Source organism: Pelophylax lessonae (assembly GCF_965119305.1).
Source record: "Pelophylax lessonae genome assembly, chromosome: 4".
Taxonomy (NCBI): Eukaryota; Metazoa; Chordata; class Amphibia; order Anura; family Ranidae; genus Pelophylax; species Pelophylax lessonae.
The window spans coordinates 315379003-315523181 of NC_138771.1; the positions used below are offsets into that span (position 1 = coordinate 315379003).

Here is a 144179-nt window from a genome sequence, read left to right on the forward strand (position 1 = left end):
CTCCAGTCTGCAAAACTAAGGCAAGAAATGGAGGTTAATGACCAGGGATATGTATAAACCATTAAAGTCCCATTAAGACCTTACAAACCCCAATAAAAAAAAATAAAATAAAATAAAACCAAAAGAAGAAAAAAAATATCTACAATACTCACCTTAGACCCCCAGCTTCTTTTCTTTGCAGATTCCATATGAAGAGGGAATGTGCACCTGCACAGTACAAGAATATCTTTTGAGATTTGGAATCATTAGCTTTCCCTGAATCTTGTGGGGAGATCCAGTGACTTTACAGGTACCCACAGGAAGTGTTTGAAAACCAGGGTGTAAAAAGTTTTTGATTTTGTTTTTTTTATCTTTTTATTTTTTTTGTTCCCGTGGTTTTATTATTTTACAGCTTTCATTGACTGCTTCATTGACTGTCTGTTCACACCATAGAAACCAAGTCCAGATGTGTTCTGGATGCTTTTCTGCTTGCATGTTTTTGGTGAGTGCTTGATGCAGTCAAGTCCATTATTTTTTTTTTTTTTTTTTGTTTCCCCCTCCTTTTTTCTTAGGGTCAGTTTACACCATTCTTCTTAACCTTCAATAAGGACATGTGTGTTCCGGTGCGTGGAGGTTTTTTTTTTTTGGTGCATTTTTATGTGTTTTACCATGTTCCAATACAGTCAAGTGCAGAAAAAAATGCAACATGTTCTGCTTTTTGAAAAATGGGAATTCCGCGCTAATGGATATAGTTAATGGCTGCAGCCTACCTCAAAATATAGTCTGGGCAGCCATTTTCAAATGTGTGTAGGGATGGTGAGGTGAGTGGCGCTGCCAAATAATATTAAGGTCTATTTGTATTGGCAAAGATGGAATGTGTTATGTCACTGAGAAATGTGTAATAGATAATATAATAAAAACAGTTGGCATTAAATAATGGTGGTAATTCAATAATAGCAATCAATAATATAATAAGTGCATAGGTGCAATAAAGTGATAGTGACCCTAATATTATGATCAATATATAAAATGTAAAAATTGGATATAAAATTAAATAAATTAAGGTGCTAGGTGAGCAACATGTGACAATTTAAATACAATAAAATCAGAAATAAATAAATTGTGAAGACAAACCAAGTGAGCAAAGTGTCTCTGTGCTATTTGAGGCCAATTATCCGATTGACAAAAAATGATTGATATAAATAGATATAATATAAGGTGATCTGAGAGCAAAATCTCAAGTGTGCAAATATAAATTAGCAAGTGAAACTGGTGAATAAAAATATATATATATATATATATATATATAATATAAAAATATTTAGTTATTTTTCTATAAAAAATTGCAATAAAAGTCCATAGGTGGTAAATTAGTGGACGAGGCTTCAAAGTAAGCTCAATGGGTGAATTCCAAGGTGATCCAGGCATTGGGTGCTGGGTGAGGAAACCAGTGCTCCCCTCTCAGTATCCCCCGCACTCACCAGAGCTCGGCACCCCTGCAGGGGTAACCAGCATGAAGTAAATTAGGTATTCCCTCAGCCAGATAAATCCTGTGTGCCAATCTCCTCAGGGGTTATTCCTGGATCAACTCTCCCATAGGTATAGTAAATTCAATATAAACGATATGGCCTCATACAAGTATCGCATCCATCGGTAATATAGGCAGATTCCAGGTTATATAAAGAAGAAGAACCTCATATGGTGAAGTACTGTATGAACTCACTTCTTTATTAGTATAAAAGTTATAGTACTCACATTTAAAAGCAGGTAAACCAATGCATAAAGGTAATGGGGACCGCAAACCCCTCGCTGGTGGTAACTTCCTGGGACGCTATGCGTTCCAGCGACCGGATCTGCGTCTCACTAGAGCAGAAATGACATAATTACGCACTACGCGTTTTGTCACCATTGACGTCATCAGGAGCAGCCATATCGTTTATATTGAATTTGCTATACCTATGGGAGAGTTGATCCAGGAATAACCCCTGAGGAGATTGGCACACAGGATTTATCTGGCTGAGGGAATACCTAATTTACTTCATGCTGGTTACCCCTGCAGGGGTGCCGAGCTCTGATGAGTGCGGGGGATACTGAGAGGGGAGGGTTTCCTCACCTGGCACCCAATACCTGGATCACCTCGGAATTCACCCATTGAGCTTACTTTTGAATCCACTAATTTACCACCTATGGACTTTTATTGCAATTTTTTATAGAAAAATAACTAATTTTTATACATATATATTTTTATTCACCAGTTTCACTTGCTAATTTATATTGGCACACTTGAGATTTTGCTCTCAGGTCACCTTATATTATATCTATTTATAGTAATCATTTTTTGCCAATCGGATAATTGGCCTCACATAGCACAGAGCCACTTTGCTCACTTTGTCTGTCTTCACAATTTATTTATTTCTGATATTATTGTATTTAAATTGTCACATGTTGCTCACCTAGCACCTTAATTTGTTTATTTTATATCCAATTTTTACATTTTATATATTGATCATAATATTACGGTCACTATCACCAGCACTTTTTTGCACAGCACTGAAGATATCTCGGATTTGTGTTATGGACTTGGCACATTATTTATTTTGTCCACCACTTGAAATATTTGATATATTTTTATGATCATTGAATCACTGTCAAATTAGTTCTTTTTTGATTGCACTTGCACTTTATGTGCACTGTCACACTTTCTGATAGTGATTCATCACTGTGACAACATTGAATATTGTCTATTTATTCTCATTGGTAGCACTTTGGCGCTGCATTATTTTGACCATTTAGGTAAAGAACCCGATCCCTCTGTGCAGGAGTTAGAGCCATGTCTAAATCTTGCTCCCATTTCTGAAGAAAGGGAAGAACAAAGTCCTCAGGTGGTTTGGAAATCAGAGAATAAGACATTGAAAGCGTATGACGCATAGGCAAAGTACCATCTCTTTGTTTGTGGTCAGATCATAGTCTAGATGGGTGGTGCGATAGCTCCACCTGCGTAAGAGAAAACCCTTCAGGGATCCCAGAAGGTGCAGAACAGACTATTTTAGGATCTGTAAACAGGCTTGTTTCCATTTCCTAACTTTTGCTTTTCCCCCATAGAAGATAATGTAGAAGTAGGCTAATGCAGCTCAGAAGGGGTGTCAAATGCAACCAGCCAAAGAACTCTAGTTGCAGAATCACCTAAAACTGATTTTAAATGCAAAGGGAATGCACCTGAAACAACTATGCATTAGTCCTTCAACGTACCCCAAAAGCCTGTCATCACAGGCCCTCTTCTATTCATTATAAACCTTCAACTAGATCTTGCATGTCAAACTCTATATATATATATATATATATATATATATGTGTGTGTGTGTGTGTATATATATATTTCTTTTTTTTTGGGGGGGGGGGGGGGAAGAAGAAGGGGGTTGCACCATGTGTCCCTCTCAATTCTTCACAGCCCTCAGCCAGTTTCAAGGACACCTGTGAAAAATTTAGGAAGTGACAGTGCTGCACTCCTTTTGAAATTGCTATTTTTCTGGTGGTCTGTAGCCACTTCCAGACCAGCAGCGTACCCATACGTCACTGGAAATTGGGAGGTTATACCGTGATGATGCCTTCAGCTACAGGCATCACCTTAGTACCGTTTTTTAGAGCTAGCGGTCGGCTCTTTTGTAAAAGCAATCCTAGTGGCCAATGTCCACTCCGCCCTGCAATTTTTTCAGGCTTTCCTATCCCACCAGGAGACCCGAGCGACCAGCCAGCACTTCAAACAAAGCTGGGATCGGCTCCAGCTATGGCAACCCCCGAAGTGATGACCTGACATCACTTCTGGTTTACCTGGATGTCAACAGCACCATTTTTAAAAATTCAAAAGCATTAAAAAACACAGATCTTGGTGCTTTGAATGCTTTTAGGGCAGGGAAGGGATTTGGGGTCCTATAGACCCAGATCCCTCCATAAAGAGTACCTGTCGCATGGCTTTAGCTGTCACAAGGATGTTGACATTCCATGTAAAAGCAATGAAAGTGATGAAAAAAAAATTAAGAGGGTCGTGGCCTGACAGCGATGGAGTGAAGGTGCTTCTTCCTTGAGCTCCGGCGTCCTCCGAGCACTAACCTTGTCCTGCGGCTCTGATACCAGCGCAACTCACCTCCAGTGATGCCAGTGAAGTGGCGACCATCCTCACAGCCACCCGGCGGGGTCTCCTCACGCTCCGCGAACCTCCACCACCTCTTTACGGCCACCCCGGGAGGACAGCGCGTGGAGGCCAAAATGGCGGCGGACCGCTGATCATTGCACGCCATACTGACTCCTGGGATCGTCTCCCCCCCTCCGCGCCACCACATCTACAGGTACAGGGGCACAGCCCTGACCCCTTCCTGCACTATGCAGCAGATTCGCCCCGCTCCTCTGACTTTGGCGAGCAGGATGGTGACTGGGACTGGAAGGCCCATATTAGGGCCTTGCCTACTAAAATTGAAATCATACTAAAACTGAAATCATACATCTTATCACTACTACAGTTGAACACTCAGTAACTCAGGCCTTGGAGGGGCTCAGGCTGATACAGAGGCCTTGGGACGCAGGGTGGATACCTTAGAGACTGACCAGGATGATTTATTACAATCTTTAACGGCATTGGAAGAGAACTCCCTGAGACATGACACTGCTTTAAATTCTTTGATGGATCAGCTTGATGACTATGAAAATAGGGACAGGAGGCAAAACATACGCATCCGGGGTCTCCCCCGAGGGCCACCAGGGCCCCTGACCTACTGCCCACAGTCCAGGGCATTTTTCGCCAGCTGTTGGGGGATAGGGCCCCTGATCATATTGAAATTGACAGGGTTCACAGAGCCCTGCTTCCTTTGCCCCAAGAAAGGGAAAGGCCCAGAGATGTGGTTTGTAAACTGCATAAATATGCCCTAAAGGAGGCAGTCATGAAAGCTGCTAGATATCTGCCCACTATTGACTTTGATGGGGCACAGCTTTCCCTGATCTTTCTTGCAGAACCCTTATGCAACGGCGTTCTTTGCGCCTTCTCCTGGAGACCCTCCACCCTCATCAGGCAGTCTACAGATGGGGATTTCCTTACTGCTTCCAGAAATGGCAGATCAGCTGTCCTGCAGGATAAGGATGACCTACAGCAGTTTTGTGAGACACTGGACATTCCTGTGGTGGATTTCCCTAGTTGGAGGCCACAAGATACTATTCCCCTGCCTCAGAGGCCTGAAAGGTGGTGTAAGGTTTCATCTAAGTCTAACAGACTAGCCTGATGCTCTCTGCAGTTTACGAAGCATGGTCAGCTTTTATTACCCTATCGATTGCTTTGTTCACTTTTTCTGTTTTTTGTGGGGGGCCTTTGTCCCCCACAACTAGGGGGGTCTTGATCTCCCAGGGTACCAGGGTGAAGCGGCAGCACTGATGATCTGGAGAGGATTCATGTCCTGGAATTGAAACACAAGAGAGCCTTGGGCCCGGCTGACCCGCTGGAACTGGACTCTCTTAGGGGGACCCTGACGCAATGCTTGGAACAGAGGGCTTGAGACAAACTTTGTTTCTGGACTAACCGCTACTATGAACATGGTAATAAGTGTGGCAGACTACTGGCCCGTATGTTGAAGAAACGCACAAGGCCCGACAAGTCCACTCCCTTGTTACTCCGGGTAGACAGGTGGTCAGCTCCCCTCAGATAGCTAAGGAATTCCAATCATTCTATGAATCCCTTTACCACCTTCCTACCACAGGTTGGGACCGAGTGGATAGGATAAGGGCCTATCTCCTGGACTCCGGTCTCCCTCAGCTCTCAGTGGAGGTTCTGGCAGACTTGGAGGCACCATTCACTATGGAAGAGGTGGGAGGGGTGGTTTCCTCCCTACCCCCGGGCAAAAGTCCGGGTCCGAACAGCTTCTCGAACCTCTATAACAAAACATTGTTTCCTGTTCTTGGGGACCAGATGTGTACGTATTTTAATGCAGTGTCTTTGGATGCTCCGTTGCCTCCAGAGGCCTTACTGGCGCACATCACTGTATTGCCCAAACTGGGTAAGGACCCCCTATATTGCGCTAACTATAGGCCCATATCCCTCCTTAACACTGACACTAAAATTATGGCTAACATACTGGCGTTGCACCTTCAGGACCACGTCGCTGCCCTGATTCATCCCGACCAGGCTGGCTTTATGCCCAACAGAGAGGTCTGCGACAACACCATCCGCGCCCTGCATTGGGCACAGAATGGCCCGGATCGGGCTCCGAGTTTGGTTTTGTCATTTGATGCGGGCCGGGTGCCAGGGTTAGGGTGAATGGCTTGCTTTCAGACGCCTTCCGCATTTTTAATGGTACGAGGCAGGGGTGTCCCCTATCTCTGCTGCTCATCGCTCTGACCCTGGAACCGTTTCTACGATTGGTGCGGAGCATGACGGACATTGCGGGGATCACTGTGGGATCGGTGGAACACAAATTGTCGGCTTATGCTGATGAACTCTTGTTTTATATTGGAAGGCCCCAGCTCTCTCTCCCAGTACTCTTGCGAGAACTACACACATTTGGAAGTCTCTCCAACTTTAAAATCAACTATAACAAATTGGAGCTGCTCCCTATCCATCTCCCTTCAAGCATGGCGGAGGCCCTTTCGGCACTTCTTCGGCTTTAAATGGAGGGAGGCGTCCCTCCCTTATCTAGGTATTCACATTTTCCTAGATCTGAAGGCCTCTTATGATAGGAAATATGGGACCTTGATGCACCGCATTGATACTGACTTAGACGCTTGAGCGACGTACCCCCTAACTTGGTTTGGCCGTATCAACGTTCTCAAGATGAATATCTTGCCCAGGCTTCTGTACCTCCTCAACACGGTCCCCATACAGTTACCTCAACTGTTCTTTAAACGGCTGCGGCAATCCTTCCTCAAGTTTGTCTGGCATGGCAAGCACCCTCGGTTGACTCATGCCATACTGAGTTGACAGAAGAAGGGTGGCTTACCAGATGTCTCTTTATACTATAAAGCAATGGCCTTAGTTTGCATGTTAAATTGGGCCAGTGACGCCTCCACCAAACCATGGGTTTCCCTAGAGAAAACTATGGCTGGTAGGAACTTAGCGGGTGCACCGTGGGTCCCGGAAAGCAGCAGAGGTCTTTCGGAGTGGACCTCCCCACTGACAAGAGCTACACTCCGGATATGGGACAGACTTAACGTTGGGGGTGACTTTTCCTCCGGGGTATCTCCTTTGGCTCCCTTGGGTGGCTATCCATGGTTCGCTCTGGGTGAGGACTCACGATTTTTCCGTGCCTGGGGGGCCGATGGGAAGACGTTTCCGAACCCGATTTGGATACTTCCCTTTGTCCGCTTGCCGTTACAGTTAACATATTTTATGGCCAAACTCCCCTCTTCCCCCCGCTCGATTGACCTGCTTTCCCCCTTCGAGAAGTGGTTTACCCAACCTCTGGAATCTCAACATTTACTTTCCCATATGCACAAATTGGTCCTTAGCACAGTTTCTCATACAGTTCTGTATTATATTAGGGACTGGGAGATGGAGCTGGGTGTGGAATGCTCGCCCCAGCAGATTACTAAAATTATGCATTTAGCTCATGTTTCCTCCATCAGTACTCAAATTCAGGAATCCTACAAATTTCTCTCCCGGTGGTATAGAACCCCAAGAAGGATAGCACAGATGTTTCCTAATGCTGATCCTTGATGTTGGAGGGGTTGTGGCCAGGAGGGCACATTCCTACATATCTGGTGGGAGTGCCCGCTCATTAGGCCTTTCTGGGATGCAATCTGCCCCTGGATCCTGAAGCTAGTCATCGTCCCTCCTGACTGCTTACCATTCCAGTACCTATTTCACGATGTCCAATGCTCCATCATCATCATAGGTATATACGTAGTGTCCCCCCATTCTTGCTGAACACTGCCAAGTGCCTGATTCCGAGGCAATGGAAACAGACAACTTGTCCCACTTTGGCTGAATGGAAATGAGAGGTGAATTGGGTTATGGCTGCGGAACGGTGGGTGTTGACTCTTAAGGGCCAGCAGTCCCGATTCATGGATACCTGGACAGGCTGGATGTTCTACTCGGAAGAGCTTCCAGGCGACTAAAGTGCTGGGGCTGGGCTTCTGGGGTATGTGTGGTTCTCTTTCGGACCCTGTGCCTGCCCCCGATGGGTTACATCCTCCATGACCCTGATTCTTCCAGGCCGACTATTTTTCCTGTACTGTCTTTCTCTGTACTTACTCTCTTACACCTCAATGGGGAGCGACCTTTCCTCTCTTAATTGTTTGTTCTGTCTCTACTGTTTTATGCAATTGCAAGGTAAGAATGTGGCTGCACTAATGCAATTGCAAGCTAAGAATGTGGCTACACTAACCTGTAATTTCTTATGTTGGATGTCACGGTACTGCCGGACCGCCCCGGGGGATAGTCCCGGTCAGTGGGACAGGCGTTACATGAGGTTCACCTCCGTTTGGCTGATACACTCTCCATGACGAGAAACCTGTCTTTTGTATACATGATATCTGGTTAATGTATGATATGTCACTATTGATAAATGTTACACTTGTTATAATTTTTTTTTCCGTGTGTTGATCTTTTTTTGGAAAATTAAAAATAAAGATTATAAAAAAAAATTAAAGCAACAGTGTAAAAAATAAAATAAATTAATAATAAAAAAAGTGCCTACTTGTGCTCACGCACAAAGGCGAACATATGTGCCAGTCCCGCACGCACGAAAAACAGCAATTATTTCACACATGTGAGGTATTGATGTGAATGTCAGATCACCAGTAAATCTAAGCCTGTAAAGTCGCTTTAGGATAGTAAACTTTACATTTTTTGTCATTGCACTGGCGTGCGCAATTTTAAAGCGAGACGTTTGGTATCTATTTTTTTATAAAGAAATTGGGTTATGTATTGCGGGGTTTTTTTTGCAATACAATTTTAAAAAAGTGTATTTTTTCTGAAGAAAATTGCATTAGAAAAACTGCTGCACAAATACAGAGTGACATAAAAAATTGCAACACCTACCAATTTATTCTCTAGGGCCTCTGCTTTAAAAATATATATAAACTTCTAAGTCATTTTCTAGCAAAAAATACTGATTACATTTTAAACAAATAGTGCCAGAAAAGGCCTGGTCTGGAAGTGGCTCCTGGTCTGTATACCTGTTCTGGCTCTGTAGGTGAAAAAGTACTGAAGAAGTTGGATCTGCATGTCAGTCAGGGAGCTGTTGATTTTATTAGAAGAGGTCCCTGAAGACGATAAATTACTTATTTGCAAAATTTTATAACAGAAAAAAAGAAACGTTTTTTTTATTTCCAGTCTTTTTTCGTCTGTTTTGCAAAAAATAAAAAAACCAAGTGGTGATAAAATACCACCAAAAGAAAGCTCTATTTGTCTCAAAAAAATGATATAAATTTCATATGGTTACAGTGCTGCATGACCTTGCAATTTTCATTCAAAGTGTGACAGCACTGAAAGCTGAAATTTGTTTTGGTCAGGAAGGGGGTGAATGCCCAGTAGGTGGTTAAATAAATGGGTTGTTTTAACAGGGTAGGGTTCACAACTTTAAAGTATATGAAAACCCTCACCTTGTAAAACTGATCATATACCCTCTTTCTCAACTGCATAAGAAGCTGGGGGAGGAGAAACAGCAGAACACTAGTCTTCCCAGTAATTGGCTGTGCAAGGGGGGCGTGTCAGCAGAAGTCTGATCATTGGAGGAGAGCAGGCTGAGTACCAGCACAGCCAGAAAACAGATCTCAATGTGCTCTCCTGTATAGTGTGTTCAGATTTTAATAGGAAAGCTGTGGGAAAGGAAACAATACAAAGAGAACAGGAAACATTTTTTTATACAAGTACATGGTACAACAGGCACATATCAAGAATATGAAAACTTGGGTTTATATATTTTTGGGGACAATTGTACAAATGCTTTAAAGCTATTAAAGTCAGTTTAGAGATGAGAATTAAAAGCAAACCTGTAAGAATTAAAAGAAAAAAATATGGTAGTTCCCCTTGCTGCCTGGGTTTGTAAAGATGCAGGCTCCTCCGCTGTCATTCTGATCCTTGCTGACCTGGCACAAGCCACAGTGTTGTCCTGTTCCAGGTCAAAGACCCAATAGATAGGATTGGGATGACAGCCCTAAAGCCCGCACCTAAAAAAAAACACAAAAATGTTTCCTCAACGGTTCACTTTAAAACTGGGAGAAAGGGGCCTCTTGAGTTGGCACCCCAGAATGTGGCACTTATAGACCCAGACCCAGGTCTACTAGGCCCTTTAGTACCTTTATAGAAACCTAGTATTAGTTGCTCACCTTTGTTTCCCTAGTTCATTGTGGAAAAACCTGCAGAAAAAAAAAAACAAATGATTAATGGTTAGACGCAACATGCATTAATGCTTCAAGTACTGCCATACCACAGGCAATGCCCTGGATTTTGGGACTTCAGACATTGAAAACTTAAAGTGAACAGGGCATTAGGTTAGACGACTTCTCCAAAACTGGGACAAAAACGTCTGGCTGAGGACCAAAATCCTTCCCTAAACGGTCAAAAAATAAAAAGTCTTGAATTTCATCATAGCTTTCATCATAGGTCTTTCCAGCTTTGTTAGCAAGTTACATAACAATTACCAGCATTTCAATGATGGGAAGTAGCTTTGTTAAACTTTAGCCTAGGATATACAACAATGCAATAAGTTTGACGTTAGATACATCTAATTGGCTAATTCAAGTTATTAAAGATGGAAGTTTTCTATTTACCATGCATAAAGCTTTACATCAAAATATCATACATTTTACAAAACCTAAAACCATTTAAGAATGAACAGTTGTACTTTATATTCATACTTTACATATATTCTCAGATTTCTAGGCATGTACATAAGGAAAGCTTAAAATTCTTGTTAAAGTTTGTGATTGCTCACCCATCTCTTTATCAGGAAAAAGCTCAGATACAACATTATAACAACATTTCTGCTCCGCTGTATTTAATTTAGATACTTTTTTATTTGAACCCTGAATGCAACCTAAAACTTAAAAGGTAACTCCATTTTCGTGGAAAGAAAATAATAAATAAAGAAAAAATAATATAGCGTATACAATTGCGACACAAATCGTATTGTAATTGAATGCTATTTAAAATGACCTTTCCTTTTCAATCTGCAGCTCAGGGATTTTCTGAAAATGCAATGCAATATGGCTACCTGGAGGTGGTCCATACACAGAATGTGTACAGAACGCCCCCCCAGAGACATCATTTTCTGCTTGTGTGATTGGTTTACTGATTTTCCCAGAAGTCTGCACTGAGATACAAGTCAGATCTCTGGCATCCCCTGCAACAAAAATGTAATTTTTGATGAGATACTCCCAATAGGAACACGCCTAAAGGGTAGCAGACCCAGCAGCTTTCCTCATTAGTGCTCTGCAGCTGCACAGCTAATTGATAATTATGAAACCACTCTGATTAGACTCACCTTCCCACATGGACACAGACAAACACACAGGGATTTTTTTTCAGAATAACAAAAGGTAGCAATCTGCAACAAAGTTTGTTAAATCCTTGTAATGTGCATAGATCATCCGGGGGGGGGGGGTGTTTTTTTTTTTTTCCTCAACAAATGTGGAGTTACGCTTTAACCCCAAACCCTATCATTAATTTAAACAGCCTAACCCCTACCACCAAATTAACCCTTTAAAACCTTATGTATTCAGAGAGGGACATATCTGCTGAAATTAGCTGTATGCTATGTGTAATGCATATGATCTCTGAACACCTAGCTGCTCTCCCCTTGCATTTACACATTTACAATAGTGTTTTCAAAATGTATTTGATGTAAAATAAACTTCTGTTTGTTAATTAGTTCACATTTTTTCTCTAACTCCAATTATATATTTATGAGGACTACTTCACTAACTAATTATGTTACATATTTAGTCAGGTTGAAAAAAAGACATCTGGGTCAACCAATAAAAAAAAAAAACAGTAATGAAAACCCAACCATACAATCCCATATACACAATCCTATACCCACAGTTGATCCAGAGGAAGGTGAAAAAACTCCAGCAAACCATGATCCAATTTGAAACAGCAGGGGGAAAAAAATCCTTCCTGATCCCCAGAGAGGCAATCGGATATTCCCTGGATCAACTTTACCTATAAATTTTAGTACCCACTTATATTATGTACACCTAGGAAATAATCCAGGCCTTTTTTAAAGAAATCTAGTGAGCTGGCCAGAACCACCTCTGGAGGGAGTCTATTCCACATTTTCACAGCTCTTACTGTGAAGAAACCTTTCCGTATTTGGAGACAAAATCTGTTTTCCTCCAGATGTAAAGAGTGCCCCTTGTCCTCTGTGTTGACCTTAAAGTGAATAACTCAACACCAAGTTCACTATATGGACCCCTTATGTATGTTGATCATATCCCCCTTAATCTCCTCTTCTCAAGAGAGAATAAATTCAGTTCCTCTTATCTTTCCTCATAGCTAAGCTCCTCCATGCCTCTTTTTAGTTTGGATGCCCTTCTCTACACTTTCTCCAGTTCCCCGATATCAGAGGCGTAACTAGAATCTTCAGAGCCCCGATGCAAGAAACCATGAAGGGCCCCCCAGACCCCTGGCCGGGGCCCTTCCCTTCAAGCCTGGGGCTCTTCCCACTGATCCTGGGGCTCTTTACTCTTGTTGCATGGCCCCGCAGCAGGATCCTTTCACAAGTTCTGCAGTGGGCCCCCTTCCTGCAATCTTGGGGCCTCCCCACAGTGGTGCAATGCCAGTGCCCGGTCGCAAGTGTGACCTTTGAGATCCTGGAAGTTCACTCACTGGTTTGCTACCGGGCCCCCTGGAGCATGGGGCCCGGTAGCGATTGCAACCCCTGCAACCCCTGTAGTTACGCCCCTGCCCGATATCCTTTTTAAGAACTGGTACCCAAAACTGAACTGCATATTCCAGATGAGGTCTTACTAATGATTTGTACAGGGGCAAAATTATATCTCTCTCTCTCTGGAGTCCATGCCTCACATCTAATAATTATATATCTATTTCTTCAAGTTCACCTTCAGGAGGACTGGGCACTTGCAAACAGAAAAGCTGTAAGCCAATCCCTATATAATCCCTTTTCTATCTAGCATACCTCAGTTTTTGAAAAGTAGTACTCAGGGCCAAAATACTGAGGGGCAGGGTCAGGACAAGGGGTGGTCGGAAGGGGTGGTTGCTCTGACCGCAATGGTTTACTGTAGGGATGGGGGCACCTTCCTTCTGTTCCAAGGCTGACAGCAGTAGTGACGAGCAGTGATTTTAACAAGTCAGTGACTGCTGGGGGTAAGGGGATCCCCTAAGCTTGCACATCATGAATGAAGGAGGGGGTGCAGTTTGGCATCTTTGCCCTGGATCCTGGATGACCTTGTCCAGACACTGTTAAGGGAAGAGACCTATGTCCCCCAATAGACTAAAAAAAAAAAAAAATAATAATTATTTTGCAAAAGTAAAATAATCTTATTTTCTCCATTGACCATTAAGGAACACAGGAATTCAAAAACAAAAGCAGTCTTTAGGAGTGGGCAACAGCCACTGATGGATCTAACACAGAATCAGGGGCTGTCTGTAGCAGAGGACAAGCAGAAGTACCAATGCTCAAATCAGTCAGCTGCCAAGGGAAGGTCATGGAATATCAATCTAATGCTCAGAGCAGGACACAAGAATAATCACCAAGGGGAATGACTACACTTAAAGTGATTGTAAAGGCAAAATGTAATTTGTTAAAAATAACATACGTCATACTTACCTGCTCTGTGCAATGGTTTTGCACAAAGCAGCCCTGATCTTCCTGACCCCATCTCCCTTGTTGAGTGCCCCCCATAGCAAGCCACTTGCTATGGGGACACTTGTATGTGCTTGCTCCAGAGCCGGCTAGGAAGTCACTTACTCATTGGCTGTGCCTGTGATTTAAAGAAGCAGGAGCCAATGGCTCCCGCAGCTGCCTCTCTGTCCAATGAGTAGAGAGAAAGCCGAGAGAGCTGCTGCTTTTGTGCCCATTGGTGGATCAAGATCAGGCTCAGGTAAGTATAATGGGGAGCAGGGGGGACTGCTCGCAATAGGTTTTTTACTTTAAGGCCAAGCATGCATTTGGGTAAAAAAAAAATGTCTGCCCTTAGAACCACTTTAAGTGACACTGAGCCTGCACTAGCAACAGCTGTGATAAGAAAAAATAAAAAAATAAAATAAACCACCAACAGGTGGATGAACATAACTACCCAGTGGGGGAGAAACAGCCCAACAATAAGATAAAATAAACAACCATTGGAATTGATTTTGGAACTTTTCCAAATCAAAATCAGTTCCCTACAAGGGGACATTGGAAAAAAAGAGATCCACAAGAATGACCAGCTTTTCTAGGACTGTATACTTCTCTTTTTTTTTTTTTTTTGGGGGGGGGGGGGGGAATGAGAAATGCCCCCCCAAACAGGATAGAGCACTGAAACAAGAAAAAAACTAAAATCATTGATGACGCCCTGGTAGGCGAGCAAAACGTGTCAACACACTTCCGGTCATGGCAAAACGAACAACCTCGCTTCCAGCAGTCCGTGGAACACACGCCGGCAGCGTTCCCGGAAGTATATTGATAAACATTTTTATGGGGCCTTCACTATGTTAGCTATTCATTCCCTTTGAGCTGCCCAGAGGAAGCTACGTCAAAGGATCTTACGGGGTTCACTTGGAGGAGTCTTATTCTGTGGATCCATAATAAAGCTCATTTGACCTTCTTTGAACGTCCATCTCTTCTGGTAAGTGGGGTCCCAAAGGGGATCGGGACACTTTTGCACCGATTACTGTTTGGAGCACTACAGCACCTTGTAATAGCAGCACTTCAAGCACTTCTTTGCACATTATATTGGACTACTTTCAGCACCTTACGTTATATATTTTGCACATTTTATTGGACATTTCTTAGCATTTTGCACATTATACTGGACATTTTTTAGCACTATTGTACCTGTTCAGAGTTGCACTAATTATTGCTGCATCTAAGCACGATTGCACTTTGTTTTCATATGTTTACATATATTTATTGTCAGTGGCGGCTGGTGTGTTGAGGGCGCAGGGGCGCCGCCCCACCATCCATGCGTCCGACCCCTAATCTGCATGCAGGGCGCCGGATGCATGGAGTGCAATGGGTTTTTTTTTTTTTTTTTCAATCACCTGATTAGAGCCAGAGGCTCTAATAGGACGATGGAAAGGGTGGTCCCGGGGCGCAGAGCAGTGCATCCGGAGCCCACCCATTGTGTGACAATAGCGAATGAAAATTCGCTATTGTCACACCGATCCTCCTACTCCTCCTCCAATCAGGAAGCCGGTCTAATACCGGCTTTCTGATTGGCCGCATGGCAAACCCAATGCCATTGGCCGAGCCGAGGAGGAGGCGGGAGCGGGAGGAGGACTCGAGAAGACGCGCCGCCGGAAGCCGGAGTGAGAAGAAGCTGTTATACCTGAAGGGTTTCACATGTACTGTCACTTTAAGGCTGGCTCCTCCCAGGAGTGATGACAAGGGTCAAGGGGCAGAGTGGACATCTTTAGACACATGTAGAGATGTATTGATATGCAGAGCTGTCCTGTAATGCATGTTGGAGTGTACAGTGAGTCCTGAATAAACAACCATTGTTCCAGACCAGAGTCCTGTGTCTCTCACAACACGGAGAATATAACAGAAGCCGCCCGCCAGGAGTCCGGGACCTGCTCCAGGTAAGTGCACTGCATTGAAAGGGGCACGCACGCTGAACTCTGCATTGATTGGGGGCACGCCGTGGCGCTCTGCATTGATTGGGGACAATGCTGTGGCGCTCTGCATTGATTGGGGACAATGCTGTGGCGCACTGCAATGATTGGGGACAATGCTGTGGCGCTCTGCAATGATTGGGGACAATGCTGTGGCGCTCTGCAATGATTAAAGACAATGCTGTGGCGCTTTGCAATGATTGGGGACAATGCTGTGGCGCTCTGCAATAATTGGGGACAATGCTGTGGCGCTCTGCAATGATTGGGGACAATGCTGTGGCACTCTGCATTGATTGAGGACAATGCTGTGGCGCTCTTCATTGATTGGGGACAATGCTGTGGAGCTCTTTATTGATTGGGGACAATGCTGTGGCGCTCTGCAATGATTGGGGACAATGCTGTGGCGCTCTGCAGTGATTACGGACAATGCTGTGGCGCTCTGCAATGATTGGGGACAATGCTGTGGCGCTCTGCAATGATTGGGGACAATGCTGTGGCGCTCTGCATTGATGGGGGCACGGCGCGGCACAATGTTCATTGCATTGAAGGGGGCACAGCACAGTTGCATTGAAGGGGGCACGCACGCTGAACTCTGCATTGTGGGGGCACAGCACAGTGTTTATTGCATTGAAGGGGGGACAGCACAGTGTTCATTGCATTGAAGGGGGCACGCACGCTGAACTCTGCATTGAAGGGGGCACGGCACAGTGTTCATCGCATTGAAGGGGGCATGGCACAGTGTTCATTGCATTGAAGGGGGCACGCACGCTGATCTCTGCATTGAAGGGGGCACGCACGCTGGTCACTACATTGAAGGGGGCATGTACGCTGGTCACTACATTGAAGGGGGCATGTACGCTGGTCTCTGCATTGAAAGGGGGCATGTACGCTGGTCTCTGTATTGAAAGGGGGAATGTATGCTGATTTCTGCATTGAAAGGGGGCATGTACGCTGGTCACTGCATTGAAAGGGGGCATGTACGCTGGTCTCTGCATTGAAAGGGGGCATATACCATCTCCTGTACCATCACCTGTGCCATGCCTGTACCATGACCTCAAAGTCAAGCAATTTTTTCCTGCGTTTTTTGACGCGAAGCAATACCTATTACATTTTTCTTTTTGCCCCCCCCCCCCCAAAAATTTTTGAGCACCAGCCGCCACTGTTTATTGTTGCAACACTGGTATATATATATATATATATATATATATAATCTTTTTTTTTTTTTTTTGAGAGTTACACTATTGATAATTTTGCAAGCGCTGCTTTTTGTGGCATGCAGATGAGCTTTCCTGAGACGGTTTCTGACAGTTTGTGCAGAAATGCTTTGGTTATGCAAACCGACTGTTGCAGAAGCTGTCCAGGTGGCTTGTCTCAGACAATCTTGGTGGTGAAGATGCTGGATGTGGAGGTCCTGGGCTGGTGTGGTTACACTTGGTCTGCGGTTGTGAGGCCAGTTGAATGTACTGCCAAATTCTCTGAAATGCCTTTGGAGTCGGCTTATGGTTGAGAAAATAATATGAAATTCACGGGCAACAGTTCTGGTGGACATTCCTGCAGTCGGCATGCCAATTGTACCCTCCCTCAAAACTTGCGACATCTGTGGCATTGTGCTGTGGGATAAAACTGCACATTTTAGAGTGGCCTTTTATTGTGACCAGCCTAAGGCACACCTGTGCAATAATCATGCTTTCTAATCAGCATCTTGATATGCCAAACCTGTGAGGTGGATGGATTATCTCGGCAAAGGAGAAGTGCTCACTAACACAGATTTAGACAGATTTGTGAACAATATTTCAGTGAAATAGGCCTTTTGTGTACATAGAAAAAGTCTTAGATCTTTGAGTTCAGCTCATGAAAAATGGGGGAAAAACAAAAGTGTTGCGTTTAAATTTTTGTTCAGTGTAATATACCTTCCTATCTATTTACTAGGGTTAACAGAATAAGTATTAACAATAGTTAATGTTGATTCACAGAGTTTAGATGTACTTTAAAAGAGGGGTTAGCGTACCTCTGGCTTCAGAGCCCTACAGTCCGGGAGTAAGTGAAGCTCAGAAGGTTTGAGTACTTACTGCTAAAGCAGATGAGGGACAAGGGTGGACTACATTGTACCCCTTTACAGATCTGCTCTCAGACTATGTAGCCAGAGTGCTGTGTATTTGCACAGACATCGGTCCTATGTAAGATAATTTCAGAGGCATTTACCAAACTATCATAACAAAAGCACAAGGCTCCAGAAACTCCAACTGCTCAATAATACAGGGGTATCCCAACAGTGGAGGAAATCCCGCTAAGGATTTTTAACAACTCTGATTTGATTTTACCATTTAAAGTTACTATCAACACAGGAGGAAGGCCAAACCAGTTAATTAAAACTTGGATCTAAGAAGGAAAATTAACTTCCTGTCAGTTAAGTCCAGGAAGGAGAGTATACTTTTGAAACTTTAATGACCCAAACATGCTCTTTAAAGTGACAGGAAACCTGGACCCTGCCTTTAAATCTTTTTCCCCACAATTCTCTAGGTTCCTGGACATACTCAACAAAGATAGGTTTATCTGCTTTTCTCCATCAGCAGCTTTGAGAGGCCACACCTGATGAGACAGAGGTAGCTAGCGGGGCAAGTTACAGTTACTCCATGTCTGATCATTTAGACAATTACCCATCCTGCTACATGATAAGTGGTAGTTATTGGCCTTCTGACTAAAAATAAACTGAAACAAGACCTGACAGCTCCAAATCCTGGGTGGTTTGGTGAAAGACATCAAATGTGATGAATTCTGAAGGGCATTGACATTCTGCTACTGGTGCCAATGCATGCAGATTGCACAATGATTCTACAGGGGAAGGCGTAGAAGCATGCTTGTGATCTCTGCAGTCTGCAATCAAGGATTAAATTTGCCCCATAAAATCCTGCATGACTTCAGTCAAATCCTCCCATGATATACAGTAGAATCAAGATTAAATTAGATTTCACCTAATCGAGCTAGAGAAGACTCCAAGGATGGCAAAGTAACTCAAGCAAAGGACAAAACCCCAGGCTTTCATTTCAGGCCCTTGAAGGGGTTCACTGCAGGCAGCAATGGAACCATTAATAAATCGTAGGCTAGAGGCAAACAGGGCAGCGGGTACATAATCCTCCTGTATTTAGGATCTGACACAACAAGGCAGAGGCAGCATAACTCAGGGTCCAAGGCTAGGTTGAAGTCTGATGAAGTAAATGTCCAGGCCATACCCAAAATTCCCCCTAAACTTACCTCTCCCCATCTACAACATGTACCATAATGTTCTCCTTTTTTTTTAATTAAACAGTTTAACTTTATTGAAACTTTATACAAGTTACAGCAATAGGGTACAATACATTTAGAAAGGAAATTATTTTCTCTATTCTACAAAATCTCACAATGGTACCTTATAACAATATCTGAGGCAGAACTATGACAGAAGCATTTCAACTTCATATATAAAAAGCATATAAAAAAAACAAAAAAAAAACAAAGAATACATGTAGTAACAAAGTAACCCTGATTCACCCGGAGAATTAAAAATGAGAAGCTTCAACCAGTATATAAAAGCATTTCAACTTCATATATAAAAAGCATATAAAAAAAACAAAAAAAAAACAAAGAATACATGTAGCAACAAAGTAACCCTGATTCACCCGGAGAATTAAAAATGAGAAGCTTCAACCAGTGCGGTGTAGAAAAATGACAGAGGATGCGAGAGAAAACTAAAACAAAAGAATTGAACAGCAATAGAAAACCCCTCAACCAGAGTGCAGCTTAATGGAAGGCAAGGGCCCTAGTGATTTAGCCAACCTGGGGTGCACAAGTTTCTGCAGTTTGAAGCCATCTATCCCATATTTTGTGATATTTATGAGGACATCCCCTATGTGCATATAAAAATTTTTTATATGGAAGGGTGAGGTTTATTTCATAGATCCAATCAGTCAATGAGAGAGGCTGTGTGCGCATCCATCTTCTAGCTAAGACCATCCTAGCCGTAAATAGCGTTTCGTGTAGGAAAATTCTTGTAGACTTATCTATATCTTCCTCCGGGAGGATACCCAACAGGCAGGGCTTGGGGAGTAGGGTAAGGGGGGAGCCCATATGATCATGAAGGAATTTGATAATTTGTTGCCAGTATCCCTGAATTTTCACACATTGCCACAACTGATGATAAAAGGTACCCGGGCTCTCCGGTACACATAGGGCAAAGGGTGGGTTGGTCAGGTTTATATTGTTCCAATTGAACGGGGGTAGGATAGGACCGATGTAACATATATAACTGGGTAAAGCAATCCGAAAGCTTCGGGGAAACCAATCTGCAAGTATCTAGTGCCTCACCCCATTCCTCATCGTCTCTACATTCTCTAACTCTGTCCCATCAGGATTTAATTGCATAGGCCATCTCTGTTGCGGATGGTACACTCAAAGACCTATATAGAACGTTGGTATTAGCCCTCTAGGCTCACCACCCTTAATTATTTCTGACAGGTTCAAGTTTTGGTCCAGCAGTGGGGAATTGCGCCTGAAAGGTGTGACGGATTTGTAAATAGCGGAAGAACACCTCCTTTAGGCAATCGGAAGGTTTCAGAGTACTGGCTGACAAGATATGGGCCAGGTAATATATCCCCCTAGCACTCTAGACATGGGAATCTGGAATACATTTAAATTCAGGGAGAGAGGCATTCTTCCACACCAAAGTCAGTGTATGGGCCTGAGGTATACGTAACCTAGTGGAAATTACATCCCAAACCCTCCTATACTGGTATAACAAAGAAGTACGATCCCCCAGTGATTCAGCCCCTCGTAGCCCACTAAGTATAACAAGTGCCTCACCCATGTGGGGTGTCCACCTTGGGCAAATTAATGATAGGAATCTGTGGCTATCTTCCTTGTCAATATGATACAACTGGGGCCGTTGTGCTGCCAGATAATCATTGATATCAGTGAACGCCACCCCACCTAGGTCTAAGGGGCATTTCAATTTCTGCCAGGGAAGTTTATGTCTGCTGTTCCCCCACACAAAATGTCTAAACAGGACCTCAAGAGACTTGAAATGTTTGAGGGGCAGGTATATAGGGGAATGCCACAACAAGTATAATAATTTTGGGAAGGAGTACCATCTTCACAAGATTCACCCGTCCCATCGCCCCAAATGGCAGGCGAGCCCAGGTACGCAATTTGGATTGAATCAAGGAGTGGAGGGGCAGAAACTTATCTGAAACATAATCCGAGGAGAATTTAGTGATCTTGACCCCCTAGGTATTTAATACAACTTACCCTCTGTAGAGGAGCCATAATACTAGTGGAAGAGGCTGTTCTACTATCAATAGGAAGAATGAGGGATTTATCCCAGTTGATTTTAGGTCTAGAGAACTCCCCAAAATGTGAAATTAGTGTCAGGGCGGGCTTCAAAGAGGCCTCAGTGTCAGCAAGATATAGCAATGTATCACCAGCATACAGACTGATCTTTTCAGTCAGCTCACCCACACGTAAGCCCTCTATGTCAGGGTGAGAGCGCACTGTGATCGCCAATGGCTCAGCTCCCAGTGTCTAAAGCAGGGGGGGACAGTGGGCAACCCTGTCGGGTCCCCATAGTGAGGGGGAATAGATCTGGCGTCCACCCATTTGCCAACACCCTGGCTACCGGCGACTGGTAGAGTAACTGTACCTACCTGATATAGTTAGGGCATAATTTTCTCCTTTTAACTTGTTCATGTAGCAGGAAACAGCTTTTATTTTCTCCCAGTGAAATGACTATGCTTGTAAACCCTTGCAAAAGCTGCTGCTGGGAGCTCGGTTCCTACTTCGGTAGGTATGCCCCCCAAAATTACACATCCCAAGAGTCATTTTCCTACACACTGTGTGGGCAGGCATTTAAGAATCAAGGTAGCAGGATTGTTTTGCTAGGAAAGAAATGTATGCACAAGGCCAGCAACAGAGAGGGGTTGAGTTAGATGGAGTACTGTAGTCTAGTAGGCAGCCATGAGAAATGCTGCTTGATATTTTAGTGCAGCAAATTAATTGTGTTGCCAGTGCAAACTGGAAGTTAAGAGTGCACTCAATTTCTGGGTTATTTTTCTGCACCTGTGTTGTTAAAGGGTTGAAACATGGCGAACTGTCCACGTATTGCGGAGATGCATAAAATATGATTATTTTTTACATACACTTTTAATGGTGCTTAGTACAAGAAGTATAAATCATAACTGTGCCAACATGCAGGCAGCCCCATCCCTGTCTGATTGGATTCAGCAGCTGCACAGACACAGCCACTGGCCCAATTTGACAGCTGTGTGGGTTCAGGTCCCAAAAGGCAAACAGTGTGTTCGGCTGTCAAATTGGGACCGGTGGCTGGGTCCCTACAGCTGCTGGGTCCCAACAGACATGAATGTGACTGCCTGCATGCAGTTGCAAGAAACACCTCTACATTCCGTGCAGGTAAAGACGGCCCTTTGCATGGGTGTATGGATGGGTACGCCCATGTGAATGAGGCCTTCTATACAATTAAAAAAATACTGTTCTGTTCAATGACTGTTTTCTAACATTTTGTTTTAAAGGGTAGCTTCCACCTTTTTGCACCATGTGAACCTGTATTTAGAGTGTACCATGCAACAAGATGAAAATGAGATCCCCACATTCCCAAACTGCACTCACAGTCCACTGACACTTCCTCCAGCTCTCCAACTGAAAGCCTGAACCTTGGTATGGACAGGGAGCAGGAGAAAGAGTCTGCAGGAGCCTAGCATTGCACTCACAATCCAGTGATCACTTGCAATTCCTGGAAGGAATTTTCCTTGCAAAAAAAATAAAAAATAAAATTATATACAGTATCTCACAAAAAAGAGTACACCCCCTCACATTTTTGTAAATATTCTAATATATCTTTCAACACTGAAGAAATGACAAATGTAAGGGGTGTACTCACTTTTGTGAAATACTATATATATATATATATATATATATATATATATATATATTAGTGTGAATTTTTTCATTTTTGCACACATGTAAAAATCTGCATTTTTGAAAAATTATTACTTAACCTCTTCCTGCTCGTGCTATAGCCGAAAGACGGCTACAGCATGGGCCTAAATTGCTGGGAGTGCGTCCATGTATGTCCTCCCATGCATGAGCTGCCTGCATGCCCCCTGCGGGGTACGCATGGCTTGGTCTGTGATCAGTGAGTCAATGAGACTTGGCTGATCACAGATCAGAGAAAGGGGCCGATCCCAGGCCCCTTACCACTTGATCAGCTGTCAGCCAATAACAGCTGATCACATGATGTAAACAGAGCTGATTAGTGTCTGGAGTGAACGGAACATCAGTCTTGCATACTCCATACCCACTGCTGCTAAGCAGTGCCCACCAGTGCCACCTACCAGTGCATATCAGCACTGCTAAGCAGTGCCCACCAGTGCCACCTATAAGTGCCCATCAGTGTCCCCTACCAGTGCCACCTATCAGTCCAGCCTCATCAGTGCTGCCTATCAGTGCTGCCTATCAGTGCCCATCAGTGCAGCCTCATCAGCACACATCAATGAAGATGAAAAATTACCTGTTTGCAAAGTTTATAACAAACTATGAAAACTGAAAATTTTCGGTCATTTTTGATTGTTTTATAACAAACTATGAAAACTGAAAATTTTCGGTCTTTTTTTGATTGTTTAGCAAAAAAAAAAAAAAAAACCCAGTGGTGATTAAATACCACAAAAATAAAGATCCATTTGTGTGAAAAAAATGAATAAAAAATTTAAATTGGGTACAGTGTTGCAAGACCGCGTAATTGTCATTCAAAGTGCGACAGCACTGAAAGCTGAAACGTAGCCGGGGCAAGAAGGGGGTTTAAGTGGCTAGTAAGCAAATGGTTAAAAATCCCAGAACATTATATATTTTCTAAAAACAGAGGCCTTGTAGAATAAAAAAGATAGTAGTTGCAATATTTTATGTTGCATGATATTTGCACAACTGTTTACCAAACACAATATAATACCCAATTTTTTGGTAAAATATAAATGATGGGGTTGTGACAAATAAACAGATACCAAACATGACACGTCTTAAGCACTTAAGCCCCGGAGGATTTGGCTGCTCAAGGACCAGGGCCTATTTTGCGATTCGGCACTGCGTGACTTTAACGGACAATTGCGCGGTCGTGCAGCGCTGTACTCAAATGAAATTGACGTGCTTTTTTCCCCACAAACAGAGCTTTCTTTTGGTGGTATTTGATCACCTGTGCGATTTTTACTTTTTGCGCTATAAACAAAAAAAAAGAGCGACAATTTTGAAAAAATAACAATATTTTTCAAATTTTTTTTTATATGAAATTATCCGCCCCCCCAAAAAATGTAAAAAAAATCGCAATAAGCGTATTTTGATTGGTTTGCGTAAAAGTTATTGCGTTTACTAACTATGGGAAAGATTTACGTCATTTTTATTGTTTATTTTTTTAACTAGTAATGGCGGCGATCTGCGATTTTTGTTTGCGGGACTGCGACATTGCGGCGGACAGATCGGACCCTTGACTGACATTTTTGACACTTTTGGGAGTACCAGTGACATTACTACAGTAATCAGTGCTATACATATGCACGGTTACTGTAAAAATGACACTGGCAGGGAAGGGGTTAACTTTATTAGTGATCAGTGGGTTAAATGTATCCCTAGGGGCGTGATTCTAACTGTGGGGGGCGTGGCTTGTGATGTAACCACAGAGACATACGATCCTACATAGCAGGATCGTGTAGTCTCTGCAGTTAGATCAGGGAGAATGACAGGCGGCTTTGTTTACATCAACCGCCTGCCTTTCTCCCTCTCCAGCGGAAGATCGCGAGTGACCGGCAGACATCGGTGCCGCCTGTCTCTCGCGCGGGGATGTCAGGGAACGAGTGGGGGCGGGAGCGCGCCTCCGGCGCGAGCACTCGCCCCCTAGAGGCTCCTGGGCGAGCGATGTAGCCCTACATCGGTTTGCCCAGGAGAGCCAGACTGCCGCAGTAAAAAGTCATGCGGCGGTCGGCAAGTGGTTAAAACTGCATGCACCTGTGATATCGCAAAAAAAAAAAAACAATAACACCCAAAAATCTCCATAGGTGAGACTTAAAAAAAAAGCCATTACACCTCATCAGTTTAGAGTTAACTGTGAGCTCTGGCGTTGGAATTTTTTGACGGCGATACCTCATCTGTGTGGTGTGATTGCAGTCTGCATACACGTGAGAGCCTGTTTGCATTTGTGGGTGTGTGCAGGGCAACAGAAGTTACCTTTAATTTTCCTTTTTGGTTTTTAAAACATTTTATTATATATATTTTTTTAATTTAACTTTATTGCTTTCAGAAGAGGTTAACAAACCCCTTCATTGGGTAGGTGACAGGTACTCTTTATGGAGACATTGGGATTCTAATCGGGTTGTGCAACCCACGCTGTGAAAGTGATCAGAGGCTATACAGCCACTGGATCATTTTTACTTTACAGCTGGGAGCCAGCTGCAGAAACGGGGCACAAGCTGGATATTGCAGCCATCAGCTTGCGCCTAACCCTTCACCTTTTGGACAAACTACATATGTCCAAAGAGCTGAACTAGTTAAAAAATGCATTCTTCTCATAGAACTGTAAAAATGAAATGTCATGGCTGGGGCAGTTCAGCAGGTTTATAAGTCTAAAAACATCTATTTAGTGCCATTGTAGCGTAACTAGTGTTCGAGTCACTGGTGAATGCTGCAGTTCAGGTATCACAACATTTTAGGCATACTGCATTTATGTACAGAAGAGTGCAAGCTGATAATGTGTGCAATGGAAGGTCTCCCACTGAACCTCACAGCTGGATTTCTTACAGGGCTTTATAACTAGTTTATTTTCTCTCCAAAATAATACAAGCTATTCTTTTTGGAATCAAGTGTATGAACCGCTTTTACAATATGAAATCCTTTATAACCCACTAATACTTATGTGAGAAAAAAGATTTTACTTTGGAACAATGCCAGGGAAGCACATCCATGATCATTTCCGCAGATCTTTTGTGCTTGCTGTCACTTTTATGCTATAACAGTTATTGTGCATATATAGACTATAGGGAATCTCTCTGGAAGATAATCTGTCCCAAAAAACAGGCATGACATCAAATTTATGAGCATAGGTCCTTGTCATAGATTAAAAAAAGAAGGAAAAAAAATCAATCCAGCACATGGTCCGAGAGAAGGAAGATGTTCAGGCCACAGGCATATTTCTTCTCTATTGATAGCACCTGCCACGTGAAGCAACATCTCTTTTTTGTGTCAAGTCCACTCCTTTAGGCTCTGTACAGGTGGGGAACAATGTAGAAGATTGTTAAAATGGTTTACAAGATAACTGAGGTCTAGTTTGAATTAAAGCCCAATTGAACCTTAAAAGAGGAGAACGGGTATCTGGTTTTTTGTTGATTTATACCAGGGATATGCAAACTGTGGCCCTCCAGCTGTTGCGAACTACAAGTCCCATGGGGCATAGCAAGACTGACAGCCACAAGCATGACAATCAGAGACAGAGGAATAACGGGACTTGTAGTTTTGCAACCGCTGGAGGGTCACAGTTTGCATATCCCTGATTTATACTTACCTACGGTAGGGGAATGCAGCATCGGTCTGATGCTGCATCTGTCCCCCGGCGCCTCTACATTGAGAACCAAGCGATCAAACACAGCTGATCACTCAGGTTCTCACAGTTCCATAAGTAGAGAGCTGGTGACTGTCAGTCAGCAGCTCTCTGCTCTGCCCCCTCCTTGCTCATTGGAGCGCTGGGCTGTCGAGGGGAGGGAGTGGCTGGCTCAGGCTCTCAGCGGGTCGCTGAGAGGCTGAGCCGGGTGTGAGTCCAGGCACCTGGTGGATCCCAAATCCGTGGTCGTGATGACATGGTGCCTGGTCTAACATCTGTGACATCAGCACGTTCAGTCCGCTCTCTGCTGAAAACGGGTCACAGTGCAAAACGAATTGCAGGCCTGTGATCCATAGGAGATGTACAGCCAAAGGAGCTTTGGCTATACTTCTTCTTTAGGTTAAATGTATTTCAGGCATATAAAAAAATGTGTGCAAAGTCGTACAGTTTAAAAGGTTTTCATTAAAAAGCAGCCTCAGCCTATATAGAAAATCATGTTCTCTGCAAACAGCTGCAGAATAGGATCCTTGCTCTATGTGGGAAAGCAGTGATCTCCTAACCGAGGTCTGACAACACCCTCTACTGAGTACGATCCACAGTTCTCCAATCAGTGGCAGCATAAGGGGGCATGTCAGACCTCTGCAATGAGCCCACTTCTGCCCCTCAAGGATCAAGGTTCCCACTCTGCAGCTGCAGGCAGAGCACAGACCTTTCTACTGCTGGTTGTGGCTGCTTTAGAATGAAAACAAACTGTAAGCTATTGAACACCTTTTGTTTTGATGCACCCGGAATGTATTTATCTGATTTAAATTGAAGGTTCAATTGAGCTTGCATCATTAACTTGTCTGTACTGCACCTAGGATCAGGATAACTGCTCCAGGATCTTCACCAAGATCTCTATTTGTATTTATACAATGTGATACTCCATCTGCCTTACAGGAACTTTATATGGGAAATACTTCCCTGTTTAACCTACCTGTTTGAATTTGAAAATTGCTGTAGTTCACAAAGTCTTCTGCAACCTTCTTAAACAGTTCATCTGGTTCATATACACATAAAAAACAGCGATAAGCGAAGAGCAGTGCAATCACAAAATGTTTTACCAACTGTGTTTAAAAATACAGAACTGTAGTTTGACTGTCCTGAAATTTACAGAATGCAAAAAGGCATTGATCTTTGTAGTTTTTTTTTCTTTACCCCCCTTTGTAAATTAACCTCAGCATCTTGACCTACTAGCGCTAAACTTTAAAATACAGAATAATTTCCAATAAAAAAACTGTCCAGTGATGCATCCACTGTATTGACTACTTCACCATACAAAATGGATGGATGTGTCTGTGCCTATGATAACAAAATCAAACAATTAAAATACATACAGGTACATCTCAAAAAATTAAAATATCATCAAAAAGTTAATTTATTTCAGTAATTCAATTGAAAAAGTTAAATTCATATATTATATTGATTCATTACACACAGAGTGATATATTTCAAGCATTTCTTTCTTTTAATTTTGATGGTATGGCTTACAGCTAATGAAAACCCAAAATGCAGTATTTCAGAAAATTAGAACTTTGTGTTCAATGTTGTTCAATATTGTAGACTCATGGTGTCACACTCTAATCAGCTAAATAACTCAAAACACCAGTAAAGGTTTCCTGAACCTTTAACTGGTCTCTCAGGCTGGTTCAGTAGGTTACACAATCATGGGGAAGACTGCTGACAAGACAGTTGTCCAGAAGACAGTCATTGACTACCTCCACAAGGAGACTAGGTCACCAAAAAGGTCATTGCTAAAGAAGCTTGCTGTTCACAGAGTGCTGTATCCAAGCATATCAATGAAAACTTGAGTGGAAGGAAAAGGTGTGGTAGAAAAATGTGCACAAGCAACAGGGATACCTGCAAGCCTTGAGAGGATGGTGAAGCAAAAGCCATGCAGGAATTTGGGGGAGATGTTGCTTAGTGGTCCAAAGTCCTCTTTTCGAATGAAAGTAAATTTTGCATTTCAATTGGAAATCAAGGTCCCAGAGTCTGGAGGAAGAGTGGAGAGGCACATAATCAAAGTTGTATGAGGTCCATTGTGAAGTTTCCACAGTCACGCTTGCTCAGATATTTGCAACTCTCTCACGCCTACTGATTTCAGTATGGGACAGAGTCCTAAAGATCCAGCCTCTCTTGAGGAATGAATTACTTTGTGAACCTGTGTTCATTAATTCTATAAGGTCCTACAACCAAATTTTCATGAGTGCATGGAAATTTTGTACTCTAAAGCCTAGTTCCCACTATTAGTTTTCTTTGGTTCAACCTAGCCAGGCCAAACAAAAAGAAAAACCTGACAGCTCCAGAGGAACCGCTGTACTAACCATGCAATGTTAGTACAGAGATCCCCCCCCCTGTGCTATTTTTTTCTGACAGGGGGGTGGCACCCGTGCCAGTACACTCTGGTCAGCATTCTCAGCCATTGACTGGGAGCGCTGATTGGGAACTGATCTGCAAACTTTTTTCGGTCATGCGCCATCGACAGAAGCCGGCCGAAGGGCTAAATGGCTGCAGTACACAAAGGCCCAGGGTCGGGCAGTTTCTATTGAACTGCCTGATGCCGTCCAACATTCGGCATGTGTGCACTAGGCTTAAGTGGCAAACAAACATCCAAAGGCTTTATATGGAGGATCGAGAGGCTATGTGGGACTATCCGTTACTTAAATTGGTCTCTGCCAGGAACAGATTAATAAAATTCAAAATACTTCATAGGATCCATTTAACTCCACAATTTTGCATAAGATACCGTAAATTCCTTTAGCACTGCACATTGTTGAAGATGTCTCCACTAGGGATGATCGAACGGTTCGGGTCGACCATCGGTTCGACCCGAACGTTGACTGTTCGAAATTCGGCCGAATTCTGAACTTTTTGCTGAAAAAGTTCGGAATTCGGCAACCAGAACCGACCAAAATGCAATGGGACAGGAACTGGGCTTTAAAAGCCCGTGATTGGACCAGAACCATCAGTAAAAGCCAATTGAGGGGGCAGGAGGATGCTAGGAATGTTATTGGAGTGACTAGGTGGTCCAGAGGCCAATCAGTAGTGAATACGCCCCACAGTATATAAGATAGCCCCGCCAAATCTCTAGCATTGTAATACAGGGATGTGGAAGAGAGTGGAAGCAGTTCTGTTACTCCTGCTTCAAAAGTGTCATTTAGAAATTATTAGTGTGAGGAAAGGGATATCTAGTGTAGTTAGGGTACTATTTTCCACTATAGTTAGATTCAATAATCTAGTTTCTGTAGGGAAAGTGTTAAGTGTCAGGGGGACCATAGTGTAGTGTAGGGTGAACTGACTCTTCCAGGGTGTCAGGGTGACCGCCATAGAAAAAAGATTGTTTGTATTAGAATTGCAGTAGAGCAGGATAGTGGCTCCGCTACTTTTACACCTGGCCGTTTTTGTTGCAGGCGTTTATTGGACTTTTTGTGGACGTCTTTGGAGGCAGGCATGACATCTGAACTTCTGTGAAGGGGTATATATACACACACACACACATGTATGTATATATACACATACACACATATAGGTGTGAAAGTAGCAGAACCCTATGCCTGTGCTAATGAAATTATTTGCAGGCATAGGGCTCCGCTCCTATCACACCTATATGTGTGTATGTATATACCCCTATACAGAAGTTCAGATGTTATGCCTGCCTCCAAAGACGCCCAAAAAATGCCCAAAAAAACGCCTGCAACACCACACCTGGGCGTTTTTGTTGCAGGCGTTTTTTTGGGCATTTTTTGGGCGTCTTTGGAGGCAGGCATAACACCTGAACTTCTGTGTAGGGGTATATACATACACACACACATGTATGTATTTATACACATACACACATATAGGTGTGAAAGTAGCAGAACCCTATGCCTGCGCTAATGAAATTATTTGCAGGCATAGGGCTCCGCTCCTATCACACCTATATGTGTGTATGTGTATAAATACATATAAGTGTGTGTGTACAAAAAAATAAACGCCTGCAACAAAAACGGCCGGGTGTGAAAATAGCGGAGCCCTATGCCTGCTCTACTGCAATTCTAATACAAACAATCTTTTTTTTTCTGGTTCTGGACATGCTACAGAGCTGAAACTTCACAGGTACACCTTTTAGACCCCCCAGACACTAAATCCAAAGAAATCTCATTTTTTTTTTCAATAATTGGCTCTCTATCAAAAACGACAATTTTTAAGAACTTTTTTTTGTGTGATTAATAGTCCCTGGGGCATGACCCATAACCCTAGGCACTTTTTAGGGGCATTTATTGGGTTTTATGGCTTCAAAATGGTGTTTTTTGATTACCGAAGTTCGGGTCCCATTGATTTCAATGGGGTTCTGAAATCCGTGCCGAACTTTCGGGAAGTTCGGGTGTTCTGGTCGAACCGAACTTTTCAAAAGTTCGATCATCCCTAGTCTCCACGACTCTGCAAGCTATTATCATATATTCTGGGAGTGTCCTGCCATTCAGTTGTTCTGGTCTGAGGTATTACAATTTATTCTCACACTAACTACTGTTAACTACTGTTAATATCCCTTTAAATGGGGCTACTTGTTTGTTGGGTCTGGTGCAACCACTTGCCCCCACTGCCTGGCAACCAGAACATTTTTGGGTCTTCTCCTATTCTTTTCTCAAATTCTTTATTTACATTTTTTGCATATAAAACACAAACAAAAGGTAAAGTGCATGTGAACTCAAGTAGACATACAGCTTAAAAAACAAAAACAAAAACACAAACATTTGAAAGAGCCCCAGCAGGTATAAGAGACCAAGTCCCAAATACAATCTGATTCAAACAAGCATCGATAATGCAGGCTCATTTCTCCGTTGAGTAGCATGACTGAAGGCAACGTGGCTAACAAAGCAATCAGGAATCTTACAGATTAGGAAGGCCCAGTAAGCCGGGGTAGGCACACAAAGCCAGGGCCACGTTTCCTACCCAGGGTCATGTAATCGTAATTGTAACCCAGTAAAATGGGGAAAGAAACCAGGAAGTCCAGGGGGGGGGGGGGTTAGGAAGGTAGAAAGGACTGTAGATACCAGAAAAGAGGAGGGGGAAAAAGGGGGGGGGAAGAGATCAGGAAGGGCGTGGGGCAAGAGGGGGCAGACAAAGGGGAGGGTGACAAGGGAATGTCTCCTGCACGGGCGACCCCAGGCCCAATGGAGCCCCTACAGCCGGGGAGGCGCACTCAGGGTTCGGCCCTCATCCGAGAGAATGAACTCATTCCAGCAAGCCCACGTTTTAGTGTATTCCCTCTCCTTCCACGTGCTGTCAATACCAAATCCTCCAGATCGTTAATCCATTTTACCCTTTGCAGCCAGAGGGAGATCGTCGGGGGGGTCGGGCTCGCCTTCTCCTATTCTATGCTAGGAAAGCTATTGTGTTAAAAATGAAAGTCTGTCACAGCTCCCACATTTTTGGGAAGTCATTAATTCTGTACTCCCATTATACAAAGCTACATACGATTCTAGAGGCTGCCTCAAAAATGCACCAAGGTAAAGGATGCATGATTTATCTCTGATAACACAAACGTGGTGTAAGAATATTTGCACGCTAAATCCCATCCCAAAAATAAATAATTCTATCCCCACACTGTAAGGGGAGGGATTACTGTAGATGTGTTACTATATGCAATAAATGGACAAGGGGGAAATGGGAAATGACCTTTTGTATGTGGAGTTGTACATCGTGTGAGACCCAACTAAATGACCCACGGAGAGCCCAGAGACAACCTCTGTAGAATTCATTAATACAAACTCAATGAAGGACTACCCTTCTCTGCCCAACCACACATCCAGACACCTGGTTTACTGAATAAATATTTCACCGAGAGATACGAGCAGGACAAAAGCAGTAAGCTGACACCTTGGCGACAAGAGGCTTTTTCTTAGCAACTACAAATGTAATACATTACTGTTCTGATGAGAACCCACTTTTGTTATATGCATTGTAGCACTGCCCCCGTAAGAACTGCCAGTTATTCACTGTATGGGTCCCCCTGAGTTACCAGCACACAGTCATTACAGATACAAGTTCTTAATTTCTTCTCTTCAGCTCACTCCAATAATCAGTCCAGGGGTACTTGGTTGTTTTGTGGTTCATTGTAAAATGGGGATAGGAGAAGTAAATAGTGAGATACCCCAGTTTAACTATAGACAATGTTGAGGATTTCTATCTTCTGATTCACCCTGCCACTATGGATGAATTTGAATAGAGTCTCTTTTTCCCAAGACGACTCGGTGAACAGACAATTATCTTCAGGACACTCTCCCCAGTATCCTCTTTCTCTTCCTCTGCTGACACCCATCCACTGACTGACTATCCTACAAGCAGGGGTAGCCCCCCTCAGGTCAGGCCCCTTGACACGAGTCCCTTTACTCAGGATACTGTAGTCCCAGGGTATCCAGTGTCTCCCCTCTCAGTTGGCTTTCCTGGACCTCAGGGTTCAGCTCCTCTCAACCGCTCCTCTGGTCCTCAGGACGACCTCCTGCGACTGCATGACACCTTTACAGAGGAGGAGGAACCCGCCTCCCTCCCTCTGGGACACCGCTCTCCAGCCAAAGACCCTGCAGCACATGTGCTCCTGGCTTTTATACAGTATCCCAGAATACACCAAGGCGACCAGCCCTCTGCTAATCATCAGGACTGTAACAAAAGGCTATGCACCCATTCGTCAGGTTTCCTCCCACTATCCAACATGCCTCCCTATTGGATCAGCGTGAAACACTCTTCAGACTGAATGAATCGCATACTGAGCACAATCAGCAGACCTCACTAATAGATCCTGCTCCCTGATAGGCAGAGAGAGCAATATAGATTTACCTGCAGCTCCTCTGGTAAGCAGACAGAGCTCAAAACTATACTCTCTCACTAGCACGACGGCCGGCTCTCTTCCTGGGGTTATACAAGCTTACTGCTATGCGCTACGGAGCACCCTCATTGTGAGTACGGTCATTTACTTTCAATACAACTGCACACGATTTATTGCAGAGAGCACTAGATCTTTTTATTTATTCCCCTGCATATGCCACATTCGCTCTGGAGGTGAAAGGCTGGTATTAGCCTCCTTGGCTCGTGGATCCCTGTGTACAGATATAGGCTGTTACGGACCCGTGATCGGGTCTACAGTTGAGGTGAGAGACCACTTCATCTGGTGGTGGGATTGTGTATCACTCACAGAGGTGTATATTAAGTTAACACGGGATCATCCTTTGTTTGGACACTTGGGAAAGCTGCACTTGGAATTTATTATGTATGGACACTCTGGATGATTGCACCTTTCTATGGACACTTATTCAAGAGTTTTTATATTTTGGATTGTGCACTGTATATGTGAATATTAGTATTGGTATACACTGTTCTTTTTAAAGTCTGGCACACACCTATATTATTTTGAAATATGCAGGAGAACCTTTCCCCTGACAAAGGACTAAAAACATATCAATGGTGCCTAAATGCAGTCTTCGCCATGATCCACAGGTCCTAGCAGAGCTAATTAAAGAGCAGAACAACTACTTTCTCTCTAATTCAACAACAGAATGTTATCCCATGCTATTATGGAAAGATCACAAGCCCTACATTAGCAGTATCCTCATCAAACTTTGAACTAAAGTTAAGCAGGAAAGAGAGGCCAAAATCCACCAGCTTCCAGCTAAGGACATTCACCACTTGAAACTCAAACAGAAACAAACCTTAGACACCACTTAGACCAACCTGCTAGTCTTAAAGCGGAGTTCCGGGCACAGAAGTCATTTTTCACTGAACATACCCCCAGGACAGTCAGGGCTAGCACATTCCACAATGGCTAGCCTCTGATCTGTCCCGGTTCGCACTTACCTTTTAGAAGAAATACTTACTTATAAAATTTCTTCCACAGCGTTTCCATTTCTCTTGTGGGCAGCTGAAGCCAGCGCGGTCCTCTTCTGTGTCTTCTTCCGCGTCTTCTTGTCCCAGAATGCACCTGCACCGGCCCCTCTCGTCACTTCCGGTGCGGCGCCCGGAAGTGACGAGCGGGGCCGGTGCCGTCGCATTGATTCCTGGGAGCGATGACGTTCAGCTCCCAGGAATCATCGCGAAGGAGGAAGTGACGGGTGAGCCGCGGCGCTGAGGGAGGAAGTACTCTGAGGTGAGTATTTACGATCTTCATTTACAAGGTGAGTAAAAAAAAAAAAAACCTAACTATCCAATTCCTTTTCAGGTGATGTCTAACTAGTGGAGGGGCACAAAAAAAAAATATAGATTTTGTGCCCGGAACTCCGCATTAAGATATCACGACAGGGTTGTCCCTATTGCCTCTCCTTTTTATGCTTCCCTTAGAACCTTTCCTTTGCAAGGTACGACTTACTCCATATATCCCCAGTCTCATGAAAGAATTCAAAATGTATAGCTCACTTTCATCTTTGAAAATTAACTTTCAAAAATCTGAAGGGAGTTGCATCGCCATCTTTGATGACAAAGACCCTTAAGACCAACTTCAACTTCAAATGGACGACTGTGGCCCCCAATTACCTGGATACCCTCTTACCACCCAGCCTAAATAATACATTCTCTTAGAACAGTGGTCTCCAAGCTGCAGCCTACAGGCCAGATGTGGCCATTTGCTGACCCTTGGGACACTATTCCTCCCGCTGGATGCCAACGATGAGGGATTATTCCTCCCAATGACACCAATGATGGGGCACTATTCCTCCCACTTGTACCAATGACGAGGGACTATTCCCCCCACTGACACCAAACGATGAGGGAGTATTCCTCCCACTGACCAATGATGAGGGACTATTCCTCCCACTGACATAAATGACAAGGGGCAAATTCCTCCTACTGACACCAATGACGATTGGCAATTCCTCACAGTGATACCAACAATCAGGCACTATTCTCCCCAAAGATGGGGCACTATTCGTTCCGCTGATCAAAGTCTGGTCCCCCAAAAGTCTGAGGGGCAGTATACTGGCCCTCTGTTTCAAAAGTTTGGAGACCCTTGATTTAGAAGATATAACATAATTAAAATGTGTCTATTATCACCTCTACCAATTTCTATACCCAGACACGTTAAACCAGTCAACTCTGAATCCTGTAAATTTGCGTGGGTCTTCAAAAAACCCAGACTGTCTGAATCTTCACTCCTTCCCCTAAGGCCTTTGGGGGTCCTGCACTACCGGACCTTGTAAAATATCAAGGCATGGTTTGCTTAGTCAACTTGTGCAGACATGAAGACACGTTGGGTTTCCACAGACCTAAATATTCAATTTTTTCTCTGCCTGCCTCCTCTGAGGTTCCAGCCTATGTGAAACTCCACCCAACGTTCAGACCATCCTTGTGGATCTGCTCCACAAATTTTGACAAATACATCTTCTCTCTGTCTCCCTCACCTCTATTCCCTATATTAGGAAATCCAGACTACCTAGAAACAATCTTCATCAGGCCTCTCACTTTATCAGTGTGGGACCCTGGCCCCCAATCCTGACCCTGAAGGGAGTCTTTTGCCTATTCACTTTTCCCTAAATCTTTGGAAAGCTTTACAGCTCAGACACTTCTTGACATCTCTGCCAGGGCCCTCGACTTACATCAGACCTTGTTCTCCCTCTGAAGCACTATGCAACAGACAAGGTCCACTTATACACTCGCTATCAAGCATTTACTCCAACCAAGGAAGGCAACATTTCTCTCAGGCTACAGATAACTAACATCAGGCAAAGCTTATAAAATGATCCACTTTTCCCTAAAATCCTTCTTTAGTACTAGGCTACAAGAGACCAACTCCAAAATTCTGACTAGATAATATAAACCTCCAACAGTCCTGCACAAACTCTACCCTGAAATCTCAAATGTATACTGGAGGTGCAATTGAGAATCAGGATCGATACTCCACATCTTCTGTTCTTGCCCAGTAAGAAGGCCCTTCTGGACCAAAATTAGGGCACTGATACAGAAATTCACTGATTACCCTAACCCAGATTTTTTCTTTCTATATCACTCACAGATCTCAATGAAAGTGTACAAGAAATCCATTCTCCATCACCTTCTAAAGGCAGCTAAATCCTGCATTCTTATGTTTTTGAAAGACCCCATCCCACCTACTACAAAAATATAGATGCATAAGTTAGAGGAAAATAGACTCATAGAGAATATTATCCTTTTTGTCCAATATATATGCCATTGTACTATGTAATTTGCTTTTACTGATACTTTAGGTTACATCAATGATTTGTAAAGGGACACATTTTGTACCATATCTTAAAACCTGGAGTTGTAAAAAGTAAATAAGCACAGATCTAAAAAACACACACACAACATGTCCTTACCCACACTGTGTCCTGTTTTACTAGAGGTCTCACAAAGGTGAGCTTTAATCCCTGCAGAGAGAATTGAACATTATTAGAACTCCTGCAGCATGAGAAAGCAAATTAAACAACCTCCAGAAACCTTAGAGTTTTTGACCTTGCACATGTGGTCACTGCTGTTATTCTGTAGATAATTTTAAATGTCAACAGATGTAGATAAATATACTGTAAAACAGAGTCTGTAGCTCTGTGGCCAAGGGCACATGGATTACAACAAGTTGAATAAATGAAATCAAAGTGAGAGGCACAGATTGGCCTTCTATACGCTTGGATATGGCATTAGGCAGGAAGCAGCAAGGAATGAGGTGACCTCTCAGACCTAGACAGGGACCTTGCTATGTCACAGGTAGGTATCGGGGGGGGGGGGGGGGGTGCTATTTTTTGTTTTGGCAGAAAGTAGGCAAGTCAATTGTTTGGTACTCTTGACAGCTATTTTTTCAAAAGGAAATTTCAAAAACATGGTCTACTGCGGATACTGAAGTTGGGAGCGACTCACCCAGTACACACATAAAATTCAGAATGCGTATCCACGGCTTTGCTTTACATAGTTTTGTTATCCCTCCAGCAACATCTGACTGGCATTGATAACTTGCAAAGCTTGCCAAACGCCTAAATTGAAGTCAATAACAGCTCACCCAAACACCTAACAAATGCACCTAAGATACCCATGAGTTGTTTGGGAAGATTTTTGGTTTTGTTTAAAAAAAAAAAAATGTAATCATTTTTTATATAAAAATATAAATTTATACATACTTTAAGGTATTTGGTTCAATATTTGGGCTGTTTACAATGTGCACCTTTTGTACATTATTTTCCCATGCTCTGGGTTTGTATCTGTTACCTGTTGCACTTACTCCCAAAAATAAAATGCAAGAATATCAATAGATAATGAGCCTCACTTGGGCACTTCTCCCATAAAAGGTTGTACCCTGTTAAAACATATCTTATTAGTCACCGTACAAGAACATAACCAAGGTATGCACATAAGAAAAAGCAAAAAGAAGAAAAGAAAAGAAAGGATAAAAAGGCAGAGAAAAAAGAAAGACCAAAAAAATTAAATTGACTGCTGCATTCTGTCCATCCCATAAAAATTACTGGTGGAACTTTCTTTTTTTATTCTCTAGAGATATAATATATCCATGGCTCCCATGTTTTTTTTTTTTACATAAATGCATATTGTCCTTCTGAGTTCCCAATAATTTTTCATTTACCAATAATCATGATAATTTAGCATATACTCATGTGAATGGGATAGATGAAGATATCCAGGATCTAGCTATACCTATCGTTGCAGTTATAAATGTAAATGAGGTAAAATGTTTTTGTGGGTCTTGGTGCCTCCTCTATTGGTCGATTTAGTAAGGCCTAAAAGGCAATTTTTTAAGACTGATCTGAGTCAAAGGGTATAAAAAAATTGTAAATAAAAAAAAAAAATGATTCAGATGTATCCGAATCTCCGAATGAAATAGCAATGAATATTTGGATGTATCTGAACCTTCGAATGAAATAGTAATGAATAGTTACGTGACGTTAGAAGATAGTGGTGCCACCACGTGACGTAGTCGGGTGGCTCCGACCCTTGCCTACAAAAGAACTGTCAAAGTGGAGAGGAGGCAAACGGGGGAAGACCTTCCAAGAGGCAAAAGCGTTTTTATTTTTTATATTTTTCGGGGTCCAGCGGGTGTTGTGGTTGTCAATTTACATCGAGGGACACTATTATTTTTCTTTTTTAATAAAGCACTTGTTGTTCTTACTTTTTGATACTTTTTTGGTGAATGGGTAGGGGTATGATGTATCCGATACATGGGGGGGGGGCTGGGATCTGGGGGCCCCCTTGTTGGTGCTGTGGGTACTGCTGGCTGGTACTGCTGTGGGTACTGGAGGCTGGTACTACTGGCGGGTACTACTGTGGGTACTGCTGGCTGGTACTGCTGTGGGTACTGCTGGCGGATACTACTGTGGGTACTGCGGTTTATTTTTTCTTATATATTTTTTCTTGATTTTTCTTATTTTTCTTATCATTTTCATTCTCATCTTTATTTATTTATTTTCATTTATTCCAATTCTATTTCTAATTTCATCCCCCTATTCCCATCTTCATCCTCAGTTTCTTTTACTCCCCATTCTCATCCTTCTCTCTTCCTCTGCTCATCTTCTAATCCTCGTCTCCATGTGTCCCCAGCGCAGACATGCTTGCCCGTATTAGTTCACTCAATACTCAGCATCTCTCACACCGGTCTCCAGTCCCTTGTACACCACATACCGCATATAGCTTCCTTTTTGCCCTTGTCAGCATCGTTAGTTATTATCAGTGACTGTGGGTATATAAGCCCTCTTCCAAGATGGCCCCCGCACGGCCTGAAGAAGGAGCGCACGCTCTGGATCCAGGAAGTGACAACACCGATCCTCTGCGCACGGACCAGCGACAGCCACTGCAGCCCACGGACAAGGACAGTCCCCTGTTTTCCACAGGAGACCGCCGTTCCTCTGCACCAGCTCTGCCAGGACTCAGAGGGACCCCCTGGATACCAGACGCACAGGACCTCCTTCATATATATTTCGATGCCTGTACTCATTTACTCTTGTGAGTAACATTGTTTTTATCTCACATTAAAGGTTAAAAAATGCTACACTCAAGATTGTCGCTTGTGGATCTCTCCCCTTTAATCTCATTACAGAGTTGCTTCTCTCTTTACCGCCAGCAGCCATATCAGTGGACCAGAACCTTTATTGGACTTTCTATTAGAACTTTAATACCCCCCATCCCCCAGCCCAGTTAGGACGGCCTGAGCATCACTGGCAATCTGCTTGCGCCATTACCCCCATTCTAGTAATGGTTATGGGTAGGTGTTTTGAGATGATTACAGATACTCCTTTAGTTTTGGTTTGATGATTGGTAGCATGGTAGAATGTGGGAATGGCTTGAGTAGTTAATTTAGGTATCTGGTCAGTTCAAAAATGTGTCTCTTGGACAAGTATAATATCCGCTTTTTGTTTCTGCATCCGAGTTAGGAGTTGTGTTTTTTTTTCCTGGTATATTTAACCACCTCCCACCCGGCCACTGTACATATACGGCCGGGTGGGAGTCTCGTCCTTCTGATCGGACGTTCCAGAACGTCCTTCAGAAGGAGCGAGATCGCGCCACCGCGGGCACGCGCAGCGGCGTGATCTCGATGTGCCTGTGTCCCCCGGACACAGAGCAACAAGATGCGGCAGGAGGGCCCTGTGATTGGCCCTCCTGATCACATGATGACTGTGTCCAATCACAGCCGTCATGTAATGTAAATACAGCCGTTGTAACGGCTTCGATCTCTTCTCCTCCTGACAGATCCTGTCAGTGAGGAGAAGAAGAGAGGATCTGTTCTGCAGCCGGGGGGGATCAGTGAGTATTTCTAATTACTCACTGATCACAGGGGGGGTCTGTGCTGGTAATCAGAACATTGATTACCAGTGCAGCCCTGGGGGGGTGCCACTAGAGCCACCAGGGATGCCCACCCATGACCACCAGGGATGGCAAACAGAGCTCAGAGAGCCTGCCAGTGGTGCCCTCCCTATCACTGCTGCCCACCAATGCAGACATCCCAACCTGCAAAAACTCATTTCAGGGAGGTTAGGCCCCCCCCCACACGCCGCCGCCCCCCACCCACGCACGCACCGCACCCCCCCTTTCCAATTTAACACTACCAGAGAATAATGAAATTAAATGTAATCAGTATACCTGGTCACTGGTGCTGGTACTGGTCACTGGTGCTGGTACTGGTCACTGGTGCTGGTCACTGGTGCTGACTGGTGCTGGCCTGGTCACGTCACTGGTGCTGGTACTGGCCTGGTCACTGGTGCTGGTACTGGTGCTGGTCTGGTCACTGGTGCTGGTACTGGCCTGGTCACTGGTGCTGGTACTGGTCTGGTCACTGGTACTGGCCTGGTCACTGGTGCTGGTACTGGCCCGGTCACTGGTGCTGGTACTGGTACTGGCCTGGTCACTGGTGCTGGTACTGGTCACTGGTGCTGGTACTGGCCTGGTCACTGGTGCTGGTCTGGTCACTGGTGCTGGTACTGGCCTGGTCACTGGTGCTGGTACTGGTACTGGCCTGGTCACTGGTGCTGGTCACTGGTGCTGGCCCGGTCACTGGTGCTGGTACTGGCCTGGTCACTGGTGCTGGTCACTGGTGCTGGTACTGGTGCTGGTACTGGCCTGGTCACTGGTGCTGGTACTGGTCTGGTCACTGGTGCTGGTACTGGCCTGGTCACTGGTGCTGGTACTGGTGCTGGTCTGGTCACTGGTGCTGGTCACTGGTGCTGGTACTGGCCTGGTCACTGGTGCTGGTACTGGCCCTTGTCACTGGTGCTGGTACTGGTACTGGCCTGGTCACTGGTGCTGGTACTGGCCTGGTCACTGGTGCTGGTACTGGCCTGGTCACTGGTGCTGGTACTGGTGCTGGTACTGGCCTGGTCACTGGTGCTGGTCACTGGTGCTGGTACAAGCGCTGGTACTGGCCTGGTCACTGGTGCTGGTACTGGCCTGGTCACTGGTGCTGGTCACTGGTGCTGGCCTGGTCACTGGTGCTGGTACTGGTGCTGGCCTGGTCACTGGTGCTGGTACTGGCCTGGTCACTGGTGCTGGTACTGGCCTGGTCACTGGTGCTGGTACTGGCCTGGTCACTGGTGCTGGTCTGGTCACTGGTGCTGGTACTGGCCTGGTCACTGGTGCTGGTACTGGCCTGGTCACTGGTGCTGGCCTGGTCACCGGTGCTGGTACTGGTGCTGGTCTGGTCACTGGTGCTGGTACTGGCCTGGTCACCGGTGCTGGTACTGGCCTGGTCACCGGTGCTGGTACTGGCCTGGTCACTGGTGCTGGTACTGGCCTGGTCACTGGTACTGGTGCTGGTCTGGTCACTGGTGCTGGTACTGGCCACTGGTGCTGGTACTGGTCTGGTCCACTGGTGCTGGTACTGGTGCTGGTACTGGCGCTGGTCATTTGCTGGTACTGGTCTCTGGTGCTGCTCTCAGGTTAGGTCACTGTGTCTGTCATAGAGTGGGGTGTCACGATGATTGGTCCCCCCGCGCGCCAAAATGCCTCCTGGAGTATAAGATGTGGCTGTAGTAGAGAGCAAAGCCTCTGCTTGCTCGCTGCAGCTCCTACCACAGGCGGAGTGCATGACTCATATCACTCCGCCTGTGAGCCGGATCTACTTCGGCTCCGTGCAGGCTTGCTGACACACTCTTCTGCCTGCATCGATGAGTCATCTGACTCACACACAGAGCCGGGACATTGCTCTGAGCTCGCGGGTGTCCGTGAGCTCAGGACGGAAAGCGGGAGTCTCCCGCGACTTGCGGGAGACTTGGGATGTCTGCCAATGCCATCTATCAGTGCTGCCCACCAGTGCCCATTATTGCCATCTATCAGTGCCGCCCACCAGTGCCCATTATTGTCCACCAGTGCTGCCTATAAGGGGCCATCAGTGCCGCCGATCAGTGCCACCTATCAGTGCCCATCAGTGCTGCCTATCAGTGCCCATCAGCGCTGCCTATCAGTGCCCACCAATGCTGTATATCAGTGCTATCTATCAGTGCCACATATCAGTGCCCATCAGTGCTACCTATCAATGCCCATCAGTGCTGCATATCAGTGCCACCCCATCAGTGCCATCCCATCAGTGCCTGTCAGTGCGGCGTCATCAGTGCAGGAAAAAACGTATATCTATTTACAAAATTTTATAACCTAAAAAAAAACTTTTTTTTTTTTTCAAACTTTTCGGTCTTTTTTTATTTGTGCACCAAAAAAGAAAAAACCTGGCGGTGATCAAATACCACCAAAAGAAAGCTCTATTTGTGGGGAAAAAATGACACAAATTTGGTTTAGGTACAGTGCTGCATGACCACGCAATTGTCATTCAAAATGCAACAGCGCTAAGAGCTGAAAATTGGCCTGGGAAGGAAGGGGGTTTAAGTGCCCAGTATTGAGGTAGTTAAACCTTTGGCGTTAACCAATATCAGTTTCAGGGTTTTGGTGTCTGATCCCTTTCGTAGTAAGTCTGTCATTAGTGTTTTTTATGAGGGTATTTAATGTATTTGTTGTAAAGTGCCTTAAAAGGCTTGTGTTGTGGAAGGTGTGATTGGGAAGAAGAGAAGAGCGCAGTTTAGAAGTTGTGTTCTGGTGTTGGGGGGGTATGGGGAATAGGGTAAATAGAGATGTAGGTCACTATTGGAAGAATTAATTCTGTTTTAGGTATATAGAAAGGTGATGGTCCAGTGATGTATAGAGAGGGGAAGGGAAGAGAGGGGAAGGGAAGGGAAGGGAGGGGGTGGGGTGTACCCAGGAGGCAAGGAAGAACCCGCTAACTCGCCTGAAGAGAGAGGGAGGGGGAGAAGGAAGGATGAGAATATTTTCCAGGAGGAATCAGCAGAAATTAGCAAATAAACAATATCTCGCATGTAATTTTCTGTGGGGTGGTGTAACCTAGGTGAGTTTCAAAATGAAGGCTGAGACCTGGTAGAGGATCTGAGAGTTTTTGGGTTATGTGGAGATCCCTTTTTTTTTTCCTTTTTATTATCATCTTGAAATTGTTAAGTTAACAATACAGGTATAAAGAAGTATAGTTCTAAGTGGTGCCACTTATGGGCTATGTAAGTGTGTAAGTCCCAGGGGTTATCTGGGTTATGTGCTGCGCACAGTAAATCCCTTTTCAGTTTGGCAGGTACAGTCCTTAATAGTGTTTCAACTAAACAGATTGATTAACACAAATAGTTTTTATGTACTACCATATAATTTTAAGCTTGACATAACTGCCTAGATACCTCAGGGTGGTAGAATTGATGGGAGTGTGAGAACAAGAGTCAGAGGTCTCTCATCGCTTAGTTTGGACGTATGAGGTTTTAGCCAGAGGGCTGGGAAATTCCCATATAATTTTCTGATTATCAATCTTATAGAGATTTATTCAGATATATATGCAATGTAGCATTATGCATAATAATAACAAAAATAAGTACATTACCTCACTGTAGTTGCTATAGGGTTTTTTTTTTGTATGAGGTTTTTATATGTGACAGGATATTTCAGAGATCTGGGTTCCGTAAGCAGGAGTAACCATTAAGTTGGGATCTTTGCCAAGATATGAATTGTTGTTTAAGATTGTTCTAGAAGAGGTAAGCCTTGTCTTGGAGAAGGCTTTTTCATATAGGTCTAAATCCGAATGGTAGTATCAGCAGGTTCTATGTATTAAATGAGGATCGAGATAACATTTTATACCGCCAGCGATTACCTTCAGGCTCCATTCACACCTCATGTTTTGGGATTGCGGCAGAATGTCAAAACGCACTACAATAGCAAAACCAAGGTTAAAGTGGCATTATTTTCAATGGCACATAAAACACGACAATCAGGGTAAATTGCATTGCAGAATCTTGTCGCCCAAAAGAAGCTCCTGCTCCTTTTTGGATGACAAGCTTCACGCAATGTGGTTTTCCACAATTGCGGAGGGACAATCGCAGCAAAACCACAACGCATTTTAGGTGCCATTTAAAAATGACACCTGAACCTGCATTTTGCGATTGTAGTGTGTTTTGAGATCGCAGGCTGAATTGCAGAGATTTTGCTGTGATCCCAAAATGCCAGGTGTGAATGGAGCGTTAATGTTAAGGTAATGCAAGCTGCTAAGAAGCCATTGGATTACTATTACAGTTGGCGGAAGGGGAGAGTAACTGATGTTGTTCCTCCCACTGTGTGATGTCAGAAACTGGAATCAATGAGGATTTTGTCACTTATGGTTTCAGTCTTATGTAAACAAGCCGTTACCGACTTGAACCGGCTTCTGATTAAACCACTTTTGGATGGAACTTCCGCTCATTTGCTTTCTTCCCCCCTCCGGTGCCACATTTGGCACCTTTCAGGGGGGACGGGGGAACAGGTACCTGTTTTTTCCCCATTTCCGGGAGACGGGGCCGCGCCGCTGTCCCGCGGAAGTTTGGCCCCCTCCTCCTTCCCCCACTGCCGAGCCAATCCGAATGCGCAGCGCGCTTCGTGCATGCACATTAGGGACCCGCCCGTGAAGCCGTAAGGCTTCAATGCCAGGTTCCCTCACTGGCAATGGCAGCGGCAGCACCCGACAGCTGATGGAAACGGTAAGTGTCCTAATATTAAAGAGTCAGCAGCTACAGTATGTGTAGTATGGGAGGCTGGAACACCGCTTTAAAGTGTTGAGACAAACCATAATATAATATATTGCAGCTTAGCAGTTCATAAATGTGGTGACTGCATTCGGTTTTCTTTTCCATTACTTTCACTAACACGTTTCCTATTTTATGAAGGCCATAGATTATGCAATTTCTTTCCACCACTGATGAGAGGAAAAAAAATTGTGTGAGAACCCCATCAACACAGTCAATGTTGATGGGGGAATCCCTCTCGAAGCGATACTATGTTCTGCTGGTGGGGAGCCTTCCCTGTCGGCAGAACACAATGATTAGTGTTCCCGGCTATAGCCGGCAACACTTATCTTTCAGGAAAAACCAAACTAGCTGGTTGTACATAATTCGACTGATAAATCAACTAGTGTATAACCAGGGTGCCCATACATGGATCAAAAGTCCCTGCTGAACCAACTGAATTTTGATCCATGTATAGATGGCTTTAGGGAGCCTCCACTCTATGGAGTAGCAATGAAGCCATCCTAAGATAAGAGATGTGTCAGCAGGCAGATCAGCAAGTGAAATTAACGGCAAAAAAACAAAAAAAAAAAAAAACAAATGCAGCCATCACATTTAGGAATTGATAAGCTGCAATATATTAGTTTTTGGGTTTCGATATGCTTTAACCTATACATGCAGCTGGCCAAGATTCTGGGTTTTATTACATCTTACCCAATGCATAGTATTTTAAAAAAGATGTATATGAAATTGAACAGGAAAAATTGATCAAGTATAGCTATGGCTAGGATCAGAACATGCCAAATATTACAATCTCACTATCTGCATAATCTTGCACTTCATGGAAATCAACCTGTCGTCTATTCTTGTCAATCTCAGTTAGGTCAGTCTTTGTTCCACAAATGTAAATCCGACAATGCTGGTAACAGAAAGAGGCCAACTATTAGGACCACAGGGGCATTTTTATTATGTTTAGCAGAGCTTATGTATACAAACCTCTTCAATATTCTGCAGTTCATTTACCCAAAACTTCACTTTTTCAAAACTAGTGCGGTGTGTGACATCTATGACAAATGGAAAATTGATGATTAATATGTGGTCAATGTCCTTAGAATGGGATACACATAGTGCTGCAAAAGTGATCAGAACAATGCTAAGGATACTTGAATAGCTTGTAGAGCAGGCCCGGATTGGCTAATCGGGAGCATCGGGAGAATTCCCGGTGGGCTGGTCCAGTGCAGGGCCGGTACAAGGGGTGGAAAAATTTATTGTAGGAAAGGGGGGGGGGGCGCAGCGGAGGTGAAGTGCTTAGGGCTCGGGTTTACTCTCAGCATCTTCTGTCTGCTTCCGTCCCGACCGTAAGCCCACCCACCACCTGCATTGCTTTAGTATTCTTAGTTCTGTGTCTAGGTTGAGTCCTGGCATTTTCTGCATCTTCTGTCCCCGCCCACCTCCTATCAGACCTGTAGTTAATGGTCTAGGGAAGTGCTGTACGTGGTGGGCGGGCCAGTGGGCGGGGATAGAGGCCGGCAGAAGATGAAGAAAATGTCGGGACTACATCCCTGGCAGAGCTAAGAATACTAAAGCAATTCAGGTGGTGGGCGGGCTGACAGACGGGGACAGAAGCAGACAGAAGATGTCCAGATTAAACCCAAGATCACTGATGAATTACAGGTACAATGCAGTGATCTACTAATATTAAGAAGCTATGCTTCACTTAGGCACCGCATATGTTGTCTTCCAAAATTGTGCTGAAATGTATGCATTATACTATAGTGACATGGACTTTTAAAATAATAGCAATCCTTATAAATAATTATTAAAGTGCATAAATGTCAAAAATTAATAAAATATACATAAAGTGCTCTGTGACATTCATGTAAACATCCGTATCCAAAAGAATATAACTGTGTGTATATATTACTGCAATCAATTAAAGTGCTTAGTGCTCATGAAATACCCAATTAAATACAATTATATATATATATATATATATATATATATATATATATATATATATATATATAACACTTCAAACAAATAAAAGTGCTTTTGTGCTCAGTGCTACTATAATTTGATCACTCAAAGTTCAGTGCAAAAAAAGTGTCCAATATTCTCCCAGTGAAGTATTCGCAACCATGCAGGGGGGAACAGTGGTGGTGGGTATCTCCTATTCACCCATGCAGTATTATCTGGGGTGTGCGCTTACCAGAGGGATATGATCCCTGTTACCATATGGCAACCAGGATCCGCCTCACTGCAGAGTAGGGCTGCGCATCTTCACTTACCTCTTGATTCGATGCGATTACGATTATTAGGGTCGCGATTCGATACGATTCGATTCCGCGATGCATCACGATGCATCACGATTACTGCCCAATGCCCATGCCCAGCCCACTGCCCAATGGTTTTCAAAACTTTATCAAAAAAAAAAAACAATCAAGCAGTCACAAATAAAAGAATCCTTTTTATTTTCATTTGCTTCAAAGGACACTTTCCTGGACCCTGTCATGGCCTGCAAGCCCTGCATACTTTAGTGCACTTGCACTGCAAACATATAGGAAGGTCTGAAAATGCAAACAGCATAGCAGAGACAGACAACAACACTAGTATTTTACTAGAAGTAACAGTAAAATTAGTAAAAAACTGTAGTAGTGCAGTTTACTGCTTCATAAAAGAAAATATTAATATAAGCCAGCAGGTCTAAGTAAGATTCTGGTACCTCTGGTACCCTTATTTTCCACTTTTCTTTCAAATATGCGTCCCACCTTTCTAATTAGGTGGTACGCATACACCTTTAAGACGGATGACGTCATCGCCGAGCGCCGCAGAGCGGCTATTTCAACCGCCGGCGTTCTCTCTCACATCGTTCGTTCAACCTGCCGTGTGTCCACATGCTTACAAGCTTGCCTTGCTACCGGAACCTCCAGCTATTCTCTTTTACTTGGAAACAGACCGGAACCTCGCTACCGATCCCTGTATCTCGCTACTGGAGCACTCCCTTACTACTGGACCCTGCTACTACTAACTTTACTAGTGATAAGTACCCCACAGGGGAATCTTATATAACCTTACTTACACTATCTACCTCTGCACATAAGGACTGTTACTATCTATGCATACTAAATCTATCATCTGCACTGTTACATAGATTGCTAGCTCTTGAGTCTACTACCATCTATCCTTGCACTGGGTTAGTCTATCCTGTATTTGTCATCTGCTGTCCTTACCACCTGTTACCATACTCGATTACTAACCTATCTGCATTCTACCTAATACCATCTAATACTCTCCTGAACATTTCTATCAAGTGCTTGCCATCTCTGTCACTGTTCACACCTGTCCCTTCAGCACATCATCTTCATACTGTTATATACATCCTATCACTCCAGGAACATCTTATTGAGTGTGTATATCTGTATGCTGAAGCTGACAGGCCCACAGTGATGAGTCTGGAGAGTTGGATCTGGTTATTCAACACATCTCTACATGACTGAGTGGAGATTCTGCAGCTGCAAATCCAGCCTACTACAAAAACGCAGGAGCGTTACAGATTGAACGAACCTAAAAAATGGATTCAGCAGAATTACCCACTCAAGTGACACAATTAACACAACAAGTAAATGCATTAATGCTTGCTCTTACTGAAGTAAAAGAAGAAAATCAGACTCTGATACAGCAGGTAACCCGTCTTTCACGGCTCACTGCTGCTCAACCCCCTGAACCTAAAATAAACCCTCCTCTAGTGTTTACAGGTGATCGGAAAAAATTTAGTGAATTCAAAAACGCATGTCAATAACTTTTTTTGTTAAAACCTCGTACATACCCTACTGATCAAATTAAAGTCTGTACCATTATCTCATACTTAACGGGTGATCCACGGGCCTGGGCAGACTCTCTCTTTGAGAAAAATGATCAGCTTCTGAACTCCTATTCTTTATTCCTAGCGGAACTCGCTAGTTTATATGATGACCCCAACAGGCAGAGTACTGCTGATATTCAATTGAGGGCTTTAAAACAAGGAAGGAGACCTGTAGAAGACTTTGTAGCTGAGTTCAAAAGATGGACCCTTGATTCAGGGTGGAATAATACATCTCTGCGAACTCAATTCAGACTCGGGTTGTCAGAAGCTGTTAAAGACGAGCTCGCCCGAGCGGATTTACCTGGCACCTTGGATGCCTTAATACAACTCAGTATCAACATCAACAGGCGACTGCGTGAAAGAAGGGCTGAGAAAATGGGAATGCCATTGTCTAGTCCTTCTCGGATTTCGGCCGTTGACCCTACTCCCATGGAGGTAGGAACCATACGCCCACCTTTATCAACTACTGAACGAGCCAGAAGAAGATCCAGAAACCTCTGCATGTACTGCGCATCCCCGGATCATTTGATAAGCGTCTGTCCCCTTGTCCGCAAAAAAGAGGGTGAGTGTTCACATGTTTTGCTAGGAGGATTAACGACTTCCTTTTCTAACCCCTATCTCTTTGTTCATTTGACATTACAGTGGGACCAGACTAGGATTACCACCAAGGCTATGATCGACACCGGATCTTGTGGAAACTATATTGATACATGTTTTGTTACCTTAAATAAAATACCTATTATTTCAAAACCTAAACCTGTTTCTGTTAGTTTCATTAACTGTATCCCACTATCTTCTGGTCCAATCACCAACCAGACACAAGCACTCCTCGTCACTACTAACGAGTCTCATATGGAGACCACCACTTTTGATATACTATCTTCACCCCATTTTTCTATTATTTTGGGACTCCCCTGGTTACACACACATCAACCAATCATAGATTGGAAAAAACGGACTTTGTCTTTCCCTTCTCACTATTGTGAGATTACGTGTAACCTCCCATCTTATGGAAAGATCCTGTCTGTGGTGTCAGATGAGATTGCACCACTATGCTATCAGGATCTGTCCGAAGTATTCCTTGAAAAAAATGCTCAAATGTTGCCTCCCCATAGGGATTATGATTGCACTATCGATCAACTCCCTAACAGCAAATTGCCTTTCGGTCATGTTTATCCTCTTTCACAGGATGAACTTTCTCATCTCAAGGAATACTTGGATGAGAATTTGACAAAAGGGTTCATCAGACCCTCTACTTCTTCCACAGCTGCAGGACTTTTTTTTGTCCGCAATAAGGATTTAAGTCTTAGGCCTATTATCGATTATAGGCAATTAAATACGATTACAATAAAGGATCGCTATCCTTTACCGCTCATCCCTGAACTCATTGAACAAGTGCGTGGGGCTACTTACTTCTCTAAATTAGACCTGAAAGGGGCATACAACCTAATCCGAATCCGTGACGGAGATGAGTGGAAAACAGCATTCAGAACCAGATACGGATTATTCGAATATCTTGTGATGCCATTCGGGTTGTGTAATGCTCCCGCAGCCTTCCAAAGGTTCATAAACGACATCTTTAGAGACTTACTTGATGTCTGTGTTGTAGTATATCTGGACGATATACTTATCTATTCTCGATCTCTCTCTGAACATATAAAACATGTAAGACTTGTGTTATCCAGACTACTCGCACACAATCTATACGTGAAATTAAAAAAATGCCTATTTCATAAAGAAGAAATATTATTCCTGGGATACATCATATCCAAAACCGGAATTAAGATGGATATGAGCAAGATATCCTGTATTCTGGACTGGCCTATACCAACAACTCGTAAGGCATTACAGCGATCCCTTGGATTTTCAAACTTCTATAGGAAGTTCATCAAAAACTTTTCTGCCATTGTGAGACCTCTCACACAACTGACAAGTATAAAGAAACCATTCAAATGGTCAGAAGAAGCAAATCGAGCTTTCTGCTTGTTAAAATCAAGCTTTACTTCTGCTCCCATACTACGCCATCCAGACCCATCCCTCCAATATGTTCTGGAGGTAGATGCGTCAAATATGGCAGTAGGAGCAGTTCTCTCCCAACGACCAACAAATACTTCACCACTCCACCCAGTTGATTTCTTTTCAAAATCATTAAGCAGCCCAGAGGTGAATTACCCAGTGGGTGAAAAGGAGTTGCTTGCCATAAAACTGGCACTGGAGAATTGGCGACATCTACTTGAGGGTACCCGGTTACCAATACTAATATATACTGATCACAAAAACCTTCAATACCTCCAGACTAACAAAACTCTCTCCCATCGGCAGGTACGATGGTCATTATTTTTCCTAAGATTCAACTTCTTGGTGACCTACACGCCTGCAGACAAAAATAAAAAAGCGGATGCGCTATCACGATTAACCGAAGATAACTGTGCTGAAATCCCTTCTATTCCTATAATACCCTATGAACGTATTATTGGGGTTGTTCGTTCCCTGAAGGAAGAGATTTTGCACAGTATAAGATTGGATTCACCTCCACCACAACTAAGTACTGATGCAGAAGGCTTCCTCTACTACAACGACAAACTCTATATACCCCCTACTATGCGTACCAAGATCTTGGAGTTATCACATGATGTGCCCATGGCAGGACATATGGGTATGACGAAAACCCTTAATTTGCTTACTAGGCAGTTTTGGTGGCCTGATATGAAGACGTCTGTACAAAAATTTGTATCTTCATGTGACATCTGTGCAAGGTCCAAAATTGACACTACAAAACCATCTGGTCTACTCTGCAGTCTACCAATACCCCAGGTTCCATGGGAGGTTGTATCCTTAGACTTTATAGTAGAACTACCACCTTCTAAAGGATTTAATACCATTCTAGTGTCAGTGGACCACCTGACAAAGATGGCACATTTCATCGCTATCCGTAGACTACCTTCATCCAAACAAACAGCGGAACTACTGATGAAACGTGTTCAAGTTACACGGAATACCAAAGACTCTTTTATCCGACCGTGGTTCACAGTTCATCTCCAAATTTTGGCAAGCTCTTTGTCAAATATTACGGATTGAGCGAAAGCTCACTTCTCCCTACCACCCTCAGACCAACGGACAGACTGAAACAGTCAACCAGTGTATAGAACAATATCTGCGTTGCTACACATCATACCTACAGGATGATTGGGTGGACCTTCTCCCTCTGGCGGAATTTGCTTATAACAACGCAACCCACAGTACTACTAAGCAAAGTCCGTTCTACTTGAACTATGGGTTTCATCCCACACTTCTTCCACCACGTATCCTACCATCAAGTAACCCAGTAGCCTCAGACTATCTTACCCAAATAAAGGACTCTCTGGGTTTACTTAATACCACTATCTCACACGCCCATAGCCAACAAAAGAAGTACTACGACCTACGTAGAAGACCTTCTCCTCAGTATGCTATTGGGGACCTCGTTTGCTTATCGACAAGAAATTTGAGGTTGAAGATCCCTAGCAAAAAGCTTGGACATTTATTTCTGGGACCCTTCCCAATTAAGAAACTTATTGGAAAAGCTGCAGTACAGCTCACCTTACCAGCAGATCTCAAGATCCATCCCATCTTCCATGTGTCGCTACTGAAACCCCATGTTCCTAATCAGGGAATAAGGCCTACCATCTTGCCTCCACCTCCAGTACAAGTTGAAGGCGGAGAAGAATATGAGATTAAGGAGATTTTAGATTCTCGTATCCACAGAGGAAGACTCCAGTATCTCATAAGATGGAAGAACTATGGACCCCAAGACGACACCTGGTTGGATACCACTGATGTTCACGCACCTAGGCTTATACGAAGATTTCACTCTAAATACCCGGAGAAACCAGTGCTATAGGCCTTCCGGAGCCAGCCTTAAGGGGGGGTACTGTAAGATTCTGGTACCTCTGGTACCCTTTTTTTCCACTTTTCTTTCAAATATGCGTCCCACCTTTCTAATTAGGTGGTACGCATACACCTTTAAGACGGATGACGTCATCGCCGAGCGCCGCAGAGCGGCTATTTCAACCGCCGGCGTTCTCTCTCACATCGTTCGTTCAACCTGCCGTGTGTCCACATGCTTACAAGCTTGCCTTGCTACCGGAACCTCCAGCTATTCTCCTTTACTTGGAAACAGACCAGAACCTCGCTACCGATCCCTGTATCTCGCTACTGGATCACTCCCTTACTACTGGACCCTGCTACTACTAACTTTACTAGTGATAAGTACCCCACAGGGGAATCCTCTATAACCTTACTTACACTATCTACCTCTGCACATAAGGACTGTTACTATCTATGCATACTAAATCTATCATCTGCACTGTTACATAGATTGCTAGCTCTTGAGTCTACTACCATCTATCCTTGCACTGGGTTAGTCTATCCTGTATTTGTCATCTGCTGTCCTTACCACCTGTTACCATACTCGATTACTAACCTATCTGCATTCTACCTAATACCATCTAATACTCTCCTGAACATTTCTATCAAGTGCTTGCCATCTCTGTCACTGTTCACACCTGTCCCTTCAGCACATCATCTTCATACTGTTATATACATCCTATCACTCCAGGAACATCTTATTGAGTGTGTATATCTGTATGCTGAAGCTGACAGGCCCACAGTGATGAGTCTGGAGAGTTGGATCTGGTTATTCAACACATCTCTACATGACTACTGAGTGGAGATTCTGCAGCTGCAAATCCAGCCTACTACAAAAACGCAGGAGAGTTACAGTCTACCACCATTTAAAGTACAACTAAAGGCAAAACTTTTTTGATTTTGGATAAAGTTTTGCCTATAGTTGTACTTTAAAGGCAAGCCAAGATAGAAGAAGCCAGCCAAGCTAATATTCTTGTGAAAATGGCATATGCATTGCAATAAATTCCAGGTGTGCCATAACCTGTCCACTACAAAAAACAGAGCACTTCCTGACTAGTAGCAAACATCAAGGGTGAACCTGGCAATAGTGCAATGCTGCATAACTTCCATGTTCACCGTGATGTTTGTTTCCCTCTGCAACTCAACTCAAGTGAGTTGATGGCTGCTAGAGGGGAGTTACAAATATAAGCTTTAAGCTTATCAATTCACTTATGTCACTTTTATGTCACTTACTTTACAGAAAACGTTACCCGAGTGTCCTGCAGACAGTCTCTGTCTCTACCACGATTAAACCCAACTGAAGCCAAGCCAAAGCCACCATTAGAGGAAGGAAAACCCTTGACACAGTAAATCACCAACTGAAGCTTAAACCTTGAGTAAATCTTCATGGGATCACAAAAAAACACACAACAGTCTGCATCAGAATCATGAGAACTGAAGAAAGGTTTGGCATTGGCACACTGGTACAACTCAAGGCATATAGGTTAGGTCAGGTTTGTGTGTATTTGTGATCCAGTAAAGATTTAATCAAGGTTTTACGCTTTAATGTATGATTGATTTAATCTTTCAAGGGTGTCCTTTCCTGTACCGTGGCTGCCTGGCTTGTCTTCAGTTGTCTAGATACACTTTTACCTTTAGTATTTGTTTGGTTGAGGGAACCCCCTACACTTGCTATTGCTACAGAGTACAACAGACACCAGCAGACAGACATGCGTTGCAATAAATTCCAGGTGTGCACCATAACCTGTCCTCTACAAAACAGAGCACTTCCTGACTAGTAGCAAACATCAAGGGTCAATCTAGCAATAGTGCACTGCTGCATAACTTCCATGTTCACCGTGATGTTTGTTTCCCCCTCCAACTGCCAGTCAACTCAAGTGAAGTGAGTTGATGGCTGCTAGAGGGGAGTTATACAAATATAAGCTTAAGCTTAAATATCAATTCACTTGTGTGAATGGACCAATTTTGAAAACAAGACATTCTCCATCTCTCCAGTGCCAGAAAAGCTGTAAAAAATATAAAATGTTCCAGGTTCACTGCGATTGTGTTTGCCCCTGCCATTGCCAGTCAACTAAACACAGTGTGTGTGTGTCGTGACTCGTGACAACTCAAAAGCTAATGTACGCAGCCTCAGCATCAACTCAACACACACACACACACACATGTGTGTGTGTTGAGTTAATGCTAGAGCTGCGTTATAAGCTCTTGAGTTGTCATGACAGTCAGTCAGTCAGTCACGTTACAGAAAGAAAACTTTACCTGCACTGCACTGAGCAGCACTCTACCATGTCGATTAAATCTGTAACTGAAGCCAAGCTAGCCAACAAGCCACCATTAGAGGAAGGAAAATCCTTGAGAGAATAAATTGTAAACTGAAGCTTAACCTTGAGGAAATCCTATGGGGGTCACATTCACAAACTCACAAATATAGTATATTACACAAGAATCCACAATTGGTGTTTGTGATCCAATAAGATAAGATTTACTCGAGGTTAAGCTTCAAATGTACAAGTTATTTCTCTCAATGATTTTCCTTCCTATAATGCTGCACCGTGGCTGGTTTGGTGTCAGTCAGTTGTCTAGAAGAAAATACACTTTAATATTATTTATTTGGTTGAGGGTTAAATGAACCCCTGCCTACTTGCCTAGACACTTTTAGTGTGAAGCAACGGAACGGATTATGGATTGGAAATAGACACATTGGACAGGACAATCTTCGAAAACAAACCATCAGTGCTATAAAGCTATAAATCAAGACTGGTGATGTGACTGACTGGTGACTGGCGGCAGACTGAATTAGTAATTACTAATTCATTAAAAACATGAATTAGTAATTATTTTAGTGCTTAGCATTTGGGAACATGTAGGTTTTTCTGTAAGAACACTAGATGATCCACATGCTCAGGTTTAAGACTGCTTCTTTTCGCTGTTATAACATCTCCTGCAGTAGAGAAAACCCGCTCTGCAGATACACTTGTACCTGGGATACACAAGTAGTGCTTTGACAGCTGAGAGAGGAGGGGGAATATGACCTCATGCTCACGCCACCATTTTAAAGGGTCCTCAGTGAGAGGCAGAGGTGGGGCTTTACAATATTTTTCCATTTCGTCTTCTGCCTTGGCATAGGGGATCTTAGGTTCTATTGCACCATCAGTGAAAGACTGCCCCAGCAAAGTCATGAGCAGCGATGTTGTGGCCTTTTTTTTGGGAGGAGAATGGCTGTCCTCAATGGGTGTTGTTTCTTCTTCCACAGTTGCTTTTTCCCTAGGCACTTAATCCACATTTGTCCTTCTATTAGATGTAATCTGTGTGTTTGAACAAAAGATAATAGTATAAGAAGAGCTGAACTGACTAAGAGTATACCATACAGTTCCACTTCCCACACCGCATCAGTGAATCAGGGCATGTTATTACACAACACAATGTAGCTGAGCTTCTAGCTGTCTGGCAGGAAACATGATGAAATTCTAATTATCTCCAAAGATGCAGCCTCCTCAGTCACTCCTCTGTATATCTCCGATCTCTCCTCCTCTGTGAGAATAAAAGGCAGTCCTTTAAAGCGAGGATCCAGAGCAGAGGCTGTATGAAGGATCTTCTTCTCTGCCTCACTGCTGTACCTCTTCAGGAGATCTGTTTTGATGGCATTCTTGATCTCATGGGTCATGGCTGTGTCTCCCATGGTGTCTGTCATTCTCTGGAGCAGTTGTGCATTTAGAGGGGCAATGAGAGACACTGTTGGGTTGCGCTCTTCTGACATCAGCAAGGTTGCATCCTTCATTGGCTTTAATGCACTCACAGAGTCCTCTGCATTTGACACATCTGTTTCATTGAGGGGTGCAGAGATCAGACTCTCCTTTTCTGACTTCTGGAGACAGCAAGGTGGCACAAACTGCAGGTTGTTGTTCTAAGAACCTCTCGACCATGTCATATGCGCTGTTCCATCTTGTTGGCACATCAGTTATTAGCTTATGATTCTTCAGGCCCAGACATTTCTGTTTCTCTTTTAGACAGTGGCTTGCTCTAGTGCTGCGATGGAAGAATGTGGATATTCGTCGCACTCTGGCGAGAAGCCTGGAGAGCGTGGACCCTTTCAGTGCCCGCTGACATGCAAGATTGAGTGTATGGGCAAAACATTTAACATGAGGAAATTTACCAACTTGAGCTGCAACTATCATGTTCGCCGCGTTGTCGGTCACAAGCACTACAGATTTATCAGACAGCTGCCATTCTTCCACGACATGAGACAGTAGCTCTGCCAGATGAGCACCTGTGTGAGACTCATAAATGGCTCTTGTTTGCAACACATGTGACAAGACCTGCCAGTCCTTAGTAACGTAATGTGCTGTTATTGTAACATAGGACTCCGTTGTGACTGAAGTCCATGAATCACACGTTATTGCGACTCGACTGGCTTGGTTCATTGACGCAAGTACCTGAGCTTTGGTGTCGTGGTAGAGTGCAGGTATAACGTTTTCTGTAAAATGACTGCGTGATGGGATCTTATAACGTGGCTCTAGCGTCTTCACAAGGTAGCGAAACCCGGCGTTGTCCACAACTGAGTAAGGCATTAGGTCCTTGGCGATGAAAGGTGCCACAGCTTTGGTTAGTTTCTTCCCTTTTTCTGAGTTGGGCGGATAAGTTGACAGTATAGCATCAATTCTTGGCTGATCTTGGTCTAGCAGTCTTTCCTTGGCAGTGGTGGCACTACTGGTGGCGACAGGTGTTACTAACTCAGAGTGAAAACGGCTAACATGGTTTCTCAAGCTCGTAGTATTCCCTAGGTATTTAATTTTTGTGTGACAGGCTTTACATACAGCGTGTGTCTTGTCCAACTCACGCTTCCCTGTGTGTTCGTAAAATCCGAAATGTGCCAAGATGTTTGCTCTTAAAACGCTAGGTCCATTTTTTATCTCTCGATCTTTTTCTCCTTCTGCCATTACCACCATACTACCACGTATGTGACGGAGACGGATGACGTAAGTTGCGAAACTCTGTCAGTGTTTAAAAAAAAAAAAAAAACTTGTAAACTAAGTCGCAACAAGTCAACCAAGCAACATCTTTCATAAAATATAATGTGGGAGACTGTCTGTCAGACTCCCTTATGCATGCACTGAGCCAAAACCCCCGGGGCCCCCCCTTACCCCACAGCTGCCTGTGACAGTGACAGTGACACTGACAGAGACCCCCCTCCCCCCACAGCTGAGCTGACACTGCAGCCTGACACACTGACAGAGACCTGGATGTCCCACACCTTCCCCAATCCCCCACAGCACTGACAAACACTGAGAGTGAGTCCCCCCCCTTGCCCAGACCCCCACAGCTGACACTGACAGAGACCTGGATGTCCCACACCTTCCCCAATCCCCCACAGCACTGAGTGAGTCCCCCCCTTGCCCAGACCCCCATAGCTGACACTGACAGAGACCCCCAGGCCCCCACTGACACTCAGAGAGAGCCCCCTGGCTGCCAGACTGCCACAGCAGAACAGTACCCCTGGGCCCCGACCGACCGTCCCCTGTCCCAGGCCCCCCCCCCATCACAGACATCCCCCAGAGATACAGACGAGACCCCCATGAATGATTACACAATTATTTGTTCGGACATACCTGCTGTGTGACTGTATGGGTTGTTGTTGTGCACTGCATTGCAGAGGAGGACAGGTGCTGTGCTGCTCTCTGGGCTCTGTGGCGGGCGGCTGGCGTCACTGGCAGTGGCGTGGCGGCTGGGCCTCCAGGGCCTGTCGGCTACGGTGAGGTGAGGCTGGCGGCGCTGGCTGGCTGCGATGGGGACGCACTTGGGGCTCCTCGCTCCTGTGTGTGGAGTGTGGACTGTCTTCTGGCTTGGCTGGCTGGCTTCTTGGCTGCAAGGCCGCAGGTGGGACGCCGATACACGCGGGGGATTGTCTTGTTGCGCCTCGGCCCGGGTCAAAGAGACGGAAGGGGAGGGGCGGAGCCTTTTTATTAAGCTCCCGCCACTAACCCACCAATCAGCTGCTGATCTTGTGATTTTTTCTCCCTTGCGCGATAGGGCGTGGCCGCAGCTGATGACATCATTTCCTAATCGATTATGCCGGCAGCCCGCATCGATGCAGAATCGCGAAGGGTCAAATCGCGATGCATCGATCTTTCGATTATATTCCGCAGCCCTACTGCAGAGTTTAGCTGGAACGCACACTGGATGCCGGACTAGTAGCCGGGAAGGAGCGACGTGATTTGCACCTGAGGGCTTGCTATTCTCCGTGATCCGGTAATTAGTATATACAGCTATTCAGCATAATGCTACATAGGCATTAATTGATTTTATATTTTGTATGAGTTTTAATGAACCCGTAATAAAGGATACGATTATTGAACATACTACACCATGAGAAGTCCCTTGTCTCTCTCCTATTACTTACCCTAATACATATAGGTGATCCCAAACAGAGGAAAAGTGGACGAGAGGACCATTCAACAGCTAAATATTAGCTAAAAAGCGTTCAGGATCCTGGTTGCCATAAGGTAACAGGGCTCATATCCCTCTGGTAAACGCACACCCCAGATAATACTGCACGGGTGAATAGGAGATACCCACCACCACTGTTCCCCTGCATGTTCGCGAATACTTCACTGGGAGAATATTGGACAATTTTTTTGCACTGAACTTTGAGTGATCAAATTATAGTAGCACTGAGCACAAAAGCACTTTTATTTGTTTGAAGTGTTATATATATATATAATTGTATTTAATTGGGTATTTCATGAGCACTAAGCACTTTAATTGATTGCAGTGTTATATATACACAGTTATATTCTTTTGGATATGGATGTTTACATGAATGTCACAGAGCACTTTATGTATATTTTATTAATTTTTGACATTTATGCACTTTAATAATTATTTATAAGGATTGGTATTATTTAAAAGTCCATGTCACTATAGTATAATTCATACATTTCAGCACAATTTTGGAAGACAAGATATGCGCTGCCTAATTCAAGCATAGCTTCTTAATATTAGTAGAGTACTCTTTCCCTATTGGTGATTGTAAGGTAGCTGCAGTCTTGTTCACCGCTATATATAATTTAATTAATTTAGTAATCATTTTGGCGCGAATATCTATAGCACTTGCACAATGCAGTGATATTCTGGTCTTTTCAGCTGAGCACTGTGGATATGATTGATAAATAGGGGAGTACTCAGCAGAAATATTTTTTAAAGTGACTTTGTGCTATTACAGTAAAATATGTTGGAGGCACCTTGCTGTATGTATTTTCCATTTAGGTGACTATTATATCAGGTTCACACTAATGCGTTTTCTGTGACTCACATTTGCGCAGGCACAGCAGCCGATTCATTTAAATGGGCTACTGTACCTGCAGGAAACACAGGAAAAAGGTCCCTGCACCTTTATGAAAACGCAGCCGCAGCAAAATCGCATGGTGCAAAAGTACCATGTAATTTCCCGCACCAAAAAATGTGCTGCATTTTCAGATGCGCGGGAGTGCCAAAAGGAATAAATGGCAGCCTTGCGCATCTGTAAAAGAGCAGGGAATTTTTCCTGCAGGTGGTTGTGGGAATAGGTGCCATTTACACGCTGTCCCGCACATGCAACCACCTGTAACAGTGTGAACCTAGCCATGGGCTCATTTACACTTGCGGTTGGCGGGCAATAACACATGTTGCTGAGCCTCATTTTACAGCTCCCTATCACTCCCGCCGTTTAAGCTGCAGAGGCAGCAGCTAGAGGTTTACAGATGGCACTGCTGCAAGGTGGGGGGGGGGGGGCAGTGTAGGTGTCAGTGAAGGGGTCAGTGTAGGTGTCAGTGAAAGGGTCAGTGTAGGGGGGTCAGTGTAAGTGTCAACATGGGGAGGGTCAGTGTAGGGTGGTCAGTGTAGGTGTCAGTGAAGGGGTCAATGTAGGGGGGTCAGTGTAAGGGTTCAGTGAAGGGAAGTGTCAGTGTAGGGGGGTCAGTGTAGGGGTCAGTGTAGGGGGAGCAGTGTAGGGGGGGTCAGTCTTTCCCTCTTTCTTTCCACCCCACCTACTTGCTCTCTCTCTCTCTCTCTCCTTCCCTCTTTCTTTCCACCCCTCTCTCTATCTCTCTCTCTCTCGCTCCCTGCTTCTCCTTCCCTCTTTATTTCACTCCTCCTTCTCTCTCTCTCTCTCTCTCTCTCTCTCTCTCTCTCACTGAATGAATTACAAGGCTGTAGAGAACAGTGCGCCATTGCAAACTTATATTCAGAGGTTTTAATTACATTATTTTAATATAGGGAGTCGTGAACTAAAGTGGGCCAGTCTAAGGCATGAAACTCCAGGGCTGAAAATGAGTCCCACTCCGGCCCTGTTGTAGAGCCAAAACATACCGCAATCTCCTGTAACGGAACCACGACCCACACTGTGTTTGTGGGCTTCCGTCAGTATACGGCTTCCTCCAGTCTGAACATAGATATCAGATATTTTAGCGTCCTACATACAAAACTAGCCGACAACTTAGCTTAAATGTATCTGAAAACATCAACTAACTTTATTGAACAGTCTCACACAATATAACACACATGTATATATGTGGACATCCTTTTCCTGATCAAATTTCCCCACCAGGTGAAGTGTCTGATTACATTATCATATGCAGATGAAATTGTGTACAGAAATAAAATTAACCTGAACTAATTATCTAGCCATCTGGACAGAAACAATATGTGAGTTCATTAACAATTAACAATGGGACAGACGGGCTTAACAGAAAACACATCACACCTTAATACACAGACTGTCCGTCTCTGACATTGAAGAACATGGATCAGAAGCCAATGTGAATAGCTCTTTCAATGAACATGTTCAGAATCAAACAGGCCAGGAACAGTCTTCATATATTTCTTGAGATATATGGTTGATAAATATCACTATCCCATTTGAAGTAATTCAAACCATATTCTCAGTGTCCCTTAAGTAGCTGTCCATAATTTCCTTGGTCACCCTGTGTCCCTAATAGACACAGGGTGACTTACACATAAGAGGGGCCTAGGGAGCTGAGACAGGGATTTCCCAACCTCTCTAAGGTAAGCTGGGTTTCACAGGCCCCCCAACCAAAGTGAGTTCCGTCACACTCCAACCTGCAAAAATCACCCATTTTATACATGTAAATAATAAACCTTTTAGTTAATAGTCTTCTAATAAACAGTCAGACTCTGGGTTCATATTCTCCTAGCTTTGATAGAAGAGTACACAAAGGAAAGGTTCAATGGAATTTATGAAAAGTAGGGTGTCACATTGAGACAACAAAAAAAAATTGTAAATTCTAAATATATCCCGTTTACATAAAGTAAGTCTCCATTTAGTGCACTTTAAGAAAATTCAATATAATGCAACGTATGAAATCCACTAATTAAAAATATGTCTCTTTTTTGCTAAGACTCCTCACATTGTATGATACACATAGGTATAATCTCCTGATGTTTTTTTGTCATTGAATGTCACTATACATGCATCCAAAAAGAGATGATGTCTCTACAGCACTTTGTGAAATTAAAACTGAAATAATAAAATAAACCTAAAAAAGGGGAAACAAAAACTTACCATAGCAAACAATTGCAGCGTTGACCCCCCGGCAAATGGCACGAGTCATGCAATCATATCTCTCTTCGCCTGCTGTATCCTGAAGGAAAAAATTAACTATAATCTCTATATAAAGAAAAGCAAGAATTTCCTATCAAAGCAGGAATTAACCACTTTATCCAACTATATTACATTTTTTACATTTATATTGTGGGTGAATGATACATCCCTTTATAGCACCACATCCCTTGATATAGAAACTATATTAAATTACTTCTTGCTGCAACACTTGCAGATATTCTGTATAACAAATCTGTGTAAAGCTGACCAAACGCTAGTAGGTTTTTGAACAAACGTGTGTATGGAAACTCACAGGAAATTTGTTTTCAATGTGTCCTGTTCACATAGCAATGCAGCCAGGAGGTGCGGCGCAGTTAGCTGTGATAAAATGCAAATCTGCTGCGTAAGCAGTGCAACACTGTGAGCTGTGAAAATGTGGAATAGACTCCCTCCAGAGGTGGTTCTGGCTAGCTCACTAGATTGCTTTAAAAAAGGCCTGGATTCTTTCCTAGGTGTACATAATATAAATGGATACTGCCATTTTTAGGTAAAGTTGATCCAGGAAATATCCGATTGCCTCTCGGGGATCAGGAAGGAATTTTTTTCCCCTGCTGTGCAAATTGGATCATGCTTTGCTGGGGTTTTTTCGCCTTCCTCTGGATCAACTGCGGGTATAGGATTGTGTATATGGGATTGTATGGTTGGGTTTTCAATACTGTTTTTTTTTTTTTTGGTTTAACCAGATGGACTTTTTTCAACCTGACTAACTATGTAACTATGTAACACACAGTGCTTTTATGCAGTAACATGAAGTTCACTCCAAATGAAGTCCACCCAAAAAAAAAAAAAAAGGGAGGACTCTCTGATGCGTTGAAATGCACATTACACCGTCCCCTACTGACGGCTCACTGCAGCCGAAACGGAGAGGTGCCTGCACACCAAACTGCTGTGGTTTAGTGTATTGGCAATGTGAACCAGCCATAAAGTACTTTAAAATTATTAAATAGGAGAAATAACTGCGCTAAGGTAAACAAGAAAAATCAAAAAGCAGCGACTTAAAGTGCGACCACACCCTTAAATAGCATATAGAAAAATAAGTCGCGCTGCGTGATATGGGTAAACAAATAAATGTCCAAACAAATGAGTGTCCCAAATATCAACTTGAGTGACGTTGAAAACAGTGAATAACTCCAAACATTCTTGGCTTCTTGGTTCTTCTGGATTGACCTTGTCTGCTTATTTTAATTAACTTTTGGTAAGAGGCTTTGCAATCGGTGGTGGTTCCTTTTCTATATCTTGTTCCCTGACACTGGGATATTCACTGACCATAATTTCATCTATCCGGTGAGCTGCTGCACAATTGATAAGGGATTTCCTTTGGTGGTGGAATTCATATTTTGATCATTATTTGTACGGTATCACACTATGCAAGTTTTTTTCTTTTATGTACACCATTAACACCATTCGTTGAGGACTCTGATCACTCCAATCTCCCAGATCTGTGACTACATCTTGGCTCATGAATCTTGCTGATTTTTAGTGGCTATTTGGTAAGCGCACTTCCTATAGAGACCGTGGAGTTATTCACTGTTTTCAACGTCACTCAAGTTGATATTTGGGACACTCATTTGTTTGGACATTTATTTGTTTACCCACATCACGCAGCGCGACTTACTTTAAAATTATTACCATAACTATACCAAACAGCCCAAAATAAATTCTCCTGCTCCGGACAATTGGAGCGATACCACATACCTGTATGTGTATGTTATTTGTTGTTTGTACCTACCGGGCCCAGAAACAATAGTGCACATTTTTTTCCTATCTAAAACACACTCGCACTAACTGACAGTAATACTAATTTAAACATTTTTCTAATCCTACCTAAAATACACTGAACCTATCCTTGACACTGATCTAGATCAAACCCTCTTCTAGGTCATTTTCTTTTTTTAGGCACATCTTTGTTTTTTTTCCTCTTCTATTGCAAGAAGAAAAAGATACAAAGTATCTTTTTCTCTATTTAAAGTTAAAAAAAAAAAAAAAAAAAAAAGATACAAAGTATCTTTTTTTTTCCTATTCAATAGAAGAAAAAAACACATGGAGAGGGCTATACAATGACTGAACACAGTGATAGCCAGCCACAGGATATCACAAAGATCAAGTGATTGGTAGCTGGGACTCCCATTTCCCAATCAGTAGTGTTAGAACCTGATTTCTGTGCTAGAAGTGCGCTGTGCAGCAAGCTTCCATCACAAAAACATGTATGAGGCCTCACAGATAAAGACCCACTTCTGTGAGGCCGCATACAGTATACAGTATGTGTACAGCAGGGCCGGTACAAGGGGTGGGCGGGAGGGAAGGCTGCCCTGGGCGTCGTTAGCATGGGAGGTGGAGGGGGCGCTGCCAAGAGTGTTTCTGTGGCTATTAGTTGAGAGGAGAGAGCGGGATGTGCTCTCTCTCTTCTCGCCAGGCTTCACACTGACTCCTATCACAGTAGCGGTCGTCAGATCGGGACTTCAGGCTCCTTCGGCTTTTCCTTCTCATCTTCATATATCAGAGCGGAGGAGGAGCGGAGGAGGAGCCTAGGAGAAGACATTTCCTAAACCTTTGCACGGACCGCTGGGCTAGCGGAGAGATGCGGCTGCAGAAGGGGAAGAAGATTGTGGCTCAGGAAGGACACTGGATGTCAGATCGGGACTATACAGAGTTTGTTACCCGCCCCCTTTCCACATTGTTTGCTGGGAGGAGAGGGGGTAACAAACTCTGTATATTCCAGATCTGACATTCAGTGTCATTCCTGAGCCGCAATCTTCTCCCCTTCTGCAGCCGCATCTCTCCGTGCTAAGCTTGAGGAATTGTCTTCTCCTAGGCTCCTCCTCCGCTCCTCCTCTGCTCTGACATATGAAGATGAGAAGGAGCCAGTCAGAAGAGGAGAATGACAGTGATGTGCCGCGCTGTATCTGAGGTCTGCATGCTGGAGGAAAGGGTGAACTGTCTGCACTGGGGGCACAAATCTTATCCTGTCACCTCTCAAATTCCACCATCTCAGCACAATTCCCCCTCCCCAGGACAATCCCCCAAAAAGTATTTGTACTAGGAGGGGTGGGGAGAAGATGATTACTTCTAGGTGGGATCGATATGGGGGGGGGGGGGGCGGGATGTGCTGGGATGGGGAATTTGAGAGATGACAGGATAAGATTTCTTCTAGCAGGGAAATTGGGGGGAGGGTGCTAGGAGGGGTGATTTGTGCTGGGGGGGGGTGAGGATTTGTGCCAGGAGGGGGGACTTGGGGATTGTCTTTGAAGAGATTATTGGGATGGGGTGGGGGGATATGTGCCAGAACAGGAAGTCTTGGGACTGTTAAAAAGGGGTATTTGGGGGGGGGGTTGTGCCAGTAGGAATGATGGGGGGATTTTTGCTAGGGGGAAATTAAGACTTGTTATAGGAGGGGAGCATTTGGGGGGGTACTAGGAGGGTGATTTAGGGGGATGGGGGGGGGGGTTTGTGCCAGGAGGGGGGGACTTGTGCGGTGGGGTTGGGGGAAGAGGATTTGTGCCAGGAGGGGGGATATGTGCTGGGTAGATGGGGGAAGAGGGTTTGTGCTAGGAGGGGGGATTTGTGCTGCTGGGATGGGGGGGGGGGGAGGATTTGTGCCAGGAGGGGGGATTTGTGCTGGGGGATGGGGGGGATTTGGGCTAAGAGGGTATTTGGGGGGTTGGGCTAGAAGAGGTGATGGGGGATTTGTGCCAGGATGGGGACTTTTTGGGCTGTTAGAAATGGGAAAGGGGGGGATTTATGCTAGTAGGGATGATGGGGGGTATTTGTGCTAGAGGGGAAATTTGGGGGTAGGATTTGTGCTAAGAGGGGGGATTTGGTGGGATGGGCTAGGAGGAGGAATTTGGGGGGTTTGTGCTGGGGGGATAGGGGGAAGAGGATTTGTGCTAGGAGAGGGGATTCGTGCAAGAAGGGAAAACATTTTTTTTGGAGGGGGGGGGGGGATTTGGGGGAGAGGATTTGTGCTAGTAGGAAAATTGATGGGTATTTGTGCTAAGAGGAGATATTTGGTGGAGGAGAAGATTTGTGCTGGGAGGGAGTATTTGGAGAGGGGAGAATTTGTGTTTGGAGGGGAAATTTCAGGGGTGAGAATGTGCGCTAACAGTGCTTTTTTGAGGAGGGATAGTTGTGCTAGCAGGGAACATTTGGGAAGAGAGAGGCTTTGAGCTTAGAGAGGATGGGGGGAAAGATTTGTACAGGGAGGGAGATTTCAGCAGGAAGAGATGTGTACTGGGAGGAGGGAGGATATTTGTTTGTGGAAATATTTGGCTTGGAAAGGGAATATCTGCTTAGGGCTAAGTGTGCCAATTAGTGCTCAATTCTCTTTTTTATATTGCTAAAACATTATGCTCCTACATCTTGTGGGGGGGGCGCAGTTTGGTGTCTTCGCCCTGGGCGCTGGATGGCCTTGTCCCGGCTCCGGTGTACAGACAGTGGGAAGGGGTTAAGCAAAATAAGACATGTCGTCCACCATATATGCAGTGGCGGCTGGTGCTCAAAATTTTTTTTTTGGGGGGGGGGGGGGGGGCGCAAACAGAAAAAATCGAATAGGCATTGCTTTGCGGCACAAATCGCAGCAAAAAATTGCATGACTTTGAGGTCACAAAAGTGTGAAAGGGGCCTTCAGTAATCAAAAGTATAGTGTGCCCCCTTTCAATGCAGAGTTACCACAGCATGCCACCATCAATGCAGAGTTACTACAGCGTGCCCCCATCAATGCAGAGTTACCACAGCATGCCACCATCAATGCAGAGTTACTACAGCGTGCCCCCATCAATGCAGATTTACCACAGCGTGCCACCATTCAATGCAGAGTTACTACAGCGTGCCCCCATCAATGCAGATTTACCACAGCGTGCCACCATTCAATGCAGTGACCAGCATGCCGTGCCCCCATTTCAATGCCAGCTTGCCTGCCCCATCAATGCAGAGACCAGCGTGCGTGCCCCCTTCAATGGCAGTGTGGGCCCCCCCCACAATGCACTTTGCATTTAAAACAAAACAGGGCTTCACTGTGATCATTATAGACTCTATAAATGTAGTGAACTACATACAGCACATTGTATCCATGTGAATCTTCTCTTCATCTTGTGATGGGTAGGTTAGGGACTGTCCTGGGGCAGATATGCACGGTACAGTGGCAGTGGGAGGACTGGGACTGGCTATTCTTCAACATGCCTATGGGGTTTGGGGCTCACACATTAGGCACATGAACACTTGGCAGCAATCCTGCAAACAAGACAAGAGATCTGGTAACAAAGATCCCCAATACCAAGAGACCTTCAATGGCAGTGTGGGCCGGCTTCCCCCCGCTATTGTCACACAATCGGTGGGCTCTGGGCGCACTGTCTGTGCCCCGGGACCACCCTTTCCATCGCCCTATAAGAGCCTCTGGCTCTAATCAGGTGATTGAAAAAAAAAAAAAAAAAACCATTAAGCTCCATGCGTCCGGCGCCCTGCATGCAGATTAGGGGACGGGCGCATGGAAGGGGGGGCGGCGCCCCTGCGCCCTCAATAGACCGGCCGCCTCTGCATATATGATGTAAAGCATGGGTCGGCAACCTACGGTTAATGTCCAGCCTGTCAGTGCACGTGATGAATTCACTTGCACCCGGCCTGCCGACATTTTAAGTAAGAGCAGGGCTGATAAGACAAGCTCCCGGAGGTAACTTTCCAGGTGATTGCTTGCACGGTGGTCCTAGCAACCGATCACCCGCTTGTGAATATGAAAAATTAACTCCGGAAGCTATCGCTGTCTTATCAGCTCTGCTGTGTGTCTCTCTCCTGTGTTCTCATTCAGTTTCCTACTCCCCTCTGTCTCCCTCTCTGCATGGGGCAAGGTAGGAAAGGGCAGGGGGGGGGGCAGTGTAAAATGCAGGGGGTTTGTGTAGGGGGGGCTGTGTAATGTAAATGGGTCCAGAGGTACAGGGGCTGTGTAATGTAAAGGGGTGCAGAGGTGCGAGGGCTGTCTAATGTAAAGAGGTCCAGAGGTGCAGGGGGCTGTGTAATGTAAAGGAAACCAGAGGTGCGGGCTGTGTAATGTAAAGGGGTTAAGAGGTGCGGGGGCTGTGTAATGTACAGCAAGCTGTGTAATGTAAAGGGGTCCAGAGGTGCAGTGGCAGTCATGATCGTGTCATCCTCAGCCACCTGGGAAGTTAAAGTTTCCCTATTGGAAAAAATTGGATTTTTGCCTTACCGTAAAATCCTTTTCTCTGATGTTAATTGACGGACACAGCTCCAGAATCTTCTTGACCATTGGGTTATGCTGCCCCCTACAGGAGTAGGACACTAGGCAGGAAAAAGCTTTACCACGCCGATGGGGAATTCCCAGGGGATATACTCCCACTTCCTGCTATAGGCACTCAGTTTTGTAGCAAGCAGTGTCAGAAGAAATATAACCCAACTCAATAGATGGGTGGGTGCTGTGTTCATTAATGAACATCATAGAAAAGGATTTTACGGTAAGACAAAAATTCAGTTTTTCACTTTCTTTCATTGACGGACACAGCTCCAGAATCTTCTTGACCATTGGGAAGTCCCAAAGCAGTGTCAACATGAGGGGGTGGGAAAATACAAAGCAGACATAAATTTAGTGCCTATAGCAGGAAGTGGGAGTATATCCCCTGGGACTGCCCCCTACTCCTGTAGGGGGCAGCATAACCCAAAGATCAAGAAGTTTCTGGAGCTGTGTCCATCAATGAACGAAGGAGAAAAAAGGATTGTTTCAATAGAGCCCATATCAGTAGGTTAGGTGAGGTGAGGTTAGGTGCTTTTGATTTAGAGCTATTTTGGAGAGATTGACAAAGTTGTCCAAAGTTTCAAGTAGGTTGGGTATTGTGCTTTTGGGGGTAGATATCAGGCAGCCATCATATGCAAAAAGACTTAGTTTATAATGGGTTGCTGCATATTGATAGCACCTCAAAAGTAAAAGTGAATAGCAAGAAAGACAAGGGGCAACCTGTCTTATTTTTTTCTAGAGATCAGATAGGGAACAGATTTAACCCCTTTATTTCCACAGCTACTACAGCGCTGGCTTTGGGGGGTTTGACCTTGACAAGCCGACAGTTGGCTGTCAGATGGAAGCAATCTGTCGGCTATGCAGCTTCCACACACCCCAGTATGTGTTAGGCACCCTCCATGCACGCGGCCCCGCAATGTTTTCCGGGCTCAATGCGCCCATCAGCGCACCTGGGACCGGGTCCATAGTGGAAGCTGCCGGGTAGAGGGGAAGGAGATCAGGGAATGTCTATGCACTGATCCCCACTTCCTGTTAACGACATGTAAAACGTAATTTCCAGGTCCTGGTGTCCCTTTTCCCAGCAATACTGGTTGCACTCTATACGATTCCCTGGAGGGCAGGAGAGACATCTGAGGACTTTTAGCCCCCTGATGTCTCAATAAAGAAAACCCATCACCAAAATGTGCATTACACAGGGAACTTTTTGACCCCTATGTGATGAAAAAAGTGTAAAGTTACACCATAACACTTAAAGTTGTTGTAAAGAAACCAAAATAAGCTCCCATGATAGGTTCTCTTATGGGGCAATAGTAATTCATAGTTCACGCCAAACTGATGACCATTAGGGGCTTTGAAAGCGTAAAATATAGGGTACTAAAGTTTGTCGCTGTTTCACAGGTGCACACAATCTTTAAGCTCGACATGCTGGGTATCTATTTACTCAGCAAAACTTAATTTTTTATATGGTATCAAAAAATGGGTAATTTATTACATCTGTGTGCCCAAAAATTAACTTTAGTATTTTTTAAACTGAAATTTTGTGTTTCCTAAACTGTCGTGCTAAAATCCTTAAAGGCTGTCAGTGGCAGCTTGGCTTCAGTGTAGAGGAGGGACCGCAGACAACGGATGCCCAATAGTAGGCCTGTGGGTGACGTCATCTCCCAGACATTTTCAGCTGTTGTCTGCGATCTCTCCTCTACAAAGAAGCTGCTGCTGGAGAGCCCATGTGACCGGACCAGCTTCAGAAAAAGTAAGTATACACATCTTTCCTTTAGATAGAATAGGCTTAGAATAGGGGTAGAAGTAGGCTTAGCCTTAGTTAGATTTTTACTAAACTTCCGCTTTAAGAAAATTGTTTTATTTTCTTATTCTGTTGCTTTTATATTTGTTGCAATGTTTCTTACCTGGAGATACTGCCTGTAACTGCATTTCCAGTGAAAGGCTAAGAGCCATATATACAGGCCGAATATCAGCCGGGGTTCTGCCGAAAACTCCAACTTGCCAAAAACTCCAACGACGTTACTTACGAAGAGCATACACCGGGAATAATTGGAGACTTCGACCACTTGATGTTTTCACAGAACACCAGCAGCCTTTACACTCCGGTACATGCTATAATGAGTGGACATTCCAGACTAACAAAGTCCACATTATAGCGTGTACCGGAGTGTATACGCTGCCGCCTGTTCTGTGAAAACACCAAGTTGTCTAAATGTCCAATAATCCCTGCTGTAGAGTCCCCGGAAGTGACGTGATTGGAGTTTTAAGCAAGTTATAGTTTTTGGCAGTTTTCGGCAGAACGCCGGTTCAACAGAAACCAGCCAGCATTCGGCCTGTGTGTAAGGTAGCTGGTCCGACAGAAGATGGTCAATAAGCCGGCTTCTGTCAAAGGGGCATGACCGAAAAAGGTCTGCCGATCAGCATCAATGACTGAGAGCGCTGACCGGTGTTTTTCCGGTCAGAACACAATAGCTCAACAGGGAAGATCACTGTACTAACATCAGATTTAGTTAGTACAGTGGCTCCTCTCGAGCTCTTCAGCTTTTGTAGTAAGCTTTAGCCCCTCAATTAGCAGCACTGTTGGCAGCCTGCCAAGCGAGCACCTTGAGCTCCTTCATTTGGCTGTTGGCTGCTTACCTGACAGACTAATGGCCAACTAAAGATGTTTGCAATTCTACTGGCAGTAAAATAAGTAAATCCATAACTATGCTGCACAATTAATTACAGCATTGCCACATACCAATATTTTCAGTTTCACATTACATCCTCCCACATTCATGGATTTTACAACACAGTGTGCACCAATAGTCTAAAACAAAACAAAGCACAAAAAAAAAATGTTATAAGCAATGAAAACAGCAAACATGTAAACAATGCTATGCAATTTTTGCTCCTGCAAGCAGTAATTCATTTGTTTCCAGATAAGATGTGAAGTGTACATTTTAAAAAACATTTTATATGACAATATTTAATATTAATTTAAGTTCTCAGCTAAACATGATGTTTTATTGGTGGCCATAGATGCAAGGCGGTCTAGCTTGCCCTGATCTACGTTCCTATTTGACTGTTCACCCATGCTCATAATCGGCTCATTTCTGATGATACAAATGTCTAGTGAACCTGGAGCCGGCCTATGTCGACTCCTATGAAAACTTAAGAAATCTCTTATACAGGAGGACTAATGCTCCATTGTCTTTTATAACCCCTGTGAAAGCGGTTATCAAATTGTGGCAGGAGGTGAACCCTGAGGCCCATCATAAACAGTCGCCCTCTATTCCCTTATGATTAAATCCCTCACTACCCTAATTTACCTCTATACCTGACCCTATTATTTGGGCATCTAAGGGAATAAAGTATCTTAGTCATATATGTGAGGGGGATTGCAAACCTTTCATGTGCTGAAAGGACAGTATGTTCTCCCGTACCTTGTATCTATTCTGGTACCTTCAGCTCTGCCATGGATACCAAGCACAATTCGGCATGGTCACATTGTCTCTTGTCTCCTCTGGGCTGGAAACTTTATTGGGAGACGACACTTTAACTCGACCTTTAGCTAAAATTATTAAGGCTTTGCTGCCCTCTATCCATGAGGGTCTAGAGGCCCTCTGCGCAAGCTGGCAGGAAGAGGTCCCAGCGTTTGATGTGGAGGACAGGGAGGACATATGGGATTACCCCATGCTGAAGCTAGTTTCTGCTGGGGACCTACTAATCCAGTTTAGGATTCTACACATTATTTATCCTTCCATCTTGGTGGGATGTTGAGTAGGGATGAGCTTCGAGTTCGAGTCGAGGCTAAGTTAGTCACAGCACAGAGCTCCACAGGTGTAGGGTGCTGCAAAATCCCTGCGGACTCCAAAAATTTCATTAGTGTGGGCTTTTTTCAGCACCTGTGCAGTAGACCGCAGCGTTGCTGTTTGCAGCATCTGTCTAAAGCAGATCAAGCACGGCCAGAACATGAGCTGCTTGGGCACCACACACTTGACAAGGCATATGACGACCTGCCATGCCGTCTGTTGGCAACAGCACCTGAAAGAGGCACCAGATCAAAACAAGCATACATCACCTTACTCCTCATCTGCGATTTCTAACCCTACTATACCTCATCCCTTCTCAAATACCAGCATTGAGAGGGATGATGGTATAACAATGAGTGGCACAGAGACTTGCACCCAATCTGCTAGCAGTACACGACAGCTTGATTTGAGCAGCAGGCAAATTTCACTACCCCAGTTGCTGAACCAAAGAAAGAAATATTGTCCCAGCCATCCACATGGTCTTAATGCTAGCTTGGCCAAATTTCTAGCATTACAGTTGCTGCCTTTTCAGCTGGTAGACTCGGCTCCCTTTCGCAAATTTGTGGAATGTGCTGCACTACAATGGCAGGTCCCAAAAAGGCATTACTTTTCACGTAAGGCCATTCCGGCTCTCTACCGTCATGTGGAAGGTAGTGTTTTGGCCTCGTTGGACAAAGCGGTCAGCAGGAAGGTGCACATTACTGCTGACTCTTGGTCCAGCAGGCATGGACAGGGATGTTACATTTCTTTCATGGTGCACTGGGTAACTCTGCTGGCAGCTGGGAAGGATGCAGGACAGGGTTCGGTGCTAGAGCTTGTTTTGCCACCACGCCTCCAAAAAGCTGGTGCTGGTTCTGCCACATCTGGCTACTCCACCACCTCCTCCTCTTCCTCCATGTCCTCTTCTGCGCAATTCTCCTCTGCAGCAGCAGTGCTCCCTAAGCGTTCAAGGGGCTACGCAAGCAGTTAGGCTAAAAGATGCCATGCTGTTCTTCAGTTGGTCTGTCTAGGGGATAGGAGTCACACCGGTGCAGAGATTCTGTCAGCTCTGCAAGGGCAGGCTCAGAGATGATTGACACCACGACAGCTTGAGCCAGGAATGGTTGTAAGCGATAATGGCACCAACCTTCTCTCCGCCCTCTAACAAGGACATTTGACACATGTTCAATGCTTGGCACATGTTCTGAACCTGGTGGTGCGGCATTTCTTGAGCAGATACCCGGGCTTCCAAGATCTCCTGAGGCAGGCCAGGAAAGTCAGTGGCCGTTTCCGCCGTTCGTTCAATGCCAGTGCTCGCTTATCTGACATTCAACGGGAATTCAACCTGCCCACCAACCGCCTCATTTGTGACATGCCCACCAGGTGGAACTCAACGTTGGCAATGATGCTGCACATGCATCAATCAGTACCTGTGTGAGTATGGCGCAAGGACAGGGTCAGGGGAGTTTGGCTTTTTTTTCGCCACGCCAGTGGCTTTTGATTAAGGATGCATGCATCGTCCTGTCACCATTTGAGGCCACTCGGATGGTGAGCCGGGACGATGCATGCATCAGTGACACTATCCTGCTAGTCTACCTGCTGGAGCACACGCTGCGTGAATTCATGGACAAGGCACTTGAGGCAGAACAGCAGCAGGAAGAGGAGGACTTCCTTTCCTGACATGGCCCCCTTTATGCAGATATAATTCCTGCAGGGCAACAAAACACACAGGAGGAAGAGGATGAGGCAGCATGGATGTAGAGGAAGATGATAGCATACAGCAGTCTTCAAGGGATGGTTTTGATTCCCCAGAAACCACAGGAGTTGTTTTTGGTTGGGGAGAGGTTGCTCCTTCTAACAATGTCATCCTTAGTGACCCAGAGGACTCAGAAGCTCATGCCTCCTCCAACCTACGTTGCATGGGCTCCCTGATTCTGCAAAGCCTGCGAAAGGACCCGAGGATTCGTGTTATCAAGGAGAGGGATAATTACTGGTCGGTAACCCTTGTTGATACACGTTACAAGGGAAAAGTTGCAGAGCTCATCCTGCCTTCACAGAGGGAGCAGAGGATGAAACATCTTGAGGAGGCCTTGAAAAAAAAATTGTGTTACGCCTTTCCAGACACTGGGAGATCAACATTCTCTGGACGTGTTTCTGAGGCATCGTTCAGCCAAAGGAGGAGCGGTGGAGAAGGCGGCCAGCTGACCGATGCCTTTAAACAGTTCTTTTGTCCTCAGCAGCACCCAAGGCTGTTAGGTTTAAGCAACCATCGCCAGCGTCTCCATCATATGGTGCATGATTATCTAGGCACAAGAGCAGACTTGGAGACCTTTCCAGCTGCGCATCCACTGGCTTACTGGGTCTTGAGGATGGACCACTGGCCAGAACTTGCTCAATATGCAATGGAGTGAATTTGCTAGGTGAATTTGCTCGGGGGTCTGCCATCCCTTGAAGACTGCATATGCTGCCTATCCTATTCCTCTACCTTTATTCTGCTAGCTTCCAACAATGTTTTTGGTTTAGGTCACTACCAACCCCCAAGGCCTAATTTTTTTCTGCACTTGTATGACAGGTGCATACAATTGAAATGTCGTATGTCATTTTTAACAGCAGGCCCTGTCCCTGTGCCCTGCTAACTGTGAGGGGTTACGGTGTTCAGGCACCACCAACACCAAAGGCCCAATTTAGGCACCTGCACATGCGATTTCAAATTTGCATGGAATTCTTACCAGCAGGTCCCGTTCCTGCACCCAGCAAGAGTAACTGCGAGGCCTTTGTTACGGTGTTTAGGCACCACCTTCCGCAAAGTCCCAATTTTTGGCACTTGTATAGCACATGCGATTTCAAATTTGCATGGAATTCTTACCAGCAGGTCCAGTTCCTGCACCCAGCAAGAGTAACTGCAAGGCCTTGGTTACGGTGTTCAGGCAACACCTACCGCAAAGGCCCAACTTTTGGCACTTGTATAGCACATGCAGTTTCATATTTGCATGAAATTCTTACCAGCAGGTCCCGTTTCTGCACCCAGCAAGAGTAACTGCAAGGCCTTGGTTACGGTGTTCAGGCACCACCTTCCACAAAGGCCCAATTCTTGGCACTTATATAGCACATGCGATTTCAAATTTGCATGGAATTCTTACCAGTAGGTCCCGTTCCTGCACCCAGCAAGAATAACTGTGAGGGGTTACGGTGTTCAGGCACCAGCAACACCAAAGGCCCAATTTTTCTGCACCCGTATGACAAGTACATGTGATTTGAAACTTGTATGTATATTTCGAAATGACATTTTTTGCTTTAGAAATGTTAGTATAGCTGCAGCAGGCTACATACATCGTAGAGATGCACTACTTTACAGGCACATTCAGGGGACCCCCCCAGGCATGATATTTGAAGGAATTTTTCATTTTTATAGTTTCACTTTAAGCTAGAGCTGCACGATTCTGGCCAAAATGAGAATCACGATTTTTTAGCTTGGAATAAAGATCACGATTCTCTGTGTAACAAAAAAAAAATTGGGATAACTTTACTGTTACGTTTTTTTTTTTATTCATTAAAGTTTATTAATTGCGTTTGAAAGACTGCTGCGCAAATACAGTGTAACATAAAATATTACAACAATCGCCATTTTATTCTGTAGGGTCTCTGCTAAAAAAAATATATAAAATGTTTGGGGGTTCTAAGTACTTTTCTAGCAAAAAAAAAAATTATTTTAACTTGCAAGCAACAAATGTCAGAAAAAGGTCTAGTCTTTAAGAGGTTAAACTTCCTTTCTCCCTGGCAGAGGGAAGGAAAAGATACAATGTAATCATTTTGTTTATAGTTACTGGGAGACTTATGCTGATAGGCGTTTGCGGGAGGAAAGATACAATGTAATCATTTTGTTTATAGTAAGGCTCCTTTCACACGGCCGCTCCGCTGCTTAAGTCCGCTGCGGGACTTTTTTTTTTTTTTTTCCACGGAGCGGATGACATTTCTGTCATCCGCTCCGTATGCCCGCATATCATCCCATCCGTTTGCGGATGATATGCGGACATAATGTAAGTATATGGCATTGCGGATGTCAGCGGGTGACACCGCTGACATCTGATTTTCCTTCCTTTACGTTTTTTACACGGATGGAAAAATGGGGTTCTGTTCCGTTCGTAAAAACGGAACAGAACCGAAAGGAGGAAAATCGGATGTCAGCGGATGGTATTCCGCTGACATCCGCAGTGCCATTCACTTACATTAATGTCCGCAAATCATCCGCAAAAAAATAGGATGATTTGCGGACACACGGAAAGCAGCGGAGCGGCCGTGTGAAAGGAGCCTTACTGGGAGTTTTCCACAGCTGTTTTCTCTGCTCCCTCAGCTATGCAAAGAATCGAGCATAAGTCAGGTTTAGATCGTCAGGGGGGGTGAATCGAGATCGCGATTTTCATACGATTAATCGTGCAGCTCTACTTTAAGCCTCATTAAAATCAGTAAATCAGTGCTCCTTTACAAAAGATCGTTTTTAAAAACTTTTTTTTCATTGCTACAAGTTCCCCAGGTCAGGACCCGGACCCCCATACACTTTTGTTTGGGGCAATAACTTGCATTTAAGCCTTCAAAGTGAGGCCGTTTGATTTTCGAGGTTCAAGTCTCATATACTTCAATGGGTTTCGTTTGTTCGAACAAACTTTTCTGGGTTTCCTCTGTATGCGGTGTTCTGGTGTGAACCGAATCGGGGGTGTTCGGCTCATCACTAATGTTGAGGATGCACGGCAAACCCGGCTGATTTTATTCACATTTTTTTTAAGCTGTTTCTTAATTCAAACTTTCTGGGCTGAGCTTTCCCGCTTAATTTTTAAGTTATCTACCATTTCTGGTAGATGACATCTCCTGTACCATGTCCGCACAGCGCCTGACATCTCCTGTACCATGTCCGCACAGCCCCTGACATCTCCTGTACCATGTCCGCACAGCCCCTGACATCTCCTGTACCATGTCTGCACAGCGCCTGACATCTCCTGTACCATGCCCGCACAGTGCCTGACATCTCCTGTACCATGTCCGCACAGCGCCTGACATCTCCTGTACCATGCCCGCACAGCGCCTGACATCTCCTGTACCATGTCTGCACAGCCCCTGACATCTCCTGTACCATGTCTGCACAGCCCCTGACATCTCCTGTACCATGTCTGCACAGCACCTGACATCTCCTGTACCATGCCCGCACAGTGCCTGACATCTCCTGTACCATGTCCGCACAGCCCCTGACATCTCCTGTACCATGTCTGCACAGCCCCTGACATCTCCTGTACCATGTCTGCACAGCGCCTGACATCTCCTGTACCATGCCCGCACAGTGCCTGACATCTCCTGTACCATGTCCGCACAGCGCCTGACATCTCCTGTACCATGTCTGCACAGCCCCTGACATCTCCTGTACCATGTCTGCACAGCCCCTGACATCTCCTGTACCATGTCTGCACAGCGCCTGACATCTCCTGTACCATGCCCGCACAGCGCCTGACATCTCCTGTACCATGCCCGCACAGCGCCTGACATCTCCTGTACCATGCCCGCACATCCTCTGACATCTCCTGTACCATGTCTGCACAGCCCCTGACATCTCCTGTACCATGTCTGCACAGCGCCTGACATCTCCTGTACCATGCCCGCACAGTGCCTGACATCTCCTGTACCATGTCCGCACAGCCTCTGACATCTCCTGTACCATGCCCGCACATCCTCTGACATCCCCCTTCCCGGCCCTCTGCCATTCACAGAACTGGTACTATTACTGTCCTGCAATACATGGCATTGTATGAATGGAGGAGGGGATGAAAGATGGGCTCTCCCCTGCCCATGCACAGAATGTGTTGCTGTGTTTGGACCCTCCAGGCCAGAGGCTTCCAGTCCTTGAGGGGAAAGAGAAGTGTAATAGTTAGGAAGTAACAGGAGAAGAGTATGTATGGGAGGATAGGAGATGAACACTCACACAGAAAGGTAGCTGATCCGGGTAGGCTTGATCGATGTATCTCATGAATAGGACGGTCTTCCCCACAGCATTGCCCCCCAGCAAAATCACACTGCACAGCACCGACTGCCCGCTCATGATGCTCTACTCCCAGGAAATGCTTCACCCCAGTGCCTCCTGCGCACGGTCCCGGGGAAAGTTGCAGTGCCTCCTGCGCACGGTCCCGGGGAAAGTTGCAGTGCCTCCTGCGCACGGTCCTGGGGAAGTTGCAGTGCCTCCTGCGCACGGTCCCGGGGGAAGTTGCAGTGCCTCCTGCGCACGGTCCCGGGGAAAGTTGCAGTGCCTCCTGCGCACGGTCCCGGGGAAGTTGCAGTGCCTCCTTCGCACGGTCCCGGGGGAAATTGCCAAAGCGAAACCGAAAGCGCAGCACGAAGCTTGAGATCGCACTAACCAGCGTACTATGTTACCAGACCAGCTGGCGCTCTTATTATATGACAGCTGTCATTTCACAGGGAGGGAAGAGTTGTACTCCCTCTACTGTATGATCGTATCTACCATCACTGCAACGCATAGGGAGGGGTCAGTGGTTGGGGTTGGGGGTCCGTCAGTCGGAATTGTCGAGGATAGGGTGTCAGTCTTGGGTGACAATGGCTGGCAGTGATAGGGTATCAGTCTGGGGTGGCAGTGGAGGGGCATCAATCTGGAGTGGCAGTGGGGGGGTATCAATCTGGGGTGGCAGTGGAGGGGCATCAGTCTGTGGTGACAGTGGTTGGCAATAGAGGGGTATCAGTCTGGGGGTGACAAGGGTTGGCATGGTGGGGGGGCTGTCAGTGTTTGGCAATGGGGAGTGTGAGCGATTGGCGGGGGGGGGGGGGGTTGCTAGTCTGGGGTGTCAGTGTTTGGCAGTGGGGGGGGGGGTGTGGTTGGCAGAGGGGTGTAAGTCTGGGGTGACAGTGGTTGGCATGGGGGGGGGGGTGAGACTGGGGTTGCAGTGATTGACAGTGGGGAGTGGCAGTGGTTGGCAGTTGGGGTGACAGTGGTTGGCAGTAGGGGGTGGGTGTCAATCTGGATTGACAGTGGTTGGCAGTGAAGAGGGGTCAGTCTGGAATTACTGGTTTGCAGCAGGGGGGTGACACTCTAGGTCTAGGGTGAGAGTTATTAGGGGTTTCACTCTGGGTTTAAAATGGTGAGGATGATGGGGGTGTCTCGTATTCCCCAGTCAGGGGCGTAACTACAGGGGTTGCAATCGCAACCGGGCCCCATGCTCTAGGGGGCCCATGCAGCTCCCCTGTACACCTGGATAGGAGGGGTGGTGGGGGCAGCATGTAGAGGAATCACTGTCCTCCTTTTTCCTCCTGTAGCGGCAGGAGGAAAATGGAGGAGATTGGTTCATCTGTATGCTGCCCCCACCACTCCTATCCAGTTCACTTGTGTTCTGCTGTCTCTGGGCCCCTGTGTGCTCCCCTGGTCCCCCCCCCCCCCCCACCACTGTGCTCCCTTCACTCTCCTGCCGGCTGCTGCAAGGGATGGGTCACAATAGAGAACCAGGAAGGGGTCGGTAAATATGTAATTTACCAGCTCCTTCCTTTTCTGAATGGACAGAGTCATAGTCAGTGACATTGTAAAAAAAATAAAATAAAATGATAAAAAATAATACAATTATAATACCAAAAAATAAAAACTACTGACACTAGTGGGTGAACTTCCAGGATCGCAAAGGTCACACTTGCGACCGGGCCCTGGCATTCCACCACCGTGGGGAGGCCCCAAGATTGCAGGAAGGAGGCCCAGTGCAGAACTTGTAAAAGGGTAATAAAGGGCCCCTCAACTAGAGTAAAGGGTAAACTAGAGTAAAGAGCCCCAGGCTTGAAGGGAAGGGCCCCGGCCAGGGGCCTGGGGGGCCCTTCGTGGTTTCTTGCACCGCGGCCCTAAAGGTTCTAGTTACGCCTCTGTCCCCAGTAATAGATCCTGTAATGTCTGGGAAATCTCACATCCCCTCACCTACTGTACAAGTCCCCTTAGATTTAGTATCTTGTGAAATCTCAGATTTTATGTATGCTATTCCTTATCAACACAAAACATAGATATTTATTCCAATATATGACGTAAAGGTTACTTCATACTTTTTTATAAATCAGGAATTTGGTCTGGCTCAATTCAAAAGCAAAGGAATTACAGGCTTGAATTTATCTTGGGAAAAATACAAGTTGGGTGGATACTCCAGTTCCTATATATTCATTGTTGCGGGCTGCATTTGGGTGGGCAAATGGGCTGCCATGCCTACGTTTCTGCAAAACAAAAGGTGCATGCACCTTTTCAAAAATGCAGCCGCAGTGAAATCTTTTCGACCTTGTGATTTCCTGCGGTTCCCACACCCGCATTGTGATTTTACATGCGTGGGGTTCCATTCAGAGTAAATGGCAGTCTCATGTGTTTTCGCAAACCAGTGCCTTTTCATTGCAGGTGGTTGCAGGTGTGGGGAATGGTTGCAATTCCCACCCCCTCACAGAGAAGCATGTGTCATGAGATGGGAAATGTGACAAGAGCAAGGTCACATGGAAGATAAGGGCTAAAATAACTGACCTTGTCTATGGAGTGTTACCCCCAGAGGACCCGTCTGGTAATTTGGATTCTCTGTTCTGCAACAACCTCAGCCCCTCTGACACATTTGGTTAAGGTTCCATTCACACTTCGACGCTACTTAGGATGGGTGAGACTTGGATACGAATTTTGCTTTGACTAATGATAATGGACAACTGTTGCATTGTATAACATTCAGGTATGATTTTCATGTATCTTTTGAGGGTTAACAATGAAGTCTATGGCCTCAAGCATGAAAGTCAGACTAAAGTATGAACTACTTTGAAGTCACTGCAACTTTAAGTCACACATATTTGAATGTGACCCAAAAAGATCAAATTTAGGTACTGCTCAGGTAGAGAGGTGAAGTCCAACTAGACCACGGTGAGTGCAGGCAGGGACAGGAAGCTTGTCCTAGCTCCAAGCTGCAGCAATGTCAAGGGAAAAGATCCATAAGCCACACATCATGAAGCACACCCATGTGCATAAAAGGGGGATGAATAGCAGCTCCACCCCGTGGAGCTTAATTATGGCGACCCTAAAATAGCGCAACTTCAAAACCACACTTGTTTGAGCCATTATTACCTTATGAAGCAGCAAAATCAACAACAGTACATATAAGTATTAACTGCAATGTGAATAATAATACCATAACTAGCCTAGAGTACACTAGGTCCCCTGAGAGGTACCTCTTCGCATAAGAAATAGGTAAAAGTCTCTGTGTGCCAGCTGTAAAGGGACAGTCTTTAGTCCTAACTCTTCAGTAAGGTAGTGTTGGGGCCCAATTGTATCGATGGTGCACATGAGAATAGTCCCAGCCGAACATGAAATGAAAGGCAAAACGTGTATAGATATAAAAAACATTATAAATACCCTTTTCCCCTTTATATCGCATAAATTACACATCTAATTTCACATTTTGGAAAGGAAACACCAAAGTTGTCAACTAATAATATATTTTTAACACAGGGCAAAGGCATTCTTAGAATTACATGCCAAATCACATTCTAATACTCCATACCAGAGGCGTAACTAGAACCTTCAGGGCCCCGGTGCAAGAAACCATGAAGGGCCCCCAGACCCCTGGTTGGGGCCCTTCCTTTCAAGCCTGGGGCTCTTCCCACTGATCCTGGGGCCCTTTACTCTCGTTGCGGGGCCCTTTATTACGGTCCCGCAGCGGGACCCTTTCACAAGTTCTGCAGTGGGCCCCCTTCCTGCCATCTTGGGGCCTCACCATGGTGGGGGAATGCCAGGGCCCGGTCGCAAGTGTGACCTTTGCGATCCTGGAAGTTCACCCACTGGGGTCAGTAGTTTTTATTTTTTGGTATTTTAATTGTATTATTTTTTTATCATTTTATTTTTTATTTTACAATCTCACTGGCTATGACTCTGTCTATTCAGAAAAGGAAGGAGCTGATAAATTACATATTTACTGACCCCTTCCTGGTTCTCTATTGTGACACATCCCCTGCAGCAGCCAGCAGGAGAGGGGAGGGAGCACACAGGGGCCCAGAGACAGCAGAACACAAGTGAACTGGATAGGAGGAGTGGTGGGGGCAGCATACAGAGGAACCAATCTCCTCCATTTTCCTCCTGCAGCTACAGGAGGAAAAAGGAGGACAGTGATTTCTCTACATGCTGCCCCCGCCGCCCCTCCTATCCAGGTGTACAGGGGAGCCGCACAGGCCCCCTGGAGCATGGGGCCCGGTTGCAATTGCAACCCCTGTAGTTACGCCCCTGCTCCATACGGCGTATGGAAATACCACATGTACAAGACTTTTTTGAAGCAGATTATGTACCCAACACTAACTACATCTTGAGTATTTTGAAAATGAAACAACACTGTATAAAAAACTATTTTATGTAATGGTCGTTCTATAGAGCTAAGTGGGCCTAACCTATTGGTTTGTCGCTGCCTTTATAGCACAGTGCTATGCTCACTGGCCAGTAGTGTAGTTGTCTGCAGAGGATGTGTGCGACTGGTGTCTCGCATGAACCTAGTCAGTGGGACAGTAGTGGTGGCAGGCAGCGATGTGGTCAGCAAACAGGCAACAGTTTGGTCCAGGCAGCCGGCAGAGAAATGGTTGATAAACAGGCCAGGGTCAGTACAGGCAGCAGGCAGAGACATGGTCAGCAAATAGACAAAGGATCGGTGCAAGCAGCAGGCAAAAACATGGTCAATTAACAGGCCAGGGTCAATTCGGCTGTAGGCAGACACATGGTCAGTATGCAAGCAAAGTAACAGTCCAGGCAGCAGCCAAAAAAAAACTGTCTAAAAATGTTCGGTTTTTACCTGAATGCCCAGTTGTGCTGTAAATGGAGGGAATGCTAGGTGCTCCAAAAGTTAAGGGTAGCCACAAAGGCTGTAAAAGTGCCGCTGGGACACTAGTATGGGGCTTAACCTTTTGTGACAGATTTAACATTTCATCAGGATGTACTGCACTACAGGTGCTTGTGCTGCAGTTCCATAGGAAGTTCAGTATGCCTGACTCTTTTTGTAAGGATCCTTTCATCCTTGGAATCAGAAGTGGATATTATTGAACTGCTCTCCACAGGTTCATATTTTTAATCAGAAGCTTACAGTGAGAGCTCCTCCCTGCAACTCTCATCGGTTTTGCTGAGAATCCAAAAATCCTTCTCATTTGTGAACCTTTTTTTGGATGTTTGACAATGGTTGGCATCCATGACACTGACTTGTGATACTTTACTGGTGTACCAATGATCAGAACACTGTTGCACGCTTGACTTGCTCTGTTGACATTGGGACTGGTGTGGTTAGCGATCAGAACAGTGTTGCTGGCTTCACTGGCTCGGTCGACACTGGTGCTAGCTTACCGTTGGTTACACTAAGCTGGTGATACTGTGACTGGTGTGGTGTTTATAAGGAATACTGTTGCAGGCTGTACTGCTCTGGCAATCCTAAAACTGGTGTGACAGCAATCGGGAACGCTGGTGCTGGTAACACTTACTGTTTCTGGTGTACACTGGTTTGGTGTCACTGACATGGGTATGACAGCAATTGGGAACACTGGCTGTACCCTGGACTGTGTCATCAGTTGCACTGGTAACACCAGGACTGGTTAGAAAACTGGATTTTTGATTTACCGTAAAATCCTTTTCTCTTAAGTTCATTGACGGACACAGTTCTCTCGGATTCATAGCAGTAGGTAATACTGCCCCCTACAGAAGTAGGACACTAGGCAGAAAAAAGTTCTGGCTACGCCTATGGGCAGTCCCGGAGGATACACCCTTTCTCTTTCTGCATAGCATGCCAGTTTTGTTTCAAAGCAGTGTCAGAAAAGTAACACCAACACAACTCAAAATAGAGGGGCGGGTACTGCGTCCGTCAATGAACTTAAGAGAAAAGGATTTTACGGCAAGTCAAAAATCCAGTTTTCTCTATCGTTCATTGACAGACACAGTTCTCTCTGATTTATATCAGTAGGGATGTCCCAAAGCAGTGCCATAAAATGAGGGGTGGGAACAGCAGAAAAGAACAAGTCCCCAAGGCCAAACATAGCTGACCAGGCAACATAGGACTCATCAGCAAAAAAGATGAGGCCAACCTGCAAACAACAGTAAACACCATCAAAGAAGGCCAAAAGCCCTCCAAGCAGCCAACAAAAAAACCTTGCGGCCCGAAAAGAGGTATCTGCAGATGCCAGCACATCCACCTTATAAAACGTGGTAAAGGTGTGAACAGACTACAAGGTAGCCAACTTGCAACCTGGAGCACAGATGCCCACAAGGCGAAAAGCCCAGGAAGCACTATGCGCCCGAGTAGAACGTGCCACAGGGAAAGGTAGGCCCTGACCCCTAATCGAATAAACCTGCACCACCGTCTGTCCGATCCATCCGGGAATAGACGCAGCAGACACAGGCAGTCCCATTCACAGGCCATCTGTAAGTACAGAGAGCAAGCCTGACTCACAAAAAAAAAAAAAAAAGACTCAGTAGTCGCCAAGTACACCTTGAGTCCCTGCACTCTAAACAGTGTAAGCAATGCACATTCCTTAGGATGTGAGGGCTCAGGACACAAGATGGGAATACAATGTCCCCGTGCAAGTGAACACCAGAAACCTCCTTCGGAGGGAAGGACGGATCCGGACGAAGTACCACTTGGCCCCCATAATCTACATATAGGGAGAACGACAGGGCCAGTGCCGACACCTGCACACAGAGTGACAGCAACCAAGAAGGCCACCTTCTGTAATAAAGTAGGCAGGGGATACCATCGAATACTCGCAAACAGAGGATCTAAAAGAACCGACTGCACCAAATCAAGGTCCCCAGTGGGTGACGGAGGTAGCACCAGAAGCACCAAGTGTCGCAGCCCCTGGAAGAAGTCACGCACCAGGGCACAGGCGGCCAACGGCCTTCGGAAGAAATTTGCCAAAACCGAAACTCGACCCTGGCAGTACTCAAGGCCAACTTGTGATCAACTCCCCATCGAAGGAAGCCAAGATCTGGGCCACCGAGTAAGAGCGAGGGGGAGCCCACGCAATATACGACTGTCTCGTATGATGAACAAAAATCACCCTAGAAGTCACTTCCCACACTTCAAGCAGGGTGGGAATCACTGAAGCAGCCAAACCCCTGTCCTTCAGCACCTGGCATTCAACAGCCAAGACGGCAAAGTCAGCAACAGCAAAGTCGGACAGGAGATGGGCCCTGGAGACAATAACTCTTCCCTGGGAGGAATTCTCCAAGGAGCGTCTGCAGCCGCCACTGCAACCCCCAAATCGCAGGGTGTCACGCACCGAAACAGCCAGTGCATCCACCAGCGCCTGTCGCGGCAGGGGAGGTAGAAATGTTATCCTCATCATCCAAGGAGACAGGGTGTGAGGTAACAAACCTGGCATGAAGGCCCCACATCTGCGGCGGCTGAGCCGAGACATCAGATGAGGCAGGGGTAGGCGGAGAAATGTCTCAGCGCACCTACCACCTTCACCCGGGCCCAAATGCTTCCTGAACTGCCGAAAAGGCATCGACGGACAGTGGAGATCCGGGAATCCCTGCGGCCTCCGTGAGGGGGTCAGGTGGGAACAAATGTTCTGCAGGGTCCATACTGAACCTGAAAAACCCGCCAACAACTTAAAAATAAAAAAAAAAAGGCAAAAACTACTTTTTTTATTTTTTAAAGCGGTGCCACAGCACCCCCCGGAGGTCAGGTGCGCGCTAACAGACCCCCACAGAGAGGGAGAGACCACCCTCATGACACACTGTCCTCCAAGCACTCCCACATGCCTTCACAGCAAAGAAACCTACCGCAAAATGGCTGAAAACAGGTGTACCAAGATGGCCGCTACCATAGAAGCAGACAGAGGCTACAACAAAATGGCAGCCCCACACGGGAATTGGGGCCCACAGGGGGACCCCCCAAACGCCCATCCACAGCAGAAAACCCCAAGGGCCCCCCCTGCAGGATCGGTCGAGCACCGCGAACAGAGCACTCCCCCCGGCCCCCCTTGCAGCCTGCACGCTAGGCCCCCGCGTGGGAGGTGGTTTTCACAACAGGACAAAGGGAACCCTGGAGTGTGAGGGTCTGACTATCCCAGAGAGAGGGCCCGCGTCCACCCCAAAATCCGCCAGGGAAGGAGGGGGGGGGGATTTACTCACCATACCGAGAACACAGGTGGGCGCCATCTCATGACAGGACCCCACGCCACCGGAGTAGGGGGGCTGTCAGCCAAATAGGAACGCTGCGACATCAGCCTAGACCCTGCCATGTGTGTCCTGGTGAGACGTTTAACTCGCAGGGCCAGTCCCCGTCCAGCGGGACTATGTCGCGGCCGACCCAGCGCGGAGCTAAAGCCTGCACGCGCTCGATGGCCAGACTGGGGTGACCACTGTATATGGGGGTCCAGACTGATGCCCAGCCCGGCATAATTGCTAAAAGATCTCACAGGAAAAACAACCCGGAGAAAAAAAGACTAGCTAAAAAAAAAAAAATCTACATAAAAAAATTAAGTCTATGCCAGGACCAAAGATCCCAGCAAAGAACTAGGTCCTTACTCCTGACTAGGCAGATAAAAACTGGCATCCTATGCAGGAAGAGACGGTGTACCCTCCACGACTGCCCATAGGCGTAGCCAGAACTTTTTTCTGCCTAGTGTCCTACTCCTGTAGGGGGCAGTATTGCCTGATATGAATCAGAGAGAACTGCGTCCGTCAATGAACGATAAATAATTTTGCTGATTGTAATGGCCTGGTGATCCTAGAACTGGTGTGGTAGCAATTAGGAAAAAAATTGGTGTCAACTGGCTGGTGACACCTGCACTGGTTTGAAGATTATCAGGAACACTGTTGCTAGAATACACTGGTCTGGCATCACTAACACTGTAATAAGGAAAGCTGCTGCTGGTTTACACTGGGCCGGTGACACCTACACTGGTGCAACAGTGATCTGGAACACTGTTGCTGGTGTACACTGGTCTGGAGTCACTGACATGGGTATGACCGTAATCAGGGACAGTGGCTGGCTGCACTGGTCTGCTAACAGTGTTGACTGGTAACGCTAATGATCAGTTACACTGTTGCTGGCTGAATTGTTGACATGGAGTCACAGGGTGGCTACACCTGTTTACTGACAATTCAAACTGGTGTGGCTGGCAATCAGGGACACTGTAGCTGGCTGAACTGTTTTTTTTTTTTGTGTAGAAAAATTTTGAACACCGAGATTGCTAGCAATTAGCTGCTTCCTCTGTGTGAGGAAACATATGTTATAGCAGCTTGGTTTACCTTTGTGAAAGCAATCATTTAGTACGGGTCAATTTCATTGGCCCTGTACCCTGATCTCTGTCCTCTGTCCAGCAAGCTGTGGTGGCACTCAACAGGAGGGAGAGGCCAGGAGAGCCGAAGAGGGACTCGAGAAGAAGAGGATCTGGGCTGCTCTGTGCAAAACCAACTGCACAGAGTAGGTAAGTAGAACGTTTGTTATTTTTTTTATTTTTTGAGACTTTTTCAATAACTTTAAAGCCTTTCAGCCCCATCAAGACCTTAGGAATCCACCCCCCCCCCCCCCAAAAAAAAAAAATAAAAAAAACACCACTAACTGAAAACAAAACAGGAATAAAACATAAGAATAAATATAAACAATATTCACCTTCGACCCCCCAGCTTCTAGCACATTCGCCTAGGCAAGAGGACGATACTAGACCTTGTTGTGAGGGTCCCAAATTAGGCGAGAATGTACATCTGTATAGTACTAGAATATCTTCAAGATTTTGAATCATCAGCTTTCCATGGATCCTGTGGCAAGTTCCAATGACTTCACAAGTGCCCACACAAAGTATCTGAATGCATGTAAGCAAAACGTTTTTTGTTTTTTTTTTTACATTTTTTATTCTCATGGTTTATTATTTCACAGCTTTCATTTAAAGGGTAACTTCACTTTTGTGGGGGGAAAAAAAATAGCAAATAAAAATAATACTGCATGTACAATTGCAACCCCAGTCATATTGTAATTGAATGTTATTAAAAATTACCTTTTCTTTTCAATCTGCAGCTCTGTAATTTTCTGTAAAATGTATTGCAATATGGCTACCTGGAGGCATTCTGTACACAGAATGTTTACAGAACGCCCCCTTGAAACATTTTCTGCTTGATTCTGTGTGATTGGCTCACTGATTTTCCCAGAGGTTTGCACTAAGATACAAATCAGATTTCAGGCATCACCTGCAGCAAAAAAAAAAAAAAAATATGGTATTTTTGACTTACCGTAAAATTTATTTCTCTGATGTACATTGACGGACACAGCTTCTGATTCTTCTTAACCATTGGGTTATACTGCCCCTACAGGAGTAAGACACTAGGCAGGGAAAAGCTTGAATACGCCTATGGACAGTCCCAGGGGGTATATTCCCAATCTCAGCTATAGGCACTATAGTTTTGTTACAAGCAGCGTCAGAAGAAAGCCAAACTCCACAAAGGGGTGGGTGCTGTGTCCGTCAAACATCAGAGAAATGGATTTTAAGGTAAGTCGAAAATCCAATTTTCTCTTTCGTTAATTGACGGACACAGCTTCTGCTCCTTCTCAACCATTGGGATGTCCCAAAGCAGTGTTAAACATGAGGGGTGGGAAAAAAAGCAGAAAAAAATCACAAGGCTTAACATAGCCAACCAGGTAATATGAAGCCCACCAGGTAATATGAAGCCCAACTAAGAACTGGAGCTCACCTGAAAAAAACAATACACCCTCAAAGAGGACCAGGTCCTCTAAACAGCAGCCTACAAAACCTTGCAGCCAAAAGAAGCATCTGCAGATGCCGCCTTACAAACCTGCATCACTGATGCCTGATGACGGAAGGCCCAGGAGGAACTAAGCGCCCAAGTAGAGTGCGCCTTGAATTTGACCCTTCGTCGAATAGACCTGAACCACTGTCTGTCTAAACCATCTGGAAATGGTAGCAGCAGAAGCAGCCAACCCTTTCCGAGGTCCATCCATGAGCACAAATAGTGAGTCTGACTTCTTAAAAGACTCCGTGGCTGCCAGGTACACCCTGATTGCCGGAACCACATCCAGGGAATGCAAAGCAATTTCCTGTGGATGTTTAGGCCTAGGACAGGGGTCTCCAAACTACGACCCTCCAGTTGTTCGGGAACTACAATTCCCATCATGCCCAGGCATGTCTGTGAATGTCAGAATTTTACAATGCCTCAAGGGATGTGTAGTTCCACAACAGCTGGAGGGCCGTAGTTTGGAGATCTCTGGCCTAGGACATAGGGAAGGCAACACAATGTCTTCATTCAAATGGCATTCAGAAAACGACCTTGGAAGGAACGACAGTCAGGGACATAGAACCACCTTATCTCTGTGAACCACCAGGTAAGGTGAACAACAAGACAATTCCACCAGCTCCGACACCCTGCATGAAGAAGTACTAGCCACCAAAAAAGGCCATCTTCTGGGACATCGTACGCAGGGTAGCCTCCCGAATATTTTCAAAGGGAGGTTTCTGGAGAACTAACAGCACCAAATTGAGGTCCCACAGCAGCAATGGGGACCGCACTGGAGGAGCCAAGTTTCAAACTCCCTGGATAAAAGTGCACACCAAAGATTGTGTGGCAAATCAACATTGAAAGAAAACCGACCAAGGCCGACACCTGGCCCTTCATGGTAACTCAAGGCCAGATGCTGCTTAAGCACCTGCTGGAGGAAAGCCAAGGCCTGAGCCCCTGAAAAGAAGCGAGGGTGAACCCCAAGAGACTTACAACACGCAAAGTACGTCTTCCAAGTATGATGGTAGATCTTCCTAGAGGCAGATTTTCTAGCCTCCAACAGCGTAGAAATTACCAATTCAGACAAACATCTATCCTTCAGCGCCTAGCTTTCAACAGTCAAGCATTTAAAGCCAGAGACTGTAAAGCAGGATGGAAGCTTGGCCCTTAGGACAGCAGATCCTCCCTGAGAGGAAGTCTCTCCAAGGAGCATCGGCGACCAGCCGTACCAGATCGGTGAGGCCAGTCTCGAGCCACTAGAATGACTGGAATCCCTTCTGCCTTGATCCTGTGCAGGAGACTTAGCAGAAGTTTGAGAAGAGGAAAGGTGTAAATCAGACGATACTGACACCAAGGAGCCACTAATGCGTCTGTGGTGTCGGCCAGAGGATCCTGAGACCATGTCACAACCTCTGTACCTTCCTGTAGAGAGAGGCCAACAGGTCCACCTCGGGAGTACCCCACTGGAGACACAACTAATGAAACACCTCCGAATGAAGTGACCATTCCCCTGGTCCAATGCCTGTTGACTGAGGTAATCCGCTTGCCAATATTCCCCCCCTGGAATGTGTACAGCAGAGAAGGCTGGAACAAATTGTTCTGTCCTACTTCCCGAGCTGCCAGGACACTTCTTGTGCCCCCCTGGTGATGGACATAGGCCACAGCCGTGGCATTGTCCGATTGAATTCGTACCGAACACCCCTAAAGACAATTGTCCAATTATCCAAAGTCTGATCGTTGGATGGTCCTGCAGCGCTAGAAAGGGCACCTGCCAACAAAAAAATGAAACCGCCCCCAAGAGGAGGCTCCCTGCTGGGCCGCATAGCCTGGTAGGTCGCAAGCCAAGCTGAAGCCCTACATTTTTGTGGCCATCCAGCCGCATGTGCCCGATCCAAGCTTAAACGGAGAGAGCAGGGGCTTCAGCCACACTCACTGGGGCCACTCATCCCCCCACCCCCATGGAGATGCCCGGCTCCACCGCATGGCCTAGTAAGCCGCAACCTAAACTTTTGTGACCGCCCAGCCACTGGCCCTAGTGGAACTGATCACACAAGGGCAACAGAGAAGAGGGCAGATGTCCAAAGAGAGGGTAGTGGCTTCAGCCACCCTTACTGGGGCCCGCCCCACATAGCGCCCAACCAGTAGCCCGCAATAGCGCAGCCTAAATTTTTGCCGGATACAAAAACTGAGTGCCTAAAGTGGAGAGTGGGAGTATACCCCCTGGGACTGCCCATAGGCATAGTTGAGCTTTTTCCTGCCTACTCCTATAGGGGGCAGTATAACCCAATGATTAACAAGAATCGGATGCTGTGTCCGTCAATGAATAAAAGAAATGTCATTTTTGGTGAGATACTCCCAACAGGAAATCACATCTACAGGGATGCAGGCCCAGCAGCTTTCCTCAGAGCACTGCAGACACAGCAGCTGATTGAGAACTATAAAACCACTCCCATTAGATTCACTTTTCCACATGAACACAAAACACACAGGGATTTCTTCAGAATAACAAAAGGTATGACTCCTTGTAATGTACATAGGTCAAGGGGAATGTTTTCTTTTCAACAAAAGTGGAGTTACTCTTTAACCACCTCCCACCCGGGCCATAGTACATATACGGCCGGGTGGGAGTCTCGTCCTTCTGAATGGACGTTCCGGAACGTCCTTCAGAAGGAGAGAGATCGCGCCGCAGCGGGCATGCGTAGCGGTGCGATCTCAATGTGCCTGTGTCCCTCGGACACAGAGCAACATCATTCGGCAAGAGGGCCCTGTGATTGGCCCTCCTGATCACATGACGGCGGTGTCCAATCACAGCCGTCATGTAATGTAAATAGAGCCGTTGTAATGGCTTCGATCTCTTCTCCTCCTGACAGATCCTGTCAGTGAGGAGAAGAGGGATGATCGGTGCTGCTGCGGGGGTGATCAGTGAGTATTTCTAATTACTCACTGATCACAGGGGGGGGTCTGTGCTGGTAATCAGAACATTGACCACTAAGCCACCAGGGATGCCCACCCATGACCACCAGGGATGCCCACTATGGCCACCAGGGATGGCAAGCAGGGCTCAGAGAGCCCCCCAGTGCCCTCCCTATCAGTGTTGCCCACCAATGCCATCAGTGCTGCCCACCAGTGCCGTTATTGCCATCTATCAGTGCCGCCCACCAGTGCCCATTATTGCCCACCAGTGCTGCCTATCAGTGCCCCCCATCAGTGCCGATCAGTGCCACCCATCAGTGCCGATCATTGCCGCCCAACAGTGCCACCTATCAGTGCTGCCTATCAGTGCCCATCAGTGCTGCCTATCAGTGCCCATCAGCGCTGCCTATCAGTGCCCACCAATGCTGCATATCAGTGCCATCTATCAGTGCCACATATCAGTGCCCATCAGTGCTGCATATCAGTGCTTCCTATCAGTGCCCATCAGTGCCACCCCATCAGTGCCACCCCATCAGTGTCTCCTCATCAGTGCCTGTCAGTGCGGCATCATCAGTGCTCATCAGTGCAGGAAAAAACATATCTATTTACAAAATTTTATAACCTAAAAAAAAAAAAAAAAACACCTTTTTTTTTTTTTTTCAAACTTTTCAGTATTTTTTTTTATTTTTGCACCAAAAAAGAAAAAACCTGACGGTGATCAAATACCACCAAAAGAAAGCTCTATTTGTGGGGGAAAAAATGACACAAATTTGGTTTAGGTACAGCGTTGCATGACCGCGCAATTGTCATTCAAATTGCAACAGCGCTAAAAGCTGAAAATTGGTCTGGGAAGGAAGGGGGTTTAAGTGCCCTGTATTGAGGTAGTTAATCTGTTTTCATTCAGGCTGCAAGGTCCACTTTAACAGATTGCTAAATCTAACCCTTTGTCTTTAAGGAGAATCTTTTACATATAAGATTAATATGATGCCAGGATTACAGTTTAATATGGCCAGGGAATCCATTACTTGATCACTACTGAAAATTAATAGCATTTAACAAGCACATGTTTGATGTGAGCAGTTCTCTGCAATGGACACTGCCTTGTTTTGTACTTAAAAGGAAGATTGCAGTGATATGACTTTGTATTTTCATAAACAGACACATTTTTTGGGCTTTTCACAGTTCAAAAGTCTCATGGTATGTACACATACTGCTTTTTCATGCAAATATTGCATGGTGTTATCAAGATTTTTTTTTTTTTTTATGTTGGTTTTCTGCTAGTGTTTGGGAAACACATGATCGGCAATTACTAAAAGTCTTGACAACCAAAAACATTTACAAACCTATTTTTTATGGTGAGCATCCATGGTTGTTTATTGTGTACAGACGATTGTGTTTTTCTTTGAAGCCAAAAGGATATATTTCACTGACAAGTTTGCACCAACAGAAACCATACTGGAACTACTTGAAAATCCATATTCTCTGGCAGGAAAATGACTATTGGAACTCAAACCTCCCCCTTTACAGTACTTCATATCTACTGCTTCTTCTATGGCTACCACTGCAAAATATCCAGTGCTTCTGTGTATAGGGGAAGGTTGCGATTTCCCCCACATTGCAGGGGTTAGCAGCTTATCACAAGACGGTGGAGGTGACCCCACTCCTAAGTTTCAGGCATTAGCTATTTTGCAACAGATATTACAAAAAAACTATATAAAAAAGGTGAGTATAAGATAGTCGGGAGGTGGGCTTTAAAAACAGACCCTGCCACTTTATCCTGAATGGGCAGTTTAGTGTGCAGGGTCCCTTTAGGATAAGGGTGTATTGGATAAAAAATGAGAGCCGACAGTATTTTGCTTTTTTGTTTTGTTTTATGTTGCCTGGCTGTATAGTAGACAGATCCAGAAAGTCAAAAATTAAGTCAGTACTAATCTGCATACTTTTTCCAGGTCAGAGACTGAAGCCCCCTAATCACGGGCTGAATATCAGGCGGCATCTGTCGGTTCAATAGCAACTGACCGACATTTGTCCTGTGTGTACTGCAGCCAGTCCAAAAGAAGTTGGCCATTTGGCCAGCTTCTGTCGAAGGGGCATGACCGAAAAAGGCCTGCCAACCGGCTCCCGATTTGGCTGAGAGCGCTGACCGGAGTATTCTGGCGGGGCACCCCTATGGCAGAACACAATAGCACAGCAGGGGAGATCACTGTACTAACAGATTGTTCGTACAATGGCTCTGACCTGAACTGTCAGTTTTCTCCCCTTCAGCCCACAGGGTTAAACTGAAAAAAAAAAAAAAATAGTAGGGTGTACTAGGCTTGAGTCACTGAGCATGACACCCAGTGCACAATTATTTGCAGAAGGGGTTAGCAATGGCAACCTTCATACTTTTTTCAGTACAGATTTCCTTAAATCATATGAATAGGCAAATAGAAGCTGCTGTAATATACCATGTATTAAATCAGTGAAGTGTTTATTTACATCAAGAGGAAGCCAAGAAGTGAGAGCTACAATCTCATAAATCACTTCACTGCCCTTGTATATTCCTTATATTAATGTACTGAACCATCCGTACATTTGTGTACAGATTGTAGTCTAGATGGGTGGTGTGATAGCTACCCCTGTGTAAGAAAACCCTGCATGGATCCCAGAAGGTGCAGAACAGAACATTTTAGGATCTGTGAACAGGCTTGTGTCCATGTCATAACTTCTGCTTTTCCCCCTACAGAAGGGTCAAAGGGAATGTAGAAGCAGGCTGATGCAGCTCTGGAGTGTCAAATGCAAAAACTCCAATTTTAAATGCAAGGGAAATGCACCTAAGGGCTATTTCACACGGTCCGCCTCCGCAGGCGGATCCGTGTTGCTCAGCGGGGATTGATCCGCGATCCCCGCTGAGCCGGTCGGATGACAGCTCCGTCTCCGCTTGCAGAGCGGAGAGGGAGGTGTCTCAGCACCCGCTGCCCTCTATGGGGGATCGGAGGAGAGCGGACCGCTTGTCCGCTCTCTTCAGATCCGCTCCGCTCCGATTACTGAACGGATGGAAAAATAGGGTTTCCATCCGTCCAGATTTCAGCACAGGATCGGATGCGGATGGCAGCGGGTGTCAGCGGAGGTGTCTCCGCTGACATCCGCTGCCCCATAGAGCTGCATGGAGGATCCGATCAGATCCGCCTAAAAAACTGACAGGCGGATCTGATCGGACCGCCCGTGTGAAAGAGCCCTAAAACCTTTTAGTAGTGTCAGTAAAAGAATTGTGTTGTAAAGTGCAAAGTCTAAAATCTTTCTCCCTAGTGTCCTTGGTAAATAGTAAGTGGGTCATATATAAACATTGATATCATAAAATCAAACACTGGTTCCTAGGTAAACTCTAATACAGTGATTATAAATGTGAAACAAATAAAAATTTAAATTATACAACTAAATGTGATCGCAAAATCATAATATCGCAATATAATCGCATAAACAAAAAAAATATCCTTAAAAATGCAACATGTATATGCAAGCTTTAAGTGAATCCATATTATTACCAGGAACCAAAATCTGAAACCTTTCTCCTTAGTGCCCTTCGATATCATAAAATCAAACCCTGGTTCCTAGGTATGCTCTAAAACAGTGCATAAAAAAATGTGAATCACATGTGAAAAAAAACACAAAAACTGCAAAAATCAAAATATCGCAGTATAATCGCATAAACTGAAAAAGTCCTTAAAAGTGCAACATGTATATATAATTCATGTGAGTCCATAATAATCCTTAATCAGAAAAGTGCTGGTGCTTCGGTGATCCCCACCATCTCTCAACTAATGCGCTTACCTCTATGTTTGACTTCTCTTACTAGGTCAAATTTCGCCTTCCCCTATATGCTGGGGTATGCACGGCGGGCTCCTCTTACGTTCTCCTAATTTTTTCCAGTGTATATCCAGATTACCTTTCTCTAGTGGGGTGTGTGCCACCATGTTTTTCCTCCATATAAAGATGCATGCAAAAAAAGGGGTCCTCATGGTGTAGTAATTTCAAAGTAGGTATTTATTTAAAAGTAGTAATTTACATTTAAAGAGCTCCTGTAATGGACAGGATACAAAGGTTCTCACATCACTTCCTGTGTGCAGCAGTGTCACCCGACTCACTCTACGCATGTCATCACAGTCACATGACTTCATCAGGGATATCCTGGTGGTGGGGCTCACCGAAGCACCAGCACTTCTCCGATTACAGATTATTATGGACTCACTTATGATATATATATATATATATATATATATATATATATATATATATATATATATATATATATACACACACACACACACACACACACACACACACACACACACACACACATTTTGCACTCTAAAGCCCCGTACACACGTACCGATCGTCGGCCGAACGATCGGCCGTCTTTTGTCCCTGGGCTGTCGTGTCCGCTGAAAAGTGCAAAAGACTGCACACTAATTTTGTCCGCCAACAACAGCCGACTGCAGAAGTGATATCATGTGATGGTTAACTTTCCCTGTGTTTTTTCTTTTCTGAGCATGCCCAGTCTTGCAAATCTGCTGTCTGTCGGCCGAAATCTGTACTGACTGGCGAACAATCAGCCGTTCTGGTGTCGGCATACAAAAATTTTAATGCTTGCACGACAGATTCTGTTCGGCCGACAGTGCGCTGTCGGCTGTCGGAAGCATCATACTAACAAGCCGAAAATCGGCCGATCGGTCGTCGGCCGACAATTTGCACGTGTGTACGGGCCTTTAGGCTCCGTTTCCACTATCGCGGCTACGAAGTCGTGCTACTTCTAGCGCGACTTCGTAGTGTAAGTTGTTTGCGCCTTTCAGTGCGACTTGTCCCTCATTATAGAAGGAAGTCACACTGAAGTCGGCCCAAAAGTAGTGCACAAACTACTTTTCAAGTCGCAGCAGTTAGAACGGGCCAAATTGAAATTAATGGCTTTTGACTTGCTGTGCGACTTGACATGTGTCAAGTCACACAACAAGTCGTAATAGTGGAAACGGAGCCTTAGGGACTTTTTCAGTTCATGCAATTATACTGTGATTTTGCTCCCCCCCCACATTGTGTTTTACATTTATTTGCACTGTTTTAGAGCATACCTAGGAACCAGGGTTTGAATTTATGATATCGATTTATGTGTGTGTATTTACCAATATTATTTATAAAGGACACTAAGGAGGAAAGTTTCAGACTTTGGGTGCACTTGTTCCTGGTAATATATGGCTTCACTTATAAATTGCATATACATGTTACATTTTTAGGGATATATTTTTTTTTATTTGATTATACTGCGATCATGCCATTCAAGTTGCAATTTTTTTTCCCAGTATAGATTTGTGTTTCACATTTATAATCACTGTACTACAGTTTACCTAGGAACCAGTGCTTGGTTTTATGATATCGATGTTCATATGACTCACTCACTATTTACCAAGGACAATAAAGGAAGATTTTAGACTTAGTTTGCACTTTAAAATAGGGATGCACCGAAATGAAATTCTTGGCCGAAGCCGAATAATAATGAAATGCTTGGCCGAAGGCCGAATACCGAACGCGGTGTTTCGCATTTTTTAACATAAAATATGCCCATCAGAGTGCCCCTTAACATAAAATATGCCCATCAGAGTGCCCCTTAACATAAAATATGCTCATCAGCATGTCCCCTAGCATAAAATAAGGGGCACGCTGATGGGCACATTTTATGTTAGGGGGCACTCTGATGGGCACATTTTATGTTAGGGGGCACGCTGATGGGCACATTTTATGTTAGGGGGCACGCTGATGGGCAAAACAAAACATTTAAATCAGAGTTGCTCTTAACATAAAATATGTCCATTAGCGTGCCCCTTAACATAAAATATGCTCATCAGAGTGCCAATTACATAAAATATGCTCATCAGCCTGTCCCTTAGCATAAAATAAGGGGCACGCTGATGGGCACATTTTATGTTAGGGGGCACTCTGATGGGCACATTTTATGTCAGGGGGCACGCTGATGGGCACATTTTATGTTAGGGGGCACGCTGATGGGCACATTTTATGTTAGGGGGCACGCTGATGGGCAAAAAACATTTAAATAAGCATTGCTCTTAACATAAAATATGCCCATTAGCGTGCCCCTTAAAATGAAATATGCCCATCAGAGTGCCCCTTAACATAAAATATGCTCATCAGCATGTCCCTTAGCATAAAATAAGGGGCACGCTGATGGCCACATTTTATGTCAAGGGGCACTTTATAGGGCACTCTAATATAATTAGCATGGCAAGTGGCAACAACATATGTCTGCACACTAATGCTTGTGCAGCTGCCAGCTACCGTATTCTTCTCCCCCAAATGTGCTCAGCTCCACATCACATACCTCAACTGCAGCCAGAGCCAAAAGCCGCAAACAGGGGGGCGGGGCGTGGACCTAGTGTGAAGGAGCCGCCAGTCAGGAGCAGGGAGCGGGACGCGCGCGTGACGTCACACCCTCTACTCGGGGCCGGACAGGACACCGGCGGCGTGTGAGAAGGGAGCCGCGAGCCGCAATGAGGAAGGTGAGCGGTCAGGGCGGAAGCTACAGAGGATCATTGCATACATTATCAGAGGGTTACTTACTGCAGAGGACATTTTTTACATAGATCATAATAGAGGACCGCGAGCCGCAATGAGGAAGGTGAGACATTGTTCGGCTCAAAATTATTCGGCCTTTTGATTTATTCGGCCGAACACCGAAAGTGCCATTTTCTCTATTTTCGGCCGAATAATGTTCGGCCGCCGAATATTCGGTGCATCCCTACTTTAAAACACAATTCATTTACTGACACTACTAAGGGCAATAGGCACAACAACACCCACTCATTATTTGATTCACATCGTGGGAACAAAATTCGGTTGTATGCAGCCACCCATATATTACTACCCATAAGGTAGCGCAGGATGTCCCACACTTTTTGCAGTACTTCAACCAGGTCTAACATGTCAAAACTATTTTTTTTTGGGGGGGGGGGGGTACACACTTTGTCCCTCTCACTCCTCACAGCCCTCTGCCAGTTTAATGGAAACCTGTGCTAAGAGAAATATAAAAGATTACAGTATTAATCTATTGAAAATAATAGTTTCCTGGTGGTCTCTAGCAACAACTTGGAACTAGAAACATTGGAGCTCCAGGTCTGAATACCTGTTCTGGGGCTGCGGGTCACAAAGTACCGAAGGAGTTAGATCCAGGGAAGTGTGTTTTTTTTTTTTGTTTTTTTTTTTAAGAACCACAACTGTTCAGTAGGTAATAAAGGTTACACCTATGTACCTACATATTTCATAAAATGTCTCACGGACCCATTGTAAGCGATAGCATTTTGTGAGTTGCAGATACAGTATTACCGTAATGCTATCAAAGGGCTGTTTTTTATTTTTTTTAAATTACATTAGGTATAGCCCTCATTAGCTATAATGCAGTTACTTTTACCCATTGCTTTGTTTGAGTTAGGAAGGTCTAGACTACATGATCATGAAAAATTCAACATCACACTGGGTATATAAAAATAAAACACAGGCAATGTTACAGAACAAAACACATTTACTAAAATAGAGGTTACAATATAAAAAGCTTATTTAGAGAAGCAAATCTCTTTGCTCAGAGCCAACACCAGTATATTAAAAATGTCAGCTGAGCTCAGGAATATAAGTAGGCTGCACCTGTTATAAAGATTGTTCAGTCCTTGTCCAGAACAAGGACAGTTCATTGTCCTCTGAGTGTCTTAATAAAACAGCGAATCCAGGCCTGAGCAAGATGCTTGCTGTCCTCAGCAAGCACAGGTTACATTTAAAATGTCTCACAATTTAAAATCAATTCTGTAAACACTGAAAACCCTCCCACAGGCTTAAAAATACGATGCAAAAATCAATGATTTATAAAGTTGTGTTTTTTTTTGTATCTTTTTGTTTTTGCAGAGGGTTACGCAAGTTTATTTGGTGTGAGAATACAAGAATGGTGTTGACAAAATCTTCAGGCGTCCTGCAGCATCTGAGCGCTCAGATCAAGGATCAAAAATAAAGTTGTTTTAGTTGTGATTCTTCAAGTGCACACATAGTTAAGTGCTTCTTTACACGCATCCAGGAGTGCAACCAGTGCACAGAGGTGGAGAAAGCTTTCCTAGCATTAAATTGTACAATAAGTTAGGTAAATCACAGTAGCACCAGTTGCTGGTTACTTAATGCTCAATGTTCTCTCCCAGCACTGACAGAAAGTCCAGAAAGGATCATGTATCTAAACATCTCTCTAAAGCCATTTGGCCCCAAAGCTTGTAATATGTAATTTAAGTAATGACCCGAAACTTGAAAAATGGTGTAGCTGAACAGAAAGTATCCAGTGACCATAGCATTACAAGAAAAAAAAATATGAGGGTAGCAGAAGTCCAAGATTTGAAAATAGCTGCTATGCAAACACTGGGTTCCCCTGTATAATAGGGTTATTTAATGCAACCATTGCATCCTCACTTCTTGGAGAGACAATACAAGTGTTTCTGCTACCGAGATTGCTAGCTAAAACGTGTTACTGCTGTATGAGTCTTTGCATGCTTACTGCTGTCATAACCAGGCGTGAGCAGGAGTGGAGTAACTGTGCTCCATCCCAGCACTGAAAGACACAAAGAGGTCTCCTTCATTACCATTCAGGATTATTCCTTCCACATTAACCTCCAAATCCTCTGCAAAAATAAAGAAGAGTGCTGTAAGATACATGTGTTATACACCAGAGTTGTGACCATCCCTACCCTTTTATTGTCAGTACTCACCTTGATCAGAGTCTGATCTCTCAGATGACAAGGCAGAGGAGTCTAGGCTATCCGCTCGGATTCGTTCAGTGCCATTGGAGGGTAGAAGTTGTTTTAATCTCTGTCGGAGCCTCTGTTGTTCTGATCTCAGTTTCTCCTTAAGATGCTTTGCTTTTAGCTCCTGATCCTCCAACTTCTACAAAAGAAAACTGAAGTATTAAGAAGGGATTTTTTTTATAATAGAAAAGCTTACAACACTTATGAATCTCACTACATAAATAACGAAGCAGCACTGCCTCATACTCTCCTGACCTTTCAATTGTTCATGCCCTCTAGCCAAGTCCCCCTAGCCAGGAGGGCATTTTGCAGCACTTTCCATACAGCTTTGTGACCAGGCTGTTTCTCTCATTTGTTCTTGATCATGAATGTGACCAAAAGAGAAGCTTTGTTATTTTACCAAAATTTCCAATTTTGTCATTCAATCGCTTTTATTGAACGAAGGCAACAAAGTACGGGCAACAGGAGACAACAACAAATAGCACATTGTTTTAGGCCCCGTTCACACTCGGAGCGGCCGCCACGGACTTCATAACATTGAAGTCTATGGCGGTCGCCTCCTGGTCGCCCCAAAGAAGCTCCGGAACCTTTTTCTAAGTCGGAGCGACTTGTGTCGCTCCTATTAGAACAGGTCCACAGCTTCCCTATGGTAGGCGACCTACGGCGACCTGTGAGGCGACCAGGTCGCCCCAGTGTGAACGGGGGCTTACACTCAGATAGCTAGTGAAGAGGTTTACATTTGTGGATAAGCACGTAAACAGCAAAATGAATAGCAATGCTTGAAGCAGCATATCGTGATGCAATCGTGAGAGCTCAGGGGAGGCAGTCCTGTGTCACGGTGAAGACTGCGTTTAAGAGCTCCGAAGTACCACATATGGAGTTTAGGCTAATAAACCTTAATGAAAAGTGCAGAAACAAAAGAGAAAGGTGAGGGGGGGGGGGGGGGGCAGAGACTCCTAGGGTTAAGTAGCACACATCCACATAAAGGAGAAATCATAGCCAGCTACCCACCAAAGGCTCGGTCAGGGTTCGAACAGGGACTGGTCAAAATTCGGGGGCAGGAAAGGTCAACCCATGGTTGCCAGTTTTTTGGGGGTTTTGTTACCCGGTCAAGCAGCATAGCAATTATCAGTTATTTTAAACTACAAAATACATTTGAAAAAACATGGAACCCCTGGTTACAAGTACATCTCTGATGAAAAGCTAATAGCTCTTTTAAGGAACCTGTGGGATGGACTGAGTAGACCGGTTACCCTTTTCACACAACAGTTTTTTTCACTTTATCTTTTTTTTTTTTTTTTTTTTTTTTACTGTGTCTGTGAACTGACTTCGCTAATATGGAACATGTCTTCTCTGTCCAAACAGAACCTACAAGCACTCTAGGTTTTAGGAAAGTAGATGATGATTTCAGATTACATTGATGTGATCCCTTCTAATATGTGCATCGATTGCTTACAATATGAACCCAATGGAAGTGTACAACTGTTCAATTGTGATCACTGAAAACTAATAAAAATTGGAAAACAAAATTTTCTGATGTCTGGGACTCTGTACCACCTTCTCAACTCTCCATTTAGCATCTTCAGCTATGGACAAAGGAAATTACCTATTATGAAAGGCAGCAACAGAGTATCAAAAAGGTAAGCAAAATACTAACTGATTAACTACTTTGTTAAAAAGTTTTGTTTTTTTTGGAAGCTGAAACCTAGTCACACTTGCGCATTGCCAAAACATATACCAACACACCTGCTCCATTTGTGGTGCCAATCTATGTGAATGGCACACCAACACATTGTATCTCCTTGCTACACCATATACCATTAAAAAAAAAAAAAAAAAAAAGTATATTGCACATTTTCATTTGTTGTGGTGTGTTAAATCATCCGTTCATTAACACACTGCAAAGAAACATTTAGGCCAGCTATACACTGAATCGCTTTATCCACAGCCCTGGCCTTTGGGTATACAGAAAGAACCATTAATAGGCAGGCTGAATGTACCAAATTGATCGATTGACCAACTTGGGTACAACCAGCCTGCTAGATTGCTTAAGATTCTCACTAGCGGCTGCTATAGCTGCTAGCAATAATCATTGTCTTCTCCCCACCCCCTGCCAACAGTAGACAATGTCTTGGCAGGAGGGATTCCCCTGTCAGCACTCTCTGCATTGATGGGGAAATTGTTCAAATACAGGCAGAAGAATACAAATGCCAAAAGCCTGTTTAAGCAGCATTTTTTATGCTCAGGATGCATGAGGTTTAAAAGCTACATAAGCTTTTATTATCCATGCATCAACATTTTTTACAGGCCATTGGAGCCCAAATGGCCAGATTTAGACAAATTTGTCTAAACCCGGCTTTTTAAGGCTCTAAAAAGACAAAAATACAGTCATTTTGACTAAAATTTTTTCTCAGACCTATGGTGACCAAATGCCGTTATTTTGACAAAAAAAGGCTTTTTAGACACTTGGATACCAAAATAGAGTCATTTTGACCAAACAAAAATTTTCAGGCCATTGGAGAGCAAAATGCAGTTATCTTGTCTAAAACCGGCTTTTTAAGACTCTAAAAGACAAAAATTCAATTGACAAAAAAGTTTTTTTCATTCACAGGATACAGAAGTGTCGGCTGTAAAAGGCCCCAAAAAATAGCCCACATGTGTTTACCTGACAGCTAAGAACGTTGTATTCTGTGGCTGAATGTACATTAGGTATTCACAGGATACAGAAGTGTCGGCCATAAAAGGCCCCAAAAAGTAGCCCACATGAGTTCACCTGACAGCTAAGAACGTAGTATTTGGTGGATCAAGGTATATTAGGCATTCACAGGGTACAGAAGTAAGTGTCGGCCTGTATAGGCCCCAAAAATTAGCCCCCAAGGGTTTAAATTGACAGCTAAGAACGTAGTATTTTGTGGCTGAAGAATTGTAAACAGTGGAGGTGCTGAATGAATTTGTCTCAAGTATCTAATTACTTCTGATAAGTTTATAGTTAACTCTTACATCAGTGGTTCTCAAATCCGGTCCTCGGGACCCACTAACAGGCCAGATTTTAAGTATTACCTTGGGGGATGCAGACTAGAATACTGCAATCACTGAGAAGCAAATGAGATCACCTGTGATGTAATTTAGTTATCTTGCAAACCTGGCCTGTTGGTGGGTCCCGAGGACCGGATTTGAGAACCACTGTCTTACATGACACATGTGAAGCGCACACACACCTCACCTTCTTCAGATTACATTTGTCAGAGCCATCCACCAGGTGTCACCCTAAACAGCAGCCTGCAAAACCTTGCGGCCAAAAGAAGCATCTGCAGATGCCAACAGATCCACTTTATAAAATCTTGAGAAACTGTGCACAGACGACCAAGTAGCCGCCTTGCACACCCCTATGTTACTGACGCCTGATGACAGAAGGCTGAAGAAGCACTAAGCACCCCCGTAGAGTGCGCCTTCACAGGAAAAAGAGGAACCTGACCCTTAAATCGAATAGGCCCGAGTCACCGTTTGTCTGATCCATCTAGAAAGGGTCACAGAAGAAGCGGATAGTCCTTTCTGATGCCCATCTGTAAGCACAAATAGCAAGTCTGACTTCCTAAAAGACTCCGTAGCTGCCAGGTACACCCGAATAGCTCTAACCACATCCAAGGAATGCAAAGAAATTTCCTTAGGATGTTTTGTCCTGGGACAAAGGGAAGACAACACAAATGTCCTCAGATGGAAACCAGAGACCACCTTTGGAAGGAACAACGTACAGGGGCAAAGAACCACCTGATCTTTGTGGACCACCAAATAAGGGGAATGACAAGACAACATCATCTGCGCGCAGAGGTGATGGCCACCAAAAAAGGCCACCTTCTGAGATAGCGTAAGCAGGGGAATCTCCCAAATATTTTCAAAGGGAGGCTTCTGTAGAGCTGAAAGCACAAAGTTCAGATCCCAAGGCGGGAGTTGGGACCGCACTGGTGGAGTTCATTGTCGAACCCCCTGAATAAAATTTTGCACCAGGAGTGCGCGGAAAAGGTAAGTTGAAAGAAGACCGTCAAGGGAGACACCTGGCCCTTAAATGGTACTCAAGGCCAATTTCTGCTTAACCCCCCTTGAAGGAAGGTCAAGACCCGAGCCACAGAAAAAGAGCGAGAGTGAACACCAAGCGACTCACACCACGAAATGTAAGCTTTCCATGTACAATAGTAGATCTTCCTAGAAGTAGACTTCCTAGCTTTCAGTAGTGTAAGAATCACCGACCCCAGACAAACCTCTATCCTTCAGTACCTGGCTTTCAACAGCAGAGCCATCAAAGCCAGTGACTGTAAAGCAGGATGGAAGATTGGCCCTTGGGACAGCAGATCCTCCCTGAGAGGTAGTCTCCAAGGGGCATCAGCGACCAGCAGCACCAGGTCAGCGTACCAAGATCGGCGAGGCCAATCCAGGGCCACTAGAATGACCAGAATTCCTTCTGCCTCAATCTTGCGCAAGAGTTTTGGCAGAAGCTTGAGAGGAGTGAAGTCGTAAATCAGACAATACTGGCCCCAGGGGGGCCACCAGTGCGTCTGTGGTGTCTGCTAGGGGATCCCGTGACCGTGCCACAAACCCGTGCCATTCCTGTTGAGCTGAGACGCCAACAGATCCAATTTAGGGGTGCCCCACCGGAGACACAGCTAATGAAACCCCTCCGGATGAAGGGACCACTCCCATTGGTCCAATGCCTGCCGACTGAGATAATCTGCCTGCCAATTTTCCACCCCCAGAATGTGTATGGCGGTGGGGGCCGAAAGGAAATGTCTTGCCCATCGAAGAATGCCCGCTACCTCCAGGGCTACCAATACACTTCTCGTTCCACCCTGATGATTGATATAAGCCACGGCCATGGCATTGTCCGATTGGATTCACACCAGACACCCCTGTAGGCGATTCGTACAGTGATTCAGACACAGCCTGATCACTCGGGAGTTCCAGGACACTGATCAGGAGTCTGGACTTTTCCAGTATCCAAGCTCCCTGAGCGGAGTTCTAACCCAGGACACCTCTGCACCTGGACAGGCTGGCATCCATGAGAACCACTGTCTAATACAGGGGGAGAAAAGATTTGCCCTGGCGAAGAGCTGGAGAGCGAAGCCACCAGATCAGAGACCTTTTTGTTTTTCGGCTCAGCTAGACTGGATTGAATTGTCCAGAGACTTTGGACACCCCGACTATTTGGCCAAGATCTCCCATTGCAGGGACCTCGTATGGAACTGTGCAAACGGGACCGCCGCAAAAGGTAGAAACCATCAGGCCCAGCACTCTCTTGCAAGTCCGGAAGGATGACCACGTGCTGGACAGCACGAGATGAATCGCAGCATGCAATTTCTGGAATTTGTCCAGAGGAAGGAACACTCTGGCTAGAGCCGAGTCCAGAGTTAGACCCAGATAGTCCAGTTTTGTGGAAGGAACCAGAGCAGACCCCCACAGAGTCCGTATAGTGATGTCCACGCTGTTCATCAGAGCAGGAGGAGACTCTGCTCACAAGAGAAGTTTGTCTAGGTAGTCCAGCACTGCGATCCCTCACTGACGTAACTATGCAGGCACCAGAGCCAACACCTTTGTAAAGGCTGGAGGATCAGAGGAGAGACCAAAGGGTAAAGCCACAAACTGATAATGCTCATCTCCCACGGCAAAGCGGAGGAAGCGTTGGTAACAGACATATATTGGAATGTGTAAGTAAGCGTCCTTGAGGTCGATAGATGCAAGGAAATCCCCCTGATGCAAGGATGCCACCACTGTGCGAATAGACTCCATTCTGAACTTCTGTACCCGCACAAAGCAGTTCAGGGCATTGAGGCACCTTGCCTTCGTTCTTCGGAACCGTAAACAGGTTTGAACAAAATCCCTGAAAACGTTCCGGAGTTACCCCTAAAGCAACAGGTCTTGCACTGGCCCGAAGAGGGCTTGCAAGCAGTCCGGGGACAGGCGCACATTGGAAAGAAAAAACCTCTCCGGAGGGTAAGAACGAAACTCGATCTTGTAGCCAGACTGTATTACTTTGTGAACACACTTGTCTTTCACCAAGGAGGTCCACGGGTCCAGAAACCAGCGAAGACATTCCCCCACCCCAGGCACGGGTGAGGGCTCACCGTAATACTAAAGGAGGAGATTAGTCTGCAGGTCTGGAGAAACCTGCTTTGGACTTGCCAGACCAAGTTCGCTTGGATCCTCCCGAAAAGGCCTTGAAAGGCTTTGAATCCTTGTCAGCCGATCCTGAGGGACGAAAAAACCTCCTGTGAGCTGAGAAGAACTGGCCACGTCTGCGACGAGGTTCCTTACCCTTACTAGCCTGCAGAAGAAAGGTGCCCTTTCCCCTTTCTGTGAGACTCTTCATGATGTCATCCAGGGTAGCTCCAAACAGGTGATCTCCCTGAAACAGAAGATTAGTTAAAGAGGTTGTAAACCCACCTCACAAACTTTTACCTATAGGTAAGCCTGTATTAAGGCTTACCTATAGGTGCTATAAATATCTCCCAAACTTGCACCGTTTAGGAGATATTTAGAGTGCATACTGCCGATGACGTCATCGGCGCTCTGAAGGAACGGCCACCCGTGCCCTTCAGAGCTCAGTGCCGCCAATCAGATGGCCGGAGGACGCGAACCCGGAAGCAGGATGGCCGGACGTGTCGCCGTCCTGTCGCTGAGGTGGCGGCACGGCGGGGGCTTCGTTTTAAGGTAAGTACTACATAATGAGCTAGTATGCGATGCATACTAGCTCATTATGCCTTTCTCTTTACAGGGCTTTTTTTTTTCTCGGTTTTTTTGGGGCACTTTACTTCCTCTTTAAGGCTTTTTTTTTTTTAGAGGTCTGGCCTGTAGACCAACATTTGAGCCACAAAACACGCCTACGGACCACTGCCGAAACAAACAGTCTAGAAATCATGGGAGCTGCATCCAAAGAGGCACTGCAAATAAATTGCAGCCCCCGGACCAACTGGTCCTTCAGCTCCGCAAAGGCAGGGGGGAGCTGCTCACCCTTCAGATAACGGTGTATAAGCTTAGCACACTCGGTCAGGGATTGTGACACCAGGGCAATGGTGAAGACTGGTCAGAGTGCCGAACCAGCCACAGTGAACATACTGCGGGCCACAGCCTCAGTCTTTCTGTCAGCCGGATTCTTAAAAACCGCCGAATCTTCTACCAGAATCATGGTCGCCTTATTCAACCTGGAAACCGGGGGGTCCACCACCGATAGAACAGTCCACTTCTTGAGGGATTCTTCAAAGGAGTACCTCATTGCAAATCGCTTTGGGACCACAAAAGGGACGTTTTGGACTTTTCCACTCTTTTGCAACAAATCTTTCAAAAAGGGAAGGAAACAAACACCTTTGCCGCTCTAGACGGACTCCAGGATAGTCTTCAGTGCATCAATGAATGCCATGCAGGCTCCGAAAGGGGGGGGGGGTCAGGTGGGGAAATGTGCTCCAAGGACTTTATGAGGAATAAAGTTACCCCCCCAAAAGTGCAACAAGACACTGCCAAGGAACACCCCCACCGTGCTGTTAACACCACCCGGTCCACAGCCACAGAGCACCCACTGATCCTGCAGCAGAGAGGGAGAGGGTCCCACCAGACTCATCACCCCACCAGCCAGTCACCGGCAGCACCAGGATTAATGTACTCCACGTGTGGCATCCAGGAAGGAAAAAGAGGCCTAGGAGTAAGCATCAGGGGATAAGAAGGAGCTCCCACAGCCAAAATGGCTTCATAGTAATGGCAAGCCCAGAAGGTTTCATAGTAATGGTTGCCATTCATTTCAATGCCGGACTAAAATGGCCGCTGCAGCTACACAAACATGGTCGCCAGCCTACACAAGAAATAGGCTATAGCAAAATGGCAGCCCCACGAGGCTCCTAGAACACAAAGCAAGAAGGGGGGTATTGTGGCAGGAGCCCCCCTCCCCATCAGGTACAGCCCCCCCCCCCCCACAACTGATTGCCCGGTGGCCAGGGATGCCGCCCCCCCACCAGTACAGCACCCTGTACTGGCCATACCACCATATGACCCTAGTATAAGTTGAGGGGACGGAATGGGGGAGGGGGGGGGGTGGAGGATAGATGACCCACAGGAGCATCAGACTCAAGGAGAAGGCCTAACGGGAAGGAGGGGGGGACTTGGGGGTCCAATCATCCCAGGGTGGGGCCCATGTCCACCCAAAAATTATCACTACTCACTATACCAGGAACCAGGTGGGCCTCGCTCCAGACAGGACCTCCTCGCCATCTAAATGGGGGGGGGGGGGGGCTGTTGACCAGGAGGGACGCTGCAACGTAGGCCGAGACCCAGTCACATGTGACCTCGCAAGCCGTTTTAACTCGCAGGCCTGCCCCGTCCGGTGGGGCTATGTTGCAGCTGACCTAACGTGGAGCTAAGGTCTGCGCCCAGTCGCTGGCCAGACGACCACTGGATCTAGATTATCCACAGCCCGTCACCCAGTCCAGCAGTTAATTGTAGATCTCACAGGAAAACACCAGGAGGAAAATAAAATTGCCAGGACCAGAGATCTCAGCAATAAACTAGGTCCTTACTCCTGACTAGGCAGGAACCTATAGCAGAGAGGGTGAGTATACCTCCTGGGACTGCCTATAGGTGTAGTCAAGTTCTTTTTCTGCCTAGTGTCCTACTCCTGTAGGGGGCAGGATCAGGATCTGTGTCGGTCAATGAACGAAAATGAAAAGATATTGCCCGCCCCGGTTGGCTACACTCACTCCTCCACTGTATCTATAGGAGAAGCCATGGTTGCCAAAGATTGGACTTCGAATATGTCTGCCTTTGACCATCATAATAACATAGGGGATAGGGAGATCACCGGTTTATAGTTGGATACATTTTTTTTTCCCCCTTTGGTACAGCTCACGGGAAGTGACAAGGAAATTGTATTTCAAGCAAGAACAGTTATTGCAGTTAAGCTGCAGTATAACACATTTGTGTTCTTGGGTTTAGTTCTCTTAAGTCACTGTAACCCTTTGTACAGATATCAATCTACTAATGTTACTTGGGCACAGAAAACCACTGTTGCCTGGACTCACTTTGATGTGCTGTCTGGCTCTGTGCAAGAGACTTAGCGTTGTGTGTCGCGATGCGTCAACACTCAGAGGAACCTGTTGTTTCAGTTGTTCCAAGCATCTCCGCAGCTGTGCTCTCCTGCAATCAGAAAAACCATAAGAGGATGAGGATGTGTCACAACCATGCCGAAGCCAATTCTGGAATTTTCAATATTCGAAGTGCACACATTTTCACATTTAAAAAGTAGGAAGCAGTGTTTATTTCTCCCTACTAAAATCACACCACAGTTTTTGGAAAACTACGACCCTATTAAAAAAAAAAAAAAAAAAAATATAATAATAATAATAAACTATAATAATATATATTATATATATATATATATATATACATACACATACACACACACACACACACACATACATACACACCATTGTTCCAGAAGCGCATTGGTGAGGTCAGACACTGAGGTGGACGAGAAGGCCTGGCTCGCAGTCTCTGCTCTAAACCATCCCAAAGGTGTTCTAGGGTGTTGAGGTAAGGACTCTGTGCATGCCAGTCAAGTTCCAACATCCCAAACTCGCTCATCTACGTCTTAACTGCGAGCCAGGCCTTCTGATCCACATCAGCGCCTGACCCCACAAATGTGCTTCTGGAAGAATGGTCAAACATTCCCATAGACACCCTCCTAAACCTTGTGGATAGTCTTTTCAGAAGAGTTGAAGCTGTTATCGCTGCAAAGGGTGGGCAAACTCAATATTGAACCCTATGGACTAAGACTGGGATTCCATTAAAGCTTATGTGCGTGTAAAGGCAGGTGTCCCAATACTTTTGGTAATGTATGTGAACCAGCTCCATTGAAAACCTTCGGGTTCACAAATCAGATGTGGTTAAAAACGCATCAAATTCTCATTTGTGAACCGAGCCTTAGTGTATACAAAGGTTTTATATCTCAGGACTTTAAGGTACAAACCCTCTGGTCAACCAAAACTTAGCTTTGCTTATGCCAATAAACAAGGACATCTAGAGAAATGCCCTGTTTTATGCTGCATTGGGAAGTAATGCCATCTTAGAAAATTTAGAGTGCATCCTGTCTCCATCTTTGTTATAAGGGGAGCTACCCTTGCCGTTCATCACTAGGTATGCTAATCCATTTTCTTTTCATGGCAGTTCTGGCAATTTAGGAGAAGGTACCAAGATGTCACACTGCACTGGGTCCAGCTGAAAAACGGACAGCTGTACCTGATCAGACTTCTCATGTGAAAGGGGCCTCAAAGGAAAAGTGCACTTTGTACAGCTTCCCACTCATCGGGGCTTCCAGCAGTTTTCTGCCAAAACTCTGCTGCAGCTAGATGCCCTGACAGCGGGTTTTTTTTCTGCATCAAAAACGCGTCTGCTTTTGAAAGCCATTGTGTGCATGGACAGACAGGCATCCAGGACATCTGGGGGAGTTTAGAGGTAGAAAAAAAAATGCAGCTAAAAAACTGCCCAGTGTGCATGAGGCCTAAAAGCGCAGGCTCCACTGCGGTCACCAGCATCCTTGCTGACCTGGCACAAGCCTATTACCACTGGTGTACTCTTCCAGGTCAAAAGACACAATAGATATTGAAGGCAGGATTGGGATGACCGCTCCAAAACAAAAAACAAAAAAGTTCACTTTAAAAGTAGGAGAAAGATCTTGGAGTTGGCACCCACAGACACAGGTCTACAAAGCCCTTTGATAACTTGGGTTTGGAGTTAATAAAAGTTTAGTATTACTTAGTCACTCACCTGTGTTTCTCTAGCTCATTGTGGACAGACCTGCAGAGAAAAAAAAAAAAATACATCAATTAATGGTTACATGTAACATATAGTTACACCACTGCCATACTATAGGCCAGGTCCAGGTCATTGGTACTTCCAACTTAAAAAGCTTAACCACTTAAGCCCCAGCCCTATTTCGGACTCTTTTTGTTTACAAGTTAAAACTAGTATTTTTTCCTAGAAAACTACTTAGAAACCCCAAACATTATATATATTTTTTTTAGCAAAGACTCTGGAGAATAAAATGTCGGTCATTGCAAAATTATTTGTCACGCGGTATTTGCGCAGCGGTCTTTAACCACTTAAGCCCCGGAAGATTTTACCCCCTTCCTGACCAGGGGGTATTTTGCGATTCGGCACTGCGTGACTTTAACGGACAATTGCGCGGTTGTGCGATGCTGTACCTAAATGAATTTGGCGTCCTTTTTTTCCCCACAAACAGAGCTTTCTTTTGGTGGTATTTGATCACCTGTGCGATTTTTTGATTACGCGCTATAAACAAAAAAAGAGCGTCAATTTTGCAAAAATAACAATATTTTTCACATTTTTCACAGTCTGCTGACGTATGGGTACGTCAGTATGCGGTAAGTGGTTAAAGTGAGAAGAAAAATCCCAAACTGGAACAAAAACACTAGCAGCCTGACTGGGAGACAAAATCCTTCCCTCAATGCTAAAAAAAAAAAAAAAAACAAAACAAAAAAAACAAAACAAAACAAAACAAAAAACAAAAAAAAAAAAAACACGATAATGAAATAACTTTCATCATAGGTTTTCCCAGCTTTGTTGGCAAGTTAAACGGCACATTAATGGCAGGAATAAACTTAGTTTAATTTAAGTCTTAGGGCTCTTTCACACGGGCATTCCGTATGTCCGTTTTTCATCCCATCCGTTTGCGGATGAAAAACGGACATAATGTATCTCTATGTAAATACGGATGTCATCGGATGATCATCCTCTGACATCCGTTTTTTGTCAGTTCAGTTCAGTTCAGTTCAGTTTTTTTGAACGGAGGAGAACCTTATTTTTTCTTCCTTTCAAAAAACGGAACTGAAGCAAAAACTGATGTCAGTGGTGTCATCAGCAGACATCCGTATTTACATAGACATGCATTATGTCAGTTTTTCATCCGCAAACGGATGGGATGAAAAACGGACATACGGACCGGATGACACAAGTGTCATCCGTGTCCGTTACAAAAAAAAAAAAAAGGACCTGATCGGGCAAAAAAAAAAGGAACGCCCGTGTGAAAGAGCCCTTAGTGTTGGTAATAGAACAATGCAATAAGTTTGTGATTGGAGCGATACCGTTAAATTGACCAATTCAAGGTATTAAAGATGAGAGCTTTCCACTTACCATGCATGTGTACTGCAATTGATTCTTGCACCTTAAGAGCCGGTTTACACTGGGGCGACCTGTGAGGCGACCTGGTCGCCTGACAGGTCGCCTTCCATAGAGAAGCTGTGGACCCGTTCTAATAGGAGCGACACAAGTCGCTCCGACTTAGAAAAAGGGTCCGGAGCTTCTTTGGGGCGACCCGGAGCGACCTGCATAGACTTCAATGTTATGAAGTCCGTGCCGGCCGCTCCGAGGTCGCGGTGCAAGCAGCGCACCGTGACTTGTGAGGTCGCCCCAGCAAGTCGGATCGCTGTAATGTGAACCGGCTCTTAGCTGCTCCCCAATTACATGGGTACATTTACAATAGTGTTTTCAAAATGTGTTTGACTTAAAACAAATTTCTGCTTGTTAATTTGTTCCTATTTTTCTCTAACACCATTAATATACAGTATCTCACAAAAGTGAGTACACCCCTCACATTTTTGTAAATATTTTATTATATCTTTTCATGTGACAACTCTGAAGAAATGACACTTTGTTACAATGTAAAGTAGAGCGTGTACAGCTTGTATAACAGTGTAAATTTGCTGTCCCCTCAAAATAACTCAACACACAGCCATTAATGTCTAAACTGCTGGCAACAAAAGTGAGTACACCCAATTAGCCATTTCTCCTCCCCGGTGTCATGTGACTCGTTAGTGTTACAAGGTCTCAGGTGTGAATGGGGGAACATGTGTGTTAAATGTGGTGTTTAACACCACATAAGATTTAACACATCTGCTCCGCAAACCTCCGCATTGTGTAAAAAGGCCGTTTGATCCTATCTTCTTTGATCCTCCCCTTCTTCCACATTCCCCAACCCATCTCCTGGTAGTACACAGCCTTGGGGACACTGCGCATGCTCAGTTTGGAGTGCATTTCAAGCCATTTTATTTTTTGTGGGGGGGGGGGGGGGGGGGGTAGGTGCATGTGATCGGCACAGGACCAATCAGCACTGTTTAGACCGAGGGCCAGGGGTCATGCAGCCTCATAAGACAGTCGGGAGAATTAATGAAAACTCCTCCTACAAGCTTTAACCAGTGTTACAAGATTGCTATATACTGCTGATGATAAAAGGTATTGAATAGTTTATATTTACTAAAATGTCTGCATTTCCATGTTTTGTGTACTGTGAGACCAGATAGAGTGAATGCGGGGTCAGCAGTCAGTGCAGAAGATTCAGAGGAGCCTGAATCATCCACCAAAGCTGGGGGAAATTTGCTGTCCTGGGACTCCATAAAGAAAAAAGTTTTATGGTGCTGGCCCTTTAAATCGCTCGATGATCCCACCACAGTACACCGATATGAAGGACTATACTGAAAGACCCCGCAGGCAGTAATAAAGCTGATAGTCAGAGATATTCCCCACAAAACAGCAAAGACAGACCCCCACAAGTGTTACTACGCTTGCCTGGCGATCTCCTCTGCATGAAAAAGGAAGTGATGTCACCGCAGGAGGCTGAACAGGACTCAGGCCAAGGGAAAATGGTTGCCCATAGAAAGTAATGGGAGGCTCCGGGAACATGGCCGCCGACATGTGCACAGTAGAACACAGTGCCACACACAAGATGGCACCCAAAGGAGTCTACACTACATAGCTGCAGATGTGCCCATAGTGAAACAAGCAGCTGCCCACACCTAAAATGGCGGACCCGCGGTTTTTAACCCTGAGGCGGGCTGCCGCACATGTGTGGGGCCCCTATCCTGTGTGACATTATGTGAGGTGTGTTGGGTGCAGACCCAACACACCACACATAGTGTCACACAGGATAGGGGCCCCCCACATAGCGTTCCAGACGCAATAGAGCCCCCACAGGGACTGGGAGTAAGGCGAGCCCCGAACGCACAGACATGAGGGGATACCACAGACACTCAGACTGCCATCCCCAGACAGAGGACCCCACACAGAATGTACTTACCGTACCCGATGGTGTGGGCGCCTCACCTCAACGGGAAACCTCCCACCCCAGGCGGTGGGGGTGCCGTCAGCCAAAAACGCAGGACTCTAGCAACGCACGGAACCGCGGTTGAGACGTCCAAGCGAGGTGGCCACCTCGCAGGCTTTCGTCCCGGAGGACAGGAACAGGTCGTTTGCGAGGCCAGGGCGTACGCATAGCCTGCTAAACGCTCAATGGCGGGCTGGAATTCCATAAGGCCCTCTGTCCTGGAGCACCAGGACGACCAGTGCGATTCCCAGCTCCGCAAGGCCGTTCTCATGCGAAGATTCAACTAACTAAACGCTGACAAATAAACAGCTAGTAATGCAAAGAAAAAAACATTTGCAGAAAGAAAATCATAAAACAGAAGAAAGGCTGAGACCGTAGCCCCAGCACAGGGAAGCCTATCTTACTCCTAACTAGGCAGAAGACAAACTGAGTTGGGATGGCTGATAGCAGGGGGGTATTGGACCAGTGGGACAGCCCCCATAGGTGTGTCTTTGTAAATTACTTTGTTTTTAACAAGTCTTCTGCCTAGCTTAAGAGGTCAATACCCATTGGTGAAGACTGAATGAGTGGGCGGCGACTGTCAGAGGACGTAAGAGAAAATGAGATTGTGGGGTTTACTGGGGATGGCCTACAACTTTTCTGCTAGCTAGTGTCTAATCCTCCGGAAGGTGGCAGCATAACAAGACTTTTTTTTAATTCCCGAGTCCTTTAAAGTGTTACTAAACCCACAACAGTAAAATCAGTGTGTATATTGCTGTAAAGCATGCTCGTTATACTCACTGTGGAACCTAAGGGGTTCATCCTCCGCATTGTGTATAAAGACTGTGATCCTGCCTCTCTGACCCTCCTCTTAACTGACTCCAATTCATCTCCTGATAGAACAGAGCATTAGGAGCCGGGCTGCACATGCTCAGTTTGGTGTGTATTGCTAGAGATTTTTTTTTTTTTTCTTGGGAGAGTGCATGTGATCAGCACAGGGTCAGTCAGCACTGTCCAGACAGAGAATCAGGGGAGAATGAAAACTCCTCCTACAAGCTTTAAGCACAGACAGATACAAGTCACAAGATTGCTATATACTGCAGATAAGAACAGGTATTTGGCAGTTTATATTTACTAAAATAATTGCATTTATATGTTCTGTGTACTGTGGGAGACCAGATCTAGTGAATGCAGGTTCTAGGTTTAGTAACACTTTAATGAACATGGAAAAGTGAAGAAAATAAAACTTGTTCCCAACACTAAATCAGTACAAACATCTACAAAGGAATCCGCTTTGTTGTGCTGCATTCTAACTTTTCCTTATATATGACCTGCTTAGGACAGAGAAAAAAAAATTGAATATAAGAGCATGCGGTGCTGTATCCTGATTTTACAAGTTACACAACATGGCAATTCTGGGGATGCTCACCTGACGCTGTCTGGATTGCTGTTTGTTCTTTGTCGTTTTCTTCTCCCAGGCGTGGCGGTGTTGCAAGGCAATATGGAGGCATATCCATGTTCAGCTTCTGCAAGAATATGAAGGCATTGTTAAAGTCATTTTTACATAACGAGGAATACATCTGTATGTGGAGTTTTCAAGTGTTGCTAAAACTAGGCATCATGTACAACAAGTATTTAAAAGCCACTGTTGCTCATAGCAACCAGACTGCAACACATTTTAGACAGCATACTAGAGTACATAAAGACCAGTGACTAGGGAAAAATCACTTCCAGTAATAAAAACCATGACACTAGTACCATCTTGTTTTAACAGTAATGCATGTTTCATTTGGACAGAAAAAAAAAAACACTTAGAAAATCTACCCCCTTCCATTCGGAGCAGGTTTTCTTGTAAAAACAACCCCCAAACCACCTATACCCCATCTTACTGCGTTTCCCCACCAAAGTGCTTAATAAATAAGTGCACCTTTCGCTTATGGAGGAGTATGTGATCAATAACTCGGACACAGATTTTACACAGCCACTAAACTCCTGGCTCCAATGAAGTGGTGGGGGGGAGCATTCAGAATGGGAGTATAACTGGGTGGGGTGTTTTGCTTACAAGGCTCTTTCTTGTCCTGAACTCCTTTGAATATAAAGCTGGGTATACAAGTATTGAATTTCGGTCCGTGTGTCTGTTCAGGCTTCTGCCAACCGGTCCTGCTGGAAAACCGAAATTCGATCAGCCACTGCAGCCGATGATCAGTGCATCAGTCGAGTTGGGGAGTCACTGCTGTCACAATACAATAGCGCAGCAGAGGAGATCCCTGCACCCACATCGATTGTGTGGATGGAGGGATCTGATTTTTTTTTTTTTTAGCATTCAACCCGCTGGGTGGAAAAAAAAAAAGGGCTTTCACACGGTCCGCCTCCGTAGGCGGATCCGTGCTGCTCAGCGGGGATCGATCCGCCAATCCCCGCTGAGCCGGCAGATGACAGCTTAGTCTCCGCTTGCAGTGCGGAGAGGGAGGTGTCACAGCGCCCGCTGCTCTCTATGGGGGATCGGATGAGAGCGGACCGCTTGTCCGCTCTCATCCGATCCCTGAACGGATGGAAAATAGGGTTTCCATCCGTCCGGATTTCACGGACAGGATCGGATACGGATGGCAGCGGGTGTCAGCGGAGGTCTCCGCTGACATCCGCTGCCCCATAGAGCTGCATGGAGGATCCGATCAGATCCGCCTAAAAAACTGACAGGCGGATCTGATCGGATCGCCTGTGTGAAAGAGCCCTAAGGGAATACGGAAGAGGTAAATTGCGCTGCCTGGAAGTATCTAATAAATGATTGAGTAAGGTGAAGAGGATCAGTTCCAAGATCCAATCACATAGGATACCCAATAAATAAAATGAATCCAAAAAAGTGGGAACACAAATAAATATTATAGCATAGAGGAATCGGAGCCGGTAAATCTAGCAGTAATATTAAAATTAGTGCAATTTTCCTAGCCCATTATATCTTGATCTATTACTGCTAGATTTACTGGATCCGATTCCTCTATACTAGAATATTTATTTATTGTGTTCTTAATTTTTTGGATTCATTTTATTTATTGGGTATCCTATGTGATTGAATCTTGGATCTGATCCTCTTCACCTTAATCATTTATTAGATACTTCCAGGCAGCGCCATTTACCTCTTCCATATTCCCTTACTGTACTATATATTCTCTTGGATTATAGATAGGTGGGCTGCAGTCATTTCTAATTTTGCATATACTACTGGTCCTATATCCTAGCACGGAATTCTTGTTTTTTTTTTTTTTAAAAACTCCTCTACATGTATACCCAGCTTAACTCTGTTGCTAGAAATACAAAAAAAAAAAAAAAAAAGCACAGCCTGTCAAGAGAAAAGACTTGTTCCGTTGCCAGTATTAAGTGGCTGAAAAACCTTCTGCATCCGACACACGTTTTTGGTTGTCCGATGCCTGGATCTCCGTCGGCACACTGTGGTTCCATCTGCAGGTCCCTTCATCAATGAATACTGTCTGTCCTATAATGACATAGGGGCCAGCAGGCAGAACCATGCTGGAGATACTTCAGCAGGTTTAGCTCTGCAACAAAGTGAAGATAATCAGTGTAGAAAGCATAGTAGATAGGTAGAAGTCCTTTCCTTTACAGGCTGGGCTTTTTTTTCCCCCTAGCAAATGATCACTTATAACCTGAGCTCCAGGCACAAATTCAGCTCTGCAATCATTAAAATGGGACTAAACCTACTGCAAAAAAAATAAAATAATATTGCAAACAGGCAGCTTATCCCCCCCCCCCCCCCTTCAGAAGAGACATGCTATGTTTCTTCTGCAATAAAACAGACTAATCTGCCTGCTTGCAATCTTCAACTGAATGTTACACTGAGCTGTGCATGCTTAGCTTACCGTACACTCTCGGCACATTGGGCATGCGCGGGAGCTCGTCTTCCTGTACGGTCAAACAGGATGGCCGAAGACCTTCACCCAGAAGCCCGGGGAGAAGATGTCAGTGCAGAGATGAGCACCTGAAGACTTCAGTTCCACTGTAATAGATCACTAAGGCCTGGTTCACACCTATGCATTTTGCAGGGCGTTTTTAGATTTGCAGAAATGCACTAGTAAATTTAACATGATTTCCTATGGGTCACGTTCACGTCTGTGAATTTTCACCCATGTGCATTTTTTGGAAAGGGTTAGGGCCTTTTTTGAACGCAGCAGGTTGCATTTTTGGTGCCATAGATTTCAATGGAATTGCAGCAGAAATGCATCAAAAAATGCAGTGCTTGCATTTTTGATTTCAATGGAATTAGACATTTTTTTTACATTTCCACTGCAGTTTTTCTTGTTTTTCCTGCATTACAACAGACACCTCCCAAAAATGCAAAACGCTTTGAAGCGTGTAAAAAATAAAAAAAAATAAATAAAAAACGCAACAACCGCAACCCGCATTGGTGTGAACCTAGCCTAAGGGCCTGTTCACACCAGGTGTGCTGGGCAGAATGCTTTGTCTCCTACCAGTATGGAATGCGGTACTTTTTTTCAGCCCAGTGTGACACAATCCCCCACCTCCCACCTTGCTGCAACCAATAGAACTTAAAGTGGTATTGAACCCAAAAGCAAATATTCATTATGTTGCAGCTTGCCAATTCTTAGATGTGATGGCTGACAGAATTTGTTTTCTTTGTTAGGCTTTCTTTTATTTTTCACCTGGTGAGTAAGGCCTCTTTCACACGGGCGTTTCCGTATGTCCGTATATCAACCCATCCGTTTGCGGGTGATGGATTGCGGATGTCAGCGGATGACCATCCGCTGACATCCGATTTGCGTCCTTTCAGTTCTGTTCCGTTTTTTGGAACAGAACAGAACCCTATTTTTCTTCCATTTAACAAACGGAAAGGACGCAAAATCGGATGTCAGCGGTGTCATCCGCAATCCCCATAGACATACATTCCGCAAACGGATGGGATGATATGCGGACATACGGGCCGGATGACACAAGTGTCATCCGTGTCCGTAAAAAAAAAAAAAAAAAAAGTGCCAGAGCGGATCGCAATACGGTCCGCTCCGTGTGAAAGAGGCCGTCTGTTTTTCAAAAGAACGAGATCTGTTGTAGATGTATTGGTTTACAGGAATGAGACAAACCATTTAACACTGACAGGGGTGCTTTACAATTATCAGCTTTTATTTACGAGGGTTCTTTAAGAAGTTTCTGCACTTTTTTTTTTTAAATTTTGCAGCCATCTTCACCACAGCGTTACAACTCTTATACTAAACTGCAAGGTCAGCCAGCTTGCCAGAAAGACTAGTCACATGACACTCTCAGACAACCAATTACTACTCCTGCCATCCTCACCGTTTCCACCGCAAATATAAAAGTGCAGAAACTTTTTGAAGACCCCTCGTATTTACACAAAATCGTTATCCCATAAGGTATAAAACAGTTGCTGTAACTGCTTAAAAAGTATTAGCTGGAATTTTGCTTCAATTTTTTAGTGTATCTAAATCTGCTAGTGCATCTAACACTCCCCTCCCCCCGAGACTGACAGTGCTGCTGTCCAAAGCTGTCTCCTTCATCTAGAGTGGGGGCACTAATACAGGAGATGTGTTACTGGCCAAGATCACCAAGTGAAAACAGAGAGAGAAAAAAAAAAAAAAAAATCAATACAGCCACCACATCCTTAGAAAGGAAAGCTGCAATATTTTACATTTTTTATTTTAAATTGCGCTTTAATGAAATGTAACTTTATGACATTTCAATAAAGTTTGCTTAGAAAAAAAAAAAAGTGTGATGCACCAAGATCAAGGCGTGGGTACTACTGTACTGTTAATACACACCAGCAGCTGCATTCCAACACAGCCGCTAACATGAACAGGCCCTAAATTTATTCTTTAAAATTCAAGCAGGGTATGCATCTGAATTTTACCTGATATCAGCCGCTAGCAGTGCCTGTACAAACAGAGCTCAGACTGCGAGAAGGATAAACAACCCGAAACGTCAATTGGTTGTGCTGCAGCGTGCACATTGTGTTAACAGGAGACATGCTGACAGGAGGAGAGAGCAGAATAAAGAGATGAGCTCATCAGTCTGTTTCCTTTCACTGCCGAATTACAGGCTGGGGAAGGGCCGATCTGCCTAGCCGGACAAGGATGTGCTGTGTGACAAAGCTGTACAAATCTCAGTGCTACCCTTATATATGCATTGTATCTGTGTGTTTAGCCTTGAGATCAGCTTTAGGCCCCTTGCTGCTGTGCACCCTTCACAGAGTTTCAAGTAGGGGTGCACCGATCCGACTTTTCCAGTCCGGATACCGATGTCTGGCTTTGTGTATCTGTCGATACCGATCAGGTACTTTTGTTTTGTTGTTGTTTGCGCATTCAAAATCTAAAATATTATGTAATCAAACTCCAAATTAAAAAGAATAAATTGTAGCCACAAGAAAAAAAAAAAAAACAGTTTATTGCTTGAACATACAATAGTAATCAAACAGTAAACATGTAAAAAAAATAAAGTGCAAAATCCTGCAAACAAGAATTTAAAATGCAACATACAATATAGCAGCAACAGGTTCTGCTGCGACGAAACCAGATCGGCCCGAGGATCGGTTAATTTCACCGATCCCAGATCCAGCTGTTTTGCCAGTATCGGGGCCGATATCCGATCCCAATATCGGATCGATGCACCGCTAGTTTCAAGGTGCCCAGATGGGGCAGGTGCAGCATCCAGCCTCACTTCCCGCACGCTATAGCAGGATGCAGCTGGATGGGGCTGAATGTTGTTCCAAGTGCTACCCTTGTTTGTGGCCTTGCGCATTCAGGGATGAATGCCCAAAATGTAGATCTTCTGCCTATCCCTAATAAGCGCACTAAAAAGCGGTAAGAGACCCAGCAGCTAGAAGACCATGTATGTGTGCAAGGGGCCTAAATTGTTAGCTTTTGCAGATGTTTATGAAGTACTTTCCAAAGTTCTGGACAACAATTAAACTTTACATTTATTTATATGGAACAGAGGCCACTTGCATTTGATGATGCTTTTGCGATGTACTGCACTTTTTACTTCTATAAACAAGCTGCAGAGAATACCGTGTAAAAGTACTGAGAGGCTGGGTTCACATATATGCAAATTGGATACGTTTTTAACCGCAGTGCAGTTTTGAAAAGAGTCCTGTGCGTTTATGAGTCCGGTTCAAGTGCAAATTCAGGCAAAAATTTTCACCTGAAGAGAAACGCACCAGACTCCAGACTGACCGGTTATGTGTGAACCCAACGTAAACATCTAGAATGCCAGCCAGGTTTCCCAAAAAACTACATTTGACTTTCTTTGCAGCCTTTCACCTACTGACACTAAATCTTAATAGTATCCCCCCCTTACTATATAAACCTGTCAATAATGAATGAGGGGAAATAAACAATAATACTTACCTATATCCGTATGACCCTTTTCCTGATATTTACCCATCGTTGAGCTGCCTGGATCCCAGTTACTGCGCCATCATAACTAAACCCATCGATCTAACGGTTATAAAACAGTTATATTCTCGGCGTGCTGGGAATCCTAACTGTCACATTTGCTTGTGCTCTCAACCAAGCTGTCAAACCATCAAATGGCTGGTATCATGAATGATCACATGTGCAGCATCATGGCAGTTGCAGATCAAACAGAGGCCAAGATGGCAGCTTCCTTGGCTGAAAAAGATAGGAAAGTTTAGTTCCGCTTTAATATTTACCCATAGTTGTTCTGCCTGGATCTCTGTTGCGGCGCATGCATGAAATGAGGAGAATGATGTCATACGCTTTATTTTGCGCATGCGCAATATGACATTACTGTGAGATCTCGCAGTTTAGTTATGAGATTTCCCTGAAAGCAATGGTGCCATTGCCTTCCCAGGAGGCATCTGAACAGCTGAGGCTACATCACAACTGCCTTCAGGGAAACCACAAAAAGAAAAAAAATATTTAGGTAAAGCCAAAAAAAAAAAAAAAGTAAGGCGATTTCCTATCAGCATGCAGACATGTAGGCTGATGTGAAATTTATAGAAAGGTGTGCTTTAAAGGATAAATCCACCTTCAGGCGCATGCAACATGTTCCTGATCCTACAGCTGCTCCCCGCACTGTGACAGCAAGCCAGGGAACTTCTCCCCATACCTGCTGTCACAATCTGAAAAAAAGTGTGACAGTGGGGGACTCCACCCACACAGCCACATCGATTCACAGATCCCTGTGAACCCACGAACTACAAGAACTGACAGACTTCACGGCTGTCAGCTTGTAGTTCTCAATGAACTAACAGGGAGCTGTTGAGTGCTCGAGTAGTTCATTGAGTCTTCCTGTCTTTGTGAAAATGTGCATTTTTTTTTTTTTTTAAAGTGGACTTATCCTTTAAGAACTGAGATTTTAGGGCTCATTCATACCAGTGTCTGTGCGATATGCACTTTAAAATGCAGGCCTGTTGGTCTGTGCTATGTATGGGCAATGCGATACATTGGGGTCGATTTACTAAAACTTAAAAGTGCAAAATCTGGTGCAGCTGTGCATGGTAGCCAATCGGCTTTAAAGCGGTAGTATCCCGCTTTTTGACACTTTTACCTACAGGTAATACTATAATACGGCACGGTTTAGGAGATATTTGCAGTGCATGCAACCGCTCATGCGAGCGGCGCATGCGCTTTGAAGGTCCGGGGGGACCTTCAGTTTTCCTTGCCGGGAGCATGCGCCGGAGTGACGTCATCGCGGCTCCGGCCAATCACAGCGCCGGATCCACCGAACCCGGAAGGGACGCCGAGGGATCATGGCAGCGCCCGCAGCGATGTCCGGGGGTCCGTGTCGGGGCTTCGTTCTAAGGTAAGTAATACATAATGAGCTAGTATGCGATGCATACTAGCTCATTATGCCTGTCTCTTGCAGGTTTTTTTTTTTTTTTTTAATTTTCAGGTTTACAACCGCTTTAAACTTCAGCATGTTCAATTAAAGTGATAAGAAAGTCTTGCTTTTTCTTTTGTGACCCCACAGCAAGCAGATTGCTATGGGGGCACCTGAGGTGAGCCATTCACACACAGAGCCGTGGCTCAGCCCCACCCCTCTTTCTCCTCATTGACTAACTGACTTTGATTGACAGCAGTGGGAGCCAATGGCGCACGCTGCTGTGTATTAGCCAATCAGGTGTCCTGGACAGCTGAGTCTCTTGTGCAAAATCGCTGGATTGAGATGGTGCTTAGGCATGTATTAGGGGGGCTGCTGCACACAGGGTTTTTTTTTTTTATCTTAATGCATAAAATGCATTTAGATAAAAAAAACCTGCCTTTAGAACTACTTTAAAAGGGGTTGTAAACCCTCTTTTTTTATAAATATATATTATATATATATATATATATATAAATAAAAACAACATACATGCCTATACTTACCTGCTCTTGATTAGCACAGTGCAGCCCCCATCCTCTTCTTCTGGAGTGCTACGCCAGCGCTCCAAGCCCCTCCTATTCATCGGGTGCCCCCACAGAATGCGGTCCCCCCTGAGGGCACCCGCGTGGGCTCGCTCCTGAGTCCTGCTGCTGCATCCATTGACACAGACAGCGGGACTCGGCCCTGCCCCCCCACGTCACTGGAATTGATTGACGGCAGCCTATTAATCTGTCCAATGAGGAGAGAGACAGCAGCTGCAGCCACTGCACATCGCTGGATCAGATTGGGCTCAGGTAAGAAAAAGATAGGGAGGGAGCTGCAGCACAGAAGGTTTTTCACCTCAATGCATTGAGGTGAAAAACCTTGAGGCTTTACAGCCACTTTAAGCTTGGACAATAAAACCTGGAAGTTTATTTGTTAGACTCGGTTCACACTACGGCGATCCGACTTCGGCACGACTTGCACGGACTTCAGAAAATGAATGTCTATGCAAGTCGCCCCGAATTAGTACAGGACCCTTATTCTAAAGTTGGAGCGACTTGTGTCGCTCCTATTAGAACCGGTCCTGTACTACACTATGGGACGCGACGGTGCGGGACTTGTCAGGCTGACTAAGTCGCCTGACAAGTCGTACTAGTGTGAATGGAGACAGCTGCAACAGATTTTGAACTTTCCAACTGTAGTAAATCAACCCCTTTGTTACAAAGTTTACCTTATATTTTTAATTAATGAAATGCCACAAAAAGAACTTTTTATCAAGCTTTATGCATGTGTTGCTATGCAGCGCATCACAGCACACAAATGCAGTAAGTTCTACTTTGTCTCAGCATGTGCCAACACAGGGCAAGAGGACATAGGGCAAACTGGGCATATGATGTGAATGAGCCCTTTGCTGCAGCAATTAATAAAAGTAAACAGTGTGTTGGCTACTAAAAGCAATAGAATGATTCGCCTTTAGCGTGTATTTGACTTACCTTCTTAAGCAGCACTCATGGAGGGCCACAGCAGCAAAAGACAGACAGGATTGGTAATAATAATGCACAGTGCTTTAGCAGTAGCAACCCCAAGAGAAGAGGACGTGATGAGTGGGAGGGTGGATAGAGAGCACACAAAGAAACGTGACGGCGGAGCGTGTCCCAGAAGTCAGAGGGAGGAGTGACGGGATGGTCTCCAAACAGACGTAAACAAGGATATGTTATGAAGAGTAATGCTGTGCTATAGATTGTGCACAGGAAATAACATCAGATGATCACACTGGGCCAGGGAAAACAAATAGCAGCCTGTGTATGATGCCCCAACATCAGATGTGCTCATCATCCCTCATAGAGATTGCTATACATTTTACCACAATGTTGTCACCAAGGCTGATCGCTCCTTTTCTCCATAGATAGACAACCTCCCCTGCATTTTACCAAAAAATAAACAAACCCCCAAAATGTGCATTAGTGCAGACACAGAGATCTATTCTGGGATGAGTGGCAGGTGGTTTCCTTTTCTATGGAGGAAAAGGAAGAATTCCTGATCAGCTGTGCAATAATAAATAGAACTTCTGGGGGCTCTGCTGCCAATATAAACAAGCAAGGCCCATATTGAATGCAGATGAAGGCCTGTGCTATCCATTCCAACCAATCCAAATCTTGCTTTTAGGATTCCAAGGCTTGAAAAGGATGCCCTGATTGGATAAACAATCAATGCTCGATCTGGCTGCACTGCTTGTGTATAGAAGGCAAATATTAGGCCTTAGCTAGGCTGTACCACCAATCGGGTTCTTGCTTTTATCATTGCAGAGCTTGAAAAGGAGAACCCTGATTGGACACGGCAGCCTCTCCCACTGAAGGCCCATTCCCTGCTCCGGGTATAGGAACCCTGCTGCTGCTGCTTACCCCTCTCTCTCCGCTCCACGTACTCGGCTGCCTGCAGCAGGACTTGGAGGTTGGTGGGCAGCTGCTCCATGGGCCCGGGATGTCAGTGAGATGCTATGTGTTCTCCAGGGGGATCCGAGCTGTCACTGGAGATAAGGCTGAGGGACCGCCCGCTGTGTGTCAGCCCGCGGAGGAACTATTATTTCCCTACACAATGCATGTAACTGACACCGAGCTGCCCCGCCCACTACACGCCCTCCGCTCACACTCCCACTCTCTAACCGTGACCAGGCCGCCGTCCCGCTTGTAATGACACCTCACAGCCCGTGTCTCTCCTCCCCGGCCCGCCGAGCCTCCGGTCCCGTATGTGTGTCAGTCAGTGCAGCAAAGCCGAGCCCTCTGTTATCATGGAGCTTCCTGAAACGGGCGGAGACTCCAGGGGGGCGGCCACCGATTAGCTACTGGAAATTAAAAGGCGTGGCTAGACGGCCAGACGTCACCCCAGATGGCAACAGAATTTAGGCGGGAATGGATAATTCTTTCAAATTTCAAAACCTCCATTTCAGGGAAAATAGTGACACAGAGCTGCTTGTACTATGAACACAGTGTGTGTGGTGAACAGGTTACACAGACAAGGCTGCAGGCTCCATAATTCACACTGCCCCACAGGGTCTGGCAGTTCAATTAACAAAACAAATCAGTGTCCCCTTTGTTATGAAGCATTATAGCTTTACAGGAAAGGGACACAGATTTGTTTTTTTTTTTTTTATACTAAGATAAATCTTAACCACTTAAGCCCCGGAAGATTTTACCCCCTTCCTGACCAGGCCCTATTTTGCGATTCGGCACTGCGTTACTTTAACGGACAATTGCGCGGTCGTGCGACACAGTACCCAAATGAAATTGACGTCCTTTTTTTTCCCACAAACAGAGCTTTCTTTTGGTGGTATTTGATCACCTGTGCGATTTTTCCTTTTTGCGCTATAAACAGAAAAAGAGCATCAATTTTGCAAAAATAACAATATTTTTCACATTTTTTTTTATATGAAATTTCCCCCCAAAAAATGTAAAAATCAAACTTTTTAACATTTTAGGCCAATTTGTTTTCTGCTACATATGTTAGGTAAAAAAAACAAAAATCGCAATAAGCGTATTTTGATTGGTTTGCGCAAAAGTTATTGCGTTTACCAAGAGAAAGATTTTTGTCATTTTTCTTTTAACGAGTAATGGCGGTGATTTGCGATTTTGTTTGCGGGACTGCGACATTGCGGCGGATAGATCGGACCCTTGACTGACATTTTTGACACTTTTGGGGGTACCAGTGACATTACTGCAATAATCAGTGCTATACATATGCACTGTTACTGTAAAAATGACACTGGCAGGGAAGGGGTTAACTTTATTGGGGATGCAGGGGTTAGTGTGACCCTAGGGGCGTGCTTCTAACTGTAAAGGGGCGTGGCTAGTGGTGTAACAACAGAGACATACGATCCTACATAGTAGAACCGTATGATCACTATTCTTACACAGGGGGAGAATGACAGGCGGCTTTGTTTACATTAGCCGCCTGCCTTTCTCCCTCACCACCGGGGAATCGCGAGTGACCGGCGGACATCAGGTCCGCCGGTCACATGCGTGTGGATGTGCAGGAGCGAGCGGGGGCGGGAGCTCGCCCCCTAGAGCCTCACAGGCTAGCGACGTAGTCCTACGTCACTTTGGCTGTGAAGGGCTGACTGCCGCAGTAAATAGTCGGCAAGCAGTTAAAGCAGAGTTTGTCTTTTTTTTTTTTATTAAAAGTTCCACCCATTTTTAAAAATTTACTTTTTTATCCAAATGGCGATGCGCACTTCTAAATAGATAAAAAAAAAAAAAAATGTATATATATTTTAATGTGTAAATACCTTATTTTGATCTGTGTACACAGCACTTCCAGTCCCGGCCACCTAGGCAATGTCATCATAAGGCAATTCCTATGGGCTTCTGGGATAGCGGCGTTATCTATCCCCAGGAGTCCATGGGAACGGAAGAAACTGCGCCATGTAGTGTCATTACTGCACAGGCGTGAGATCGGGAGGTGCATGCTGGGTAGCCAGCAGCACCAAATCCCAGAAATAAACACAAGCAGGCTTCAGCTGCCCACAACCTCAATGGCCCCTGCTCGAATGATCCCAGCAACCCATTTAAAAATAAATAAATTGGTTATGGGGACTGGAGCTCCGCTTTACGGCTGGATTCGTAGTCCTGAACAGAGTGGCTCACCCTGGGGGTCCGATTTCAGTCTGAATTTTTGGCTGAATTCAGACCAGAAGATGCACAGACACTCAGCTTTTGGCAGGAGAGAGAAGGGAGGGACAGGGCAGTGGCGTAGCGTGGGTTGTCAGCACCCGGGGCAAGGCAAGTAATTTGCGTCCCTAACCCGCTGGATTTTAGCACTCAAGTCTCTTCCAGTAGATTAGTTAAAGAAACCCTTACCCCCCAAGCACATGTATTGTTTGTTATGAAAATACTGATGTAATTAAAGTAAAATGCATCTAAATACAAGTTTGAATGACCAGCGTGCCCCCCAATGCAGAGAGACCAGCGTGCCCTCTTTCAATGCAGAATGACCAGCGTGCCCCCTTTCAATGCAGAGAGACCAGCGTGCCCCCTTTCAGTGCAGAGAGACCAGCGTGCCCCCTTTCAGTGCAGAGAGACCAGCGTGCCCCCTTTCAATGCAGAGAGACCAGCGTGCCCCCTTTCAATGCAGAATGACCAGCGTGCCCCCTTTCAATGCAGAATGACCAGCGTGCCCCCTTTCAATGCAGAGAGACCAGCGTGCCCCCTTTCAATGCAGAGTGACCAGCGTGCCCCCATTCAATGCAGAGTGACCAGTGTGCCCCCATTCAATGCAGAGTGACCAGCGTGCCCCCATTCAATGCAGAGTGACCAGCGTGCCCCCATTCAATGCAGAGTGACCAGCGTGCCCCCTTTCAATGCAGAGTGACCAGCGTGCCCCCTTTCAATGCAGAATGACCAGCGTGCCCCCTTTCAATGCAGAGAGACCAGCGTGCCCCCTTTCAATGCAGAGAGACCAGCGTGCCCCCTTTCAATGCAGAATGACCAGCGTGCTCCCTTTCAATGCAGAATGACCAGCGTTCCCCCTTTCAATGCAGAGAGACCAGCGTGCCCCCTTTCAATGCAAAGTGACCAGCGTGCTCCCTTTCAATGCAAAGTGACCAGCGTGCCCCCCCCCCCCCTCAATGCCGAGAGATCATCGTGCCCCCTTCAATGCAGAGAGACTTACCTGCAGCCACGGCTTCTCCTCAGTTCCCTGTGTCTCCTCGAGTCCTCCCGCCTCCTCCTCGGCCAATGGCATGCATTCGCCTTTCGGCCAATCAGGAAGCGGGTCTCGGACCCGCTTCCTGATTGACCAGGAGGAGGATCCGTGTGACAATAGCGAATTTTCATTCGCTATTGTCACACAATGGGTAGGCTCGGGGCACACTGCTCTGTGCCCCGGGTCCACCCTTTTTTTGAAGCCTATTAGAGCCTCTGGCTCCAATCAGGTGATTAAAAAAAAAACCCACTCTGTGACAGCGCCAGGCTGCTGACTCACTCGCTGCTAAACTGACTGAGCAGTGAGGAGAGGCGGCATAGGCGGGGCTTGGCTTGCAACGCCACCCCACTCTACACCAATGGACAGGTGAGGCACAGTCCAGCCCCGACCCGCCATTTTCAGCCATAGGGTGGCCGCGCTGGACACCAGCACGGTTTAGGAGATATTTGCAGTGCATGCAGCCGCTCATGCGAGCGGCGCATGCGCTCTGAAGGTCCGGCGGACCTTCAGCTTCCCTCGCAGGTAGCTTGCCGGAAAATGACTGCCGCGCGCATGCGTGGGAGTGACGTCATTGCGGCTCCGGCCAATCAAAACGCCGGAGCCGCCGAACCCGGAAGAGACGCCGTGGGATCATGTCAGCGCCTGCAGCGGTGTCCGGGGGTCCGTGTCGGGGCTTCGTTCTAAGGTAAGTAATTCATAATGAGCTAGTATGCGATGCATACTAGCTCATTATGCCTTTGTCTTGCAAGTTTTTTTTTTTTTTTTAATTTTAAGTTTACAACCGCTTTAAGCTCAGTGTGGATTAAGACTCAACCACGTATAGATGTAGATTTTCAAAATATGAGTGCATATAGGCACTCTCAGAATTTTCTGTAATGCTTTTCAATGGGCATAATTATGCTGCAACTGTGGTTCCTAGCCACTACAGCTGCGTCACTTAGGTCCTTTTCACACAGGCGCCTTCACTGGACGCGCTCCATGGCAGGTCTGTCTCCACTCACTGTGCAGAGCAGAGACAGTGCTCTCCTCTATGGAAGATTGGGTGAAAACAGACTGCCTGTAGTTTTCATCTGATCTGATCCGCCAGGCGGATGGCCAATAGGACCACCATCCGTCTGGATTTTGGCAGACAGGATCGGATAGTGGTGGAGGTCAATGGACACATCCCTGTTGACATCCGTCACTCTATAGGGGTGAATAGAGTGTCCGATCAGGTCCGCCTGAAAAACTGACAGCCCGTGTGAAAGGGGCCTTTTTCATAGTGTTGACCGAAGATCTACAGCAGGTTGCATTGTCAGCAGCTGGCCAGCCATTAGCAGGTGGTTAAAGAGACTTCACATTGAACTTGGCGCCGTCCTATAGACATATGTTGGGTGCAGCGGAAAGTGGTGTAAGCCAAGCACAATATGCCCTATTTTCAATTTTTTTACAATACGCAAGGGGCTGTCCAGCAGCCATTGCTCAGTTTTGATAGGTGGCTGAGAAGGTAAAAATTCAACCAAAGTGCCCGGTTTTGCCTCCGGACAGTGCCCATGTAAAAGGGGACCTTAACAGCATGCATGTGCCCCCTGCTTACCCATGCTGTCCCAGTCAATGATTTTCGGCCAGGACCTGCTGATCGGCTGTAGCCTATGACAGAACAATCCTGTGTCTTGTTTGCGAACAGAATCTGGCAGGTTTTTCTCTCCCTGAACCCTTTTCTGTTCAGGAAGACTGGGTTCACATATATGCGGTGTGGGGCACCACATGTGAATCTGGTAGGAATCGTACCACATTCCTATTCAACTCATATGTGATATCGTGCAGTGCGATTTGAGCCATTAATTTTTATGGCTCGAATTGCACCAAATCTGCACAAAAAAAAGGAACAGGAGCAGTGGCGGCTGGTGCTCCATGGGCGGGGGTGGGGGGGTGGTGTCAGGCAGATCACACCATACAACCCCCCCCCCCACCGGACCACACCAGCCCGCACACCCTATCATTGCCACCTTACACAGGCAATTCAAGTTTCCAAGAAGCAAATCCTGCAGACAGACACCAAGACAGGACTGGTGCATTCATGGCAGGCAGATCACAGTGCAGAGCTCTCTGTACATCACACACAACACATGCCAATGGTGCTCTTTTCTGCACTTACCCGATTTGCAGCGGCGCTTCTCCTCAGTCCAACACATCTCCTTGAGTCGTCCTGCTCCTCCATGGCCAATGGCATGAGTTCGCCTTTCGGCCAATGGGGAAACGGGTCTCGGACCCAATCCCTAAATAGCCAGGAGGAGGATCCATGTGACAATAGTGAATATTCATTCGCTATTGTCACACAAATGGGTGGGCTCGAGGCGCAGTGCTCTGCGCCCCGAGCCCACCCTTTTCTGAAGCCTATTAGAGCCTCTGGCTCTAATCACGCGCTTCAGGGAAAAAAAAAAAAAAAAACCCATTGAATTCCATGCGTCCGGCGCCCCACATGTAGATTAGGGGGCCGGATGCATGGATGGGGGGCGGCGCCCTTGCGCCCCAACCGCCACTGTGCAGGACCCTTTTTTTCCTACACTGGAATCAGATTGCATGAGTGTTCACACCTATGTGATCCAACTTGGTCAATCACATTGCGTATTAAGAACCGTTTTGGGTTGTCATTAACTTAACATTGACACCTGCTGCGGTTCACATAAAGACTGTGATTTTAATGTGGTGCAGGAAACGCACAGGATTCATTGCGTTTTCCACACTACTTATATTTGAACCAAGCCGAAGAGAAGAACGCAGGATCACAGTGAGTAAAAGCAGCACATACACACCAAATCGCACGATTTAGACACATTTAACCCCTTGACTAACCAGCCAGTTTCATTAGTACACAGTGTCAGTGTACAGCATTCATCACTGATCACTGTATTCATGTAGACTGGTAAATAGCTAGTGTGCAGCTCAGACTCGGTAGAAAGTGAGTATGCAAACCAGTGTGTCCGCAACTGCTGCTCAGAGTACTGGCAGGGGACGGAGCACGTTCTGGCTCCTGCAGTAGCTTGAATAAAGAAGGGTGACTCTTGAATGCTGCATATCTATAGTGTCCTACAGAGATGAGTGGAGTGGCAAACTCAGCCTGGGGTCTGACTAGGCCAAGCCCCCAACAAATTTCACCCTAACCCCCCCCCCCGGAGCTTAGTCATGGGGAACTGTATTCATGTAACTAGCGACATCAGATAGCATCAGGGTCAGTTAGCGTTCCTCCCAGCCAGGGTCAGTTAGCGCTACTTTACCCACACACTATTGCAGTCACACTAAGTTGCTGATCACTGCCATTGCTAGTATTGTGTCTGAACGGTATTTCATAGTTACATAGTAGGTGAGGTTGAATAAAGACAATAGTCCATCCAGTTCAACCTGTGTAGGTGTGTGTGGCTGTACTCATCTCACATACCCCTGAATGTTCTGATCCTTGAGATGTAAGTCTAAGAGCCTTTTGAAAGCCACCATACTACCCGCGGAAACCACCTCTTGTGGTCTAAGAGAATTCCACAATCTTGTAGCCCTAACAGTAAAGAACCCCCCACGTTGCCTGTGGTTAAAACGCTTCTCCTCTAATCGCATTGTATGCCCTCGAGTCCTCATGCAATCCCTTCAAATGAACAGCTTTTTTTCTAAGCTGGGATCCCCATTAAGATATTTATAAATTGCTATCATGTCCCCCCTCAGACATCTCTTCTCCAGGGAGAATAAATCGAGCGATTGTAGACGCTCTTCATAGTCAAGGTCCTCCAATCCCCTAATTAGTTTAGTTGCCCTTCTCTGGACTCTCTCCAGCTCCAACACATCCCTCCTGAGGACTGGCGACCAGAATTGGACAGAATACTCCAGATGCGGTCGGACCAGAGTTTTATAAAGTGGAAGGATTATAGTCTTATCTCTGGAATACATCCCTTTCTTTATGCATGCTAATAATCTGCTGGCTTTGGCAGCTGCCGCTTGACATTGCATGCTGTTGCCTAATCTATCATCAACCAAGACTCCCAGATCCTTCTCCATTTTTGATTCCCCCAAGGGTTCCCCTCCTAACGTGTATTGTGTTTTTATGTTTTTAGTCCCCAAGTGCAAAACCTTACACTTCTCCACGTTAAACCTCATTTGCCATGTCGTTGCCCACTCTGTAATTTTGTCCAGGTTATTCTGTAGGATATCTGCTTCATGCTGTGCAGTTATTGCCCTGGCCAATTTTGTGTCATCTGCAAAAACTGATAACGCACTACTGATCCCGTCCTCAATGCTGTTTATGAATAAATTGAACAAGGTTGGTCCCAGGACTGAGCCCTGGGGCACCCCGCTTACAACCTCAGACCAGTCTGAGTATGCGCTGTTTATTACCACCCTTTGGACACGCCCTTTAAGCCAATTCCGTATCCAAGAGCAAACTCTGCTGTCGATACCTGCAGACCTTATTTTATAAATTAAGCGCTTTTGGGGAACTGTATCAAACGCCTTAGCGAAATCCAAGTACACCACATCCACTGGTCTCCCCCTATCTAGCTCACAGCTTACCTCCTCGTAGAATGCTAAGAGATTGGTTTGACAAGAACGCCCATTTGTAAACCCGTGCTGATTACTGCTGATGATGTTGTTGTCTTTAGCAAACTCTACGATATAGTCCCTTATCATCCCCTCCAGAAGTTTACATACTATTGATGTCAAACTGACAGGCCTATAATTTCCCGGGATATGCCTCTGGCCCTTTTTGAATATCAGAATCACGTTAGTTTTCTTCCAATCCCCTGGTACATCTCCTGTCCTAATACTGTCAGCAAAGATCAGGAACAGTGGTCTGGATATAACCTTACTGAGTTCCTTGAGTACTCTCGGATGTATGCCATCCGGGCCTGGTGATTTGTTTGTGTTAAGTTTATCCAGCCTTTCCCTGATTTCACCCTCTGTTAGCCATAGTGGCAAATCCTGTGTATTACTACTAACCATACAGTCATGGTCAGTGTACCCCTCCGTTTCCTGTGTAAAGACAGACGAGAAAAAAGCATTCAGCACGGTTGCTTTTTCAGTGTCCTCTGTAACCATCCCCCCATCATCGCTAATTATGTGTGCAATATGCTCTGCCCTAGTTTTTTTGCTGTTGATATATTTAAAGAATTTCTTTGGGTTTTTTTTACTATCCTCCGCTATTTGTCTCTCAAAGTTGATTTTAGCCATTTTGATTTCGTGTTTACTTTTCTTATTTGCCTCCTTGTATTGCTCGAAAGCCAATACTGTGCCCTCTGATTTATATTTCTTGTAAGCCAATTTTTTTCCCCTAATAAGTTTTTTAACGCTACGGTTTAGCCAGCCAGGTTTGGCTTTGTCTCTTCTAAATTTATTTCCCATAGGAATGCACTGCAAGATGCCTTTGCCTAATATGTTCCTAAAGCATTCCCATTTTTCCTCTGTGGTCAGGGATCCCAGGGTTTGGTCCCAGTTTACCCTTTCCATCAATGAGTACAATTTTGGAAAGTTTGCCCTTCTGAAGTTTAGGGTTCTTATGTTCCCCACTTGCCTTGTTATATTGTTATTTATACTAAATGTTATCCTGTGATCGCTAGAGCCCAGGTTGTCCTGGACTACTACCTCCAAGATTATGTCTGGGTCATTAGTGATCAATAGATCCAGGACTGCATTTTCTCTAGTCGGAGAATCCACCAACTGTGACATGTAATTATCCAGTAAGGTTTCTGTGAATAGGCGGGCCTTCTGTGAGTGTGCAGTCCCCTCATCCCAGTCAATGTCGGGATAATTAAAGTCCCCCAATATGATGACTGATCCCAATTTTGCCACTTTACTCATTAGTGCTAAGGATTCCAGCTCTACCTCCTCCCCTTGGTTAGGTGGCCTAAAGCAAACCCCCACAATTACTTTCCCCTTTTCTCCTTCCCTATGGAGTTCAACCCACACAGATTCTAACTCCATACTCATCCCTTCCGTAATGTCACTCCTTTCTATCACCTTTATATTGTTCTTGACATAGAGACATACCCCTCCCCCTCTTTTTCCTACCCTGTCCTTCCGGTACACCGAATACCCTTGGATATTGGCCAGCCAGTCATGTGAGGGGTCGAACCAAGTCTCTGTTATTCCCACAAGGTCTATGTCCTCCTCATGTACTAATATTTCCAACTCATCCATTTTATTAGCTAGGCTCCTGGCATTAGCATATACCCCTCTTAGTTTCAAGTGCAGTGTTAATATAATTTTCTCAAGTCGTCTTCCAGGACATCCCATGAGACCTACGGCTCCTCCTACCAGGACAGGAAACACGTTTAAATCCAAATCAGATATAAGGCGGTCCTCCAGTCCTCACACTTCAGTATTAGCGTTTCCTCCGGACAGGTGGTAACATGTTTCCTGGAACCTGATCTCCTAGTCTCATGGTCTGTCCTTTTGAAGACTTGGAAAGAATTTACTTACTTCTCCTAGCCCAAGTGTGGTACCTCTGCTTTACAGGTCAGGGAAGGGGGGGCGCTTTTCTACTGTCCTTAAAGGCTACAATCGTCGCTGATGTCAGGAAGGCGGGGGGAGTCCTTTCCACCTCAGTGGCAGCGTACTTGGAGCAGCCAGGTTGTGTTCCCGCGATTGCTGCTAATTTTAAAATTGGCACCATGCAGGGCGGAAGGGGTCGAACCTGGCCTAAGGAAGTGACGGGGTCACTTCCGGTTGCAGTGACATCACCAGCAGACGCCGGAAACGATGGTTCCAGTTTTCCAAGGCGCGAACAGGAGATAACTGGGCAGCCAGTGTTTAGGTGAGACCCAGCGGACGCTGCGGAACACCAACAGAGCGGGATGGATTCCTCTGCAGTAACCGCTCAAGCAGTGGAAGCGGGCTCTGGCACCAGCACCTCTCAGGTAAGCTTGGGGGAGTCTTCCCTCTTGCAAAGCCTGTAGGGATTTCCTTTTCCTCCATAGATGATTTGGGGGCTGGTAAAGGGGGGGGGGGGGGCACTTTCTCACTCCTAGCACAAAGGGGTTTATTTTGGAGCCTGTTTAAAGGGGGTCTTAATTTCAGAAAATACTCTTTTTTGTTATAGACCCAGGCTCAAGACAAGGCCCAGACACAGCCCCCCAAAAAGAAATGTGCCGATGGCAGAACAAAGCTAAGTCTCACATGGAGCAAAACAGTGTGGAGCAAAACAGCTTGGTTAACCACTTGCCGACTGCCGCAAGACTATATCTACGGCAGAAGTCAGCCCCTCACAGGCAAAGTGATGTAGGGGTAACATCACTAGCCTGTGAGGCTCTAGGGGGCGAGCGCGTGCCGCCGGAGGCGCGCTCCCGCCCCCGCTCGTGTGACCGCTGGACCCGATGTCCGCCGGTCACTCGCGATCGTCGGGTGGAGAGGGAGAGGGAGAAGGGCAGGCGGCTAATGTAAACAAAGCCGCCTGTCATTCTCCCCTGTGTAAGAACAGAGATCATACGGTCCTGCTATGCAGGATCGTATTTCTCTGTTGTTACACAAACAGCCACATCCCTTCACAGTTAGAAGCACGCCCCTAGAGACACACTTAACCCCTCCTTCTGCAATAAAGTTAACCCCTTCCCTGCCAGTGTAATTTTTACAGTAACAGTGCATATTTTTAGCACTGATTACTGTAGTAATGTCACTGGTACTCCCAAAAGTGTCAAAAATGTCAGTCAAGGGTCCGATCTGTCCGCCGCAATGTTGCAGTCCTCGTAAAAAAAAAAAAAAAAAAAAAGACAAAAATCTTTCCCTTAGTAAACGCAATAACTTTTGCGCAAACCAATCAAAATACGCTTATTGCGATTTTTTTTACCAAACATATGTAGCCGAAAACAAATTGGCCTAAAATGTTAACAAATTTTGATTTTTACATTTTTTTTTGGAATTTCATATAAAAAAAAATGTGAAAAATATTGTTATTTTTGCAAAATTGTCGCTCTTTTTTTTGTTTATAGCGCATGATCAAAAAAAAAAAAAAAAAAAAAAAAAAAAAAAAAAAAAAATCGCACAGGTGATCAAATACCACCTAAAGAAAGCTCTGTTTGTGTGAAAAAAAGGACGTCAATTTTATTTGGGTACATCGTTGCACGACCGCGCAATTGTCCGTTAAAGTCACGCAGTGCCGAATCGCAAAATAGGCCCTGGTCAGGAAGGGGGTAATCTTCCGGGGCTTAAGTGGTTAAGGATGACCCAGCCATATCCTCCCAGAGGATGCTGACTTCCGTTAGGGATGAGTTAACCTCTACCTTTAGCTCTTTTAAAACCCTCATAGATAAGTTACAGACTCCTGTACAGTCTCAAACCTCAAGGCCTAGTTCCAATCAAACACAGTGTGTGTGGTGATGACACGAGGGAGGAGTTGGAGTCCCCTCATTTGAGGAATCAGGCTCAGGGGAAGAACCTAAGAATAGGGAATCCAGCAGAGGTTCCAGATTTAAATTGTCTCTTGAAGATGTGGAGGAATTACTTAAAGCCGCCTATGTCACATTATAAATTGAGGAGGAGAAGGTGCAATTGTCTAAGCACGATCTTATGTACTTATGTATACAATGCATAAGAAAAAGGCCAGGGTTTTCCCTGTGCACAGCTCCCTTCTGGATACAATTAAATTAGAATGGGAGAATCCTGAAAGGAAACTATTTTTCTCTATTAATTTAAAGAGGAGGTTCCCTCTTAATGAAGACGCAGCACAGCCATGGAACAAGATTCCTAGACTAAATGCCCCTCTTTCAAGGATTTCAAAAAATACGGATTTAGCCTTTAAGGACATGGGTACACTTAAAGACCCAATGGATAAGAGAGGGGATATTTTGCTACGAAGAGCCTGGGAAGCCTCAGTTACGAGTCTAAAGCTGGATACACACTATCCAACTTTTGTGGTTAGATTTCCTTCAGATTTACCTTTTCTATGTAGCGCAAGGGCCTGCCAGATTGCATACAAATTGAAAGTGTTTAGGTTTGACCTCATATTATATGGTTTTGGTAAGTCTAAAGGAAAAAGTCTTCAGAAAATCTTATAGTGTGTATGGCCCATAAAACCGGCCTTAGCATTCACTTGTGTAGCCAGACATCTCGAGTTATGGCTTTCACAAATTCAGTCTCACCTATCTGCCCGAACCCCAAGGGATCAGATCTTTAAATCTTTCCCTCTTCTATTTCAGGCAGTTGGATATCTGGCCGATTCTTCCGCTGAATCAGAATGACAGCCAGGACTTCGGCGTTGGTTAATTCAGCCAGAAGAAGTCTCTGGCTTAAAACATGGGTGGAAGACTGTACCTCCAAACTATGCCTCTGTGGTCTTCCCTTAACCGGTGACCATCTATTTGGTCCTGGGTAAGCAGAAGCTCTGGAATGTACTGCTGATAAAAAAGTTGTTTCCAGATAATAAAAGATCCCCGTATCCCAGGAAGTTTTTTTGGGGGAGGGGCAGAGCCCAAGAAACATTGGACTGGCCACAAAGGCAAGGGTGTGGGGTGTCTTGTTTAACCCTCCTCAACCCTCCGAAGCTGCAATGACTCCTTTCGCAGAGTGGGAGGAAAATGAAGGGTCTTCCTCCCACAGTGGAAGGAAATTACGTTAAGCCCTATTATTTTGGACCTGGTGTCCAAAGGCCACATTCCTCGGTAGGAAGTCAAAGGAGCATTACGCTCGACGTAACGCGTATAGGGGGGACGGAGCGTGCGTGGCCGACGCAGAGTCTCTCTCTGGTAACAGATCGCTGACATCGCTTATACAGCAGGCACGGCTGAGTGCCCAACAAATGTGAGTTGATCTGCCTTTCTCTAATAAAGCACACCCTTATTAGTAAGCAGAGAGCACTAGATTTCTTCATCTGTTTTTTATATGTCCCGGGATCCCTCGAGGTGCAATACAGTGTGGCTCTTTCCTGGAAGTCTGATCCATGATACATGTGATTGCTGGCCCGTTTGGGTCCTTTAGGAAGGTGAGAGGCTAATTCACCTGGTGGAGGGATTCACTAATTGGTGTTTACAACTTGTTTTCATCACTGGATTTTCTTCAATTGGATACGGGGACACTCTTCATATCACTTTATTGGAAGCACACACATTGCTATGTGCCTTATGAACTGGATATGATTTATTGTATTTAAAGTCATCACTTTTTTATTATATTTCTGGCGCATCACATTTTGGTAGGATTTATAGTTTATTGTGATTTGTGAAACACGATTGGTGTATGCTGCCGGATACCACTTCTATACTTTCACACACCTGATTTATGCACAGTGAATTGAGGTTGAGTTATTTTATCACATATATTGGGTTTGCGCTGATAGTTTTTTTGTATTTCATGTGTTGGGACAACTGGTCCCTCAACCTGAAAGATTTTGTGGAAATTGCGGCCAGGTGAGGGTCTACCAGATGTAGACCTTTTTGCAGCCCAAACAAACAGCAAGACAAAGATTTTTTTTACCTGAACCCAAGGGATCAGTCTCTGGGGTTCGATGCCTTTGTGAATCCCTGGTCTTTCAACCTTTGCAGGGTTCATACACATTTTTACCAATAAAATTCCATGACTTTTCCATGACTTCACGTAAATATTCATGACCTAAAGTTTCATGAAATGTCTATGTATACATGTTAGATAAGAAGTAAATCCATGTCACACCCAGCATATTTTTACTAAAATAAATGACAAGCTTTGTAGTGAACAGTACCTCTGAAGTTAGGGTTTCGTTTCTGGATACAGCACGACTCAAAATGGTCCCTTGTTTTACAGTGGATGAGATGGAAGCACCGCTGCCACAGCTGGGAGCCGGTGTCACTTCAGGCGCACGGGTGAAAAAGCCAGCGATAGGATTGGAAGCTGTCGAGCACGCAGCTGCAGACTGGTGCTTTGCACCTTTAGCGTGGCTAGACAGCGCTGCCTCTCCCCTGTTTGAAATGTCAAACGTTTTATGACACAATGTACATTTAGCACATCCCGGGTCCTGATCTTTCTCCAGCCACCTCTCATACTTATCATAAAGCCATACATTTTAAAGCTGCATTTCCCTGGCATTGCTACCCTGTGAACACACTAACTTTAGCTGAAACTGTGTTACCCCCATAAAGTTAACTTGTAATTTGACCAATATACTGTAACTGGAGAAAGAAGATTAATGGCCGCTCCTGCTTGGGAGGGCTTGCTTCAGTTCAGGCAGTAATGATGGAGCTGCAGCCCGACTGGTATGGATGGCACAGATGCACAAATGCGGCGCTTACTGTTGTCTATACTCAGGGGTCAAGTCCTGGGGAAAAAAGTGTGGGGCTGTGGACATGATACAGGAGGTGGTCAGGGGCTGTGGACATGATACAGGAGATGGTCAAAGGCTGCAGACATGGTAGAAGAGATGGTCAGACACTGCGGACATGGTAGAAGAGATGGTCAGAGACTGCGGACATGGTAGAAGAGATGGTTAGACTGCAAACATGGTACAGGAGATGGTCAGAGGTTGCGGACATGGTAGAAGAGATGGTCAGAGGTTGCGGACATGGTAGAAGAGATGGTCAGAGACTGTGGACATGGTAGAAGAGATGGTCAGAGACTGCGGACATGGTAGAAGAGATGGTCAGAGACTGCGGACATGGTAGAAGAGATGGTCAGAGACTGCGGACATGGTAGAAGAGATGGTCAGAGACTGCGGACATGGTAGAAGAGATGGTCAGAGACTGCGGACATGGTAGAAGAGATGGTCAGAGACTGCGGACATGATACAAGAGATGGTCAGAGACTGCAGACATGATGCAAGAGATGGTCAGAGACTGCGGACATGATGCAAGAGATGGTCAGAGACTGTGGACATGATGCAAGAGATGGTCAGAGACTGCGGACATGATACAAGAGATGGTCAGAGACTGCGGACATGATACAAGAGATGGTCAGAGATTACGGACATGATACAAGAGATGGTCAGAGACTGCGGACATGTAACAAGAGAAGGTCAGTGACTGCGGACATGATACAAGAGATGGTCAGAGACTGCGGACATGATACAAGAGAAGGTCAGAGACTACGGACATGATACAAGAGATGGTCAGAGACTGCGGACATGATACAAGAGAAGGTCAAGAACTGCGGACATGATAGTAGATAGAAGAGCACTAGGGGGGCCCGGAGAGCACAGAGTACTGGAGGAGCTGAATGGTACGGAGGGGGGGGGGACTGGAGAGAATTAAGGGGGGTTTGGAAAGCATTGCAGGGGGGTTGGAAGGCGCAGGGGGGTGGAGAGCAATGGGGGGGGGAGCAGGAGGGAACTGGAGAGCACTGTCTGGGGAGGAACTGGAAATCACTGAGGGGGGGAGCCAGGGAGCACAGGGGGGTGGAGAGCACTGGGGGAGCCAGAGAGCATGGGGGGTGGGAGATTAAAAGCACTGTGGGGAGCTGAAGAACACTGGGGGGGGCTAAATAGCACTGAGGGGGTGGGGCTAAAGAGCACTGAGGGGGGCCAGCAAAGGAAGTTGTATAGGAGGGGGATGGGGCAGCTGCATATAGATGAATTGAACTTTCCATATTCCTCCTGCAGCCGCTGAGAGGAGGAGTAACAAGCATTCAGCGACAGCAGGAGGAATATGGAAATTTCAATTCATCTCTATGCAGCTGCCCCATCCCTCTCCTATCCAGCACACAAAACAAGGCTGCTCAGACATTCTCACTGACCTTCTTCCTGCCGCTGCAGCTGCCTTCTTCACACGAAGATGCGGTCGGCCCAGCGGACACCGACCTGACACCCCCCCAGTGCGGCCTGACACCCCCCAGTGCGGCGATGCGAGTGGCCCGGCTGACAATCCCCAGTGCACCCCCCCGCTGTTACGCCCCTTGGAGCGGGGACAGAAAGTGCACTATTTCTCAGTTTCAGGTTTATTCGGATCAATCCGCCGCAGAGTTCCTAACCTGTCACGGTCTATTCATATATAAGAGGCCAGTGACCAGGCTTCAGCTGTGCAGCGCGCTGCGGCTGATTAATCCGCCTAAACCCAAAACAGAGAAAATAGTCTACTTACTGTCCCCCACTCCCACAGAATACAGGGGGCCCGGAGACATTTTATAAATTAAATAGTTGCACAAAATTCCATGACTTTTCCAAAACTTAGTGGGGTTTACTCATTTTCCATAACTTTTCCAGGCCTGGAAAGTGTCATGTCAAAATCCCATGACTTTTCCAGGATTTTCATGACCGTATGAACCCTGCCTTTGCTATGCCTTCCCCCCCCCCCCCCCCCGTCAGGCTAATCTCGGAAGTCCTTCGGAGATTTCTCCAAGAAGATACTAATTTGATTCTAATAGCTCCCTTTTGGCCCAAGAGGCTGTGGTTTTCACGCCTGCAGACTTTAACCTCAAAACCTCCAATAACTCTTCCTTTAAGGCAGGACCCGTTGACCCAGGGTCCGATACCTCATCCTCAAATCACATCCTTAAGGTTGACAGCTTGGTATCTGAAGAGCAGATACCAAGCTCCCAGGGGCTCTCAGACAAGGTAGTGAACACCTTAGTCAATTGTCAAAAGCCCGCCCACAAGAGCAATATACTCCAAAATTTGGAGGAAATTTAACTCTTGGCTGGCTGAAAATCACAGACTATCCCCCGATGTTCCGTCTATTTTGGAATTTTTTCTGGTGGGTGCCGATACGGGCCTTTCCCTTAGTACCTTAAAGATACAGGCTGCAGCCATTAGCATTTTTCTCCAGTATTCCCTTCGGGAATATTCCTTTATAGTGAGGTTCTTCAGGGCAATCGCCCGGTCTAAACCAATTACTGTCAGATCATGTCCAACCTGGAACCCATCTTTAGTCCTTAAAGCCTTGGTGACTGTTCCTTTCGAGCCCCTGAAGAATTTAACAGTGAAGTTGCTCACACTGAAAACTGCGTTCCTGATTGCAGTTACATCAGCTCGTAGAGGTAGTGAATTGCAGGCCCTTTCAATTAGGGAGCCCTTTCTTATGATTTTTGATGACAGAGTGGTGTTAAAAACCAATCCAGGGTTTTTACCCAAGGTAACAACTTCCTTTCATAGATTACAATATATTGTACTACCTAGTTCCCCAAAAAATGATAAAGAAAATAATTTGTTTTTGGATGTCAGAAGAGTTCTTCTGGCTTACCTAGAGGTGACCAAAACCTTTAGGAAATGTGAAACCTTGTTTGTACTTTTTTTCTGGCACACACAAGGGCAATAAGTCATTAGAGCCACACTCGGGAATACAGCCAGTGAGGTTAAGCAATATCTCCCCAGCAAGAGTGCCAGATATGGGGTCAAACTGTAAAAGCTCTGTGAATGGGCAACAGGCTATACATATCATTTTAGTATTTTCTAAAGATTCTTTGCTGGAGCCCCCAAGATGTCCAGACTACATGAAGAGCAGTGGTAAGATAGTATAGGACTTGGTGTCACGCTTGTTCCTCTATGGGGACCATTTGTCCCACTTTTTCAACATTTGTTCATTAAAGAAATTGGCTGCTGTGGCACCATGTGACCCAGTCGCAGGGGCTTCCCCCAACAGCTTGTGAACACCCAAATTAGAAAGGGAAGGAAAGGAAAGCCTGCTTGCGGATTGATGAACTACTTGCAGTGAAGTGGAAGGACATATGGGATGCATTCATTCTGTCTACCATTCACCCAGACACGACAGTCCATATTAGCACGGCATCTGGTGTCATTAAAAACCCTCTCTGTGTCCACGAATATAATCTTTATATAGCAGTAGACTTCAAAGACCAGATGATGAAGCCATATTTAGCA

The 144179-nt window shown here is 45.3% G+C and overlaps 2 protein-coding genes across 2 annotated transcripts; both read right to left on the bottom strand.

Moving 5' to 3' along the window:
* Positions 1-25531: 25531 nt before the first annotated feature.
* Positions 25532-78401, bottom strand: LOC309555152 (ras-related protein Rab-24-like). Its single transcript, XM_082256993.1, has 8 exons — positions 78275-78401; positions 71277-71345; positions 62203-62281; positions 45875-45942; positions 45698-45797; positions 36695-36745; positions 27334-27396; positions 25532-26023 (listed from the first exon to the last, which is right to left on the bottom strand). Exons 1-8 carry the CDS (start codon positions 78389-78391, stop codon positions 25959-25961), a joined length of 612 nt encoding a protein of 203 aa, XP_082113119.1. The 5' UTR covers positions 78392-78401; the 3' UTR covers positions 25532-25958.
* Positions 78402-100340: 21939 nt separating this feature from the next.
* MXD3 (MAX dimerization protein 3) lies at positions 100341-126456 on the bottom strand. Its single transcript, XM_082254610.1, has 6 exons — positions 126157-126456; positions 116337-116433; positions 111577-111606; positions 109833-109947; positions 100744-100918; positions 100341-100656 (listed from the first exon to the last, which is right to left on the bottom strand). Exons 1-6 carry the CDS (start codon positions 126224-126226, stop codon positions 100538-100540), a joined length of 606 nt encoding a protein of 201 aa, XP_082110736.1. The 5' UTR covers positions 126227-126456; the 3' UTR covers positions 100341-100537.
* Positions 126457-144179: the final 17723 nt, after the last annotated feature.

What these genes read in the sequence shown, in the direction of transcription:
- LOC309555152 (XM_082256993.1), bottom strand. Translation starts at nt 78,391, where the DNA reads ATGAGCGGGCAGTCGGTGCTGTGCAGTGTGATTTTGCTGGGGGGCAAT. An exon ending in CGCTGCAATTGTTTGCTATG is followed by an intron (nt 45,943 to 62,202) that starts GTAAGTTTTTGT and finishes CATTTGTCATAG; the next exon opens with ATGTCACACACCGCACTAGT. An exon ending in AGTGCAAGATTATGCAGATA is followed by an intron (nt 36,746 to 45,697) that starts GTGAGATTGTAA and finishes TTCTCTCTGCAG; the next exon opens with GGATTAAAGCTCACCTTTGT.
- MXD3 (XM_082254610.1), bottom strand. Translation starts at nt 126,226, where the DNA reads ATGGAGCAGCTGCCCACCAACCTCCAAGTCCTGCTGCAGGCAGCCGAG. An exon ending in GAGCCAGACAGCACATCAAA is followed by an intron (nt 100,919 to 109,832) that starts GTGAGTCCAGGC and finishes TTTCTTTTGTAG; the next exon opens with AAGTTGGAGGATCAGGAGCT. An exon ending in GAGATCAGACTCTGATCAAG is followed by an intron (nt 100,657 to 100,743) that starts GTGAGTACTGAC and finishes TTATTTTTGCAG; the next exon opens with AGGATTTGGAGGTTAATGTG.